The sequence below is a fragment of the Marmota monax genome, unplaced genomic scaffold, assembly GCF_021218885.2.
Source record: "Marmota monax isolate L192 unplaced genomic scaffold, Marmota_monax_Labrador192_F-V1.1 WCK01_AAM20220418_F8-fsc00207, whole genome shotgun sequence".
In the NCBI taxonomy this organism is placed as follows: domain Eukaryota; kingdom Metazoa; phylum Chordata; class Mammalia; order Rodentia; family Sciuridae; genus Marmota; species Marmota monax.
The window spans coordinates 2,244,233-2,359,822 of NW_026692713.1; the positions used below are offsets into that span (position 1 = coordinate 2,244,233).

The 115,590-nt window shown below is 44.6% G+C and overlaps 3 protein-coding genes across 4 annotated transcripts; all 3 read left to right on the forward strand.

Annotated features, from left to right (window-relative positions):
- The first annotated feature begins 17,074 nt into the window (after window positions 1-17,074).
- Slc18a3 (solute carrier family 18 member A3) lies at window positions 17,075-19,011 on the forward strand. The gene has a single exon (XM_046446701.2). It carries the CDS (start codon window positions 17,075-17,077, stop codon window positions 18,668-18,670), a length of 1,596 nt encoding a protein of 531 aa, XP_046302657.1. The 3' UTR covers window positions 18,671-19,011.
- Window positions 19,012-22,745: 3,734 nt separating this feature from the next.
- Chat (choline O-acetyltransferase) lies at window positions 22,746-69,375 on the forward strand. Of its 2 annotated transcripts, none has more exons than XM_046446762.2 (14): window positions 22,746-22,826; window positions 25,609-25,797; window positions 26,426-26,544; window positions 27,944-27,997; window positions 31,524-31,704; window positions 33,705-33,882; window positions 52,763-52,932; window positions 55,766-55,866; window positions 57,406-57,534; window positions 60,094-60,216; window positions 61,979-62,120; window positions 62,247-62,309; window positions 66,694-66,831; window positions 68,849-69,375. In XM_046446762.2, the coding sequence occupies exons 1-14, from the start codon at window positions 22,761-22,763 to the stop codon at window positions 69,116-69,118; spliced, it is 1,923 nt and encodes a 640-aa protein (XP_046302718.1). In that variant the 5' UTR covers window positions 22,746-22,760; the 3' UTR covers window positions 69,119-69,375. The 2 variants fall into 2 exon arrangements, with proteins under 2 accessions (XP_046302718.1, XP_046302717.1); XM_046446761.2 differs by having other exon boundaries at window positions 22,761-22,826; window positions 25,606-25,797.
- A 7,065-nt stretch (window positions 69,376-76,440) lies between these two features.
- CUNH10orf53 (chromosome unknown C10orf53 homolog) lies at window positions 76,441-106,853 on the forward strand. Its single transcript, XM_046446702.1, is given in 4 exon segments — window positions 76,441-76,537; window positions 92,397-92,516; window positions 106,602-106,674; window positions 106,676-106,853. Coding segments are annotated over 4 exon segments (468 nt in total).
- The last annotated feature ends 8,737 nt before the right edge of the window (window positions 106,854-115,590 follow it).

Genomic DNA, 115,590 nt, shown 5'->3' on the forward strand with positions numbered 1-115,590 from the left:
AGTCTCTAGGTTGGCATTGTCTCCTCTATCTGATCAATAGATAATGTTTGAAATGTAACCTATTTTATAGGTTTTTAAAAACATCTTATCTCCCTTTGCTTAATCTTTTCTAAAAACATTGTGTTAGTACTTTGTACAGGGCAATTTTCATAAGAGGGTGAATTTCTAGCAACTTTAAGACCAATATGGAATGCTGTTTCTGAAACTACTGCACCTCGGTTGGAAATGGGGACTGTTGATCAAGCTCAGCTACCCCATGGCACAGATCCTCCAGAGATAACTGGGATGTCCCCTTCTCAGTCACGATTCCAAATAGCCTAGTCTCTGACCATCTATGATTTTAAAAAACAAGATTTCTCAGCACCATGTTTTCCATGGTCCCACAAATCATGGTGGTATACTAATCACAATAGCACCCCTCCAGCAATGTTGGGGCTAGGAAGACCTTTGCTAGGCTATAAAGCTTGCATCTGAGCCCAGCTCTACCACTTCCTAGCTCTGTGACTGTATTAGCCAGTTCTTTTTGCTGCTGTGACCAAAGGACCTGACCAGAACAACTGTAGAGGAGGAAAGTTTTATTTAGGGGCTCATGGTTTCAGCGGTCTCAATCCATAGAGAGATGGCTCCATTCCTCAGGGCATAAGGTAGGCTGAACATCATGGAGGAAGAATGTGACAGAGAGAAGCCGCTCACATGATGATTAGGAAGCAGAGAGAGAGATCTCCACTTGCCAGATACAAATATATACCCCAAAACCACACTCCAATTTCCACTTCCTGCAGCCATACCCTACCACTTCAGTTACCACTGTTAATCCCTATCATGGGATTAATTCATTGATTAGGTTAAAGCTATAACCCAATAATTTCTCCTCCAAACCTTCTTGCATTTTCTTACACATGAGATTTTGGGGGCCACCACACCTAAACCATAACAGTGACCTTGGCTCATCACTTAAGTTCGCAAAGCCTCAGTTTGGAGAGGAGTACAAATCCACAGTCCTTTGGCTGCAATTTCAAATTTTAAAAAGCACTAAAAGCCAGATTTCTTGTGATTCTCAGGGCTCATTGGGTAACAAAATCTAACCGGAAGAGACATGAGTCTATTTATGATCTTCATCAACCCTGCAAAATATGAATATTTGTACATGTCTCTGAAACAAATACACATGCCTTTGGTTATAGGCCGCTCCCCAGATCCTGGGAGTAGTTATAAAATGTACAGTAACAGACAGTACGTGAACCATATTATTGCCCTGAAATGTTTAAGATTCTCAATTCCAGGGCTGGGGTTGTGGCTCAGCAGAAGAGCACTAGCCTAGCACGACTGAGGAAGCCCTGGGTTCGATCCTCAGCACCACATAAAAATAAACAAATAAAATAAAGGTATTGTGTCCAACTACAACTAAAAAAATAAAAATAAAAAGATTCTCAATTCCAAGATCCATAAGGCTCCAGGGTCTCAGATAAGGATTTGCAGATCTTTGGCTCACAGGTGGTTGGGGAATTACTTGTGATGTTCCATGTAGAGGCACATGGCAAAAACTCAAAACTACCAGCCATTAGGCATATGGCTTCTCATAATGAGTACCATTCTCTCCTTCCCAGAGCTCCTTCCTGTCCCTTGAGACCTCTTCTGAGCATCACCAGTACTGCACTGTCCCCACGGGGTGGGCTCCCCTCAGAGGACAGTTCTGTTACCAGTTCTGGCCCTCCCCACCCCAGGAGGCACCAGATGGCATCCTTTATATCCATGAGCCCTGAGCCTGGCCTGGCCTGCCCCTGCCCTTTCTCCTTCCCCTTCCCACCGTCCACACCCTATTCCTGACACTGAAGGATGGGGATTTGGTGGGTCCTTCAGCTGGTGCCAGCCTGATCATTTAGTTCTTCTTCAGAACCAATATCTGAGTTATTAGGGTTGGGGGCAGATGTGGGAGGCCAACCTTACGGGTGACTGAGTTACACTCCCCAGCTGGGTGCTGAGGCGCTCAGTCACAGAAATGGGTGTGTCTTGCTACAGCCCCATGGGTGAAGCTATGCTCACCTGTTCCTTTGTAATATAACCCCTTGCCCTGTTTAGGATAGAATCTTCCATGTAAGTGCCTTGTGTGTGTCCCCTCCTCTTACTTTGCCCTTAGGTGTGGCCTACCCAAGTGTCAGTCAACCTGCTGACAGTGGACATCAAGAAGATAGACTCATTTTTTTTATCCATTCGTCTATTGAAGGGCATCTAGGTTGGTTCCACAGTCTTGCTATTGTGAACTGTGCTGCTATGAACATCGATGTAGCAGTGTCCCTGTAGCATGCTCTTTTTAGGTCTTTAGGGAATAGACCGAGAAGGGGAATAGCTGGGTCAAATGGTGGCTCCATTCCCAGCTTTCCAAGAAATCTCCATACTGCTTTCCAAATTGGCTGCACCAATTTGCAGTCCCACCAGCAATGAACAAGTGTACCCTTTTCCCCACATCCTCGCCAGCACTTGTTGTTGTTTGACTTCATAATGGCTGCCAATCTTACTGGAGTGAGATGGTATCTTAGGGTGGTTTTGATTTGCATTTCTCTGACAGCTAGAGATGGTGAGCATTTTTTCATGTACTTGTTGATTGACTGTATGTCCTCCTCTGAGAGTGTCTGTTCAGGTCCTTGGCCCATTTGTTGATTGGGTTGTTTGTTCTCTTATTGTCTAATTTTTTGAGTTCTTTGTATACTCTGGATATTAGGGCTCTATCTGAAGTGTAAAAATGTGGCATTTATACACAATGGAGTATTACTCTGCATTAAAAAATGACAAAATCATAGAATTTACAGGGAAATGGATGGCATTAGAGCAGATTATGCTAAGTAAAGCTAGCCAATCCCTAAAAAACAAATGCCAAATGTCTTCTTTGATATAAGGAGAGTAACTAAGATCAGAGTAGGGACGAAGAGCAGGAGAAGAAGATTAACATTTAACAGGGATGAGAGGTGGGAGGGAAAGGGAGAGAGAAGGGAAATTGCATGGTAATGGAAGGAGACCCTCAGGGTTATACAGTGGAGGGGGTAGAGAGAGAGGAGGGGAGGGGAGGGGAGAGGTGGGGAGGGGGGAGGGGGGAGGATGGGAAAGGCAGCGGAGCACAACAGACACTAGTATGGCAATATGTAAATCAATGGATGTGTAACTGATGTGATTCTGCAATCTGTGTATGGGGTGAAGGTGGGAGTTCATAACCCACTTGAATCAAAGTGTGGAGTATGATATGTCAAGAAATTTGTAATGTTTTGAACAACCCACAATAAAAAATTAAAAATATAAAAAAAAATAAATAAAAAAATAAAAAAAAAAAGAAGATAGACTCAGCCCCCTGAAACCTGACCCCTTGCCTCATTTGAATAGCTTCTCCTCAATAAAAGGGGTCAGTGCGTGCTCTCGCTCTCTCTCTTTCTGCGGACCCTTAAGGTCAGAGGAGCCGTCACAGCAACCCCAAAGAAAAAAGTATTTGTGTCTCTTGTGTGGTTATTTCGTGCAGCCCAGTTAGCCCAGTTCAACTGGAGTGACCTCTGAGCCTTTTAGTCGGGAGAACAGAAACCCGGCAGGCAGAGGCAGAGAAGCATGAGACTACCAGGCAGCTCCTGATTGCCTCCTTCTACTGGGATCTACAGGATCCTGAATAAGCCATTAGAGACCATCTATGCCTCCTTCCCTTCTATGCATGGCTGTTGGAGGGCACAGTCCTGCCAAGGAGGGAAGCTGGACAGAATATCTCCCTTCTAGAAAGTCTCCAGCTTCATGGGTGGTGGTCTGTACCTGCAAGGTTTAGTCTATGATTCTCACCCATAAGGAGGTTCACAACTGGCAGATTACAATTCCCTTGGGACCAGGCCCCTTCCAGGAGGGCTGTGGTCTGCTCTCTCCTGAGGTGGCCCCAGGAAAGAAGAACACAGATCTCCCAGGCCGAGGGGCTATGGGGACCACCACAGTGGTAGTTCTATTGAGAATGTGAACAAGCTAAAGCAAGATGGGGAAGGTCAGTGACTATGAGATCAGAGTTCAGTCTCTCCAGACTGTCATCAAGGCTGAGATCATCTGGGTTGTGCTTTGATGCATTCACAATCCCAGGAGTGGGCAGATTTGCCTCTATGAACCCCCTCCCTTTCTCTCTGTTATGTCTTCTCAAAGTCCCTTATGATCAGCTCAGCTTCCCCTTCCTACCAAACCTGCTTCTACAGGCAGCTAACTCCTCCCTAAGCCCACCTTCCTTGAACATGCCCCCAACCTTGGGGCTTTCCTGAATCCTGGCTTTCTGGTAGGACACCATCTCTTTACCACCTCCACTCTGAGTTAATTCAGCAGCTCCTCAAGGGTCTCTGCATGCCAGCAGCTGCCACTCCCAGGACTCACATCAGAGGGGACCAGGTGTTCAGCCTTGACTACATGCCATGGACTGGACTAGCACCCAAATTTAGACAGGAATTTAGAAGCTTCCAACTCTTCTATAGCTCTCCTTGGGCCATGGGTGGTCAGATTCTCCCTTTTCTAGCTGACATTCAACTCTTTACCTCCCCACCATCTCCCCCCTACCCCACTCTCATGGAGCATGCCTTCTAAGGAGGGAGACAGACAGTACACATAATCCATGAACCATGTCATGCGTCAGCAACTGAGGAAGATAAAAAGTGCTGGGGTAGAGTTTTAAATAAGGAAGTTTGGGAAGGTTCACTGTCGAGAACAGACAGCAGGGAATGAGACTGGCAAATGAATGCCTTTGGGGGTAGGTGGGCAGGAGGTCACACAAAAGAACCAAGACAGTAGATAAGGGTATGCTGAGTTGAGGCAAAGGTGGAGTCTAGATCAGAGGGCCTGGAAGGGCATGACACCCACATCCCTAATCATCAAAGAGCAGTTATTAAACAAGATGGCAAGGATCTCCTGTTAGCTCTTTGGTTCCTCTAAGGTAATAACCTTAAGGTAGCCAGGCCAGTGGCACCCACCTGTAAACCCAGAAGCTCAGGAGGCTGAGGCAGGAAGATCGCCAGTTCAAAGCTAGCCTCAACAACAGCAAGGCACTAAACGATTCAGTGAGACCCTGTCTCTAAATAAAATACAAAATAGGGCTGGGGATGTGGCTCAGTGGTTAAGTGCCCCTGAGTTCAATCCCTGGTACCCTCCCCTCAAAATAACTTTAAGGCAATAACCTTAAAAAGTCACCTTTCACAATAGATGCAGTGGAATTCAGCATCAGGCTTTTAGAGACCATTGGCTTTATCTATGAAGAGATATAAAAATGGTCCTACCTTTTGGAAAGAACATCCTGTATCTAGAACTGCATGCTTAAGAAGATTTCCAACTGTGGGAATTCTGTATTGGTCCCTTTGCTTAGCCATGGAAACCCTGTGGCTCACCAAGACTGGGTACACTGCCCCTCCAGCCCTTGGGAGTCTGCACTCCATCAACACCCCTGCCCATGACCACCAGGAGCACTTACCTTAGTGTGACCTCAGTCTTCTTCCACCATGTCAGGGTGTGCTGTTCTTTCCTGCCCTCAGGCAGAGCAGCCTTTCTCCACTCTTGCACAGAAAAGTCCTCTTCTCCCCCTTTCATATATAGCCTCAGTCCTGGGCCAGAGGCCTCTCCGCATCCCTCTCATGGAGGTCTCATAGAAGAGGGAGGACAGCTCAGGTCAGCCCCTTGCTCCCACCATGAGTAGAAACCCTTTTTTGGATAGGCTGGCCCCTCCTGAGCCCTGTGGTGTTCTCAGTGATCCTACCTCTCACTAGGGACAGCTGAGAAGGGCTAGTCAAGGGCCTGTTGTTCTCCTCTCTCCAGCCACAGGGGCAGGACAGAGGCATTCTGAACCAATCAACCACCATGCAGACTGAACACTGCACAAGGGAGTCTGAAATTTACACAACATCTGGGCTCAAATGAAAACACTCTGGGCCATGTTGTGTGCTACTAGATGATATCAAAGGAATTTAAGTGAAGAAATGGCATCTATCAGTTACAGGCAGTCCACTCTGAGCCAGTATGGTGGGGCATGAAGCCCACAGGTGGTCTGACTCATGTAGTGGGACTGCACAACCTGAGGGAGGCAGCACCCTCCTTTGTAAGCGATGCCTGCCATATGTTTGTCATCAAGCTTTAGTTTGACACTAACTTTAAATGCGGTTTAATCAATTACATCTTAGCTGGGAAACAATGCTCTGGTTATTTTTCTTGACACTCAAAGTAGATCATGTTTCCAACTAAATCAGAATGCCTGGGTGACCTTCCCCACAGCCATCAACCCATGCTGCCTTGTCTCCTCACAGCTGTGGAAGGATGGAGGCCACATCCACATTCCCATCTCTACCTGCGAAGTCTCAGAGTTCCTGTTCACATTACCCTTCAAGGCCATTCAAGAGACTTTCCCTCCCCTGCTCAGAGAACAATGAATCAGGGTTTGCCAAAGAACTTGACCAATATGGACAGGTCATAGTCAGGGTTGTCAGGGATGTCCTGCACCACTTCTCCATACCCCAAGGGGCTAATTATTTCAACATAAATATAGAGATTTTTCTCTATCCCCACCCTAAACATCATTGGGAATTCAGGGGTCAGATCCCCTTAGGCTCTCAATTTATCAGCCCAGAGCTTTTGATCTCGTAGAGATCTCCCCTGGGGCCTCATTGTACCATGTGGACACAGTAGAGATCTCTTAAGATTATTGAGATATGTTTAACATCTTTGAACCTCAACAAGAGAGGATCAGAACTCTGGACACTTTCTTCTCTTTGAGAGTCTCCAAGGTGAGCAACATTTTATGTGTTCATTTCACATGTGCCAGGTGCTGGGAACACAGTCATGACAGATCTTAAGAGGATCACAGATCATGTACTTGAAACAGTAACCGTCATGGGCATGTAGTCTTGGGTAGTGATGGGGGTGTCATGGTCCAGTATTCCACTGTTAGATGCCCAGCACTCCCAGAACTGCTCTGGTACCTATCCTGCTCGCTGGGGATTTGCCTCACCTCTCACCCAGATGAGGAAAGGGTTGGATACCAATGGCTTCAGTCCAAGCTGACTGTCCCTAACTCCCCACAAGGGCAAGATCAGGGCTCTGGGCAGGATCACCTGCAGCTACTGCTGGACCCAGAGGGAAGGGTGGTAGCTCCAGCTCATTCTTTTCTTCTGCCAATTCCCAAGGGTGGACAGGAGCTTCAGGACATCTCTGAGGAAGCTTAGTGTGGCCTTGTGTCCCACGCATCACCTAGCCCTGAGGCTTGTAATCGTCATCAAAACCACATTTGTTCAGGGTAGTAGGGAGCAGGCTGGGGGCCACCTGCCAGGGTTCCAGCCCAGCTCTGTTATCTTCTTGGTGGTGTGGGCTGGAGCAAGTTACTTCACTTCTCTGCACCTCAGTTTCATCTCAAAGAAAATGGGAAGGAGTGACAGTACTGACATGACGAAGATGTGGTAAGGAGGTACAGGTCAACAGCCTTTTGTTGATTATAGAACCAATTTGGTGAGTTGTGACCAACATTTAACGTGAAAATAAAGATAAAAAGAATGTGCCTCACTTCAGACGGATCCATACAGACATGTATGCATGTGGAGAACCCTTCCAGGTGTTTTTCAGTCTGGGGCCTCATGGTGGGCTTGGGAGATGTGAGATGGGTTGAACATGGCCCAGAATCCCTCCCCGTGATGTCAGGGTGGAGATCCACGTGTGGGCATGTGCTCCCTGCAGGGAGTAACCCATTCTTCTGGGAAAGAGGACATAGTCAACAGTGGGGCTGGCCCAGCAGGACCCGGTCATCCTGGGCAGCCGAGGCTGTAAGTGGCAGAGAGTGCTAGGAAGAGCAGCATTGGGGAGACTGGAGACCACAGATAGGAGGCCTGGAAACCATGATGAGTGGGTGGCCAACCCCAGGCAATGGGAATTTGAAGCAGGAGGCTGATTACTTTAACAACTCTCCATTGTGTACCCACTGTGGGGAAGATTTCTATTTTAAAAGTTGACTCTTAGAGCAGTTTGGGGATCAAGAACTGGTATCAATACTAGAGTCGGGGGACCTCCCAAGAGGCTGTTGCAATAGCCCCAGCAAGAGCTCACAAGGACAGAGGTCAATCTGTCTGACGATGAAGGAAATAAAGGGTACCTGCTCCTAGGTACCTGGGGTTGGACCAGCACTCGGGGGAGTACGGCGGCATCGATCCTGTGGAAGTGGAGGTGCTGTGGAAAAAACAGGGCTTTGAAGGCTGTGGAAGAATACCACAGGCCCCCAAAGCACTAAAGCCACATGACCAAACAGTGAGTCAGACAGCTTGTGACCTTGGTACTTTACTCCATCTTCCCGCCCTGCCAATCTTCAGCTAAAAGAGTCCAGAAGAGGAATTACCTCACAGGGTGTTATGAGATTGAAAACTAATAATGATAAAAGCCTTCCACCGTGGCTGGCATGGTGCTGCAGCTGGTACTGCGGCTGCTCTTGACCTCTCTCACATCACGGATTTGTCTGGACAAGGCACCAGCTGCCAGGCTGGAAAGACCCGACTTCCAGCCACTTAGACAGACACAAGTCATTGACACAGGGCTGACTACAAGCACGACTGCCCCTCTTGAAACCCCTGTACAAAACTCAGCCCCTCTGTAGTGAGGTTGTGGGCACAGTACACAGGCTCTTCAAAGCCCAATCTTCCCACTAGATGGGGCCTTCTTCTTTCATCTCTACCATCCATGTCCACACCTGGGAGCCTGTTTTCAGAGACTTCAAGACAGATAATCTTGAAGCTGTGATCACATTAGCCAGGCACATAGAGTAGATGGCCACTATTTACCCATTCAGAATGACTGGCTCCGTGATGAGTATCTCCTTTAGATTCTCACAAAGCCCTTCCATGTACCACAGTGTGCTGGGTGCCAGGGAGACACAGATGCATCCTCCCACACAGGTCCCCTGTCTATGACTCTGTCCTCAGAACTAGCTTGTCCTTACCCCAAACCCATGCTTGTCAAGTCTAAAAATGGAAGTGACTCTGGTTGCTTGGACTGAGCTCCGACAAGCCTCAAAATCTGGAAAGATGACTGGTGGCCTTCATCTATACTCTTGGTTTTCGCAGCAGAGGCAGCTCTGATAGCAAAATGCAATTTTCCTTTAATATCTTTTTGCCTACTCAACTATTCAATCAGGGGAACCATTTCCCGGTTTCCTCAGGGTATATCTGAGAGTATTTTTCAGGAAAATCTCATCCTCCCATTAAGGATTTCCCAGTACATTCCAGGGTAACAGAACTTTGGCACAATGAGAAAGCCCTAATTCTTTTAAAATGATAAACAGGTGCATTCTTCCATTCCATGGTTAACTATTCAGGGTGTTCTGTACCAGTCAGGGAGTGAGACCTGTCTGTCTCAGACCCAACTGTCAAGGGTATACACTTCATTAGAGGAAGCAGAGCACATCATTGTAAAATACTGTGATATGTACAGCAAGAAGTATGTGGTCATGACACAAGGGAGGAAAAAATAATTCTATTTGGGGTGGAGATTGATTCGATCACAAAAATTGAGTAGAAGTCCTCTAGGCAAACAGGAGGTGGTATAATGAACAATAGCATCAAAATTTACAAGTAATCTCATTCCATCTATATTGAACCCTATAAGGTACTGTAAATGCACCCATTTTATAGATGGGTAGGTATGTTTCAGAGAGGTTAGGTAACTTGCACAAGATCAGAGTTAGAAACTTGTAAAGGAGGGACAACTCTGTAAGTTTTTTTAAATGACAGATCCTAGACCCAGAGAATTTAAGTCAACTTGCTCCAAGTTAAAGAGACAGACAGAGATTGAAGGTGATGAAATCAGGATCAAATATGGGCATCACATTGAGACTGTAGAGATGGATGAATAATAGAGGACCTTTTATGTTAAATTAAAGAACTTGGACTCTCTCCCATTGCTGATGAAGAGTCTCTGAAGGGTTTTAACTGATGCAGCAATGTCATATCCACTCTCATTTATCCTGCCCAATAAATAAAAATATCAAATCTAGTAATGAAGAAGTATCAATAATTTTAATCTGTAATGTACATGTCTGGGACAAAGATATTCCAGTTTTAAATATTGAGATTACTTACAACTCAGGTGAAAAAAAGACAAACAACCTAATAGAAAAGCAAAGAGAGAAAAAGGAAAAACAAATGGCTAATAAATATACAAAAAGTTTTTTGGCCAACTAAAAAGTTAAATGATTATAATGATATTGAATACCACTTTTTTCCCATCAGACTGATGAAAGGGGAAAATACTGGTAAAGAGTGAATGCGGGCATGGGCATGGGGGACTTGTACCCCCCACACATTGCTCGAAGAGTGATACATTTATGCGACCACTCTGGAGGGCAATTTGGAAATTTCTTTTAAAATGTAAAATGGGTAGAGATTGTTGGGGTTTCAGCAATCCCAGTTACTAGTGCATCATTAAGCATCTCCACACTAGCATAAGAAGACTCATTGTCACACTGTAACATCTATAAATCAGAAATAATCTAAATGTCCATTGATAGGGAAACGTTAAAAAGCACTGGTTTACTCATAAGAACAAAAATGACACAAAAGCTATTCAGCAGCTTAAGAAAATAGAGCTATTTTAATTAGAGACTAAAGTGGATAGAGTGTTGAATGAAAAATGAGAGCAGAGGAGACATATATAACAAAATTCATGTTAAATATTCTTAAATAGTGCTGAGGATATAACTCGGTTGGTAGGGTGCTTGCCTTGCATGCACAAGCCCTGGAGTTCAAACCCCACCACCACCACCAAAAAAAAAATCTTAAATATGTTTATGTGAGCAAAATGTTTGTTAAATTTTATATGAGCTCATATATATGTATGGAAAGAGTTAAGAAAATGGTTGAAAAATATACTTTGAAAAGAGTAATTGTGTCTCCTGGACTGTTACTGCAGGTTTATAAGTTTCTGGTAATTTTGTGTATGCAGAGTTAGGTCATATTTGTCCTAAGAAACTCAGCCAGTGGATTATCACTGATGTTAAAGGAATTGACATCAAGAGGAATCAGCTGGCATAAATGTAATTAACATAATTTTGAAATGGTGTTTGTACTGGGTTAGTAAATACAGTTTCTGGGACTGAGGAAAAAAAAGTAAAAAAAAAAAAAAAGGAACAGTGGGAGGGAGGAGAGAGAAATGGGAAGAACTGTGGATTGAATTGGAACAAATTATATTCCATGCTTGTATAATTATGTCCAAATGAATCCCAATATTATGTGTAACTATTATGCACTAACAAAAAGTCAGTGAATCTATAATGAACTAATTTAAAAATTATAAATAAAAAAATAGAAGGAAAAAAGAATAATTGTGGCAGAGGAGACCAAATATTTATCATGCTCTAGTTTCTATAAGAAGAATATTTTTCTGTATTACTTATTTGATTAATTTTCATTTTAATAAATGTAGAAGTGGATTCAAACACCACTGACCCATCAGTTCCCATGCAAGGTGCTACAGCTGGTGCTGTCACAAGCAAGCCACAGTACCTATCTTCAAGCCTGGTTTGGGAGAATAGCTTCAATGTTATGTGGGATAGATTCCAGAGGAGCAGGAAATTTGATGGAATTTGGGGCTTGGGGGGAGCTGTTTACACTATTTCAGGAACCAAGGAGAGGAAAACAAGCAGGAGCCGTAAGAACATTGGTTCAATGGTGCACAGGTAAGAGCTCTGGGATTAATTAGGGAAGATGGGAGGAAAGAGGCATTTTGGAAGGCTACAATGCTCAGGGAAGAAGCTGGGCAGCAGTCCCAGGAAGCAAGGGGGCTATGCAGGGTCTGTGAGCCTGGAAGCTTGCCTAGAACTTTACAGAGAAACAGTTGGTGTCCATGCAGGAGTGGGTTGACTGAGTGAGGAGGCAGGGGTGTAGGGAGGTATAGTGTAGGGAGGTATATAGTGTTAAGAGGAGATGTAGAGTCTGAGCTGACAGCAGGCAGGAGTCTGCCTCAATGGAGGAGAGAGATCAATCTGAAAGACTCATTGGATTGGAATGGAAATAAGTGTGGGAGCAGAAACCAGAGGGATTTTTGAGGCTTTGCTTTGAATCAATGGTCCATGTGAACTATCCGAGAGTCAGAAGGAAAGCAGGTAGGCTTTGAGGTTCACCTACATTGCAGAAGCCACAGTCCCTTTCTATGTTGTGCACAAGGCACTTCTGGGCCCTGGGATGGACTAGCCAAGGGCAGCCAGGCAGGCACGTAGCGCTCTGGCTTCCAGCCACCCGACTCACAGTTTTCCGGGAACAGCTGACACAGGCCACTATGTTCCTTTGAATCTGAAAATACATGGCTGTGGAAGCCTAAATTAATTAGGTGATGTTGAAGCCCTGGGGCCCTCCCAAGGCAGCATATAGGGGAGATGTAGCTAGGCCTGGGCAAACTATACCCCTCACCCCTGTGCCGGAATCCAAAGAGGCTCATGAGCTTCATTGGAACTAAGCCTGTACTTAAGTGCTTCCAGGGAGACAAAGAAATAATAAATCAGGAGCAGGCACCCCGCCCACATGCTGCCACCACCACACCAGCCTGCTTCCTCATGAAAACACAGTCATTTCACTTCTCAGGGACCCATGTCTTAGTGAGGTAATAAATGACAAAAATCCCAGAATTGATGTGTCCCTATGTCCTCCTCAGAAATGAGGCCAGGCTGGACTGGTAGCTCGCTCCATTCAAGCTACCACAACCTTGCAACCCACTCGAGAGCCCCCCATATACATAGCAGACCTCACCCAGGCATGGTGCAGGATGGCTGTCCTTCCCTCCCTCCCCAAATTCCCATACACCAGGAATCCCCAGTCCCCAATCAGCTCCCCATGGCACTAGTACAGCAGGAGACAGACTTTGTTCTATCAGGCTGAGGCCACAGCTGTGTCCACTGGATAAAATGAAAAGAATGTTGTCAAGCCCAAATCACCAAACTATCTCTAGCCACATAGAATAATAAAGTTCCTACTAAGATTCAAGCATTTGGGTATATCTTGTCAAGTAAGTCCTCTCATTCTCAGCTGTCTTGCATCAGAATATCATGGTGACTAGAAGATGGACACTGAAGCTAGATCCCTTGTATTTGAATAAGTCCCCACTGCTTGTGAGTTCTCTGTGGATAAATTACTTCACCTCAGTGTCCTTGACCATAAAAAGGTAATACAAATGTTGGTGAGAGCATTAAATGAGTTAATATTTGTAAAATGCTTTTAACAGTGCCTGGCACATCATAAGTACTTCTATGTGTTTAATAAATTAATTTCTTCCTTTACTCATTCAACTGAAACTTAGTGCTACAGATGTACCCTGCAGTAACAATGGCTATATGTGGTTTTTAAAAAAATAAATAAATAAATAAAATTTTTAAAAAAGCTTCCATTTTCCCAGGATTGGATAGGAAGCTTCCTTTCACCTGTAAGTTATGCTTAGAAAGAGGAATCTTGGGGAAAAAACTTACCAAGAGTTCAAGGAAGGGAAGTCACAGGCACAGGAAGATAGTTGGGCCCTTGGAAACTGTTTAGCAAGTGACAGCGCTAGGGCCAGCACCACGGACAGCTCCAGACATCCTCAGCAAGGAAAGAGGATTGTTCTCACAGCTGGTCCCAGATCAGGGGATCCTTCTCCCTAAGACCTTTTGCTGAAGAAGGCCATTGCCTACCTCTAACCCCTGTACCCAGTCCTTGGTGCTAATTGAAGAAGAGATGGGGTGATTTCAGGTCTGGAAGTTGAGGAATGAAGTTTAGTGTCCCTGGGGCCTGCTGAAGGAACCTGCTCATTACCTTCCTTTTCTCCTGGGTCTTCATCTGCTTAAGCCACCAGGTGTGGGTAAAGCAGCTGCAGCATAACAAGACTCAGCATGAGGACCACAAGGCAGGTTCCACAGTCTGGGTTTAAAGCCAGGATCTGTTACACGGATCTTGAGCTAAGATCCAGGTCTTCTATGCCCAGTTTCCTCAACCAGTAAGACAAGGGGGATAGCATTTATACTGCACCAGGATTGAGAAAAAACGAAGTAAAACTGAACACACAATGCCTCTGACACAGAACAAGTGCTTAATAAGTGAGCCTATTTCTTGCCCTATAGGAATGGAGGACTGAGAGTTAAGCATGATCCCAGAGACAACTTGGCTTCATGCTCAGAAATAGCTATGAATTATGTGGGCTAGGGAGCTGGGAGAAACGGTCTTCACCTTGAAGTTACTGGGAAATTTTCTCTAATATTCCATTGTTTTTTATCCACAAGACAGAAAACTTAAGCCTCAAATTCTTTCCTGCCTCCTGTTTTTAATCACACAGGGCAAGTAACATAAGCATAAACAATCACTGCATGTTGGAAGACAGCCCCCTTTAAAAGCCTCAATGGGAGTGTCCAAAGAGCTCAGAAGTCTTAAATGATTAGACCCAGGCAAGTGACAAAAATGTGAAAAGTCAGCTAAGGGTGAGACTAGGATGCGCTGGAGAATTATATGTAATGAATAAAGACTCTCAAATAAAATTTAAAATAATTCTCTTACCCTAAAAGAGCCCTTCTACAACATACATTTCCATTTGATGGCTGCAGGAGTGGACTCCCACCTAAACCCTTACTAGACAGAGGCCAAGGCTAAGTCCCAGATAGGGATTATGAATCACCCAAGGAAAGTCAAAGCCGAGCTGTCCCCACAATAGGGTTCTTTCCCTCCCCCAGACAAAAGGGAGGTTCTCTGTAGAGCATGTGCCAGCAATACCACAAGTAAAGGAGTTTCTCCTCCTTCCCTGGGATGCCTGGGAAGATTGGGCAATAGATGGCAAAGCTGTTGCCTCTCACACTGACACTCTGGTCTCCATTGCCTCATCTCACAGAGAGCTCAGGGACAGAAGCCAACTTCCCAGTTCCCTTTGCACCCTCCACCAGCCCAGACAGAGCCTGAAATCACAATGCCCACCTAACCAGAGGGCCCATCCAGTTAGCCAGGGTGCCTCCATGTCTTATCTGCTCTTCACATGTCCCTCAACTGTGACATGAGGATAAAACAGCACATTTTACAATGATAATCACAATAGCAAGTACTTACATTGCTCTTACTAAGCCAGGAACACTAAGCAGTAGGTAATCCATTGTTCCATTTTACAGAAAAAGTAACCAACAGACAGAGGCAAAATAATTCCTCCTAGGTCCCCTTATCTAGTAAGTGGCAGATCTGGCCATCCTAAGTTGTCTGCCTCTAAAGACCACGTTCTTTGTACTGCATCACGATACCTCCTGCAAGGTGGGAGTCACAGTGGGAGAAGCTGGATCTAATAAAATGCTAGTTTGCTTTTGAGGCCAGAAGAATGAGGTTGGAGACTCTGGAAGAGGAAGAGAGACAAATTGTAATCTCAACAACACCAATCTCCCAACCTCAGCTGCCTTCGAGCTTCTCTCCTGCCAATCTGAGGAGGGGAACACAGGCTCTACGTGCCATCCAGGGTCAAAGCTCTTCTGGGGACGCATCAGGCCCAGCATACACTCCTAGACAGCTCAGCCTATCAGCTGAGAATGGGGCACCTCGGCGTGTGCAACTCTCTCTAAAGGTGAGCCTCCCTTGAATCTCTCAAGACATCAAGGCTGCTGGGCCTTGCGTAGTGAGTGGGCGCAGCTCCCAGACGGAGTTTCTTACAGCTCCAAGAGAGGACGACATAACTGACGAGCCCACCCGGGGCTGGGAAGCGGCTCTGGAATTGGGGGAAGCCGAATCAGGGTATGTAGAAAAGTGGGCGGAGACTCGCAGGAGCTGAGGGAGGGCTTGGTCTGGTGAGGCGAGGGCCTGGGAGGAGTTAAGAGTGGGGAGGGGGTGAGGAGAACAGAAGGGAGAAGAGGCGGAGCTGGGGGACCCGCACTGAGAGAGCAGAAGGGAGAGTCCAGGCAAGCGGGAGGGAGGAGGGTGCCAAGGCAGTGCGGGAGACTGCGAGGAACAGGGTTGTATTAGCGAACCCTGCCTGGGGGCGATCGACTTTCCCCCTCAATCCCCACTTGTTTCATAGCCGGGAATTAGCTGCGGTGACATTCTGAAGAAGGGCTGGTCAGTCCACAGCAGGCCCAGCAGTCTCTGAGCCTCCCCCTCCCTTTCCGCGGGGGTGGAAGGAGCCAGGGGGCGGGGCCAGAGAAAGGGCTTGGGGGTCAGTGCCCAGCGCCCCTCGGGTAGCGGCTCCACATTCCAGCTGCGAGAACAGATGGACGCAGCACGGCTCACCTCGGGGGCTCCCAGCCCGCTGTGCGCCGAAATCCTTCTGAGGTGGCGATCTCAAGCCCCGGGTTGCCCCGTCTCCCGTTGGGCTGCGGGGAACTGGCGGCCGCGCCCCTCTTCTCATGAGAAGAGCGGGGGCTGACCCCGTAGGTCCTAGAACTGGAAGAGACAGAGGGCCCGTTCCTCTCAGGGTGCGCACATCTCTAGGGGTTTGTGCAGGACCATTCTGCACTAAGACCCCTTCCAGGGGCTTGTAGCCCCGGCGCACCGAGGGAGAAGACCCCTGCCCGGCCGCGCCCCGCCCCTGGCCCCCGCCCCGCCGACGTTGCATTAGCATGAGCGACGCAAGTGGCCGGGGCACCACTCGGGGGCCGGGACTCGCCGCGTCACAGCCCCGAGTGGAAAGGAAAAAAAGAGGAGGAGGCGGAGGAGGAGGCAAGAGCCGACGCGAAGGGAGGGGAACGCGGCGGCAGGGCGAGTGAACCGGCGGGCGGCAGAAGCATGCCCCTCGGCCCGCGCGAGAGGCCTCGGCACGGCAGGGAGTGCTTGCTGCGCTCCCCAGGCGTAGCACTCCCAGTCTCTGCCCCAACCCCTCTGCGCACCCGCCTTCGCAGCCGCACCTGAGCCCACTGGCGGCGGGTCCCAGGATCTGCTCAAAGCGGAGGCTGCTCCTTGCCGGACGGAGTCTTTGCATTTCCCTGGACCCGGGGGCATGAGCCCCACAGCCACCTGAGGCACAGGGGGCGCTGCGCGGCGAGGACCGCGCCCCCGAAGTCCCGCGCCCTGGTCTCTGCACTGCGGGACGCTGGTGCCCAACTCCGGTGGAGGCGTCCTCGGAGGAGCAGCTAGGTGGGGGCATGGAACCTGCGGCACCGGCCGGCCAGGCCCGGGCAGCGGCCACCAAGCTGTCGGAAGCGGTGGATGCGGCACTGCAAGAGCCCCAGAGGCAGCGGCGCCTGGTGCTGGTCATCGTGTGCGTGGCGCTGTTACTGGACAACATGCTGTACATGGTCATCGTACCCATCGTGCCCGACTACATCGCTCACATGCGCGGGGGCAGCGAGAGCCCCACCCTGACCTCCGAGGGGTGGGAGCCCACCCTGCCGCCGCCCACTCTGGCTAATGCTAGCGCCTACACTGCCAACACCTCGTCCCCGACGGCTGCCGGGCCTGCCCGATCGATCTTGCGGCCTCGCTACCCCACGGAAAGTGAAGATGTGAAAATTGGGGTTCTGTTTGCCTCCAAGGCCATACTGCAGTTGCTGGTGAATCCCTTGAGCGGGCCCTTCATTGACCGCATGAGCTACGATGTGCCGCTGCTTATTGGCTTGGGCGTTATGTTTGCCTCCACAGTTATGTTCGCCTTCGCTGAGGACTACGCCACGCTGTTCGCAGCACGCAGCCTGCAGGGCCTGGGTTCAGCCTTCGCCGACACGTCCGGCATTGCCATGATCGCGGACAAGTATCCTGAGGAGCCCGAGCGCAGTCGAGCGCTGGGCGTGGCGCTGGCGTTCATCAGTTTTGGAAGCCTAGTGGCGCCGCCCTTCGGGGGCATCCTCTATGAGTTCGCTGGAAAGCGCGTGCCCTTTCTGGTGCTTGCTGCCGTGTCACTCTTCGACGCGCTGTTGCTGTTGGCGGTGGCCAAGCCCTTCTCTGCAGCTGCACGCGCTCGAGCCAACCTGCCAGTGGGCACGCCCATCCATCGCCTCATGCTGGACCCTTACATCGCTGTGGTAGCCGGCGCGCTGACCACTTGCAACATTCCCCTAGCCTTCCTCGAGCCCACTATCGCCACGTGGATGAAGAACACGATGGCGGCGTCGGAGTGGGAGATGGGAATGGCCTGGTTGCCGGCCTTTGTGCCCCACGTGCTAGGTGTCTACCTCACCGTACGCCTGGCAGCGCGCTATCCACACCTGCAGTGGCTGTATGGTGCGCTGGGGCTGGCAGTGATTGGTGCCAGCTCGTGCATTGTGCCAGCCTGCCGGTCCTTCGCGCCGCTAGTGGTCTCCCTCTGTGGCCTCTGCTTCGGCATTGCACTAGTGGACACCGCGCTGCTGCCCACGTTAGCCTTTCTCGTGGACGTGCGCCACGTCTCAGTCTACGGCAGCGTCTATGCCATCGCTGACATCTCCTATTCCGTGGCCTACGCGCTCGGGCCCATAGTAGCTGGCCATATTGTACACTCGCTTGGCTTTGAGCAGCTCAGCCTTGGCATGGGCCTGGCCAACCTGCTCTATGCGCCGGTCCTGTTGCTCCTGCGTAACGTGGGCCTCCTGACGCGCTCCCGGTCGGAACGGGATGTGCTGCTCGACGAGCCGCCGCAGGGTCTGTACGACGCGGTGCGCCTACGTGAGCGTTCTGTGCCGGGCCCGGATGGCGAGCCTTGCAGCCCGCCTGGCCCTTTTGACCGGTGCGAGGATGACTACAACTACTACTACACACACAGCTAGCAGCCCCGCTCCTCTTCCAAGCCACCCAGCCTACCCCCTTTGAGTCAAGGTGCCCTGCGAGCACACTGGCCAACTCGGGCTCGGGGCCTCCTCCAGCGAGTTCCCCAGCTCCATCCCAGTCTTTTCTTTCCTTGTCCTAACCCCCTTTCCGCTACCCATTCCCTATTCCCCTTTCTCTTATCCAATGGGGACTGGAGCACCAAGGTATGAGAAGAGATTGCACTCCTGGCAGAGATGGAGGTGTGTGAGCGGCCACCTCAGCGCTCCCTAGCGTAGAGCAGAACGTTTGTCTGTACTCCCTTTGGTTTTTCCCAGTGCCAAACTTGGCCTGCTGCCCCGCGGCACCTCCGGCCGAATTAATAAACCATGTCTGTCCGAGGAGGCCGAGTCTCTTTACTGGTGAGGGTGGGCAGATTGGCACAAAGCCCGGGAGAAGGGTGGGTGATCTGGGACTCCAAACCCCAGTTCAGCCCTGAGTTTGGTAGCCGCGTGAGAATCTGTGGTTCTTTTATTACCTGGGAAAGGGGATACAAAGGAAGCAAACCCATCATGGACTTTTCTCCACATACACAGTAGAGCACACATTCATCTCAGCCAGAGATAGCCCTTCCTATTCAAGTTCAGCAGATGGCCGGGGGGGGGGGGGGCACCAGCAGAAGCCTGGGTACCCCACCCAGCCCTTGAGGACAACTCCTGGAACAGGCCAGAGCTCCTAGGATCCTAGGCTGGGCTTCCCTTCCTACCAGTATTCCGATCCATCCAGGCTTGCAGAAAGGAGTAGGAATAGAGCTATTGTGGAGAGAGGGAGGAAAATGGGCCCCATCTTTCAGGGAGTATGTGTATGTTAGAGAGGCAGACTGTATCCTACAAGGAGTTGTCAGTTGTCAGCACCTCTGCTGTGTCCCTGCAGAGCAGGTTTGGGTCCTGAAGGGAAAAGATGGGAGTGTGGGAGCTGGAAGAGAAGTTTCCCATTGTTGAGTCCTGATACTGGGAGCCCCAGGGTCAAGTGTGCCGGATTCTCCCTGTCACGGAACCCACAACCATTGCTGCAAGTCCTTCCATTCCAGAGAGAAAAGGCAGTTGGGTTAGGGTCATCTATGTGTGTGTGGGGGTGGGGTGGGGTTTGTACTGCTGGTGTGTGCATGTCTGCCTTGGTCTTTGAGTCTGGCAAGGTGGGTGTGAGCAGGGTTTGTCTTTGTGGTGACTCTATATATACTCTTCTGAGAGCATCTATATGGGAAAGGGGTTGTCTGGGAGGAATGTGTGCCTCTTGCCAAATGTCCTAAGCAGCTCAGGTCTGCCATCCAGGGTGGCCCAAATCTGCATTTCCTCAACTCCACCTCCCACCCCAAAGTGCCAGAAAGGATGGGATGGCAAATGGAAGAATGTCCTGCAGGGATCCACAAGCTGATTCATTATTATTATTTTGAAAGGGGGTATAATGTAGGGTTTGAGCCTGGCCTAGCCACTGGGGAGGGGGACAGTCATTTCCTTCAGATCGACACACCGAATTCTGCTTATGCAAACACAGCAGTGAGTGATGGGGGGCTTGGGGGATTGCGGAGATTGGGAAAGACTGGGCTTGGGGGCGACCGGCGCCGGCAGGCCAGCGTTCTTCACCCAGTTCCTGTGTCTGAATCCCGCAGCTGGTCCAAGACATCATCAGGGAAGCCGTCCAGGCAGGTTCCGGGACTGGGAGGTGGGATCGCGGGGGATGGGTTGCAGAAGCCAGAGGACCGAGAGGAAGAGAGACGGGGGGAGGGGCCAGGGGAGGGAGAGAAAAGGAGAAAGGGGAGGGAGGAGGAACTGGAAGGAGAGGAGAGGCGCGGCGGCTCGCTAGCCGCCAGTCGGGCTGCCGCGGGGACCCGGCGACGTCGGAGGCTCCACTACCCGCTTAGGTGGCAGCCCCCACCTCTACGCTGCTGACGCGCCTTCCCCCAGCCCCATCCCTCTGGCTCACGTTTCCGCCCCCAGTCCTGCTTGGTGGTGCAGCGGCAGTGGAGGCTGCAGAGTCCAGGAGAGCAGGTGAGAAGGGCTGGGCCGGTCGGGCAGAGGGCGGCACAGGAAGCAGAGCCGGGGAAGCGGAGGGCAGGGTACAGAGGTGCTGTCCCTTCGGAGGAACTATCCAAGGAGCGACGGCATCGGGGCCCAGAGGCTCCAGGACCCTCGGAGGTCTACCCATGATAGGAACAGCCGTCGGGGAACACACAGGAGGCTGCGGCATTACGCAGCTTGGGTGCCTGGGCTTGGAAGGGCTTCACCATCAGGGCTCCGGACTCCGCGAGTGTGTTCTCATCTCACCTAGAACCGCAGAGGACTATACTTTCGGTGGCCTCTGGGAGGGTCCGCGTGACCCAACCTGAGCTTCCTGAAGTACTGGGAGCACCCAGCTGACTTCAAACCCTTGCAGAAAAGTGAAAGGAGGGACAGCAGGTGGCAATTCTGACCTGGGTCGCAGCTCAGAGACGCTGTGATGCCCGACCAGAGTAGGGTGGGACCAACAGAGCAGAGGAGAGATCCCTTCCCTGGCTTTCACGACCAGGTCAGCAGGAATACAGATGGGAGGGCACCAAAAAAGATAGAAAGACATATATTCATATATATGTAGGTGCTGGCCCCATGAAGAAGAAGAGCTGGCAGGTGGAGACCACCAGGAAATCAATGGCTGAGGTCTGTGCTCCTAATATGAGGCCTGACTAGTGTTACCCATGTGGCACCTCTGGGGAACCAAAGGAAGAAGAAAGCGTTGGCTGCACCTTCTGCAGGGACTTTATAAACTTGACCTTGCCCTCATGGCCTCCTCAAAACAGCATAGTGCTAGGGTGGACTCTCACCTGAACACTGCCACTTTGGCCATACAGTCTTAGGCAGTCTTTGCAATCTCTGGGCTTAGTTTGGGAGTGCCCTACACTTGCCTGCAAATACTTTACATCTTTCTGCCAGCAGGGCCATTCAGTTCTAGGATCCTCCAACCTTGGACTTTAGTGCATCCATCTTTCTGGATGCTGTGTTCCAAAGGTCAACTGACCCACATGCAAGCACCAGGTCTGTGCTTGCCTCTGATTAGGGGTAGAAGCAGTAGAATGGGTTAAACGTATGCCTCAGGCTCTTGGGAAAAAAAATAGATGATGGTTTAATGGAAATCCTGGTTGTATACCTCTGCAGATTAGGTTTAAGTGGATTGCAGGGGGTAGAGACTGTACCCCCACAGCTTTAAAAACTGGCCTTTGCCCCTCTTGAGCTGGCTCCACTTCTACTTTACTTTCAAAATTAATGTGTACCCCCAGGTTGTCAGGTGGCTCTTAAGGACCCTAGTCATCCAGTTTCCTAAATCATCTCCATCCACATTCCTATGGTACCTACCCTTGGAGCCTGCTGACCAGTGATAGCCTAAGTCATAACCTTTCCAGCAGGCCCTAAGGTCCCTCCTGCCTTGGCCATAGGCCACTCCCAAGCATCCCAGAATGCCTTCTAGAGCAAAAGGCCTTAGAGGACCTTGGAGTCATTCATGTTCATGTTAATTCACACAAGCATTTCTTTTCTTCAGCTGACTAGCCTTCCCCCTACTCCATGCCACACCCCAGGCCAAGCACCAAGGATGAAGCACTGGGCACAGCAGATATAGTCTTGCTCTTGAGAAGCTCAAAATCTAATGAGAAAAAGAGATTTCAATTAACACAGCACATACCAATTGGATTCCAGGCAGGAGCAAAGCTAGAATTCAGTAGTGACCTCTCATGGATTGGAAATAGGCAAACCCAGCCCTGCTTCCTCCAATGCTGCCCTGGGGTGATCACTTGGCCTTTGGTAGCTGCAACCTTGATAGAGTAAGTCCTAGTTGGAGGCTCACTTCAGAACCCACTCTTTACAACTTGGGGGCTCAGGGAGGTCATTGTGCTCACAGGAATAGGCATGAGATCAAAGATTAGAGCCATATCTTCAATGTGACCCCTAGATACTGTTTTCAAATTCTAACCTCTGCATGGGGCAGAAGTCAGGCTGTGGGCAGTGGAGGGTTCCTTGTATTAATGACTCTCCTTCTTTGTCCCCAGATCTACACCTCTGCTACTTGAGACCAGGAGTCACCAAGATGCCTATCCTGGAAAAAAAACCCCATAAGATGCCTGAAAAAACTTCAAACAGTGAGGAGGAAACTGTGAGTCATTTTAGAGCCCTCTATCTTACTTGTACCCTCCTCACTCACATGCCCTAGAATAGTCCTAAGTGGGACTGACACCCAGCATTTTCCTGTTCCCCAATGCTGCACTCTCCTGGGCATGAGGCCCAGATTGCAGTGCTGCCCCAGGCCAGCAGAGGAGCCCAGAGGCCCTGGAGGGGCTGGGTGTGGCTCAGAAGTGCTGGGGAATGCTGACAGCCACAATTCCTAATCACCAGATCAGGGAAAACCCTTGAACTCCGACACACACTACTACTCCCCCTGCCACCTCCCCAGACCAAATTCTATTTCAGGTGACTTTGAGCCCAGTGTGTTTGTTTAGGGTGAGGCTGAATTCCCTACTCCAGACCCTGCCACAGCCCAGCACCAGCTGCTGTCATGGTTCAGCCCTAGAACATCAAGCACCACGTTCTCCACTGCTTTGCGACAATGCCACTCTCCCTGGGTAGGCATCCTTCAAGTGATAGAACAAGATATCTAATTTCAGGTTGTTGCTTGTGCCGGTTCCTCTTCCATACACATCTTTTTGCCACTACTCTTCTTCCTTCCTGTGCCTTCATTTGAAACCCTAATCAGAATTTTCTGACTTCTGATCTTGAAGTTGCTCATTAATGTTGCCCCAACCTCTGCAGTTGATCAACTCCTCTACTGTTACCTCTAGTTTATGCTGAGGCCCCCATTCCCCTAGACTGTGGTTTCCTGGAAAGCAGGCTCTTGTCTCTCCATCATCTCTGAGTCCAATCCAGAGCCTGGCTTTTGTGAACTCCCTAGAAAACATGTATGGACCTGAGAGAGACTCCAGGTACCAAAGTCCTTTGTTGGTTCAGTTCAGAAGTCTAGAAGTGCCTGGAAAAAGGCCCTTCTGGACCTGAGATGCCTGAGCTGAAATTTCCTGCTTCATTTCTTTTTACCCATCTCTGATTCCCTGTTACCCAGGCTGAGCCCTAGCCCACAATGAGTGCCTGGAAGAAGGGTAGCCATTTCTAGCAGTGGCTCCTGTCAGACTTGCCAGCACTCTTGGCCAGGTCACCAGCTGGGCTGAGCTTTCTGTAGTTGCTTGCTCACCTACTGACCACTAAGAGACCACCCCCACCAAATGCAAGAGAAGTAAGACCAGAGCAGCTGGGTAGGGAACCAGACTTGGTTTTCTGGGAGTGGGCTGAACAACCCAGCTACTGCCCAAACCCGTTCTCACATGTCCCCAGGGCAGCAGCAGCCCATAGTTGGCACCAAACCCCCACACCCTGCTGAAGCAATGAACTCTAGAGACAGGATCAGACAGGTAGGAAACTGTGTTCAACCATCAGCACTCTGCTCTGCCCAGGGTGCAGGAGCAGGAACAGAGCAGGAAATGCTTTCCAGGGGCCTCTTCGCTCTCAACCAGCTATGGTGGGGTGAACCCTTGGCTGCCTCATGGAAGCTCTCCACCCTCCAGAGGAGAAATTCCTCCAAGGAAGGCAGCCCACTGTCTGCCAACTTTACAAATTGGGCATTATCAATAGTCCTGCTTTCCTATTGTCAGAGACTAAGCAGGGACGGAAGGAGTGGAAAAGGGAGACAGAGAGAGAGAGCAACTGGAGAGAAAGAAGCAAATCCCCGGATGTTGGGTACAGATTGGTTTCAGTTCAGGCTCTGCCATCAAATTGTTTTGTGACCTTGGACTAGTTTCTCCACTCTTTGGGCCTCAGTTTTTTCTTCTGCAAATGGGATGAAAAACTGTGGCCTGGCAAGGTGACAAAGTTGAAGACAGACATGACACCCCTAAATGAAATGCAACTGGGCAAATAGGAAGTACAGTGCCCATGTAAGGACCATGATTGGGTTCTCAGTGGTGGGGTTTCTCAGCAGTTGGGATGCTCTCCTGACTCTAGCCACACTTTGGAGCACCCCAAGATTGCAGTTTTCCTCTTAGAATTTCTTTTGGAGGGATAAGGTTGGTAATATCCCAAATGGGCCTATTTGTAGACACTCATTTTTCTCATTTAATTCTCTGTGTGACCCTCTCAGATAAGAGTTCTTATTTATGTCCTATGGATGATAAGCCAAGACTTGGAGAGATTTGTGTATTGGTTGAGCTTCCATTGTACCTTCCCACCCCTCATCCCCACATGGAACAAAATCTTCCTCCTAGGTTTCATAACTGGGAGGGATATAACAAGGAGCTCAGGGCATGAGACATCTTGCTGGGGACCTGGGGATTTTGAAGTGTGGCTGTCAGCACATTCCCAGCACTAATGACTCTGGTCATCTAGGCAGCACTGAACCATGTCTCCCACCCAAAGCAATATTTGACCCATCCAAATCTCTACAAGAGTAGCACCCTTCCCATCCGACAATGTCAGTAATTTTCACCTTAGACCTACCCTTTATGTTTTATAAGTACTTTCATATGCATTATCCCTTTCATCCTATAAGAGGATCATTTTATATGGAAAGAAACGGATACTGACGGAGGGAAAAGAACTTGCCCAAGGTCATACCACTATCAGCCAGAGGGTCAAGGTCTCGCTGATACCAACATCAAGGTATTTTCCTCTGTGTTTTGTGACCTTCTGGGACCCAAGCATAGTGAAAGACAGGAAAGGAAACAAGTATCCTTAATTTATAATTCTGTTGAGCCAGATCCTAGAAACAGACAGGTCCCAGAATAGGGAACAAAGAGGACAGAATGAGACACATGCTATGGATCATCTCAGGGACAGTCATGGGCTACAAAAAAGGACATGCACACTGAGTGCCTGTGAACCCCCTCTTCCAGGAGCTGCCCAAATTGCCAGTGCCCCCATTGCAGCAGACGCTGGCCACCTACCTGCAGTGCATGCAACACCTGGTCCCTGAGGAGCAGTTCAGAAACAGCCAGGCCATCGTGCAGAGATTTGGGGCCCCTGGTGGCCTTGGTGAGACCCTGCAACAGAAACTCTTGGAACGACAGGAGAAGACAGCCAATTGGGTAAGTATTGCTGGGACAGGCTGACAAGGGTCCCATGAGGAAGGGGCAGGAAGCCGATGCAGAGACACAGGGAGAGACAGGGATGGGGGTAGACAGGAACAGATAGGTAACATGGGTTGGGGGACCGCAAAAGGCAAGAGTGAGAGGCAGGCAAGATGAGAAAAAAGGATGGAGAAAGAAGAGGAGAGATGGGGATACGACAGGTGGGGGATAGGAATAAGGGAAAGATAGGAATAGAGACGGGGGATTGAGACAAGATACAAAGATGGGGACAAGTCTTGGGGAAATGGAGATAGAAATGAAGTCAGAGAAGCAGCGCAGAGTGAAAAGCAGAAATGAGACCCACAGGCAGGGCACAGAGGTGTATTACTAACCATCCCAAATGGGACAAAGATGAAGGGTGGGCCTGGTGGACTGGGGAGCACCTGGGCCCCAGAACGTAACTGGGGCTCAGTTATGAATGAAGTGAATAATCCAATGAGGTGCCCCAGTTTTCTCCTGGGACCACCAGAATAGAATTGGTAATCTCTATTGGCAAGGGGCCCTGTTTTGGGAGGGGTCTGTGTGGCCAACAGAGGGATATCACCAAACATCCAGAATGGCTCCTCTTCCCTGTGCTTCCTGGCAGGTGTCTGAGTTCTGGCTCAATGACATGTATCTCAATAACCGCCTGGCTCTGCCCGTCAACTCCAGCCCAGCTGTGATCTTTGCTCGGCAGCACTTTCAAGACACCAACGACCAGCTAAGGTGAGGCTACTGTGCTCCTGAATTTGCAGCTTGGGTACCTGCCCAAGGTATGGGGTCACAGCTTTCTGGAGCCAAATGCCTCAAGACAGTGGCTATCCAAAACATTGGGTTGAAAGGAGTTTAGGCATAGCTGCACTCAGGTAATAAACACACAGTCTTCTAAATGGAGGTCATGGGCCCTGAGGATCCCCACAGCAGTCTTGACCTGGCTGAGTCCCTGGGAGGAGGCATGTGTTCTGCCACTCACCAGTACTCCTGGCTGGGACACACTGCCCCAGACTGCCTGAGGGTGAAGCTCCTGCTGCTCCAGAGCCCAGGTTCCAAACTGAGACTCCAGAGGGGTGGAAACATAGCTCCCTGCCAGCCGCTGCTGCCAGAGTCTCTGCCATCTGCTGCAATTTCAGAGCTCACTGAGCCGCTGGAAGGGCCTCTGGGCCCACTGATGACGATGACTGGTGAGGGTAGGGGGTGGGGGTAGAAGGACCCCCCTGCTAGAGTCTCAGTTTCTGCTCTCAAGACCTGAATGGGGACAATGCAGAGAGAAGGCAGGCCAAAGTGGCCTGAGGAGAAAAGACAGGGCCCCTAAGTCTCTGGGCAGGGCTCAGCCATGCTGGGAAGTCCCTCACCACAACCCTTATCCTCTCCATAAGGCCAGCTCCACTGACTGTAGTGATGGGGGTAACCTTCTCTTCCCCTGCAGCCAGAACTTCACTGGGGCAGAAGCAAGAGTGTGGATGGATGAATTTCTGAAACCACTTCTCCAAATTGCATCTGAGGGGGCACTTTCCCCCCTATGCAATTAAGCTCTGCCTCATCATCCATGGACAATTAAGATGACGTGGTCCCCTGGCACAGTTCTTTGGGGCATCCCTCCCCCAACTCACTACTCACTTTCCTTTTCATTAGCCACTAAAAGAATGAAATTATGGTCTTCTCCCAGTAGACTGAATTTTCCAGAACTCTGAGGGTCCCAACCCCCGTAGTGGCCTTTCCCAGGGAGAACTCCACCCCTCACCATTTAGCCCTTTCCTGCTGACTCTGGAGCCTCTCCTGGCCCCCTCTTCCTCCTTCTCCTTCTCATCCTCAAGGAGATTCCAGTTTCCTCTCCTCTCCATTCCCCAAGAACTGCTTCATCCCCAGGGACCATTTTTAATGCAAGGCTTGTGATGGGCTGACAACATTGGGGGAGGGACAGCAGGAGCCACATCTGATTAGTGTACACACAGACTTGGCATATGGTGGGTTGATGGTTGAGTTTGGAACAGAAGGAGCGGGCAGGAAGAGCAGAGACAAAGGTAGGGAGGAGGAAGAAGGAAGGGAAGAGAAAAAGGAGGAGGAAAGGAGGCAGAGGGGAGGGAGGGAGAGAAGCAGGCAAACTCAGCCTCTCTTCTCTCTGCAGGTTTGCAGCCAGCCTCATCTCGGGTGTGCTCAGCTACAAGACTCTGCTGGACAGGTAGGACTGGGCCCAGTCCCGGATGGGTAGTGTTCTGCTCTGACACGGCCTGTTCATGCATCGATCCCCCTGCCACGCTAGACAGAGAGCTCCAGAGGGCAGGGATCTTGTCTTTTTCCTGATCTGGATTCCTGACCCTAGTCACAGAGCCAGTGTTTTCCTGTCCACTCCTCGGCATCAGGAGGACCTTTAACCAGCTGACCTGACCACTGAACATTCTTCTTCCCAGAATAAGCACCATCTTTCCTTGGTCTGTTTAAAATGCCTCCCTCCCTCCAAAACTTAGATGTTCACACAGTGTGAATTTGTCAGGAGTCTACATAACATGTGGAGGGTGGAGAAAGAAGAGTTGTTAGACTTAGCTGTGCTACACGGTGGGAGTGGTCTCCCTGCTCTGAGCTTCTTTCTTCAATCCCACCAAACTCAGTGGACATGGGGATGCTCCCACAGATGGAAAGAGTTGTACAAGCACAGTAGGTTATCTGTGATTTTAGAAGGAAAGTGCCTCTCCTGGCCAAGCCCCAAGGCTCCTAGGAACAGCAGGGAGAGTGAGGATGTCTTGAAGACCCAGGTCTGCAGAGGCATAGTATATAAGGGAATCAGGTGCTAGAAAGAGAGAGGAGCCCAAAGTAGTGTCCTTTGCACAATTAAGAAAACCAAAGCTCAGCGAGATTAAGTAATTTGCCTGTGTTCACACAGCCAGAAGGTGACAGGGTAAGGAGGGAACAAAGACCAACCTGTATTCTTTGTTCAACTGGATCCAACTCAGGCTTTACCCAGCCTTGAGGCTCATCAGACCCACATACCTTCTAGAGAGGAGGAGGCAGGACTCTCAGAAAACAAAGGGTAGAAAGGCTCAGAGGTCAGGCCCTGGGGTCATCAACCTGAATCTGAATTCAGATTGCCACAAAGGGCAAGTGTGGACCTCAGAGTCTGACAGCTTCTAGCTGTTGTCCCCTGCCTGTCAAATGGAAATATTAACAGTAGCCTCTCCAGTGGGCTACCATGACTGTCCTCTGAGGCCTAAAATCTCTCAGCCTTAAGCTAGGCACACAGCAGCCTCCCCAGTGTGCACCCAACCATGCTCACTGTGACACTCTTCTCTAATGTGGTGGTCACTGTACCTTCCCAAACTGGATCTCCAGAACTTCTATCCCCTCAGGTGTTTCTTCGGCCATCTCCCTCCTCACTGGCAATACTGTCTCCTCCCAGAACTCAGTCCTCTAGCTCACAGCCCCATCTCTGTCTTCAGAGCACCTCATCACTTACAGCAACCCAGCCACATAGTGGAGAAAGGGCACTGACCCTGCCCACTAGGCCTAGGGACTTTGAAGACATTTATCATGGACAGTCCTGAACATGAACTCTTAGGGGTGTATGTGTCTGAGTGTGTGCAAACTCTCTCTCTCTCTCTCTCTCTCTCTCTCTCTCTCTCTCTCTCTCTCTCTCTCACACACACACACACACACACACACCACATCCATGCCTATCTGCACAATGTTTGTGAATGCCATAAGGTTGGAACATTTGCCTGAGTGCCTGTTTTGGACCCTTAATTAATTAACTAATTCACTTTGCAACATACTGATGAGAAATAAAGCCTCATCCCTGTCCTCAAAAGATTCTCAGATACTGGGCAAGACAGAAACATAGACACAAAATACAGCTGTCCAGCTCTGTTCTTCCGCTGAACCCCAGGCATCCCCCCAGGCATCTCCCAGTCATTACAGAAGAGCCTCTATGAACTCTGATGCCCCTCCTCCACCCACCTTGCTTCTCGCATTGTCTCGCTGTCTCAGTAAGTGCACCAGCACATCCCCAGTTGGTAAGTCTAGGAACTATGAAGTCCCTCTTTCTTCCTCACCCCACATCTATTCACTGTGTTCTGGTGTGGTCACTTTCCCTCAGAGCTGCCCCAGCTGCTCTTCTCCCTCTCCCTCCCCTCACAGCCCACAGCCCACTTTTCCATCTCAGCTATAGCTCTCTTCCTTGTTCTTCCCGGGTCTCCTTTTTCCCACTCAGCTCATTACAGAAGCAAAACAGTGCTGGGGTGTGGCTCAGTGGTATAGAATATGCTTAGCATGGGTGAGGCTTTGGGTTCCACTCCCAGCACCAAAAAAAAAAAAAAAAAAAACCAACCACAGGACCTGGCCTTTCCTACCTTTCTTCTCTTCCCTCAACTTCAACCCTACTGGTTTCCTTTCTGCCTTCAGCATTCCACAGTTGCTTCTCAAAACTATTTCTAAGGAGGACTTTTTTAAAAAAAAATTTATAAAACACAACCACAATAAATTACTAGAAAAATGTCACCAAGGACAAAATGTGTTTTATCATGGAATTCGAGATTTTAAATTTCCATAATGTCGCTACAAATGTTGCACCTTTGGTGCCAGGGTGGTGGGACACTCCACCTTGCCTGCCTACATGGTAGCAGCTCAGTGAAATGGGGCCTCAGTGAGACTGCCTCCCCACTCCAACTGGCTACATCCTCCTGCTCTTGCCAGTCATTTGTTCTTACTACCTGATGTTATCCTGTTTACCAATTTGCTATATGTGATCTGTCCCCTCACCAACATATCCTAGGACTCATACCCCATCATAGTAGGATTATTTGCTGCTGTATTCCAGACCCTAGAATGGTGCCTGGCATAGCAACTATTTGTTGTCTGAAAGCATGAAAGGATGGATGGATGGATGGATGGATGGATGGATGGATGGATACATGGGTGGCAGGTGGGTGGGAGGAATGATAGACACAGTCATGCAGAGACCATAGAAGAAAACTTTATGCTTGGAAATCAAAAAAGGCTTCTAGAAGAGGTGATAAGCAGGAGGCTTTTGGAGAAGAGGAGAGAGTTTTCTAAATAGAACTGCAGAATACAGGGGTAAGAACAAAACTGTGTTAATCAATGATCAGCATAAGCAAAGGCACAGAGGGCACATAAGCAATGCATGAGATGGGGTGGGTTAGGGGAGATTTGAGAAAACTCTGAGGGTCTCTCTGGGCCACAGAAATGGGTCACTCTACTATTTTAAAAAGTGGAGAAGTGCTGGATTCAGTGGTGCACACCTGTCGTCCCAGTGGCTCCGGAGGCTGAGGCAGGAGGATCCCAAGTTCAAAGCCAGCCTCAGCAAAAGCGAGGCACTAAGCAACTCAGTGAGATAATGTCTCAATAAAATACAAAATAGGGCTGGGGATGTGCCCCAGTAGTTGAGAACCCCTGAGTTCAATCCCCAGTACTGCCCACCGCCCCCCCCCCCAAAAAAAAAAGTAGAGAAGTGAGTTTTGAAATTGACATAAAAATTCACTTCTGGGCTTGGTACCCCATCTTTCCTAATCAAGTTGCAATAGAGGTCTGGCGGTGTAGCAGTGGTAGAGTGCTTGCCTAGCATACACAATGCCCTGGGTCTAATCCCCAACACCACACACATTCACAGAGGAACAATAGAACTGATTCAAATTTCCTCTCTCCCCCTTGTCCATTCTTTCATGGCTGCCTGATTCTCTCTTGCTCTCCTCTTCCAGCCACTCCATCCCCACGGACAGTGCCAGGGGCCAGCTTTCAGGGCAGCCCCTCTGTATGAAGCAGTACTATGGGCTCTTCTCTTCCTACCGGCTCCCTGGTCACACCCAGGACACACTGGTGGCCCAAAAAAGCAGCATCATGCCTGAGCCTGAACATGTCATTGTGGCCTGTTGCAACCAGGTAAATGACCCCTTGTCACCTCTGCAGCCTCTCCAACTTGGGGGAGGGACTAAGGTACACAGTGGCCAAGTGTGCTCATCCATTCTTGCTTCTCCAAGGTGCTCAGCCCACTTCCCTGAGTCACACAGTGAACTGGGGAACAGTTCTGCAAAGTGGGCTCTCCTACTTCCAGTCAATCCTATTTCTGTTCACCAGTTAGCAAGGAGAGTCATCAGATAGGGAATGCCCTCCCTGGGCTCTCATGCCAAGCTCCTGAGTGACAGAAAGAATGAGGATCATGAGTGAAACCCAGCATGGCCTTGGTGCTGCCACCTGCATATCTGTTTATTTCCATGTAGTTACCCAGGCTGTGGCCTCCCTGGAGACTACCCCCCAGAGAGGTGAACTCTGTAAAGGACTGTCGGATGGGACACCCTATGCTAAATCATGGGTCTAGCTCTTAACGCTCATTCTTTCCATTTAGTCCTCAAAATGAACCTCCAGAAGGGATCTTTGAATCTTTTTTTGACAGATAAGAAAGTGAGATTCAGGAAAGTGGTGTGTCCAAGAGAAGAAAGGACCCCATAGGTCTGGCCAATGTTCTATGCCCTGCAGCTCAGGTCTTCAGACAGCGTTCCACGGAAGAGCTAGTAAGGGCTCCATGGAGCTCTGGGAAACAGGCCAAGATGAGTTCCTGACCCCTTCTTAGTGTATATATATATATATATATATATATATATATATATATATATATATATATATAAAATATATTTTATATATTGAGGATTCACAAAAGTATTTCACCTGAAAAAAAAAGGAGCTGGGGGATTATTTTCTTGTTTTTGCTTTTTAAATGGTAAACCTTAGTTTGACAACCATACCATGGATCTTCAGCCCCCTGTATTTGTTCCACAGTGTTTCCTTCTTGGGCTCATCTCACATTTTTAATAAGAGGGGAGCCCAGTGAAAGTCTGCCATCTGAGATGGTTGAGACCTCTGTTCCCAGGTTTGAAGGCCAGCAAGAGGCTATGAAGCCCACCTGGCACCTGGTCAGCCAGCCATAAAACAAAAGCCATTTTCCATCTTCACTCACAAGTCAAACCCAGGATTTCCTAGCCCCCATATGGCACAGTATTCACCCCTTCCAGAAACAATCTCTCGGACCCTTGCTCTAGACCAGGCCATGTAGACACTGCTCAGGGAAGGGGCTAGATGCGCATGTCAATCAGCTGAAAATGATGTCTCAACCTGGGAATTGGCCCTTTATGAAGCCCTTTATGAAGGCTCTGACCTTCAAAGTGACAGAATGACAGCACCATACAGAGTACATGCAGACATACTGGCATGTGCACTTGGTTGCAGAGAGTGTTTTGTGTATTGGTTTTCTACTTTAATCTTCCTCTGCATATTATCTGCTGGCTTGCTTATTTTTCTTCACTCACCAGTGTGTTTGAGATCTATACCCATAACTCTAACTAGTTCATTCTAGTTAATTCTGCACTATATAAGAACACTGTATTTTACTTATCCATTCCCTTCCTGGAGAAAAATGATGCTCTTTCTACTGTCTTGCCAATGCAAAAAGGCTGATATGCACACATTCTCCCTGATACACATGTTTCTCCAAGTCGTAGGCTAAACAATATGTACTTATAAAAGCAATTGCTGAGTCATAGGTATGTATATGTTAGTCTTGATAGACACTGCCCTCCCATAGTGGGGTTGAACCATTCTTCCAAGACATAATGGTTTTACATGAACTAGAAACCACAAAAGCCAGTTTTGTTTTGGCTAAATTTAATCTGGCTTTCTTCGGTGGTGGCAGGAGACACCATCGAAGTCCAACACAGTCAATAATATTGGGTCATTCCCCAAACTGGGACAGTTCAGTATTACCAAATACCTTGGGAACCTTGGGCCTGAGTAGTCCCGAACCTTAGCTCACCAGTGAAGTCTCAGTGAAGGCCTGGCACGTTGGGCCAGCTGCCATGAGTGACATGTTTGACCTGTTTCCCCCACAGTTCTTTGTCTTGGATGTTGTCATTAATTTCCGCCGTCTCAGTGAGGGGGATCTGTTCACTCAGTTGAAAAAGATAGTCAAAATGGCTTCCAACGAGGATGAACGCTTACCTCCAATCGGCCTGCTGACGTCAGACGGGAGGAGCGAGTGGGCTGAGGCCAGGACGGTCCTCGTGAAAGGTTAGCAGCAGTGCCCAGCACATCTCCACGTTCATCTCATCCTCATGCCCACTGGCTTTCCCTCTTCCAGGGTTGGGCACCATGGCCTCATCCCCATTAGCCATAGCACTGGGTGCTCAGGACGCCTTTCAACTCAAGATGGGATGGCAAGGTGTCTTGAAGCTGAAGACCCTGTTGTACCTTCGTGTTTTGTTGGATGATATTCTAGCTTTTTGGGTGACACTAAGGAGTACTGGAATTGTGGGGCTTCTGGGAATACTGGGAGAGGGGAGGTTTTGAATGGGAAGAAGGTTGTGTTTTACTGATGGGCTTGGCTATGGTGAGTTCTGAACTTAGGGAGATGGTCAGATTGGGCTCCGGGAGGGTAATTGGCCTCTTTCTTCACCTGATTTCTTAGCCCTGGGTCTTTTTCAAGCCAATCATTATCCCTCTGGCTGGAATGATTCTTATAAGAGCTTCCAAGCATTCCCATAAGAAAGCTAATATTATTGGAATCCAAATATTATTATTAGAAAGCTAATATTATTGGAGTCTCAAAAAAATTTTAATCGTCCTTTTGGAAACTACTTTCCAACCAAAGCAGCCTTAATTATATGGAGTGCCTTCCTTTCTTGTCCACATTAGGCATTCTAGAAGCAAGACTTCTAGGAGTCTTCATTCAGTTAGGGATTGCATTGGACCAAGCAATCTATTCAGACTCCCTGTGTGTCAACAACTGAGGAATCTGTGACTAGCCTGGGAGTATGAGAGATAGAGGGGATGAAGCCCCTTACCCTTGAGCCACCCAGTGATAGGAACAGGGCAAGAGAGAGCATAGGAGAGGAGGCCCAATTGCAGAGAAACGGAGACAGCAGGTGCCAAGCAAGTGCTCCAGGACTTGAGAGAGGGCAAGGAGTCCTTACAGTTAGAATATTGAAAGGCTTTGTTGGACAAGGTAGGTATGGAGCAAAGCCCTGTGCCATGAGTGAGAGGGGCAGGAAGGATGGAGGGATGACATCCACGCAGATGGAATGAGTGTGGACAAAGTCAGCCTTTCAGCAGGACATGTGTCTCCTGCCCTGGGGACCACAAGGAGAACAGCTGGCTGGCAAAGATGGCTATGCTGGATGGATGCACCTAGCTCTCTAAAAAACAGGCATTTACATTTTTATGGTCCCTCTCTAGAAGGTTCTTTCTCCAGAGCTGGCTCCTGGCTTCTTGCAGAGCCAGCCTAGGTCAGGGCCTCAGGCTCTCCCAGAGCATCCTTCCCTCACATCAGCACTCTGGCACCTACACCACTTTTCCTGTCTTGATTGCATTGCTAGCCAGATCTCTGAGGGCAGCTTTGCATTTGTTTGGCTAATGCCAATTCTCTGCCTTCCTCCCACAGTCTGTGTGGTCCAAGAGGACAGGGCACTGTCTAAATAGAACCAACTGGTTCTGAATCTGCTGTGCCAATCAGAGTAGCAGCCCAGTTGCATTTGTTAAATAAAAGAATGTAGTGTTACTAATGATACCAGGCCCTAGATTTATTTCTCACTTACCAATTATTTTTCTCTCCCAGTTATTGGGCACCTGATGAATACTTATTCCTAAATAGAAGCTTCAGGGGCTACAGGGAGGTGTGCTGCGCTGACTCTGTTCTCACAGAGCTGACCACCACATTGGGGAATTAATAACTTATCATTTGAAAGTGAGTTAATTCCCTCTAGAGACTGTAGTGAAATCACATCCCACTCTTCTCCCCTCCAGGGACGTAGACAGGCATCAAAATAATCGCCTCTGCTTCCAGCACGGTTTCCACTTTATTAGCAGGCCAGGCCCCAGACGACTGACCAGGATTGCCTTGAGGTCTGAGTGCTTGGGCTGCGCTAATCAGAATTAATTTGTTAATGGCACTTGATCTGGCTTTGTGAATGGAAGTGCTGCTTCTGAAGCAAGTTGAACAGAAAGGAGGGAACACAGGCACCGCCTCTTGGGCAAACGGATTAATTGAATTAGCACCATCAACTGTGTCATGGGCAAGGCAGGAAACCAATCCTCCCCAGAGCCCTCCTTCTGGGAGCAGCCCCTGCCCACAAAGGGGCAGGGAGACCATTTAGGAAACAGTTTCCATTTCAAAATGAAAGAGGATAATAGTGTGGATGAGGGTTGAGAGTGAAGATGGAAAGATGTGCGTAGGTCTGTGTGTCTCAGATCAGATACACTGGGAAGGAAAAGGGCAGTGAGAGAGATTCCTGTGTTTGTTTGTTTGTTTGTATGTCTTAATATACACTAAGTGGATGATGGCACCATTTCCTGAGATGGGGAACAAGGTGGGGAATGGGCATAAAGATCCTGTCAGAGCATGTTGGATTTGAGATGCTTTGAGTCATCTAAATGGAGATGTCAAGTTAGATCTATGTGTCTGGAGCTCAAGGGAGAGGTCAGCACAGAGATATAAATTCAAGAGCCATCAGCACCTAAATGATATTTAAAGTCCCCGACCTGGATGAGATCATCTAGAAACAGGAGAACAGGGACAGGGGGTCAAATAGAGAAAGATGCAAAGGGAGTGAGAAACAGCAGCCCGTAAAAACAGGAGATGAGTCACAGATTCAAGAGGGAAGCTGAGACTGGCCAGCCATATAGATTCTGTAGAGAGCTCAAGGAAGAGGGGAGATATTAAGCTTGGCAGCCTTGACATTGTCAGTGAACCTGACAAGGATCAGGCTGGAGTAGTAGGAAGAAAGACTGGTTGAATGTGGATGGGAATGGTTCATTGGCAGAAAAAGATTGTTGATGGAGCAGTGAGTAGAACCAGCAAGCGCGGGTGACTCTGATCAGAGAGTTGGTATTAAAAGAAGCAGAAAAATAAGGGAATTTCTGGAAGAAGATGACAGTCAAGGGAAGTGTTTCTAAAAGGAAAGGCAAATTCATGGTTGTACGTAGACAAATACAAGGAAGGAATCCAGTAAAAGGAGGTGGATGAGGAGACCAATGAAGGACCAAAAGGAGCTGGAGAGACATTTGTTTTACAGGGGAAACAGAAAATTTGAACCCATGACCTGCAGGACTATACCTGTGATGGAAGTAGAGTGTGAGGAGGCTCTCAACTGGTACCGCCTGGTCCCAGATCTGCAGAGTCACAGAAGGAGCTGAGATGTGGGGTGGGATTCTCAAGCCATTAAAAAAAAAAAAACACGATAGAGCCTCTTGAAATGTAGAAAGGAAAGTAAACTTGCTCAGGAAATTTGATTGAGATTTATGAGCTGTGTTGGGCCATATAGGAGGGTTTGGGGTCATAAATTTTAGCACATTAATTAGAGTTGCTATAGGACCCCATCCCAACATACACACATACCTTGCTCAGCTTCTTGGGTTCAGCAAGAAGTAGATGGGTTACTCTGGTTCAGCCAGAGTTGGTGAATACAACTGAGGGAGAGAAGTACAGCAAGAGAATGGTTGTAATGTTGGAATCTGAGCTGAGTTGGGATTGTGCTAGTCAGCTCAGGCTGCCACAACAAAGTTCCACAGACTCAGTAGTAAACAACAGAAATTTCTTGTCTCACAGTTCTGGAGGCAGGAAATCAGAATCCAAGCATCAGCTGGGTTGGTTTCTCCTGAGGCCTGTCTCCTTGGCTTGTCGATGGATGGCAGCTTCTCCCTCTGTCTTCACGTGGTCTTCCGTCTGTGTGAGCCTGTGTTCTTGTCTCCCTGGGGCCTAACACCAGTTGTGTTGGATTAGGGCCCACCCTAGTGACACCATTTAACTTAATTAGCTGTTTAAAGCCCCCCCCCAATCTCCAAATACATGTTCTGATTGAATGGTGCTAGAGGTTAGCATATGTATTTGGGGAGGACACCATCAGCCTATAACAAGAGACAAGTGAAGGACAGTATCCCATGGATGGTGAGAGTAGGTAAGAGGCCAATGGGTTTGGGAGGTCCTGGTGAGGTTTGGTTATTCAGTAGCTGACAGTACGTGAACCAGGAAGTCAGGATACATTAGTGCGTGCTAGACTTCAGAGGCACTGGGTTTCTGGTAGTGAGAAGTTCCCAGAAGTGCTCCTGGTAGTGGGTGCTGGAGTTGGCACCGTCCAAGGTGGGTGGAAAAATGAATTGAGAGAAGAGGATGTGGGCTGGGTCATCTTCATGACTGTTGAAGTGAGCAAGAATGAGGATTCCATTGACTATAGGGAAGATGAAGGAGAACCGGGAGTCCAAATCTTTGTGTTGAGCACAACACAGCAACAGAGAAATTGATGCCAATGGTGGTAAGAATCTAAGAGGTCCAGCTCCAAAGGGAAAGTGGGTGCAGCAGGAGGAATTGTTTAGAAGTGAGAACAAGGATAAGGGAGCCATATACCTGGCTTGGCCCTGAGGTACATGAGTGTGAAGGAAAACAGCAGGGTCCAGTGAGAGGACTGCCGGGTTGGGTCCCTTCACACTCGGTTAAAGCAGAAGGTGAACAGAATACTCACAGAGGAGGTCAGCCATGCTGGGAACCGGTCCGTCACAAGGCCAGAGGCACGAAGGCTCAGAAAGGAGGACAAGAGAGGAGGCTGGGTATGTGGAGCTGGGGGATGGGAGTGCCAGTACCCAGGGATTGGAGATCATCATTGCCAACAATGTTCCCCAATCCTTAACCTCTGGGAAGTTGTGTTCTCCCAGTCTGGAAATGGTTGTGAGGCCCCAGGGTCTTTGAGGCCCACAACAGCATCTGCATTAATGCCCTGGGATGAGTAAAAACATTTCAGAGCATCACACATCCCAGCTCTTTCAGTTGAAGCCCTGAGGTCCCCTCCTCATTCCCTGAGATCTGGGCACAGGGATCAGGCAGGTGCTGTCCAGCAGGAGGGCCCATCAACCAGGTTCTTCTCATCCTGACAGAGGGCTGAATCATGGTGACTATGCTCAGACAAAGAGTGTCCCTGAGTTCTCATCCGGTCAACCGAGACCAGACAGGGCAGGGGCTTGTCCGCCCACAGTCTTCATTGCATCAATCCTTTCTCCTTTGAGACACAGTCTCTGCTCCTCAGCCCCACCTCCAACCAGGACAGGCCCCCCACCATGAGTCCCCAGGTTATCCCATCAGACATTCTGCCCTGACATTGAGTATGTGAAGCTCACAGAGGTTGAGGGACCCAAAGGGTGACACAGCGCATGCAGGAGAGCCAGGATACTTGCACCTTTCCCCACCTCACCCCACACAGCCCTTGCTCAGAGCTTCTCATGAAGAGCTCACTAACACCGCACAGAAGTATGCATGTTGTGGTTACTACGGTCAGCAGCTCCAGCATCCACAAACCATGACAAGTGCCCTCCTACAGGGTCATATGCCCAGGGTACCAGGCTAATACCAAAGGGCACTTCAGACAGAGTCCTGAAGGGCTGTGGAGGCCACATTTCTGGCCTGTCCTAGCCCAGGAGGAAGTGGAACTTGAGGCCTAGCCCAGGTGGGCTGAGGTCAGCATGACTCAGCCCTAGCTGCAGACTGGGGTTGGCTGATGACATCAAAATCATCTAGAGCATTCCATTAAAAACAAGATAGATTCCTGGGCTCAGTGATTTTCCAGTGGGACAAAAGTGGGGCCAAGGAATCTATTTTTAAAGAACCCTGATGACTTCATGTACAGCCCAGGTTGGGACCCACTTACTCAGATACTAGCAGCGGCTGCGCTTCAAGCCCTTCCTTTGTGCGTGATTCTGTTCCCAGTGTTTTCTGTTCAGTATTGTCACAAGTCTTCTGGGAGGTTGAGATTTCCTCCCTCTGAATAGCATAGACAGCTACATCTCCCACGGGGCGAGCAGTTCCCCACCTTTAGAGTTGATGGTAGGGCCAGGACATCCACCTCCCCACCTGAAGTCTGCACGCCCATCAGGCGGTGATGGGATTCTGAAGATGAGCTAGGGGCCTCAGGGGGGCCTGCACATCCTCTTAGGACCTCCCTCCTCACTGAGCCATGAAGCTGTGGCCTTCTTGAACCCAGGAGGAGTTAACACCGTTATCCTGGTCTGGAAATTTAATTAGACATTCGGCCTTGAGTCTGGAAGACTGCAGCACTTGTCAATTTGTAGGAAAAGGATGGCCAGCTTGGAGAGGCCCCCCGAGCCCGCTGGTTTTCCTGGATGCTGCGTGGAGATCCTGTGAACAGACCTCACAGGCAGATGCTCTTCGTTTACACAGTGCCGTAAATATTTATCCCCAGCAGCCAATTAGAGCTGAACCACTGCTTTCAAGGAGGGAACTGACAGAAGGCAGCTGCAGCTGCAGAAGGCCATGGTCATAGTTTACAAGAACTACTCAGGATGGGGGCATTTTGCTGTTTAAATATTGTCATCCAGAGCTAGGCAAGTCTGCTGATTTTAAAACCAATTACACATTAGCAATAACAGCCTCTCTGATTTAATTGGCCTAGAAATACCTGCTGCACTCTCTAGGCAATGTGATTTTCTTTCTCTGGGGGTGGGGGGTCTGGGGCCATGCTTCCTCCTCACACCCACAGTAGAAGCACTGAGGTCTTCATGGATAAGAGCATTCAGACAGGGAGGGGTGAGTGGTCCAGGGCAAAAGGGCTTGTCCTGACCTGCCCCTGTTGCTGTCTCCCGCAGCCCAGGCTTCCTGGCCTGTGACATGGAGACAGCAGCCTGACCTATAGACAGAACAGAGGGAATGGCTGCTAAGCAGATGGCCTGGTGCCTGGCACACCAAGAATGTTCACTAAATGAGAGTTCTTAATAGATTTAGGGAGATACTCTGGGGATACTTTGCCCAATGCCCTCAACCTCTCTGAAAAAAATCTGGCAAACTTGAAAATTGGAACCTGTTGAATGGGCAATACCTATGTGGTCAAAGACAGTGACCCTGGGCCTTGGGTGTAGAGGGTCATTGATCCTTGCATGCAGTCCTAGCCTTAATCAACCTCATTATCTCTAGGGTGAATTTTGCTTCCCCTACTCTTCACATATCACATGCTCTGTATGCCCACATACCAGATACCTGTTTTCTTTAATTTTTCCCTGGTCACCATCACTGTGGCCTTTTTCTCCCATTTTTTTTTTGGTGCAGTGCAATAATACCTGGGGCACAAGACATCTGAGAAGTGCTTTTTTTTTATTATCACCTACCACCCTTCTCCCAAGTTCTGGAAGAGTGAAAGATCTTCATATCCTCTGTATTTATGGGAAGGGTAGTTAGAAGCAAAAGAAAAGAAGAAAGAACATCTTGATTCTTGAGTTCTTTTTTTTTAATTAAGTTAAATTTATTTTGGGACAACTGTCAATAGGCATGCAATTGTAAGAAATAATAGAGATTGTTCGTGTTCCCAATTTCTCCAAATAATAATGTCTTGCAAAACTACGGGACAATATCACAACCAGGATATTGACATAGACAGAGTCAAGATTTATAGCGTTTTCGTCACCATAAGGATGCCCCAAGTTGCCCTTTTAAGCCACACCTACTTTTCTCCCACTCAACCCGTCTTTAGTTCCTGGCAACCAGATCTGTTCTTCACTTTTATAATTTTATTGTTTGAAGAATATTACGAAAACATAGTATGGTGATGCATGCCTGCAATCCTAACATCTCAGGAAGCTAAAGCTGGAGGATGGAAGTTCAAGGCCAGCCTGGGCAACTGAATCAGACCTTGTATCAGAAATAAAATAAAATAGAGGCCGAGGATGCTCAGTGGTGAATGCTCTGTGGCATGGAGACAGCAGCCTGACCTATAGGCAGAACAGAGAGAATGGCTGTACTGAAAAAAAAAAAAAAGAACATTTTAACTACACGTTATGTATGATTATTGGGACTGATTTTCTTTATTCAACATAATTCTTTGGAGATTCATTCAAGTTGTTACATTTGTCAATAGTTCATTCTTCTTATTGCTGAGTAGTATTCTATGGTATGACATACCAGTTTCCTCCACCACTTACCCATCCAAAGATGCCTGGGTTGTTTTCAGTTTGAGGCTATGTTTATTTACAAATAAAGCAACTGTGGACATTTATGTGCAGGGTTTTATGGGAACATAAGTTTTCACTCCAGGAAGAATACCTAGGAATGAAATTGGTAGGTCACATGATAGTTACATGTTCAGTTTTTTAAGAAACTGATAAATGTTTTCCAGAGTGACTGTACCATTTTGTGTTCCCATCAGCAATGTGGGTGCAATCCAGTTTTTCTGCATCCTTGCCAGTATTTAGTGTGGTCACTATTTTTGTTTAGCCATTCTGAGAAGTGATGTAATATCTTATTGTGGTTTTAATTTCTATTTCCCTAATGACTAATAACATTGAATGTCTTTTCATATTCTTTTGCCCATTTTTTAATTGGGTTGTTTGGAATTTTTTTATTTTTAGTTCTAAGAGTTATTTATATATTCTAGGTACCAGTCCTTTATTGAATATGTATTTTGCAAATATTTTATCCTTTTCTATAGCTTGTCTTTCCATCTTTTTCTTTTATTTTCAGTGCTGGGGATGGAACCAAGGGACTCACATATGCTAGGCAAGTGCTCTACTACTAAGATACATTCCCAGTCCATCTTTCCATTTTCTTAACAGTGTTTCAATAAGTAAAAATTTTTTATTTTGTTATGGTCCAATTTATCATTTTTTTCTTTTTATAGATCATGTTTTTGGTTTTATCTAAGGTTCTTTGCCAAAAGAATTCTTCACCAAAAGCCAAAGCTTTTCTTTCATATTTTTCTGAAAGTTATATAGTATTATATTGTATGTTTAAGCCAACAATCCATTTAAATTTATTCTTTATATAAGGTATTGGTTTTATGTCAAGGTTTTTCTTTTCTTTGCCCATGAATGTCCAGTTGGTCCAGTGCCATTTATTGAAATGCCATCCTTCCTCCATTGAATGATCTTTGTACCTTAATCAATATCAATGGGGCATGTTTTTGTGGGTCTATATTTGGATTCTCTGTTCTCTTCCACTGAGATATGTGTTTATCCCTCTGCCGGTATCACTCATGCTTGATAAAATAGTTTAATATAATTAGTCTTGAAATTAGATATACTGATTCCTCTAACTTTATTCTTTTTCAAAATTGGTTTAGCTATTCTAGCTTCTTCACTTTTTCACGTAGATTTTAGAACAACATCATCTGTATCTACAAAAAAATCCTACTGAAATTTTGATGGAAACTGCTAAACTTGTATGTCAATTTGAGGAGAACTAAAATCTTGACTATGTTGACTCTTTCGAAGTGCGAGCATGGTGTATTTCTCCATTTACTTATATCTTCTGTGTTTTGTTTTGGTATACAAGTTCCATATGTTGTTTTTCAAGATTTACACTAAAAAAACTTAATTTCTTTTGAATGATAAGAATTGGCACTGTATTTTTTAATTTAATGTCTCTGTGTTTGTCAATGATAGAAATATAATTGATTTTTATATGTTGATCTTGTATCTTGTGACCTTGCTGAATTCTTTTATTAATTCTAGGTGGGTTTCTGTTGTTGTTGTTGTTGTTGTTTGTTTGCTTTTGTAGCTTCTTTAGGAATTTCTATGTAACAAATTGTGTTACATGAAAATAGTGGCAATTTTATTTTTTCCTTTCTAATATGTAAGTCTTTCCCCCCACCCCCACCCCACCTTTGTGTGTGTGTGTGTGCCTTATTGCACTGGCCAGAACTTCTAGTACTATGTTGGGTACCAGTGGTGAGAGTAGATATTTTGGTCTTATTCCTGATCTTTAGGGGAAGGATACCTTCTTTTTCCTTTGAATATGATGTTAGCCATAGATTTTTTTTTTTTTTTTTTGCAGATGCTCTTTATGAAATTGAGGAAGTTCCCTTCTATTCTTTGTTTCTTAAGAGATTTTATCATAAATGGATGTTGAATTTTGCTAAATGTTTTTTCTATGACAGTTAATATTCATGTGATTTTTCATTTTTAATCTGTTAATATGATGAACTACATCGATTTTTTTAAAGTATTAAAACAGCCTTGCATCCCTGAGTCAAACACCACTTGAACATGGTGTATAATTATTTTTATATTTGCTTAGTTCTATTTGCTAATGTATTATTCAGTACTTTTGCACCTATGGTTATGAGGGACATTGGTCTATAGTTGCTTTGTTTTTGTACTATGTTAGTTTCGTTTTGGCATTAGGGTAATAGCAAGTTCATAAAATCAATTGGAAGTTTTCCCTCCTGTAATATTTTCTAGAAAAGAGTGTGCAGATATGGTGTTAATTTTTCTTTAAATGTTTGGTAGAGTTTTTTTGGTGAAAATCATTTGGGCCTGGAGATACATTTTTGGAGAGGTTTAAACTGACAAATTCAATTCCTTGATAGCTATAGAGGTCCAGAAGGGTATCTCAGTGGTAGAGTGCTTGCCAATATGCATAGAGCCCTAGGTTCAATCCCCAGCATCACATACACACACACACACACATACATGAATTATCTGTTTTATATTTAGTGCATGGTAGAAGTTTAAAGTTAATCTTAATTATCAGATTTTTATGTGCAGAATTGTTCAAAGTATTCTCTTATTCACTTTTGGTATCTATAGGACCTAAAGTGATATCCTCCATCTTGTTCCTGATATAGGTAATGCATTCTCTCCCTCCCCCTGACCCCGCCTCCCCCTCTTCTCCCTCTTGTCTCTCTCATTGGTCTTGCTAATAATTTGATTGATCCTCTAAAAGAACCAAGTTTATTTTCTTTTTATTGATTTTCTTTCTTTCTTTTTCCCCCTCTTTTCCATGATTTCTTTCCTCCTACTTTTCTTTTTCTAGTTCTTTTTTTAAAATATTTTTTTAGTTATAGATAGACACAGTACCTTTATTTTAATTAATTATTTATTTTTAGGTTGTACTAAGGATTGAACCCAGTGCCTTACACTTGTCAGGTTAGCGCCCTACCACTGAGCCACAACCCCAGCCCCTTTTTCTAGGTTTTTGTGGTGAGAACTTACATTGTTGATTTGAGACTTTTCCTCTTTTCTAAGGGAGCATTTAATACTATAAATTTCCTTTATCTTAATATTTTAGCTTCATCTCACAAATGTTGACATGACATGTATATTTTAATTTTAATTTATTTCAGTGTATTTTTAAAATTTCCCTAAAATCTCCCTTCACAGATTATTGAAGTATGTTGTTCTGTTTCTAAATGTTAAACATTTTTCATGTTATTTTTCAGTTTTTTTTAAATTTCCACTTTGCTTCCACTATGATCAGAAACAAACACATTTTGTATTATTTAAATTATTTTCAATTTTATGAGGTTGTTTTATCCCTGGAGGTAGTATCTCAACCTATGTTTCATGGATGCTTAAAAAAAATGCATTCTGCTGTCACTGAACAAATGTTCCATAAGTGTCAACTAGATCCTGTCAATTGATGGTGCTGAGTTCTATGTCCTTACTAAATTTCTGTCTAGTTGTTCTATTAGTTGTCAACAGAGAGGTGTTGAAGTCTCCAACTACAATAGTGGATTTATCTATTCCTTCTTTTAATTCTGTTAGTTTTTGCTTCACACATTTGTGATATTTTTGGTACACATGAATTTATGATTGCTTTATGGACTTACCCTTTTTTTAAAATTATTTTCCCCTTATGACTGATTCATTTCTTTATTCTGAATTTTACTTTATCTGCCATTAATATAGTGATTCCTGCTTTCTTCATGATGTTTGCATGATAGATCTTTTTCTTTCTTTTTACTCACAACAAACCTATATCATCATATTTGATGGGAGTTTCTTATTAACAGCACAGATCTGGGTAATGTTTTAATATAATCTACCAATATTTGTTTTCTAATTGGTATATTTAGATAATTTACACTTAATGCAATAGTTTATATGTGAGAGCTAAACTCTGGCATTTAAATTTTTGTTTTTGTTTTGTTTTTAATTTTTGTTTTCTCTTTTTAAAATATTTTATTTAGAGACAGGGTCTTGCTGAGTTGCCCATGGCCTCACTAAGTTGCTAAAGCTAGGTTTGAATTCATGATCCTCCTGCCTCAGCCTCCTGAGCTGCTGGGATTACAGGCATGCACCACTGAGCCCAGCCTTCTAAGGGAGATATTTCCAAAAGATATTTTTACCTGGATTTAGAATTCTGTGTTGACAGTTATTTTCTTTCAGAACTTGAAAAATGTGTGCCACGTCCTTCTGTCCTCTACTAAGAAATCTGTTGTCATTCCAATTGCTTTCTCCTGTCGACAGAGTATCATTTTTCTCTCACTGCTTTCAAAATTTTTCTTTGTCTTTGGTTTTCAGAAGTTTGACTATGATATTTATTAATATGTACATCTTTCAACATATCCTGTTTCAGGTTTTGTCAGTTTCTTGAATCTTTAGGTTTATGATGTCTTTTGACAAATTTGGGGACATTTTTTGCCATTGTTTCTCTGTGTACTTTTCCACTCTGCTCTTTCTCCTCTCTTTCTGGGAATTTGATGACATGGATGCTAGATCTTGTGTGCCACAGTTTTCTTAGGCTTATTTGTTTATTTATTTATATTTTATTTTTCTAATCTATTTCCTTTGTTGTTCAGATTGGGTAATTTCCATTGTTCTAGCTTCAACCTCCCTATTTTCTTCTCCACCCCCTAAATTCTACTCGAGTCTATCCACTGAGCTTCTTACATTGGTTATCATATCTTTCATTTCTAAAATTTCTATTTGACTCTTTATATCTCCTCTCCCACCCTCTGCTGAGATTTATAATGCTTTGCCAAGACTTTATGGTTTTTTTCATATGTTTCAAATTTCTTCAGAATTGTTTGACATATTTTTTATATTTATTGGTTTAGAATTATCTGTCACATAGTCCTAACATATCTGTCACATAGTCTAACATATCTGTCATCTCTGTTGAGTTAAAACTTGGATGTATGATGTTCTGGGACTCTAGAGCTTATTGAAACCTACTCTTTTTAAGCTCGCTCACTCTGACACTGCTGCAGCAGGTAAAAACAGAAATCCAGGGTCTTCACTTGGGCTCTATCAATACTCTAGGACAGGTAGTTCTTATTGCTGCTGAGTGGGGATTCCTGCTCCCTATGTGGTCTCTATTAATACTGGTCAGACAGGGTCCAGGGGACTAATTACCATCCAGTAGAGATGAAGTCTAAGTTTCCATATGATATCATGCCTTCTCTGATAGCCCCAGAGGTTGAGATGCCTCATTATGGACCAGTGATGGTACAAAGTCTAGGCTACCCGCTGGCTTTTGCTGGCAGTAAATGGTGGAGGGTTGGGATTTGAGGTGTGTGTGTGTGTGTGTTTGTGTAGAATGACAGTCTTTCCTGTGATATTTAACTGAACAAGAATAGCTATTATCTATAAGTCTATATCTTTCCAGGTTGCCTCCCATCACACCCAACCCCCTGTTCCCTGGACATAGAGAACAGGCTTTTGTTGAGATTTTTTTTTTTCCATTTTGTTTTCTATGCCTACTTGAGAGTTTATGTTGCTGGCTTTTCCTCTTCCAAGTGTGGGGTATTTTAGTGGGAAAAATACCCTGTATATTTGTGTGCTCAGGTTGCCATCACAAAAATGCCATAGGCTGGGTGGTTTAAACAACAATAAAGGTGCATTTCTTATAGTTCTAGAGGTTGGAGGTTGAAGATCAAGGTATTGGCAGTGGTGGAGTCTCCTGAGGCCTCTGTCCTTAGCTTGCTGTCTTCTCTCAATCTCTTCACATGGCCCTTCTCTGTGCACACATCTTTGGTCTTTCCTTCTTCTTATAGACACCAGTCCTAGTGGATTAGAGCTCCACCCTTATGATCTCATTTAACTTGAATTACCACTGTAAAGGTCCTACCTCAAAATGCACTCACATTAGAGGTCTGGGATTCAATATATGAATTTGCAGAAGACACAATTCAGTCCATTACACCCACAGAACTGTCTCCATATTGTTTTGGTCCTGAGGTCCCAGGCTGGTCTGTTTTCCTTCCTCTGACTTCCAGATTCATGTTTGTTTTAAATGTAACATCCAGGGGGGGCTGGGGTTGTGGCTCAGTGGTAGAGTACTCACCTAGCACATGTGAGATGCTGGGTTCAATCATCAGCACCATATAAAAATACATAAAATAAAGGTATTGTATCCAACTACAACTAAAAAAATATTTTTTAAAAAGTGTAACATCCAGGGTTTACAGTGGGAGGAATAGAGAAAAGCCTACTCCATCTTCCTGGAAGCCAAAGACCTGCTGCCTTGAACTTTTTAAAGGGTGCTTTTGTAACTTAAGTCAATGCAGTTCTAATTTGCAAGAACCATTTGCAATGAGCAAGAAATAATTTTGTTGGACTCTCAGTCTCTGGGGATTATTGGGAACATAAAAATCACCCTCCAGGCCATGGAGCAGGGAAGAATATGGGACTTGTGATGGTAGATTTACTTCCCCAAAGGTGATACAATTCCTTCACCAGGGGAAGAAAGCTGTTCAGATGGAGTTGCCAAGGGATTAGAAGCTTTATGCTTTTGAAGAGGAGGTCAGTACCTCCATCTCCCTGTGTGATGGGGGACAGTCAGCATAGTAGAAATCTGACCTGTGCCCATTTCCCTGGTAACAGATCAAGGATGACAAGTGTCCTAGAGAGGACTATGTATGTCCTTATGTGCTCATGCACCGATGTGCATGTTAAAGAGCAGCAACACAGAGTCATGCAGCCCTTCAAAGACAGAGATACTAGATGTGCCTGTTATCTTTGCTCACCTGAGTCAGTCTTAAAGCTTTCGACCTCTAACAGAAGCCTCAGGGGTTCCCAAGGCCTTTTAGTCTCTGGAATTTCCGCACCATCGAAGCTGTCAATGCCCTGAGTATGGGTGTCAGGGCAAGCTCCTCTTTTAACTCAACTCACATACCTCACTATTAAGCAGGGCCTCCTTGAAGAAGATTGATTTACCACATTAAGTGAGCCCCGATATGCTCCATGAGGATGCCACAAGACAAACAGCTCCTGCCGTGTGCCTTCATCCCACCGCCCTGTGTTTCCATTACATTTGGGCCAGAGTCATGGTGGATGGGTTTGGGTGTAGTTCATTTTCTGCCTTACACGATAAACTTGTCAGCATTTGAACGATCAGCACTTGTATGCAGGGAGTTCATTTGCAAGGCCACCTGGTTTCTCAGCTCTGTCCTGCTCCCATTTCACTCTGTCTAATGAGCCAGGACCTGGCTTCTGTTGAGCAGCACTGAGCTGCTGGGCCCTGCACAGCCTGCAGGAGATGGCAAGACCTCAGCCACTCCTCAGGCATCCTTTTCTCCTGCCTGGAGGAGGCTGGGGCACTGATGCCCAGAGGACAGTCCTTTCTTGCTGCCAGCCTTGTGATGCCCAGAAAGTCTTTCCTTTACTTTCCAGGGTTGTATCAGGTTCCTCCAGCCTCCTAGCAGGTCAGGCTTGCTGTGGGCTTTCTAGGGAGCTGCAGCTTGTCCACCCCACACTGATCTTAGGGCTGTTTCCAAGAAATCTTGGTGAGGCCAGATACCCAGCAGGCTCTTGGAGCTCAGCAAGGCATAGCCAACAGGGCTAAGGTGTGCAGCTTTTGAGTTGCCCATGGTCCCTGCCTGGCCTCCAGGTCCACACCCTTCCTATGCTGCCAGGCATTTTTGACTCTACTCTGACCATTTTAACCTTGGTCCAATCTTCTTTGGTGACTCCCTGTTGTTGCTGAGCCTAACATTCACAGCCCTTGATGATCTGCTCCCAACACAAGCATTGGAGTTCAATGCCTGGGATCAAACCTACTCCTCCCTCTTACTGGATGATTATTATCATCCCCCATTTACAAGTGAGGCCTTGGAAATTGCCTAAGGTCAAGATATTTGGTTTCTCTGTTTCTCACTTGCAGATGAGACATGACAATGATGTCTACTGCATATTCACCAACATGCATGCTTAGGTTGGTACTGACACATCATAGGTGCTCAAATAGGTTGGCTAATAGCCTCACATCATTGTTTTTCCAGTCACCTCTAAATCCTCCAGCCTCCATCCATAAGCTGGAGGCCAAGCTCTACCTGCAAGCCAAGGGTCTGCTCCCAGTCCCCCAAGCCTTTCCCCATACTGTTTTCTCCTTCTTGACACATCACTGTCTTCCTCTCTGCATATCTGAATCTGACTGAGGCCTGTCCAAGACCTTACCATACTGTGAAGGCACAGGCTAGTCTGCAAGCCCAAGGGGATGCCCGGCACAGAGCTTGGTGCAGGACTGACTGAGCACCATGGCCATCTGCAGAGATGCCTACTGGAGGGGAAGGGGCAGGGGGCAGAGGAACTTTGCAGAGGAAAGGGAATCCCTACCTTGTTTTCAGCCTCACCCCCAGCCTGCACTCCCCCACCATCCCTGATGTTTGATGCCCCAAATATAGTGTTTTCCTGTTCTTGAAGAACCATGGACCTTTCTCATTAGCTAGCAGAGCTCCTCCAGGCCCTTCTCTGTGCTGAGTTCACACATCTCAGCCCCACCCAGGCCAGACCAACAGAAGCACACTGAAGTCCATTACGAACCATGGACACTTTCCTGTGCCAACCTTGTATAGAGGTCCAGGTCTTGTCCTTGATGAGCTCACAGACATGGGAACGGCATCAGATCAGTGCTCAGGGGGCTGCATGTGCTGGACAGCAGTGACTGCCTGAAGTGTGGGGCTGTGGGTCTGGCAGGGTCACATGCCATACAGTAGGAGGCAGTGGGCATAGAGAGAGCTGGTCCAGCCCTGGACTCAGGTACTGTGGGAGTCCATCCTGGCTGGTAAAGTGAGGCCTTCATGTCTGTACTGAGCTGGCTGCAGAGCCAGTTGTATTCTGGGTGTCAGGAGTCCTTGAGGATAGGGCCAGCACTGCTAGGGGATCAGGGAGCTCAAAAGAGATTAACCAGCAGGATTTGATAGGCAGAATAGGAGAAGGGCCCTGGTGAGGAAATGGAATGTACACAGGTGACCAGGGGGTACAGGTGGTTGACCATGAGGTCAATGCAGGAGTATAATGGGACAAGGGAGACAGGAAGCAGGAATGGATGAATGGATGTCCCAAAGATGGGTTGGCTCCCCAAAGTGGAAGGCCTGCTGTGGGGTACATCTCATTCCCCAAAGATTTGCAAATAGAGTAAAGGAATAAGTGGGGACTGGTGACACCTTTCATTCAAGGACATCTGTGGACACCTCTCATGAACCTGAAGAAATCACCTGGGCAGAGCAGGAACCAGCACAGGTGGCCACATATCCAGCAGCTATTGAGAAGACCCATCACAAGAAATTAGGATCGAGCAACCACATTGGGGGTTGAGGGGAGGTGTACACCACATGCTTGAAGAAGGTAAAATGGAGGTGACAGCTCCAGCCACTACATGTGCGTTCCAAGCAGCAGGAGGGAGGAAAGTAGGGAGAAGGGCAGAGAGTGCGGGGTAGTTACCTTTAAGGAGATTTCCTAGAAGCTGTAATATAGTATTTCTAGATCTTGTTGGCAGAATTTAGACACTTGGTAGCTCCTAGTTGTTAAGGAGACTGGGAAATGTAGCTTTAACTGGTAATTTCTGTGCCAAGCTAAGTACCAGGGGTCCTATGAATAAGGGGAGAAAGGAGGCCTGGCATGCAGCTAGGAATCTCTGCCACACAATGGCCATTTGTTTCCCAATACCATGCACTTTGTCTTCCCATGCATAGAGCACTCCCAGCCCTTCCCTGGGGCTGAGGGAGGCTAGTTTCCCTGCACCAGATCTTATCGCTATATCTAGCCCCAAGCTCAGGATCTTGGGAGATGTGCAGCCCTGTCCTGTGGGTCTTGATGTGGCTCCTTAGAATTTTGAACTTAATATTAAACTTTGATTTTAGTGGACTTTAAAAATTTTGGTGGACTTTCAACCAAAAGATAGGTTGTCTGTTCCCACACTCACTCAGTATGGGATGGTGGAGAAAGCACGGCACCAACACAAAAGAGACTTCAGTTTGGAAGAAGGGCAAACACTTCCAGCAGCAGCAGCCACTGGCATCTGTAATCAGGCCCCATCAGGAGATTTAAAAAAACAAAAAAACAAAACAAAAAAAAAAAACCTATGTTTGGTGGAAGAATCACAGGGTAGCCCCTCTGGCTGGCCTGACTCCACTTTCCAGGAATAACCTTGTGCTCAGTATCCTCTGTGGAGAAGTCAAGACCCCAGTGCTTAACTCCCCCTCCAGAGGAGCCATCCTTGTCTAAGTTCCTCCAGTGCCACTGTGGTGGTGGGGGGGAGCACTATTTGGGGGCCCGCATGGCTTTCAAAAAGCCCTTCCTGTAGGATAATGCCCAGCAGCCTGAGAATTTTTTAAAGCAAGCTGTAGGCCAGGCTTGGGGCTCCCAAGTGACATGTTTCTTGCACACCTAGTGGCTTTTAGTTTATTTGTCTTGATGAGTTAGTTCCACATGCCTGAAATGGCCCCAGATGATCATCCAGATGCAGGTTCAGGGGCAGCCTGGCCCTTCTGTCTATGATTCTGACTCCAAACCATGAACTGGAGAGAGGGGCAAGCAGAACCTTTCCTTCAGATTTTTGCATGAAATTATTGCCTAATTTTAAAACTTCAACCACTAATTTAAATGTTTGAAAATCATAGTTCAAGACAAATAAACATGCCTATGCATAGGTATGGCTCAAGGGTGCCCAAGTGGAGGATGAATTAGGGTCCCTCTGCAACGGGGGCTGAACTGAGGGTCCAAGTATATCTCTTTTTACCCTAATAGGGAGGACCAATGGTGCACACACTGGAGGTAGAACTGGCCACAGCTGAAGGCCAGGACTCTTGCAGAGACCACTAGGGTAGGATAAAGGTTCAGGACAGTCTAGCTGACTTCACTGCCCTCCTAAGGTTTTCAAGGCTGCCCTCAGTGTGTGGGCTCTGGAAGGGGGACCCCAGGCCTGGGGCAGGTGCTGAAGCCATGTTTGCCTGTCCTACAGACTCCACCAACCGGGACTCGCTGGACATGATCGAGCGCTGCATCTGCCTGGTGTGCCTGGATGCCCCAGGTGGTGGGGAACTCAGTGACACCAACAGGGCACTCCAGCTCCTTCATGGAGGAGGCTGCAGCAAGAATGGGGCAAACCGCTGGTATGACAAGTCCCTGCAGGTAAGTGTCCCCTTCTGCAGAGCCAAGTCCAGCACTGTCAGCCAGCACATGCATCCACTGGCTTCTGTACCCAGGGTGCTGGATTTGGTGGGGGTGGGGCAGCTGAAGGGTCCTGAGATGTGCTATTGCTGTCACCTCCAGGAGTAAGTAACTGAGCCCAGCTGAAAATCCCAGCCTCCTGCAGCTTGTGCCAGGAAGATCTGGGTCACACCTGGGTCTCATCCCCCACCCCCATCATACACTGTAAGGTGGGAACATAAAAGCTATGGGAGACTGCCACATTTCTACCAAATAAATCCCCAGCACATTGATCGAGAATCATGTCAGCTTTTCCTAATGGCTACCACCTGGTTTCAACATACCTTCCTTAATCCTTGAGAAATGGGGCAGCCTAGCATCCATGCAGAAGAAAAGTCCTCAAATGAAACCAAATAATTCATGTTTTCTCATTCACATGACATCATCCTAGAACACAATATGTACTTCCACCTAGAGGAAAACCCCCAGGCAGGTGAGGAAGAAGTGGAACTTAGGCCATTCATTCCTGTTCTCCATCTTTTCTTCCCTCAACTTACCATTCCCAGATCTGCTCGTGTTCAGTTTTAAAGCTACTATACTCAGTAAACCATTTTAAAAAGCAGGCAAACCATGGCTCCTCTTCGGCTTGGCATGGCTCAATTTGGTGAGCACTTCTTAGGAACACCTCGTTTTTCAATCTCTGTCCCTGTGTTATCCTTTTTGTTGGTTTGCGTTGTCAATTCTGTTGTTTCTGATGGGTTCTCCTGCCAGTGTGCTGGCTGTTTTAGCTGTCACAGTGTAGCTAACTGCTTGTGATCTTTCATGGAGCAGCTGTAGAATGAAATGATATAATGGATGCCCAGGATGAGGAACATAATAAGCCTTGGGAGCATCTTTTTTGTTTTGTTTTGTTTCAGTTCTGGGGATTGAACCCAGCAGGGGCATTTTACTGCTGAGCTACATCCCCAGCCCTTTTTTATTTTGAGATAGAATCTCGCTATCTTGCTGAGGCTGGTCTCGAACTCATAATCCTCTTGAGTAGCTAGCATTGCAGGCATGTTCCACCTCACCCAGCAATGAGCAGTTTTTAAAAGATACTGTTTTCCTCCCTTCCTTTGAGTGGCAGGGACAGAAGGCATTAATGTGGAGAGTCTGTGCTGGCCTCCAAGTGGCTTTCATAGGCAGGACAGCTTATCAGATGAGCCAGGAAGTCCAGAGAAGCTCCATCAATCTGAATTTGAGAAGATGAAGGATGAGTCTCGGCACAGAAAGGCAGGGAGTGGTAGGAGAAAGAAAGAGAAAAGTCAGCAAGGGATGTCTTTTGAGAGAAGTTCTGTGGGAAGTTAGTTAATTTTCTTTTCATTTGTAGAATAATAGTAAAGATTCCAGTATGTGGCATTCAATAGGAAAGACTGGAAAGAAGCCCTGGGGTGTGTGTGATATGTTCTGGTTCCCTGAAAGAGATTTCAAGAGCTTGTTGGCTTCCTTCCTTCCTTCCTTTCTTCTTTCCTTCCTTCCTTCCTTCCTTCCTTCCTTCCTTCCTTCCTTCCTTCCTTCCTTCCTTCTTTCCTTCCTCCCTCCCTCCCTCCCTCCCTCCCTCCCTCCCTCCCTTCCTCCCTCCCTCCCTCCCTCCCTCCCTTCCTCCCTCCCTCCCTTCCTTCCTTCCTTCCTTCCTTCCTTTCTGTAACAGGGATTGAACCCAGGCATTTAACCACTGAACCACACACCCCAGCCCTTTTTATGTATTTAATTTTGAGAAAGGATCTCACGAAGTTGCTGAGGCTGGCTTTGAATTTGCAGTCCTCCTGCTTCAGCTTTCTGAGCTGCTGAGATTATAGGTGTGCACTTTGGCACCCAGTGAGCTTTTATTTGTTTGTTTGTTCCATTAGGGATGAAGGACTTGTGTCTCCTCGGTGTGATGAACCACATGCCAGACCCACTTTGAGTTAAATTTTAAGAACCAAATTTTATCTCTCTTATCATCTCCTCCTATACCTTTTGCACTGATTATGGTCCTTTCACAAGTAAGATAAATATAGTTTTGTAAAGTCATTAAAAAAAAGTCAAGTAATCTTTATGGTGTCTATGGATCCTACTCCTTTTCTCTAATCTCATCTTAATCCTGGGAGCTGAGCCGAGCTGGGCTGAGCTGGGCCTATATTAAGTGAAGCAATCTGAAGTCCAAAGATCCAAAGCATCTTGCTGAAGCTCTCCCCACTCCCCTGGCAGCAGCAGAACTGAGAACCGGGTTCCTGGCAGCGAGGAGCAGAGCATCCTCAGTATACCTTGCCTTCACCCCTGTCAAGGGGTATTTTATTTCTCCCTAGGAATTTGCTTACTATCCAGATCAGATCATCATCTTCATTCATTTGTTCATTGCAATAACCCAGCACCTATTCTGGAGTGAACACGGGTCTAGATCCTGGGAATAAAATCAGTCGTGGCCAAAACAAACAGGGTTCATCAGGCAAATGATCACAGTAAAGATGGTGTCTGTGACGTGTGCAACGAAGGGGAAACGAGGCAGAGAAGGAGCTCCACGTGTGCTCACTAGGAACCCCTGGACTGCCTCATTCAGGGAACATGGGGGTCTCCTTTGCACTTAGCTTTTATGGTAAAGAGGTCGCGCAGTGTAGAGCTGTCTGAGACTCACATGCAGTGGCTCAGGGCACTGCAATCACATGCAACATTCTCTTTAGGAAATAAAGTACCTTGGAGGAGAGGTACCCCAAGACGCCAGGGGAACCCGACCTGGAGCCAAGGCTGGTATGAAAGGCTGACTCCCAGAGGCTCACCTCTCTCTTCCCTGTTGCAGTTTGTGGTGGGCCGAGATGGCACCTGTGGCGTGGTGTGTGAACACTCCCCATTTGATGGCATCGTTCTGGTGCAGTGCACAGAGCATCTGCTCAAACACATGTGAGTCCAGGGGCAGAACACAGGAAGATCACCCAGAGCTGCCACACCAGGCCAGGAAAAACTGGGGTGGCACCAGAGAGGGGCTCTGTGTCCATCTGGAAAATGGCTTAGTAAAAGATGTTTGGGGGGGAAAGCAGCTTAAATGTGGGCCAGATGGAAGTTGTAAACTGGACAAGAGATGTAGGGCCAGCAGGGAGAGGTGGGCAAAGAATTGTCAGGAACATCTGCTTTAGTCCAGGAAGCTCAGACCAATACCTGCTGTTTGTCCTGAGTCAGGACTGGGCCAACTACTGACCCACACAGAGGGAGGTCTCTGAGTGACAACTATTCCCTCCCCAGCCTGGGTCTTCCCCAGCCTCTGAACTCTGCTTCTCTATTCCTTCAACACACTGCATTTTTTCTTCCTTTTAGTTTTGATCATTTTCTTCTAGCACCTTCTCCCTGGTTCTAAATTCTCAATCTCTTTCACAGAACTCTTTGGGATCACTAAAACCCAAACCAATCCTTGAAAATAGAACAACAGCTTGCTCCTATATTTCTCTCCAAGTCTTATGTAAATCTTATTGGTATAACATGACCGACAGGAAAAAAATAAAAATAATGTGTTTTGTAGTCAGGCAGAACTGAATAGAATCATGCTCTGCCTCTTACAAATTTTGGTGGTCTCTCTGAGCCTCAGTTTATTCATCTGTACAGTGGTTTGTTACAGAGCGAGGACCTGCCACAGAACCAAGGAGCCAAGGCAGCCATAGCAGTCTTCTCTCATGAATTGTTGCCATCATACCAGAAAAATTTCAGACATGACACTTAATGTAGTAGACATGAGTTTATTAGAAAGATTAGGAAAAAAGAAAAGGGGACACTCTCAAGGGAAAGAGTGGGTCCTCTCAGAGATGAGAAGGAAGTTCATACCCACTCTTGCCCTTCAGTTTTAATGGGGGTCCCAGAGATGTTTCTAGAAAGTCCTACCCAGGTCTATCCCTTGACTTTTGACTGACAGCAGGATTGCCTCAAACTTCCAAGTCCCCACTGAGCATGGTTAACAGTCCAGGGCAACTCTAGGTTGCTTTGGTCCACGTTGACTGGTTCTAATTAGAACTTGTTCTTATAGATTTTATGGTTGGGAGAATTATCCTTATCTCCCTGAGTTCCCTATTTAAGGGTCACAAAATTCCCCCCTCTAAGATAACTTGTGTTCCTCTTATTGGCTTTTTGGGCCTGCATTTCTTTTGCAGATAACAGGTTGTTTGCTGGGGAATGTAACATGCTTCTGACTTAAGACTGGCAGGCTGCAGGTAAATTGGTTTTTAACAGAAAGCATATGGGGGTCAGCACAGTAGGCCCAGTTTATTAGATTATCCCCTTAACTTCAAGCTCCCACCACTCATAGCTATCTGTTACCTATCAGTTCGGGGCAGCTTATACCCTCTGAAACTCCAAGGCTGCACCAACCAATAGTTAAGATGATTGCAGTGGCAGAGGAACAATGCTGTCCTGCAGCCCTCCAAGCCTCAGGAGGTGGTCCCTTTGTGCTCACAGGATGAAGAACAGCAAGAAGCTGGTCCGAGCAGACTCTGTCAGTGAGCTCCCAGCTCCCAGGAGGCTGAGGTGGAAATGTTCTCCAGAAATTCAAGGCCACCTAGCCTCCTCGGCTGAAAAACTTCAACGGTAAGAGAAACTCAAAGTCTCCTCCAGGGTCATCCTCCAGGGGCTGCCTGGAGTTGCCCCTCCCCCAGCTGCTGATGCACCCTGGAAGTTTCCAAAGACCCCAGCAACTCGGCCTCCCCTCCAGGGCCCACCCCACCCCCACCCCTCATGGAAATGTAGTCAAACTAAAAGGGAGTTATAACTCTCAGGAAATAACCTTGCTGAAGTATCTGTCATTTCCATAAAATGCAAACGTGGAGCTATTTTTTTCTGCAGGTTTCACCTGACTGAGCAGAGTCAAGGCCAGGAAATCATCCCCTGCTTTGGGAGAGTAATAAACAACTGGTTTGAATAGGTCATTTGAATCCAAGCTATTCAATTTGCTTGAGTTTACACTGCAACTTGACAAGGGGGGCCTTTCTCCCTGAGGGGAGAGGGTGGTTCAGGCCCTAACGGGACCCAGGCAGGAGGGAGCCAAGAAGGAGGGCCAGGGACAGCTGTGAGCCCTTCTGGGTAGGCTTTGGCCAAGGACAGTTGTAATGTGTGGTGGGAGCTGGGGACTGGCAACCATATCTGGACAACTGTAGTTGTTCATTTCTTCATTCAGTAAGTGAGTATGAATGTAGGAATTCATTCATCAACTCACTTATTCATCAAACATGTGCAAAGCTCTAGTTTGAGCCAGAACTGTGGCAATGCTTGGGAACACAGAAATTAATGTGCCATGAAGCCTATCCTCCATAATTTTAGTGGAGGAAGCAGATTCCAGGACCAAATGTGTGAAGTAGGAAGATAAGTGCCCAGATGAAAGAGAGGCATATAGACCTGAACCCACAGAGAGATAGAAATTGAACGGTGCCTGGACAGTGAGCAAGGGCTTTGCAGAAGTGGGCCTTCAAGGATGAATAGGAGTTCCAGGGGCAGGTAGATGGGGAAGAGGTAGAAAGGAAGACTGTTCAAGCTTGTACCAGTTCTTAAATATCCAGGCTGGTCTGGAGATCAGCAAAGGCAGAATGGCCAGAATTAGGGCACAGAAGGGAAAGTGGGGCCATACTGTGGAGAACTGCACTGTCCTCATATTATGGGCTCTGGAGCTTGCCCTGCTGGAGGTGATAAGCCCCTGGAGGAACTTGTGTGGAGAAACTTGCAGGAGCCAGGAAGGAGACTGTGGGGATAGCACAGATGATAAGGACAGGGTATGGTCAGGCTGGGAGGCCCAAAGATGGAGATGATTGTTTTACTGAGAGCTGCTGTGGAGGCTGCTTAGCTTTAGCAGGGCAGAGCAGAGGTCTCAGGATTTCTATAGAATGATCCTGACATCTCAATTTCACAGGGTGGTTTCGGGGGATAAGTGGGCTGCCAGAGGAATAAGTTGGTGGGCCTATGAGTCCTGGGGGAAGAAGGAGCCTGCTCACTTTCAGGTCCCCAAGCAGGCCCATGTGCTCGCAAGGCCCCTGGCTCCTCTTTCTGGAGACCAAGGTAAGGTCTGTGGGTGGGGAATCAGGAGGATCCCTGGGGGTCCTGAGCAGCCCCTGGAAGGGGGATGAGGTTTGAATGGGCAGAGCCCTGGGGAGGAGGTTTCCAAGTGGCTATGGTGACAGAGCTCAGTCTGTCCAAAGAGTTTGTCAAAGGCCAGGCTGAGGGGCAAATACTGAGGAAACTGGGTCCCCTCTAAATCTGTTTGTGTCCCCAGCACCTGATGGAGCCCCTTGAGAGCTGAGCTCCTGTGAGGCAGGGATAATTCAAGGAGGCCCAAGAGAGCACACTAAGGCCCAAGGGAGGGTTTGAGCAGGGGTTGGGCGGCATTCCCAGCGCTTTGTGCTCAGGCAAGAATAGGGGTAGAAGGTGTGGACCTTGCTCCTTTGGGCAGTCTGAAAGAGGAGACTGGTTTATTTAAGGGTGGCTGGAGCTTAAGATTCTCATGTAGACTTAGGGAAGTTTCCTATTACTCTGATAAAGACCCAGGCATATCATGGATAAACCAGGTTTTCAGCCACTGTTAAAGCTCCAGATGAGTAACCCTTACTAAGGTGACTGTGACAAGCAGTCAGGCAGGCTGCAGGACCTTCTTCCCTACAGGACACTGAGGATGAGTCTTGGTGAGGTAACGCTGCTGGCAGCCAGTTAAGAAATGAGCTCTGCTAGGGTAGCCAGAGATGAGTCCACAGTGATGTTAGCCACACCTTCTTACTTGGGTCAAATGAATGGCCTCTGTAGGCCTACTTTGTGGGCAGCAGGCTGCTAGGATTTGGTTTGTGGGCAGTGCTGGCCCTGCCTATGCAAATATCGCTAATTCCCCATGCTTCTCCCTGCCTTGTTATGCAGCTAGGACCATGTCCCTGCCAGAGCAGAGCCACCCCCTGTCCAGCTGAGCTCATCTGCCCAGGACAGCCCTGGTCCTGCACACTTATATAGGTCAAGGCATGTCTCTGACACCCCAGCATATTCCTGGTGGACAGGGACTGTGTCCTCATCTTCTGGAGGACTAAGATGTGAGCCAGGAGTGAGAAACTTGGGTGGGCTCTGTGGTATATGCATTTTATTTTAACATGCAATAAAAGTATCTTTTCTTTCCTACAGAATAGTAAAGAATCTTGACTTCATTGTCTATAAGTTTGACAACTATGGGAAAACATTCATTAAGAAGCAGAAATGCAGCCCTGATGCCTTCATCCAGGTGGCCCTACAGCTGGCCTTCTACAGGTGAGCAAAGATGAGATGGACCTGAGTCCGAGTGAGTTGATGGACAAGGTGCTTCTGGAGTCTAGAGGGAGAGCTGGCTTTCTGGGGGCCCAGTGGGCTGGGGATGACCAAAGCAAGCTGCATAGAGGAAGTGCCACTGAACTGGGTTTTGAGTAAAAATCCAACCTCAAGAAAGAAAAAGAAGGGTGTCTCAGTCGGGGAACTGCCTGAGCCATGGCACAGAGCTCAAAGGGCCTGGCATGCAGAGCTAAGGAGAGCCAGGCAGGTGAGGAGGACCACAAAGTTATGGATGCTGCTCTGCATCTCGACTTTACCCAGCCCACCTGAGTTCCTGTGGGGGCAATCTGCTCCTCCCCAGTTCCCCAACCTTGATAAAGAAATGAGACCAACAGTCCCCTAGTTGGTCCTGTCAAGGATTTGGAACTAATTCTTGATTCTACCTTTTCTCTCACCCCCACCCCCCACCCTGCCACTTCTCCATGTCAGTTCTCCAAATGTCTCTCAAGCCCATTCTCTGCCCTCCACTGCCACTGCCATCAGCCCCTCCCAAGCTAATTTTATCCCTGGCTTAACCCACTGCAGCACACTCCCTAGGGCTCTCTGTTCCCCCTCTTGTCCCCTGTAACCCCCACTTCATGAAATATGAACTATGAAATCTGCAAACCAGACTTCATCCCTTACCCCCTTGAAACTTCCTGGTGGCTTCCCACCATGCTTCAGACCCTCCTGCAAGCTCTCTTCTAGTTCTAGAACTTTGCCCTGCCTATGCCTCTGCCCTCCCACCCCAGTCACCTCCAGCCCAAGTGTCAGCCCTCAGAGGTCTGTCTGGACTCTCTTACCTGAAGTAGCCACCCTGGGCTCTCCCTTGCCACCCAGTTCTGTCATACCTCATTGTCCCCTCAAAAGTCCACCCAGTGCAGGAGGGCTAAGATACAGGGGCATGACTTGCTGTGTGACTCTGGGTGATCCCTATCCCTTTCTGAGCTCTGTATCTTTTTTGCTCTCTCACCCTCAACACTAAGGATTTTATTGACTGGTAGGAAAGGGGGTGTGCCAGCCAAGCTGCAAACCTGAGGATCCTTACCTTGTTCTCACACACAAGGAAAGAAGTGTCCCTTGATTGTCGTGGGGAGTAGCTACTGTTATTCTGGCCACTATCATGAGCTCTGCTGGGATAACCAGGTTGTCAAAATAATCCATACAGATGCCAGACACACCTTCCTACGCGGGTCAAGTGAACGACCTCTTTCAGGTCTGCTTTGTGAAGAAAGGAGAGGCACAGCCATGAAAGGGTGACCTGGGCAGCAGTTTACACTCAACATCACTAAAACCCCTCCCTGCCTTAATGCAGAGGCCATGGCTGAATTGTTTTAAATAAAATAGGATTCCCTCCTGGGTGTAAATGATTAATGGTGCAATTATTCCATTCTGTGCTATTAATCACTCACTCATCAGGTCTCACTAGAAATTCCAGGTTTTCCAACAGATTGGGAATTCTTTTAAAAGCAACCAGTCATCTCTTATTTTATATCAACACAGCATTTCCAATGTATAAAAATGTACACAGCTCTTCCTATTAGAGACCCCCTAGCATTCATCTTCGGGAATTCTCCTCTAGAATTCTATTAACATTAAAATGAAATACTATGCCAAGTCAAGTCAGGACTGTAAAAATAAAGCCTGCCAAGGCTATTTTTCTTTCAGTGTTTATGATTCCTTGAGAATAAATTACCATTTGCCATTCATCCTTTATCTTCTGCAGGCTCCACCAGAGACTGGTGCCCACTTATGAGAGTGCATCCATTCGCCGATTCCGGGAGGGGCGAGTGGACAACATCAGATCTGCCACCCCACAGGCATTGACTTTTGTGAGAGCCATGACTGACCACAAGGCTGCCATTCCAGTAAGTCCCATACCATCCTAAGGAGATACAAGGAGACATTGAGGCCACTGTGAGCTGTCCATCCGCTGGGCTCCTGGACATCAGCTCCTTAAAGCCTTGTGTGCTGACCCTCTGCTCTGTTGACAGGCTTCCGAGAAACTGCTGCTTTTAAAGGATGCCATTCGAGCCCAGACTGAGTACACAGTCATGGTGAGTGATGTTGTGCCTCCTCGTGACCACAGTCTGTGCCCAGAGCCAGAGCTTGCCAGGATTGGGGCTGTGGCACAAGACCCTGGGTGAGAACAGCATCTCCAACTGCCAGTGGTTTGGCCACCTCCCTCTCAGAGTCTTCTTTTCTTGTTTTTAGAACATAGAGAGCACCCTGTTCCTTATTTTCCTCAGATTTTATAAGAGTATTGGGAGTCCTTTGAAACAACCATAATGTTAATAATAACATATAATACACATAGAACTTTACAGTTTATACAAAAGAGGTCAAATGTGAGGGAACGGGGTTCTGGGCTGACAAATGGAAGCAGCTTGTGTACCTTTCACAATTGTACTTGCATTTGCGAGGGAGGCAGTATTTATTCCCACCTAGGTTTGATTTTTGCTTTTAATTTCCATGTGTTTATTTATGCTACCCGCACTGAAAATTAATCATGAATTCAAACTGTAAGGGAAGGGTGGGGGTTGTGGCTCAGAGGTAAAGTGCTCTCCTACCATGCATGAGGCACTGGGTTCAATCCTCAGCACCACATAAAAATAAAATAAAGATATTTTGTCCACCTATAACTAAAAAATTAATATTAAAAAAAACTGTAAGGGGGCCTTTTCCCTGGTTTAGGGAAATAATTTATTTTCTGGCACTGCAAAGACATCACTTGCATGCAAACAATAGAGAATAAGCATCTGCTTGGGCTGATAATCAATATATTGATAGAAAATCATTCCAATACAGTCTTTGAAGGATAATATGAAAAGTTTTGATCAAATTTTACTCTATATATTTGAAAGCAACTATAATACATTTCTGAGGGTTTTTTTGGGGTGGGGGGTGTACTGGGGATTGAATGCAGGGGCACTTGACCATTGAGCTACATCCCCAGCCCTATTTTGTATTTTATTTAGAGACAGGGTCTCACTGAGTTGCTTAGCACTTAGCTTTTGCTGAGGCTGGCTTTGAACTTGTGATCCTCCTGCCTCAGCCTCCTGAGTCACTGGGATTACAGGTGTGTACCACCGTACCTGGCTCTGGATTTTTAGCAACTTCTTCTCAGTTGCTATGTCCCTTTTATCTGAAGAGTTATGTTTGTTCTGTAGGGGAAAAATTAAATACTCTGCTAGTCAGCTTTCCATTATTATAACAAAATGCCCAAGATTATAAACATAGGAAGAGAAAATATTTGCTTAGGCTCACAGTTTCAGAGGTTTCAGTCCATGGTCAGTTGGCCCCATGACTTTCAGGCCTTTGGTGACAGCACATCATGATGGGAGCCCATAGTGGGGCAAAGCCATTCACCTCATGGTGGAATGCAAAAGAGAAAGAGGAGGAGGAGGAGGGGTTGGGTTCTCACTATCCCTGGTAAGGGCACACACCCCTTCCTCAGTGACCAGAAGACCTCACATGAAGCCCACCTCTTAAAATTTCCACCATCCAATAGTGCCAACCTATGGACTAAGCCTTTAACACAAGCCTTTGAGAGACATTTCAGATTCAAATTACAGCAAGTTTATATTCTGTATTCAGTGGATATTTTGTTGTTGTTGTTGTTGTTGTTGTTGTATTTTCCTGCTATAAGCCAGGAGAAGTGTTAGGTACTAAAAAAACAAAACAAAAATGAAGCCTATAAACCCTATCCTTGGGGAGCTTAGTATATAGTTGGAGGAGAGGCTGTTCAAAGTCAAGTCCAATCCTTTGTGAAAAGAGCACTCAGGAGGAAATAGCAAACATGGAGAAGGAAGCTCTTTCCTCTGCTTGGAAAATCCAAAAAAGACTTTCCAGAAGAAGTGGTGCTTCACATGAGACTTGAAGGATGAAGAGAGGAGAGGCTAACCCAAGAAGGGAACATCAGGTGCAAAGGCAAAGAGTCTTGGGAGAATAAGATACATTTGATTAAAAGTAGCTCTGTGTGTACAGCTGACAAAGGACAGAGGAGCAGGAGATGTTGGATTTCCTGTTAAAAGCTTACCCCAGTATGGAGTATACAAAGGACCAGTGGGATTGGTAGGTGGTGTGCCAACCAGCAGAAATGCTGATTAGGAAGCTCTATGACACCGAAGGAGAATTGATTAAGGGCTTCCATTGGGCAACGTGGGGAGGGGTTAAAGAAGACAACACAAACTTTTGATTTAACATGCCAAACTGAACACAAGGGTTTAAGGCACTCACTCTGAAACTCTCTAAAAAGACAGGAATTTTTTGACCCATAAATACAGTAGGGCAAAGAGAATGGGAAAGAAGGTGACATCATAGTGTCCAAGCTAGAAATAGAACAGCTAGCAACTGACTTAGCAAACAGCAAGAGAATCCAGGGTCCCCAATTAACTGCACTGCAGAGCCTTGGGGTGTCTCAGGCATTGTGGACACTCACCAAAACAGGGTGGATATGGGGGTTGAAAAGAAGAGGGCTGTTGATTTGTTAGTGTTAACTGCTATAACTGAATACCTGAGACTGGATAACAGAGACAATGTGGTTTAGGTGCCCTCTCATGAACTCTTTTATCACCTTATACTTTTCCTTCCCATCTCTTTCCTCATTTATGATGATATGTTTTTTGTTGGTTGGTGGCTCCCTGTCCCCCAACCCCCACTACACCGTAAGCTCTATGAGGGCTCCGACTTTGACTCCTCTGTTCTCCATTGTTGCTCAGTACCTCGCAGTACCAGGCATATGGTGGGCACTGAAAGTTTCCCTAAATGAGTCGTTTTACTCATAACTATTCATGGCTCTAATCTAAACATCCTGTTAACTCAGCTCTTGCTGCAGTTGATACAGAGTTGGTGAAACAGAGGTAGATCAGCTGCTCTAGAAAGCGGCTGCTTTTTTTGGACCAACACAAATCAGAGCTTAAATAGAGGTAGCCTGAGAAATGAAAAGAGCCATCTCCTTTATGGACAGGCTCATAGCTCTTCCTGTCTGTCCTAATGGAGCACATCTAAGGTGAGATGGGGGAATGGGGGTGTCGCTCAGTGGTAGAGTGCTTGCCTAGCATGCATGAGGTCCTGGGTTTAATCCCCAGCACTGCAAAACAAACAAACAAGTAAATAAATAAATAAATAAAACATATAAAGTGAGCTGGTTGTATACCTTGTCTTTTCAGACTGTTAACTAGGTGCCTTTAGAGAGCCTGGGGCCTCTGAAGATTATGAATCTAGATTAAGTGAATTGATCTGGAGCCCACAAAGTGGCCAAGATTTAGCAAAAGACCTTATGCATCATCTTTATGCATTCATTCTCAACTGAAAGAGAATAGCTGTCAAATCCCAAAAACGTGCTTTGTAAACCTAAGCAAAGTTTACAGGGAAGGAAGTTTTCCCCCTGTGACAGGCTATAGCAGGAAATGGCCAATTTATGAACTATGAAACCCCCAAATTTACATTTACCCTGAAGTTAATCTGAAGTTCACTGCTATAGGGATGGGATAGCCCTCCTTGCAAGTCTCCACAGTCCCCCAATTGCCCCCAGATAAACATGTAATAATAATAATAATAAATAATAATAATAATAATAATAATAATAACAGTATGCAAATAAAGTAAGGCCAGAACTAGTGCCCTGGTCCCACTTCCAGACACACCATCCCTCTGAGTCCCTCCTGCATTAAAATTCTGAAGCCCTAGCTCTATAGCCTATGATTTGATAAGAGTTTATCTTTGTAATTTTTTTAAAAAAAAAAGAGAGAGAGAAAATATCTCATTATTCAAGTAGCTCTTTCTCCTTGAAAATGTCAGCAGAGCCTCTGCTAAGTTATCTAGCTCCTGACTCAAAATGATTTCTTAGATTACGAATCTAGATAAAGTGAATTGATCTGGGGCCCACAAAGTGGCGAAGATTTCAGCAACAGACCTTTTGCTCTCTGGCCTGCCTTCCTTAGTCTCCTGCTAAAGGATGAAGCATTGATTGTGATCAGAGAGTCCCCCCACCACGACAATCAGAGACACCCTTCCCAATGCTTGAATGGGGCTCAGCAGTCCCTGGACCCAGCACACAACCTTCTCCCCAAACTCCCTCCCAGGTCTGAGCAGGTTGGTACTTGGGTTGGCCAGGTTAACCTCACTCCTCCATTAGAGCACCATGTGGATGTGGGTGTATAGTGGATGCTTGATGACCTTTAACTCAGACATCCTCAGGGTACAGTCCAACCTACTCTGGACTCATCCTGTACCTGCAGAAATGCACCGGGCCCAAGGGGCAGAGGTAAAGTGGTGATACTAAGTGGCCACTCATATACTTTGGCTGCAGCAAGCACTGGGTAAGCATGAGCCATGACTGTTGGAGTCACCATTAGTGTTGTGGAGTAGAGAGGAAGGGAAAAGGATGCATAGAGGAGCCCATGTCCCATCTCTTGTTCTTTGTCCCCAACCACCCAGGCCATAACAGGAATGGCCATCGACAACCACCTGCTAGCACTGCGGGAGCTGGCCCGGGATCTGTACAAGGAGCCACCTGAGATGTTTACAGATGAGACATATCTGATGAGCAACCGATTTGTCCTCTCCACTAGCCAGGTACAGCCCCTGTATACACAGTCATGACTCAAGAGAACCCAGAGTGTAAGCAGTGAGCTTTCTAGAGGGCTCAGTAGTTGAGAGCCCACTGGCTAGAGTCAGGCAAGTTCTGACTCTACCTCTGCCTCTTTCAAAATTTTTTTAAAATTTTAATTGACACATAGTAGTTATGCATATTTACAGGGTACAGTGTGATATTGCAGTACTTATATACAATATGTAATGGTCAGATCAGGATAATTAACATATCTATCACCTCAGACATTTATCATTTCTTTGTGTTGGGAACATTGAAAACCTTCTTTACTATCCATTTTGAAATATTTCATTAATTGTTGTCAACCATCTACCCTACTGTGCCATAGAACATTAGAACTGATTACTCCTATCTAACCACCCCCTCACCCCATACCCATTAACCATTCTCTCCATCCCTCCCTCCTCTGCCTGTCTCTGCTTCTTACAAGTTATGTCACCTTTGGCAAAATAATCTAAAAGTTCAGAGTACTGGTTTGCCATCTCCTAAATGAGAATAACCACAAACTCCATTTTAGCCAAGGTAGACACAGACCCATGCCGGTACTCTAACCATTATGCGGCACTGCCTTCAACCTGAGAGGTAGTGTCCCACCATGGGGACCAAAGACTTTGAAGCCCAACAGGCTTAAATGGGCCCTCCACACAAGTCACAGGCATTGTTATAAAGGGTCATGCCACCAATAGCAGAAGGTGAGTGGCCAGCCCAATATTTTCTAATCCGTGCTACAGACAGGCCCCTTCTGTTGGAGGACCACTGTCACAGAGACAGAATGAAATCCATTAGCGGGAGGCAGCAGTCGAGGGGAGGAATACCCCCACACTCGTCAATTTACTAAAACTCCACCTCATCTGTGAACGGCTGGACATGGGCAATAAAAGGGGCTGATAAAGCTGTGTTTGAGGATAAAAGCCCACTCAGTAATTTGATTTTGTCATTACGGCAGTGAGCTTGCCGACATGAATAAACGAGGACAGAACATAACAACATAAATTCTTCAGGAAACCATCCATGGGCAAAAAGTGCTTTGGAATGGCTTTATGGCCTTCGGCTATTGCACGGCAAATTTATCTGACAATGCGGTGACTCTATTAGTAAGACTAATGGTTTGTTCTGCCCCATTAAAATGGCCAGTATCGCTAAAGAAGGGCAGAGAACATAGCACCAGAACTCAGCACCAGAAACCTGTTAGGTTTAAAAACAAACCCTGTCCCACACCTAGGGACAGCTAATTTAATTAATTAATCAGGGTGTGGGTTTTTTGATGGTTGTTTTTCCCACTGGAAAGTAGCATTCATGACTTGAATGCCTTCTGAAACACACTTACTGTGTTTATGATCCAGATTACAAAATCTTAGCACTCTGACTTTAAAACATATCAGGCACAAAACTAAAACTCCAGCTGATGGCAACCTTTTAAAAGCCCGATCCTGGGTAATTGTGCATGGCCAGGCTGTGGAGAGAAAAATCAGACCAGCCAGGCAATACTGACAGTAATTAAGGATTGGGGGAAATCAACAGAGAAGATGGGCCAGATTTCCTCCAGTTCATAAATTACTCCCTGTGGGAAGCCATCTAACAGTTGGGTGCCACCAGGGTGCCATTTAGTAAATTACCCTGATTGCCACTGTGCCTCAAATGGCCCCCAGGTGAAGAAGAGACTCAGCCCAAGCCCCAGCACCAGGTCACCCTGGGAGCTTCCAATTCCACAAGTAGAGCAGATTGTACACTGGGGAGTGGGCTTGGGGTCCCTCTCCCTCTGAAATCATGCAGTTAGATGCATTTGTTTTTATGACTCTGGCTGTGTCCACCCATGCTGAAGCAATCAGTTGATTTGGTTAATTCAGTCAAACCCCAGGAGTGGAAAATATGGACGCAAATACTCAGCAGAGGCCCCGGGATATTGGAACGCCCCACATTCTAGCAGGTTCACAGGTTGCATTTCAGAACAAGCTGCTGCTGACCTGATCTCTTCTTCAGGTGCCCACAACCATGGAAATGTTTTGCTGCTATGGTCCTGTGGTCCCCAATGGCTACGGTGCCTGCTACAACCCTCAGCCTGAGACCATCCTCTTCTGCATCTCCAGTTTTCACAACTGCAAGGAAACCTCTTCTACAGAGTTTGCAAAAGCTGTGGGAGCAAGCCTTACCGACATGAGAGACCTCTGCAGTTCGCTGCAGCCAGCTGACGGCAAGTCATTGGCAACAAAGGAAAAAGCCATGAGGCCCAGCCAGGGGCACCAGCCTTGACTCCTGCCACTCGGTTTCAGCTCCTTGAGCCCAGCCTTCTGAGGCTGCTAGACCCTGCCAAATCCCTGCTCCCATCCCTCACTCCAGCTTTCTGTAGCTCCCCTCTCCTCAGGACCCAACCCACAGGTCACCTAGAGGCATCACACAAGGCTGCAGTGTTAGCAAGAAAGGGTCCCTCGTTATGCATGGGAATCATCACTATTCATCAAGGTGCCCTCTGGTCTGTGCACTGGGAAGGGAAACCAGACTGGCTTGAAGGTGGCCTGGAGGTAGGAGATCCCCATCAAGGTCTTCCTTCCATAGTCCTCAGAAGCTTAATGCTCATGTGTCCCTCCCCAGCAGGACGTAGCGTGCCCAGGTAATGTTTCTGCCCAAGAAATAATGAGTCACTCAGTTACATGCAGTGTACCCAAATGAAGCATGAAGGCAGAGGCTAGCTCTGGGTTATTACCCCTTTTCTTTGGGGGAGGGACAGGGGGCTTTGTTTTCAGATTTAAAGTATCAGACCTTGGCATTCACAGCATCTCCATTGAGCCATACAGTCCTGCAAGGCCTGCTCTACCCTCTACACACACACACACACACACACACACCACACACCACACCCCAAGTTCATAAAATACAGTGACCTATGTCCCAAACACATTTCTCCTTTCACTCCCTGGGAGAAACCTTCTGTTGCATTCAAAAAATCTTATCCAGCTATTCAGAAAGAAAAAAAATTTGTCTCCCTTGACCCTGTGACTTGTGACTCTTCAGCTTTTCAGGCAGCATCAGGGACGGTTCAAAGTGAGCAAACCATGTGGCCCTGAGCAGGCAGAGTGGACATGTGGAGGACAGGTTCACTTCCTAAGGTCATGCCTTTTGCAGTTTTTTTTTTCTATTTGTTTCACCCCTGCTTCACACTAAACAGGCCCAGTGTGTGATTGGTGCCAATAGGTGGAGGCCAAAGAGAGTTGCTTTAGGTTTTTCTATTGTTGTTATTATTTTATTATTTATCTTTTGTTTAAAACTTTTTATTTAAAAACATATTTTTGTGGTACTGGGGATTGAACCTAGGGGGGTTGCTCTACTACTGAGCTCATCCCCAGTCTTTTAAAATTTGTATTTATTTTGAAATAGGGTTTCTCTAGCCTGCCAAGGCTGGCCTTGAACTCGTAATTCTCCTGCCTCAGCCTCTCAAAAGAGTTCCTGGGATTATAGGCATGTGCCACTGCACCTTACTCTTTTTTGTTTGTTTTCAAGAGAGTTTTTTTAAGAAAACCATTCTGTCCAGGCATGGCAGTGCATACCTATAATCCCAGCAATGTGGGAGGCTGAGGCAAGAGGATCAAAAATTTGAGGCCAGCTTTGGCAACTTAGTGAAACCCTATCTCAAAATAAAAAAAAATAAAAAGGACAGGATGTAGCTTAGTGGTAAAATGTCCCTGGGTTTAACCCCCAGTACCAAAAAGGGAGGTAGAGAAGGAGAGGGGGTGGATGAAAAGAAAAAGAAAATCAGATTGACATTAATTTCAGAAATGACCTCCATGGCTCAAGCATGATACCCTTAAGTGTCTGGGCTTCTTTATTTGGAAGATTCCCCTTCAGGGATTCTGAAGGAGCCCAATACAAGGCTCTCCTCTGGCCTCTGGGGCCTGAGGGGACAGCTGACAGAGAGCCAGACAGGGAGGTGAGATTACGATTGTCCTGCAGGGCTGTGACTGTACAGGAGGTGTGAGAGGCACCTTAAAATTCTTTAAGTTACAGATAATAATTGTACTTACTATGAGATGCAATGTGATGTTTCAATACACGTATACACTATGTGATGATCAAATAGGGTAATTAGCAGATCTAACACCTCCAGCACCTATCACGCCTTTGCGGTACGAACATTCCAAATCCCCTCTTCTAGATTTGAAGTAAACCACGCAGTGCTATGGACTCCAGTCATCTTCCTGTGCAACAGGACACCAGAACTCACCCCTCTGTCTGACCATAACCCTGTACCTGGTGACCCGCCTCTGCTCTTTCCTTCTCCCACCCTCCTCTATGTCTAGGAACCATCATTCTACTCTCAGCTTCTGTAAATCAGATCAATTTTTTTAGTTGGAAGTCTAAATGGCAGAGGACGCAGAATGGGAAAGTAAAACATCTAAAGTACAAGGAGCAGGCAGAGCCCACCCCCTACTATGCTGTTGTGCCCTCCTGTAGAGTTCCTAGAAAAGCCCCCTCCCCAATCCTGGTGAGCTCTGTGTCATTCTAAGCGCTCCATCCACTCTGACCCAGGGATACTACAAGAGTCCCTTCTCTGTGCCACTGTGAAAGCTGTCTGCACCTGGCTTTGGGTTGCCACAGGTGGGCTAAGGTGGGGCAGGCATTTGACCTTGCTTAGCTATTTGAGAACACAAGCAACCCAAAGGAGAGGAGTCCTTGAGACCCTGGTTTTAGGAGGAAGAGCTCCTATTGGATGATGGGGGAGATTTGGCCACTGGCTTCTAACATTTAAACTTAAGCCACTGGTCTGTAGATCCCTGTGGCTTCCCCTGATGCCTACCTTCCAGTTTCTCTTGGCAACTCGCAGCCCAAAGACTCCTGGGGTTTCTGGGGACCTGCAGTCTACCTTCTGAATGCTAGCCACCTGTCTGATCTCACTCAGTGACCTCAGTGCCAGATCTGAGTTCTCTTCCAGTTTCCCTCAGTGGATTTTTCTGCAGACAAAATTCTCTGACAGTAGGGTCAGGCAGCCACACTGAACATGGCCAAGTGATTTAAATGCCCAGAGACTTAATTCCCTCCATTGTCAAATGAGAACAACAGTCTCCCCATCTTGCCAGGCTCTGAGGGATGGAGACCACGTGCGCAAAGGTCTCGTGTGGCAGGTGGACAGTAACGCCCACCTTCAGAATGGCTTTCCCCAGCAGGCATTGTTCACACTGCTCAGACAGAATCAAGTTCATAGCTGCTGTTCTCTGAATATAGGGAAAGGGAACTCACTCTGTATATTCAGATATTAAACCATTCACTGTGAGGGTTTGAGAATCATAGGTGACAGATACTTGGCTGGAGGGAACACCTCTTCTTTCTGAGGAAGGGGCTGGAAGCTGGTCTTCCCCCTCCAAGAACAGATGGGTCCACTACGTCTTTATGCAAAGGCAACACTGAGCCATGGCCAAGGGCATTTCTGTGGGGACTCTGGGAAAGGAGATTGTTCCATGTGTCCCCAAAGAGATGGAAAATGAGACAGTCATTTGGAACAATGATGCATAATAAATGTGGCCACCTTACAATACTGCTAAGTTGCCAAAATATATAAAGTTAATATTTGAGTTCTATTTTTATAAAATAGTTATAGATTTATGGCAATATGTACATGTGTATTTATAGCCTTTCCATCTTAATTTATAGTTTTGTGCTTTAAAGAAATATATGTATGATTAAAGGACTGTATATTGAAAGCATTCTATTCAACTTATTTAAAAGACCGTAACTCTGTATTCAATAAAACCTAATGCCAAGAAAGATGTCACCGGTCATTGTATCTACTGACAAATGCTATAAAATATAATGCTGTAAATTCTGTGAACTGGATCAACAATTCTTTGGCCTTTGTCTGTATTTTGCCAGCAATAGTGGCAGATGTCTAAAAGATATAGGGAAGTTGGATGCAGTGGTACACACTTGTAGTCACAGATACTTGGGAGGCTGAGGCAGGAGTATCTCTGCCTGTATTGAGGCCAATCTGGCACTGTATTGAGAACTAATCTCTTAAAAAAAAACAATAAAATAAAAATAAAAGCTATAGGGGTCAAGAGAGAAAAGGGGCTGGCATAGTGGCACATGCCTGTAATCTCAGTGGCTTGGGAGGCTGAAGCAGGAGGATACTGAGTTCAAAGCCATCCTCAGCAAAAGTGATGTGCTAAGCAACTCAGTGAGACCTTGTCTCTAAATAAAATACAACATAGGGGTGGGGATGTGGCTCAGTGGCTGAATACCCCTGAGTTCAATCCCCAGAAAAAAGGGCTGGGATGTAGCTCAGAGATAAAACACTGTGGGTTCAATCCCCAGGAAAATGAGGAAGGAAAGAAAGAAGGAAGGGGGGGAGAAAGGAGGGAGGAAAGACGTAGGGAGGTAAGGAAGGAAGGAAGGAATCTTCACATTTCAGAATAAACTGAAGGATGTTCAAAACACAACAATAAGCAGAAGCTAAAGGTGCATCAGACAGACCCAGACCGCAGTGGGGCTGGTGGGGTTTACCCTTGCTGCCAGTTGAAAGGCCACGTAGCCCATGGAAGGTGGGAAAAGCAGCTAGGAACTCCCTCCACAAAACCAAGACCTCCTAGAGGTATCCCACCTTGTGAAAAAGCCCAGAAAAACCCTTTCCATTGGCTCAAGGGAGCAATGAAGAAATCTGCCATGTCCTTGGGGCTGTAGAAGAGGGGGAAACACAATCATCAGAAATCAAAACCACAAACTTGTGCCACATGAGGACTTTGAATCAACACACCTTCTATGTAAAGTAGGACCTCTAAGACTATAATTAAAAAAAAAAAAAAACAATTGGGCCCAGCACAGTGGTACACAAACCTGTAATCCCAGCTGATGCAGGAGAATCACAAGTTCAAAGCCAGGCTCAGCAATTTAGCAAGACCCTATCTCAAAATAAAAAAGGGCTGGGGATATGGTTCAGTGGTTAAGTGTCCCGGATTTAAAACCTGGCATAAAAAAAAAAATGGCCTGTGTCAGTAAGACCCAAAGGACCTCAGCAGAATCAAATACAAAACCACTTTCCTGGACACACCAAACACATATGGAGGGAAACATTATACAAAGTGACACAGAAGATTTGAAAAGGAACAGACTAAAATTCTAGAATTGGAAAATAAATAACCAAGTTGATGGCTTTCACATAAGTGAAGACACAGATGAAAAGAAAATTAGTAAACTGGATTGTATATAAAAATGAACAATTGCACATATATAGTGTACAAGCATATATACATTCTAGAAAAAAAAAGCAGGGAAAGAGGGGTAAAAAGAGAAAAAAAATACCAAAGAGAAGAAACATAAAGAATATGGTAAGAAGGTCTAGCATATTTAGAGTCCGTGAAATGTAAAAATGGAACAGAAGTAGCCTGTGAAGAACTAATGGCTCAACCAGTCATGGTTGTGTAAACCTGTAATCCCATGGACTCAGGAGGCTGAGGCAGGAGGATCACAGTTCAAGGTCAGCCTCAGCAATTTAGTGAGGTCCTAAGCAAATTAGTGTGAGACTCTGTCTCAAAAGAAAAAATAAAAAGGGCTGGGGATGGAGTCAGTGGTAGAGCACCCCTGGGTTCAATCACCAGTACCAATGGGGAAGAAAAAAGTAATATCTAAAACTTTTCCAAAAACTAATGAAGGGCATTCATTTAGTCTCAAGAATCTCCACAAATTCCAAGCAGGATAAAAAAAGAAATTTATACATAGGCACCTTACAGTGAAATCGTAGAAAGCAAGTGATAAACATGAAAACAGAACAGTAACAACAACAACAAAGCAATAATGATACTTCTAAAATTTTTAGCAAAGTTAATGCTACAGTTAAATTTCTAATAAATAAAAACATTAAAATGAAATGATGATTTTTGCCTCATAAAAAGTATATAAAACTTAGAACCAGACAATATGAATCCCTGTAAGACAGGACACCCGGCCATACTGAGCCAGCAGGAAGATTAACAATGTCACTACAGTTCCACATTCCTCCCCAGTTTACTGCACTCAACTCTGTTGGTGAGTTCAGTTGCTGTCATTTGACGGTGAAAACAATGTGCTGGGGGTAACTATTTATGACCTCCCCCAATTCAGAATTCTACTGGCATCATCCCTCTATTTACCAAACATGTATAAACTAACTTCAAAGAAATATGTGTCATAGTAGGACAGATTGTACCCACAGAAAGAATTAAAACACAGAAACAAGAACATATGCTGGGAGAAAAAGTAATGATAAAGGGTTTTTAAATCTTTTTACTGTTCAAAAGGAGGATAAAAAATAACAGCTACCATTGATTTTTGGAAATTAAAGATATATGTTGTAATTTCAAGGGTGTAATTATTAGATTTCACTAATCATTGTAATAAACAACTTCAAAATCTCAGTGGTTGCAGAATAAATGTTCCTTCTTGCTCCTGTCACAGACTGATGCAGGTTTGCAAGGCTTTATTCAGTGCTGATATTCAGAGAGACAGTCGCCTGACATGTTTTGGGTCCCTCAATCCATGGGACCTCCAGGTCCTCCTAGCATCCTCTGTGTCTGACTGACAATGAGGAGAGAGCCAGGAGGAGTGCAGAAGAGGTTTTAGAGGCCAGAGCTAGAAGTAGTGGATGTCTTTTAGGTCTGCATTCCAACCGGCAGGACCCAGCAAATGAATAGAAGTTTGGGGAACCTATAGTTTTTGTCTTCACCAAATAGACTTCCACTGCTTGGATACAAGAGTTGGGACAAACCTGAGCTGTGGGCTCACCATTCTGTTCTTTAACTAGAGAAAAGAAACAACTTTCAAACGAGGAGAAACTGAATGATTAAAAAAACATATTGAATCAATCCAAAAGCAGGCAAAAAAGTAGAGGAAATGCAAAAATTTTCTAAACCAAACCCCTGCTTGGCTTGTTGCTTGATCTGTTTTTTTTTTTAAATAAAAAATACAAAATGCAACTTACTTCATAGGGTTAATATCATAGTTAAATTATAAGAAATCACACCTGTAATTCCAGCAGCTCGGGAGGCTGAGACAGGAGGATCCCAAGTTCAAAGCCAGCCTTAGCAAAGGCGAGGTGTTAAGCAACTCAGGGAGACCCTGTCTCTAAATAAAATACAAAATAGGGCTGGGGATGTGGCATGTGGCTTAGTGGCCGAATGCCCCCCGAGTTTAATCCCCTGGGACAAAAAAAAAAGAAAAAAGGAAAGAAAAAAAAAAATATATATATATATATATATATGACAAATATATATATAATATATTAAAAATTATATATATATATGACAAATCTGTAAAGTGATTAGCACTGTAGCCTGACACAAACTTCCTATATCTGCAACGTAAATGTCGGTTATTGTTACTTATCCTCGACACCTGCCTCGCAGGTTGAAACTGCCTTGGTTTCCCTTCCCCTAAGGGTGGGGAGAACGAACCCACCCCTGGGCTGGAGCTTTGTTGGGGTGGAATTCCCGGGCCCCGCCTTAGTCCCGCCCACTCGAGGCCTCGCCCAGTCCTCTGGGGGCAGGAAGAGCGGTTACCCAGCAACGCGCGTTGTTTGGTATCCCAGGCTGCAGCCTCAGGCGGCAGCGAGCGCCATGCCGAGGAACGCTGTGGTCATCTTGCGCTACGGGCCATACAGCGCGGCGGGGCTCTCAGGGCAACACCGCACCTTCCGCCTGGAGGGCCTGCAAGGTGGGCCACCCAACGCCTGGCTTTCTGTGAGCCGCAGCCTCCGAGTATCCATGCAGTGCGTGCTCTCTGCCTAGATTTCTTTAGACCCCTTTAGACCCTAACCAAGTGCCACCTCCCCCAGGAAGACTTCCCAGAGCCCACACTACCCAGGATGATTAAACAGCTTCCTCTGGCTTTCATTGTTTGGACATAATAGTGGACGCAAACACGAGCCTAAGGCCCACCTTGATATAATAATAATAATAATAATAATAATAATAATAATAATAATAATATAAAACTTTATTTTTTTCTTTAATTTTTAATATAAAACTTTAAAAATTAAATAAACTCTCTTTATGAATCAAGAATATTAAGTGACTTTCCCAAGTCAAATGGATGGAAAATGGGAGTGCTGAGATTTTGTTCCTTGATCATTTATGCAGCAAACACTTACTGAACATCTAATATGTGTGGGTCATTCTTCCAGGTACCTAGGATACACTGTTGAACCATGCTGTATATCCTTTAAGTGATCTTCTCATTGTTGACTATTAAATGACAGGTGTGCCGAAGCACAGAAAGTGGAGGGAGCCTACCCATAGTGGGACCAGTGTCTGTCCACAATTGGAGGAGATAGGGTGGAGGAAAGGGTTCATTTGAGGAATTACATTTGAGTTGAGATTTACAGAATGAGTAGAAGCAGGTCATGATTGGTGCATGCCTGTAGTCCCAGCAACTCAGGAGGCTGAGGCAAGAGGATGGGAAGTTTGAGGCCATGCAACTTAGTGAGACCCTGTGTCAAAATAAAAAATTATAAAAAGAGTCTTGGGATGTAGCTCAGTAGCAAAGCACCCCTAGGTTCAGTTCCCATCCCCAATTCCAACCCTCAAAAAAGAATGAATAGAAACTAACCAGATAAAGACAGTCACAAAAAATCCTGAGGCCTGGGGGTATAGGTCAGTGGTGAAGTGCTTACCTATCATGTATGAGTCCCTGGGTTCAATCCTCACCACTGCCAGGAGGTAGCGGGAGGCATTCCAGGCAGAAGCACTGATACCTGCAAAAGTTGGAGGCATGGAAAAATGATAGAATTGTTGAAGGAATGAATCTGGATAGATAGACAGGGGCCAGATCCTCCAGGATCACATAAAAACTCTAGGCAGGGAGACAAAACCAAGGTTGGTCTGAGAACTGTTTAGAAGGGTCAAATTAGAGGGGTCAAATGTGGAAGAAAGGACAAGTTGAGGGTGGTCCAGGATCAAGATGAGAGTAGCTTGGACCAGGACAGCCACGAAAGGGATAATGGGTCAAAATAAAAGTAGTGCTACTGCCTGAGAGGGTGGATGTGGTAGGCAAGGGCAAAGAGGATGCCAACTACATCTAGTTTGTGTCTAGCTTGAGAAGATGTTGATGAATGGAGGTGTTAGTCACTAAAATTGAAAAACACCAAAGACATTTGGAGGAACATTTTGGACATATTAAATTTTGTGTGCTTTCAGCTTCCTAGATGAAAGTAGTCAGTCAGATCTGCAGTTCTGGAGTTCAGAGAAAAAGCCCAAGCTGGAGATGGAAAGGGATGCACCAGTAATTTAGAGAGAACATTCCAAATGAAAGGGAATCCAGGACTAAGTCTTGACCCAAAGTAAGGATCTTCCAGGCAAAATGCTGTAGGAGTCCAGAGAATAAAAAAAAAAAATAAAAATCAGTCTTGGTATGGCCTTCAGGGAAGACAATCCTAGAAGAAATGCTTTTTGTTCAAGTTTGATAGACAAGTAGAATTTCAATTGACAGAGAAAGTTACTTGCGCTGAGAAAACAGTTGACTGAGACATTTCTGTTGTAAAGAGATACTGTGCACATTAGTCTCCTTGGGTTGCCATAACAAAATGCCCCATACTAGTGATTTAACAACAGAAGTCTGTTTTCTCAGTCTGGAGGCTAGAACTCCCTGATCAAGGTCCAGTTAGGTTGGTTTCTGGGGAAAGCTCCCTTTCTGGCTTGATGACAGCCACCCTCTCTCTTGCCCTCCCATGGTGGGGAGACTGGTGTTTCTTTCTATAAAGACTCTAATTCCATCAGATTAGGGTTCATTTATCGTTGGTTACCTCCTAAAGGTCCTTTCTCCAAATACAGTCATAAAGAAGATGGGGCTTCAATACACAAATTATGGGGGGATACAATTCAGTCCACAGCACTGTTACATGATGATGCTTAAAGTGTTTTGTAGTCTTGGCTAAGGACCCCACCTATATAATTGACTTCTCTTCCTGCCCCTCTGATAAGATCCCCCACCCACCTCTCACCTCGCAACCACCTCTAGCTAAAGTCCACTAAATGGTAAGACTGAGCAGCTACAGTGCTTCTCTAAAAATAGCAGGAATCTTAGACTGCTGAAAAAGAATTCAAGAGATCTCTATCCCTTTTCACTTTCTCCTTTTGTCCACAGACTCTGGACTTCTGCAGAACTCTTTGCCCCCGTCCTAGGTATGCAAGCTCACCCTCCACATCCCATCTGCAAGTTTTCTGGCAGTTCAGCTATTTATTTTCTTTCCTATTTTTTATTGAGTAAAATATTTATAACAAACTCTGACATTTTAAGCATTTCAAGTTTTAACTCGGTGACACAAATTCTACTCACAGTGTAATAGAACCATCATCACTTAGTTGTTTTCAAAAAATTTCTAAGATCCAAAGAGAAACTCTATATGCAGTAAACAATAACTCTCTATCTCCCATTCCCAGCCTCTGAAATTCTCTAATATATTTTCTGCTATGCATGTGTCCATTCTGGTATTTAATATACGTAAAATCACATAATATGTGTTGTTTTGTGTCTGGATTATTTTAACTTAGCATCTATGTTGTAGCATGTATTTATATTTCATTTTTATGACTGAATGATATTCCATGTTATGTATATACCAGATTTTGCTCATTCTCATTCATTGATGGACATGTGAGCCATTTCCACCTTTTGGTTATTGCCAACAGAGATGCTATGAACCTTACAAAGAGTCTGGTTGAGTCCCTTTGTTCAAAGGAGTAGAACTGCTGAGTCATATGATAACTCTACATTTAACCTTTTGAAGAACTTTCCAGAGCAGCTATATCATTTTACACTCCTATCAGCAATGCATGAGGATTCCAGTTTCTCCACATTCTCCACCAATACTTATTATTTTGTTTCTTTGTTTTGTTTTGTATTATTGCCAATCTTCGTAGGTATAAATTGGTTTCTCATGGTTTTGACTTCTGTTTTCCTGATAACTAATGATATTAGGCCTCCTTCATGGGCTTATGGGTCATTTGTGTGTCTTCTTTGTAAAAATGTCTGTGTGGGTCCTTTGCCCATTTTTAAATTGGGTTGCTCTTCTATTGTTGAATTGGAAGAGTGCTTTATATATTTTGGATACTGGATACTTATTAAGCCTATGATTTACAAAAAAATATTTAAAATTTTACTCATAGTTTATTACAATGAAAGAATACAGACTAAAATCAGCTAAGGGAGGAGATACACAGGGCAAAGTTCAGGAGAGTTCCAAGTGTAAAGCTTCCAATTTTCTTCTCACAGTGGAATTATTAAGTGGTGTTCATTTTTCCTGGCAACAGTGTGTGACGATACACTCAGAATATTGCCAACAAGGTTAAATTTGCCTGAACTTTAAGTCCAGAGTTTGTATTGGGGCTCAGTGACGTAGAGATGGTTGCCTGCTGAAATATGACTGATCTTTTTTTTTTTTTTGTACTGGGATTGAACCCAGGGGTGCTTAACCCCTGAGACACATCCCCAACACTTTTTATTTTTCACTATGTGACAAGGTCTTGCTAAGTTGCTGAGGCTGGCTTTGAACTTGCCATTCTCCTGCCTCAGCCTCCCGAGGCTGCACCTGTGCACCTGATAATGTCTTTTGATGCACAAAATTTTTAGCTTTAATGAAGTCCAGTTTATCTGTAGTTTTCTCCTGTTGCATGTGCTCTGGTATTTATGACACTATTGCCAAATCTAAGTTCAAGCATATTCCCCCTGTCTTATTCTAAGAGTTTTTAAATTTCCAAATTTAAATCTTGGATCCATTTTGAGTTAATTTTTGTATATGGTATAATATAATGATTTAACTTCATTCAAGAGGTATTCACATGGGTATCAAATTTTACCAACACCATTTGCTCTTAGACTATTTACCCATTGTATGGTCTTGGCACCCATTTCAAAAATCAATTGTCCAGTCATTAACCTCAGTCAATTATTTCTCAGGTTTATTTCTCAGCTCTCAGTTCTGTTCCACTGTTTTATATGTCTATCCTTGTGCCAGTACCACACTGTTTTGATTACTGTAGCTTTGTAGTAAGTTTTGAAATCAAGAAATAATGAGTCCCAGTTTCATTATGGCTATTCTGGGTCCTTTAAAATTCTCTATAAATTTTCCACTTCTGAAAAAAAAATGCCAGGGGATTTTGATGGGGGTCTCATTGAATCTGTACAATACTTTGGGTAGTATCATCATCTTAACAATACTAAGTCTTTTAATTCCCTAAACACAGGATGTATTTCCATCTATTTAGGTCTTCTTTAATTTTCTTTAGCAATTATTGTCATTTTTCAGTGTACAAGACATGCATCTTTTTGTTTAAATCTATTTCTTTTTTTAAAAAAAATTTAGTTATAGGTGGATACAATATCTTTATTTTATTTTTATGTGGTGCTGTTATGCTCAAATTCAGGACCCCCAAAAGACCACCAGAGACCAAGATCGATGTAAGCAGCAAAGAGGTGTTTATTGCGAGATAGCTCGGTCTTTGGTGCGCACCCAGCAACTGGTGACGCTGAGAGGCCCCAAGCCCAGGGTTTGCAGCAGTTTTATACATTCTTTGGGAAAGGCAGGGACTTCACATACATCAGAGCATCTCTTAGCAAATCATCACACACTGCAGGAAAATCATAAAACAACTCTAAAACATAATTAGCACATTCACTGGTGGGAACAAGTTGGGTAAGGGTGATTGGCTAGTACAAAAAGGGGGATTCCTCTGAACTGATTGGTTTAAGCCACGAGTGGAGTACTTGCTGAACTACATGGTTTCCCAACATGTTATCAACCACCATAAACTACTGGGAGGGTCATCTGCCAGGTATTTTCCCTGTCTCATGCTGATTGGTGGCTGCTAGAGGGTTGCTATGGGTCCCCACCTAGTCTGACTGAGTCAGGGACACCTGGCACAGCAGATCTCTCCTGTTATTTGTAGATAAACAACTCATCAGGGTGGGTATGTGCCTAGGAGTGCTCTGTGGGTCTTTCCAAGGACAAGGGTCATTCCCCCTTTCATGGTCAGGCTTTGCTCTGAGGTAGAAGCTGGTTTTTCAGTGCTGAGGATCAAACCCAGTTCCTTATGCATGCTAAGCGAGCACTCTACCTCTGAGCCACAACCCCAGTTCTTGCTTAAATCTGTTTCTAGGTGTTTTATCTTTAGGATGGTATCTTAAATGGAATTATTAATTTCCTTTTAAATTTCTTCATTGTCAGTGTATAGAATAAAACTGCTTTTATGTGTTATTTTGTATCCTTTAACTTTGCTAATTTCATTTATTAGCAGTAAATTGATTAGTTAAAGAGTTTGATTTACTTACATTTAAAGTAATTATTACTAAGGAAAGACTTTTGCCAATCAGCTATTTTCTGTATGTCTTACATGATTTTGTTTCTAAATCTCTCCATTATTATTTTTGTATTTTTGTAATGTACCTCTTTGATCCTCTTCTTTACTTTTTTTGTATCCTTTCTGGCATGTTTTTAGTTACTAATTTGGGGATTACAATTAATATCCTAAACTTTTAAAGACTTTGTTTAAATAATACCAATTTAATTTTAATTAGTATACAAATACCACCCCCCCACCCACCCCCGTGTGTGTGTGTGTGTGTGTGTGTGTGTATGTGCATTCCTGGAAATGGAGAATGGAACATGGAACCCAAGGACTCTTTACCACTAACCTACATATATAGATTTTTTTTTTGAGACAGGATCTTGCTAAGTTGCTGAGGTTGGCCAAGCTTGCCACCCTCCTGCCCCAACCTCCCCAAATGCTGGTATTACAAGTATGTGTCACCATGCCTGGTGTCCCATGTCCCTCTTCCTTTAGGTTGTTATGTTACAGATCCAATCTTTGTACATTATGTACCCATTAACATAGATTTATAATTACTCTGTTATTGATTTGTTTTTTTAATCATATGGCAAAAAGAAGGAGATGTTATGAACAAAAAGTGAAGTGACACTTGCTCCTCTATGTATCTATATCACTGCCTTTACCCATCCTCTTTGTTTCTTCGTTTGGCTTCATGTCACTTTCCGATGTCCTTTCATTCATCCTGAAGGGCTTCCTTTAGCATTTCATGTAGCACAGATCTACCGATGACAAACACCATCAACTTTTATTTATTGGGTAATGTCTTGGTTTCTCATTCACTTTTTCTCTCACATTTTTTATTGGTGCATTACAGTTGTACATACTGATGAGATTTGTTGTTACATGTTCCTACATGCCCACGATACACAATATAACAATACAGTTTGGCCAATATCATTCCCCAGGACTTTTCCCCTTCTCATTCATTCTTGCAGGATAGTTTTGTCAGATATACTGGCTGACAGTTGTGATTCTTCATTTTCAACTTGGGCTACGGTGCTCAATTGCTTGGTCAAACCATAGTCTACATGTTGCAATGTATCTTTTTAGATGTGATTATTATTTATAATCATTAGACTTCATAGATTACCATTCATAATGTGGATGGGCCTCTTCCAATCAGTTTAGAGCCTTAAGAGAAAAAAGATTCAGGTTTCCTGAAGAAGAAAAAGTTTTCCTCGAGACCGCAACATAGAAACCATACCTATGTCTCTGAGTCCATTCCTTAAAACTCTTCTCCATAGATGATTGTCTCCAATCTATAATGATTTGGTTTACAAATTTTTGACTTTATAATAGTGTGAAAGAGCAACATGCATTCTGTAGAAACTTGTGTTTCAAATTTTAAACTTTGATCTTTTTCTTTTTTTCCTGGGCTAGTGATGATACTCCTTTGCAATGCTAGACAGCAGCAGCAGCAAGTGGCAGTTCCCAGTCAGCCACAGGATCGTGACAGGAAACCATGGACACTCTATGGTGTACTGTTTTGCTAAGCTATAATGCTTGGCAGTGGGGTGTATTAAGTACCTGTGTGACTTAAATATTTTCACTTATGATGAATGTAGTGTCCTGTTGATTCTATTCCCCTGGAGAACTCTGACCAATGCACCAGGCTTACTTTTTTCTTCTGGCACTTTAAATGAGTCTTGCTGTGAGCATCTCGCTGCCCTGACTTCTGATGTGCAATCAGCTACTAATCTTATTCAGGACATCTTATACGTGATGAGTTTCCTCTCTCTCACTGCTTGCCTTTGTCTTTTGGCAGTTTGACTGTATCATGTCTTCATATGGATTTCTTAGAGTTTATCCTGCTGGGAATTAGTCAAGATTCTCGGATATGTATCTTCATGGCTTTCATTACATTTGGAAACTTTCAGTTATTTATTCAAATATCCTTTCTGTCCCTTTCTCTCTCCTCTCCTTCTGAGACTTCCATTATGAATATGCTGTTATTTACATTACATACATACATATATGAAAGTTTCCCACAGTTTTCCAAGGTTCTGTTTATTTTTCTTTGTTCTTTTTTCTTTTTGCTCCTCTCTTATCTGTCGTTAGATTTTCTGATTCTTTCTTCTACTTACTCAAATCTGCTGTCAAAACTGTCTAGTGAATTTTTAATTTCAGTTATTGTACTTTTCAAATCCAGGACTTTTGTTTGGCTCTCTCTCTTTTTTATTTCTCTTTCTTTCTTTTGTTTGTTCTTTTTCCTCATAATATTCTTATTTTGTTCATACATCATTTTCCATTGTTTCTTTTAGTTTTTGTTTACAGTTATCTTTGGTTTCTTGAGAATATTATGATAATTTATTTAAAATAAGTTCAATGCTTCCTATTCCTCAGGGACAGTTTTCGACAATTGTTTTGTTTTGTTTCCTCTTTCTGTGTATGCTTTGTTATTGCTATTGCTTTTGTTGAAAATCACACATCCAAAAGTTATAATATGTTGTGGTAGAGTGCTTGCCCAGCATTCACAAGGCCCAGATTCACCCTCAGCAACACAAACACACACCCCCTCAAGAGAGCAAATATTTTATTTTATTCCTCCTGGAAATGAGATTTTCCTTTTTTCCCCAGAGTTTGCTCTTCTTAATTTTTGAAGGCTTGGCCTATATTTAATCAGTGTTTTGACAAAGATTTCCTTGAATGCCAGGAGCTTTAAAATGAAACAAAAATCCTTCCATTTCTTGTGTGGTTGCTCTGTTGAGAAACTCTTCTTTTTTTTTTTTTTTTTTTTGGTATAGGGATTGAACTCCCAGGTACTCAACCACTGAGCCACATCCCTGGCACTATTTTGTATTTTTTTTAGAGACAGGGTCTCATTGAGTTGCTAAGCACCTTGCCATTGCTGAAGCTGGCTTCGAACTCCTCCTGCCTCAGCCTCCCAAGCCACTGGGATTACAGGCATGCACCACTGTGCCCGGTTGAGACACTTTTTAGCACTTATCCAGGTTGTCTACAATTCTGCCTCCGCCTTTACCCCCTGCTTTCACTGAGCCTATAGATCAGTGGTGAAAGTAGGATCTTCAGTCTTTTCTGAACATGCATCCCACACTGGGCATGCACTCTGTTTTCTAAATTGTTCAGATACATGAATGCTTTTGAAAGCCCTAACTTCTCAAAGAAATTCTTTCTCTCTCTCTGATTTTTCCTCTTGGACTTTATGACCTACATTGTATGTCCCGATACTTTTGTCCAGGCAACTGTAGATTTTCCATTTGCCTCACAATGTTTTTAAACCCTTCTCATGGCTTTTCTACCCTGTGTGAATCCTAAGTTAGGCAAAGACAAGTGCCCTGTGTCAGTCCTTCAGGAAGTCCCCAAATAGATTAGAACATACAACACAAGAATCTGCCAATAGGATCTGCTCTGCATTCTCTGGAATTAAAGATGAGGGTCCATACTGGGAACATGAGCTACAGTCTTCAAGATGACACCAAGTCATGGAGAAAGTGATCAAGGACACGTAAAAATGCCACAAAGCTTGCTTACTGTTTTCAGGTTGCTTTTTTCTTGATTAGTGCTCACTTTATTGCTATAGACCTTTGACTATTTTCTAGAATTATGACAAAGTTGGTTCTCACATGGTGGGAGGAAGGATTATTTTTGTCTATTTTTATGTTTCTGCAAAGATATGGGAGTTTTGGGCTATCTGCTCTGCCATTTTGCTGATGTCTGCAGGCCCTTTTAATTGTGTTCGTTACTGCCTCCAATAATTGGCACAATCATAAAAATTCAATTAGATCATTTACATGCCAAAATCATTAAAGCAGAAAGCATACATGGACATTTTGTTATAATATACAACTTATTAGTATTGAGGGGAAAAATCCCTCCTCTAGTTTGTCCACAAATCCTGTCAATGTTACCTGTCACCCCTCCCTGGCCGCTTGTCTCCTATACTCTTGGGCAGGGAGACAGTATGAACAGAGGCTCTGAGGTCCAACCAATCTGGTTTTGAACTTGTCCCCATCAAATTAGTAGCTTTGTGGGCAAAGCCAAAGTCATTTAGCCTTTGTGAGCCTCTGTTTACTTATTGGTAAAGAAGAATGTGAATCCCCACCTCAAGGAGTGAGATTCTCCTAAGAAATGTGTGTACATAGTAAGGGCTCAACAAGTGTCATTTCTTATTATTCCAGGGGAGCAGGTCAACTTAGGGAAAGGGAGGAGGGGACCGCTTGGATCATGTTTGGGGAACAGCAAGTGATTGGGTCGGATGGAGGACAGTGTCCAGAAAGAGAGTCTGGCCTGTTTTGCCCATGCCAATGGACAGCCAGCAAAGGTTCTTGAACTGAAGCATGATGAGATCGGACTGTCCTCTAAGAAGCCAATTCTGAAGGTGAAGCTTCTGGCAAGAGAAATGGGGGGAAATGAACTATTAAAAAAATATTAAGGGCTGAGGATGAAGCTCAGTAGTAGAGCAGTTGCCTAGAATGTGTGAGGCTCTGGGTTTGCTTCCTGCTTCCTTCCCAGCAAGAAACAAAGAAGAGAAGGGGGGAAAATTAAGCTTCAGTTAGAAATTATGTTCTGGAATTCAGAAGAAAAATGAAGGCAGGAAATTTGAATTAAGAGTGCCTGACTTTAAATGACATCTACAGACTAATGACTCCCCAATTTATATCTTTAATCAGGAGCTCTCATTGCCAGAATGTTGAGAAGGCAGCTCAGTCTCTGTGTGTCCAAGGTTTCCAAATTGGACTCCTAACACTCACCTCCGCAACTCCTGGGTGCTTCCCTGTCTTGTTCATGCCAGCTGCACTCCTTCAGTTACTCAGGCCAAAAACCTTGCAGTCATTTTTCACTCCCCCTTCCCTCACACTCCCCACCAAGTGGGTCAGTCCGTCCTGTCAGCTCTATCCCAAGGCATGTCCACAATCCAGCCCTCTTGCCCCTTCTTACCTCCCTCCTCCACCTTTTTGTTCAGCTTCCATCATCTTCTGCCTGGATTACTGCGCTGGCCTCCAGACTGGGCTCCTGTGACCCTGCTTGTCCCCTTGCAGTCTCAGTATCAAAGCCAGGTGACACTGTTAATCCTGAGTTAGAGCATGACCTTTGCCTCTAAGAACATCCAGTGGCTCCCAGCTCACTCAGGGTAGAAGCCAAGAACTTGCAATGGCTGCCAGACTCCTCATGGCCTTCCTGACCTACTCTCTCCCACCACTGCTTACCCTATGGCTCCAGCCACACCCACCTCCTCGAGGACCCCTGAATACTCCTTGCAAACTTCTGCCCAAGTGTTGGCAGTTCTCCACATGGAAAGCTGTTTCCAACACTTTCTTCACTTTTCACTGTCTCAGGTTTTGGATCTTCTTCAACAGTCACCTTCATGGGCGGGCCTTCTTTGGGTATTCCCACCTAAAATCTCAATTCTTCTTTCTGATTCTCTCTTTCGTCTCGTCCCTCCTCCTTTATTTCTGTTCATAACTACCTGAAACCACATATATTTCACCTGTTTACCTCATTATCCTTCTTGCGCACTTGGATGTGTGCTTCAGGGAGCTGGGATTCTTGTCTGTTCCATTCTCTTCTAGCTCCCAGTGCCTAGAACTCTGCCAGGCATATCATAAGGAGCAATAAAGATTAGTTAAGTAAGTCAACCTGCATGAGGCCAAATGCTGGAATCTCAGGAGGTGAAGGGGAATGAAGCAATGAAAGACAGAACCAAGCAGACAGCAGTATGTTGACAGGACTCGCTCTGAGGGGCAGAGTATTAAGAGAAGCCAGAGAAGGAATGGGCACTGGATGTGGAAGGAGGCAGGTGAGACAGGAATTTCAAGAAGAGAATGGCCAGTGAACACCAAACTATTGAGCAGAAGTTATCTCGAGAGATATATGAACTTATGGCTGAGAAAAGGACTTAGAAAATGAGTGCTTTCATACTCTCTCAGTGGGAAGGAAAATTGGACAGTGACCTTGGAGGTAAGCTTGGCAGTGTCTATTAAAATGTAATCCATACTGTAGAATCCAGCTGTTCCATTTCTAACTACTTCTTGTTTTAAAGAAAAATTGCACATAAACAAGGAGGTATGCCCATCAATGTTTTCGGCAACATTCTTGGAGATAGTGAAAATTGGGAGGGAAAAAAGCCCAGAAATTGGAATGGTTAAATAAATCGGAGCACATTCAGCACGTGAAGTACAATGTGGAAGTGAAAAATAATGCAGGACTATGTGTATTGACAGGGCTTGGTCCCCATGACATAGTGTTAAGGTCATAAAGCACGTTCCTGAATACCATGAGTACCACCACCCCACTTCTATTGTTTTAGACCAAGAGGAGACTAGGGCTGAATTATGGATGATTAAAAAATTTTGTCCATTTTTATAATTTTTAATCACAAATCTGCATTACTTTTATAGTCCAACAAAAATTTTAGAGATTAAAACCAATTTTTCCCAACACAAGTACTTTTAAAAATTAAGAAAGGAGAATGGTCAGAGAAGAGTGGGGGAGAATTGGGTGAGTCATTGAATGTGGGTGGTTTCCTCTAGGGACATTCTGCAGAAGGTAAAGGAGTCAGTGGAGCTAGGGCAAAGACCCAGACCACAGGCGCAGATTGCTCCTCCCCCAGTAATGGAGGGGAAGGAGAGTTTTAAAATCCAGAGGAGCATTTTTATGGCTGAAGGAGATTTGAGGATTGTGTGGTATCAGCAGGTGGTTGATTGGTAAAGTAAGCTCTGTATATCTATGCATGATAACTCATCTAATACAGGCTGCCAACAAGTCACCACAGGTGACAAGAGCCAGGGTGTTAATAGCAGCAAAGCAGGGGGCACATGCTCTCCCCTCCCATCTCCAGACCCAGCCACACCATCACTTTAGGCCAAACACTAACATCACAGCAAGCAAATCTATTTGCAAGCCGTCCTCCGTAAAATCTGCATCTGAATTCTCAGTATTATTTTTAAAAATTCACAACCCTTTATCATTTCCTGAAGCCCTGCTGCTTTGGAAATATGCCCAATCTTTTCTGAAACTTACCTTGCCTTAAACAATCTGAAAAGATTTGTTCTTTCTTTATTATCCATGAGTTATAATAGCTCAGCAAAAATGTCTCCATTCTAGCCTCAATACTGATGTTTAACAATGAGTTTTAAGTAATTGTCCTGGCCAGGGTTACTCCCTGCCTGCTGTACTTAAATCTGCCAAATGACTCATTCAAAACAATTGGAAGGAATTGAAACTGACCCTTAAAATTAGAACCACTGTTATTTAGCTAAGCCACCTCAAGCGCCATTCTCTTATCCCTAGCTATACATTAGCTGCACTCATTAATGGCCTTTCGCATTGCATCTGTGTTAAGGAAAGAACCACACCTGTCTGTATGCCTTGCCCTCCTTTCCAGCAGCATTTAAATCATCCACTGAGGGTGCAAGAGGATGGAGCTCTTCCTGAGTCCCTTCACTTTATCCAGATCCCTCTTGAAGAATGTGGTGCCACTTCAAAGAGGTGGGTGTTCTGCGGGTGGCCTTACAGCTTCTGGTTGATTTATGCTGGAGTTTAGCCACTGCCTTTGCACAGACTTTGCTTCAGGAAGTATGTTTATCTGACCTTTCTTTGAATAGACAACTACACAGCAGCTCAGGAAAAAAAAAATGGGTCCTCCACATAGAGCGGTGGCATTTGGATGAGCTGCTGGAATTCTGGGGATTCTTCTTCTTTGATCCCTTAAGCCTGCCCTGGCCATGCAGCTAGCTGGGCGCATCACATCCTGGACTGATGGGAAGGGGACAAGTGTCCTGAGGCTGAATGTATGATGTAGACCCTGCTGCAGTTATCACTCCAATACAAATCAGACTTACATCCCTTGATCCACAAGAACTGGTGCTGATGCCCAGCATTGTTCTGTGTGTTTACTCAGGGAGACTGTGTTAACACTAGGCACCTGGAGGAGGGGCAGGGAAGGGATTGTGGTCAGAGAGGGAGACACATGCTCTTAAAGAGCCTTTCCTGGTAACCCCATGGAAGGCAGGTGAAAGGAGATGCTCTCCTAAGAGGGTTCTTCCTAAGGAGCTTCATTTGCTCACAGATTAGGTGGACCTGCATTAATCAGCACCAGCCCCTAACTCATACGGTGGGTTATTTGGTGGATCAAATCCTGTTTCTTTCCAGGTCTACACTGTCATGTAAGAGTGACACTGTCCCCATAAAACAAACTCCAAACCCAAGTGCAAAGTGAGACTGTGTCAGCTAGGCCCTTCAGGGAGGGGAATATGGGCAGGTTGCAGGGTGCTCATGCCCCCTAGACTCCTCCTCCAAGTTCCTTGGCCAACATTCTCTCCAGAATCCCTCAAACCTTGGAGAGTTGGCCTTGGGTGTGACTAGGAGAGTAGCAGCACCTTGCTCCCCAAAGAGGGAGCTGTTTCCTGATGCCTTCCTGTCGGATTGAAGTCCATTCCTCCGCAGTACAATGCAAAGCCAACAAACATGGAGGCCCCACTGTACCTTTCCACTGATGCTCTCTCCTCAGGGGGTGCTGCTTGAGGAACTGTAAGCCCAAAAAATCCTGTGCTTTGTCCTGCCTGCATGTCTCCCCAAATAATCAAAGGTAGATAATCAACTACCATTCCACACCAGCAGGACTGCTTCATTTAAACAAGTCATTGGTCCAAGCTGAGTACCTTCTTCAAAGATGTTTAAGAACGAGACACTTAAACAGGATACAATAACATAAATATGCCAAAGAAAATGACATGGCATTCCGTAGAGAGAGGCATTAGCTGACGCAGGTCAATTAGGGTTGCCATCAGGGGCCCAAGCAGTGTTATCTTGTTAATAGAGATTCTCACTGAGTCTTTCTGAAGTTTCTTTCCACAAGTGAAATTAAAATCACACAATTAAAATGCTCACAGTTGGGGCTAGATGTTCTTGAACTGATTGAAAGATGAAGAAGTGGACACGCCAACATTTTGAAACAGCAATTGTCTCTGTAATTAAATGCAATTAACTGACATAAATGTCTGCTTTTCTCCTCTGAAGACTGATTGAAATGCTAAGATTTTTTAAAAAAATATGTCCCCAATCTGATTTCTCTTTCCATCGCAGCTCACCACAGAGAGATAACCACTGGGTATTTTTCTTCTTTCTTGAATATGTACTTTAATTGATATTGGGCATGTATTTTTAATATGGAATTATACATATTTATTGCCTGATTTTTGTTTATATCACAAGTATTATTCTTGCTATTTAAAAAAGTTCACAAAGAATGAATGGATAAAGAAAATGTGGTATATATACACAATGGAGTTTTACTCAGCTGTAAGAAAAATGAAATTTTGGCATTTGTGGGAAAATGAATGGAACTCAGAAGGTTGAGGGCTGTATGTTTTCTTTCATATGCAAAAGCTAGAGAGGAAAAGGGAAAACAGGTTGGGATGGATCTCCTAAAAATCAAAGGGAGGTCAATAGAGGAAAGGGACCGAGAGGTGAGAGGTAGGGAGGAAGTGAGGAAATGCTGGGAAGTGATAGTAGCCAAATCATATTGTTACATTGTGTGCATGTGCAAATATACAACAACAAACACATCCTATCATTATGCACAACTATAGTGCACCAATAAAAAAGGTGGGGAAAAAGTTCACAAACATCTAAATAAAATCTCAGCCTATGAACATATCACAGTTTACCCAACCATTCTCTTTTTCATGGAGTTTTGCCATTGTAATAATATGGAAAGAAAGAACATCTTGTTGCCAAAATCTCCCTGTTTTTCTAGTTTTTTCCTTTATAGGAAAAAGGAAAAGATTTATTTTAAGTGCCATTTCCTGGGCCAAAGACTAGAATTGCTTCTTAAAGCTTTTGGTTTGTTAATTTCCATCTGGACAGTTTACCAATTATATTTCTTCAGTAAGAATGAAGCTGCCTAATCCTAAATCCCCCTTGACACTGAGCATCATCTCTATGAGATTAAACCTGTGGAAAGGTCAGTAACCCTTTCCTAGAGAAAGGCTACTGCCCAGCAGATCCTCTGGGTCTGGAGTAATTTGTAACCAAGATCTGAATTTTTCATGTCTAGCTGTGCTTCCCAGTCAGGGTGAGTACACATTAGGTCAGTCCATGTACGTGCCCACCATCTGGTTAACTTACAGCCATGAGCGGGCCAACAAACTGTTGTCATCCATGAGGACAACTACAATCAGATTAGTCTGGAGTCTGTCCCCATGTCCCCATCTCACTCTCTTTTCCAGCTGTGTTGACCAAAGATGGACATGATGTCTTCCTAGAGAAGATAGAAGACTGGAATGTGGTAGAACTCATGGTGAATGAAGAAATCGTCTTCCATTGCAACATTAAGGACTTGGAGTTTGGTAAGCTTCTTTCTGAGTTTTTAATTCAAACTAAGAGCCCCGCAACCTGTAGCACATGAAGGAGAGCATTCCAACCACACACAGTAAAATGCTTGTGACTGAGCTTGTTTCCAGAACACTGAAAACAGAAAAGAAAAAAAAAATGAACTTAAGCCCTGAGCTTTCAAATATATGATGGAATTTAAAGATAATAGCTTTTTCTGCTCTTTAATAAGGTGTGTTTTATTATTATTTGCTTTTAAAGTAATTTCTGTTCCACTTGTTTGTTCTATCTAAACTTGCTAAGACAATTAAAGTCAATATGCTTGTAGTATATGGCATCATCAGCAACATTCTAGGGAGTTCTTTGCCCTGGAGGGCTTCTGGCCTGGAAGACTGGCACTATGCATGCATCCCTGTGCTCAGAAGTAAGAGTTTTTACAATCCACTAACTCTGTTAAAGCCTAATTAACATTTTAAATGCCTGTGGCCTTTGAAAATGCACTCCTGGTGTAAGCCCCAGTTGTATTTAATATAATATCAAACTGAGTGTAAAGGTGGCCAAAAGAAAATGATTTCTCTCTCCCAAGGAGGTGATGGTAAGCTAGACCCACTGTGTGAAGAGGCCAGAATAGCCGTGCTAAATGCCGACTGATCCCTTCGTGGAACAGACAATGTCAGCTGCCTCTGGCCATTCTGGGATGCCAGCAAAGTGGCCTTCCGGAACATGGACATCGGGCTCTACCAATCAGAACAAGGCGATGCTGGCCTCTGGTTTCCTGTAGGGGCCACAAAAATAATAAAACCACATCATTTGCAGCATCTCTCAATCTTGACCCATAGGAATAGCCCTCCAATATCAGGTACATACTGAGCTGAAGGAAATAATAAAATGCAATCTAATAACAAAGCACCATGCCTTACTAATAACGCATCATTGCCAGAAGCATTTGAGTTTCCATTCTATAGTAAGTGAAGAGCTAGGAACAGATAAAATTAAAGGGAAGGAAAAGGTTGGGGTTGGGGATAGGGGCAGGAATTTAGGCCTTTGGAAGTCTGAACCAAAAGTCAATGTCAGTACAGTATTTGGAAACCTGGTTATTTCTATAGATTAATTTCCTGTTCCCACTGGAATAAATATTTTAAATTGATAATATAAAATTAACTGAAATAAACATTCAATTATCCTCCTTTAAAATAAGAAAAGTATCTGCCTTCTCTTATATTAGCCAGTCCAACAGGATGCTCTGAACAGGGCAGGAAGAGTCCTGAGCAGAAGCAGGAAGTAGCAGCCCATTCCTTTGGAGGGGAACATAGCACTGTATAAAGAGGGTTGTAGCTATGGTCAGGATAAAAATAAGTCATATCAAAATGATATTCTTTTTGCTACCAGGTTCTATACACAAACTGCAGGATAAATTCTTAGTTATAGAGTAAGGAAAAGGGGAGATATGTAGACACCAGTCTAATGACATTAAAGGTGAAGTCCTGCTAAAAAGGCCTCAGACAGGCAGATTACCCCACTGAAGACTGGGTCCTGTGTTGAAGGAGCAGGACTTTCAAGGCCTGTAGGGAACCCACATACCTGGGGAGCAAGCCTTCTCATGAACTTGGACAGCCTCAAACCCTCCCACACCCCAGACTCCAAAGGCCAACAGACACTCCATGAAACCCCTTGTACAGGTTTTTTTTTTTGTTGTTTGTTTTTTTGATGAAATAGAAGATATAATTTTAAAACTCCAGGTCAAACATCACTTACCAGAGCTGACCCAGATTACCAATCACTTAGAACCCTTTGAACATATTTAATCATTGCCTTAGTAAGAAACAGGCTCAAAAAATTTCTTTCTCTCAGTGTTTGTGTTGATTTTCATGCCTTTAGTGACCCTTGATTCAGTCTCTCATTTTTTTCCAAAGACCAATTTCAGTTTCTATAGATTCTATGGGATTCTATCTTTGTTTCAATATAAACATTTTAGTACAAGAAAAATACATTTTCATTAAAGAAAAGGTAAGATAAGGATGAAAAGTTTAATAACATTTTAATATATTTTACTCTGGGTTTCTTCTATTTATGGTCTGAATGTCCATAAAGAGATAGGCAGGTACAGAAACTGATTTTTACCCATTTGGGATCACATTATCTGTACACAATTTTGTACTTTTTTTTTTAACTTAACATTTTATGTTGATTTTCTTCCTGTGTGACTGAGCCTTTGTTGAGTACAGGCATTGAATCAGGAAAATTCTTCCTCCTGTGCAATGATTCCCATTTTCACTGCCAAAACTACTTCTGCTGAATACTAAAATTACAAGTGTTCCCCCCATCTGCCCTGGGAATGGTAATGTCAGCTCCAAGCACTGTGGAATCCCATGTCCTCTCTGGGGGCTCTGTAACCCTAATGTTGAACTGGTACCAGGTGCTCCATGCAGCCTCCTTGTTCTGTCCCTCCATGACCAGAACTGAAGGGCAGGTAAGGAAAAATTGCATGCAGATTATAAGAAAATCCAGAGTACAAAAAGCTTCTGGAAAATGCTTGTGCCCAGGGCTCTGCACTCCAGTTGAGATCAGAGGCAAATGATGTTTGATCCAACATTACTTGGAAAAGTCACAGAGGTGAAGAAATGGGTGGAATGGGGAAGAGAGAGTAAGCCTATCATTCCTTCCACATCATAAATGTTTTCAGTGCCTTGATTTTTCCTTGTTCATAAGTGTGTGTAAGTGGTTGTCTTCATCTACTTTGGTTTGCTATAACAAAATACCCAACACTGGATAATATATAAAGAAAAGAGGTTTGTTTACCTCACAATTCTGTGACTGGGAAATTCAAACAGCATGACATCAGAGTCAGGTGATGGCTGCTGGCTATATCACAACATGGAAGATGGCATCACATGTGAGAGAAAAGCAAGAAACAAGGTTCACTCTTCATAACAACCCACCTTGAGGAAACCAACCCACTCCTGAGAGACCCAAGAACTCAGGGAGGGGAGGGCATGAGAGCCGTCAGGACCCTGTCACCTCCCAGTCAGCTCTTTTTAAAAAATTGAGCCACCTTTCCACACTATTTTGTTGGAGATCAAGCTCCCAGCACATGATCTTTAGGAGAAACCATATCCAAACCTTGGAAGGGGTACTTTTCAAATAAACATTGAAAATAGAATTAAGACTTTGATGTAGAAGCCATCTATCTTCTAGTGACATTTACCTCCAGCTAGCAGTAATCTAACCCTCCTCTGCCATTAGGAAGAACTTTTCTTTGGAAACATCTGAAGAACCTTCGTCTATCTTCTGCCTCCTTGAACATACCTCCCTCAGAGGGCCAGGAAACACCAGCTTGCTCCCTATCAAGGGAAAAGTGATCTGTGCTTAACAACCTAGACACACAGATACATTTAACACTTTTAAAACAATACTTAATTAGATCACATTTTAAGTTTTATAAAATGTCAAATCAATGCCACTATTAGTGGAACATATAAAGAAAGTGACGTTTTAGAATAAAATTAGAAATATCACTCTCAATAGTTTTAAAAAGATATTTGGGATTGCTCCATTTCTTTCTTCTGGCTTTTAACAGTTAAAAAGAATAATTTTTCAGGGGGTCTTCCAGGGCTGCTGCCTGGGGCCTCACTGGCTATACCTGCTCTCTTCCTTAGGTTTGGCCTTTAAAATCTTAAATAAATAAATAGAATCTTAACCAATACCGTGAAAAAGCCATGTAGAAGAGAACTGTGTTCAAAATCAGTTCCCAATGGGGCAGAGCACTGCATGCCTATAATCTCAACTACTCAGGAGCCTGAGGCAGGAGGATCACAAATTCAAGGCCAGCCTGGGCAATTTTGTAAGACCCTGTTCCAGAACAAAAAGGAAATAGGGCCAGGGATGTAGCTCAGTTGTAGAGCACCCTATGTTCAATTCCCAATACCAAAAAAAAAAGTTTGAGGGACTGGGGATAGGGAGTAGTAGGGAGATGGGGGAAGAACCCAAAAGAATCCTCATTCCTTCAGTGGCAAAGGCTGCTCCATTTGATACATCTTCTGGACAAAGTAATAGTAAAATGTGGTGCTTAAATCCTCCTCCTTTAGATATTTACCTCTAGCTAGTGACATTTACCTCCAGCTAGCAGGCATTGCAGGGTTATAGGGAAGGAACATCCCAGATGACAATGTGTGTCCATCTTGTGGATGCCAAGTTTCCAGGAGAAACACATCAGCTGGCCAAATCCAGGTGAAAGACAAGAAACTACCAGCCCAGGTGTCTGACATAAAGGGTGGAGAGAGATTCTTGCCAAACTGTGTGAACATTTAAAAGGATCATGGAAAAGATCATATTAGACTGTGGTGTAATCAGGCACTCAGTGTAACCAGCTATGAACCACTGTTCTGGGGCCCTGTGCCCTAAGGCTTACAGAGTCCGGGCAGCAACAGGCTGAGTGCTAAGCTAGGATAAGAAAACAGGGGTAAAGCATGAGGAGTGACCACGAATATCGAATATCGCCTCCTGTGGGGACTGTGAGGAGGAGGGGGAATGGTATGAACTAGTAGAACAGGTGCCTGGGCTTAGGGGGGGTGACCACCCCTCAACTCCAATACCACTGTTTTCTGTGCAGGAGGAAACTGGTCTGGTGGTATCAATCTTCTGGATTTTTCCAAAAAGGCTAGGAATCTGGATTTCTATTTCAAACTTCATTTTTTTGTGTGTGTCTGTACTGGGGATCCAACCCAGGACCACATGAAAGCTAGGCATCTATCACTGAGCTATACCCCCAGTCCCTCAAACTTTTGGCTCAATTTTAAAAAAAAAAACGTAATGCCAAGTGAAAAACAAGCGCATTTGTGGATCATTCATTCTAATATACTTCTTTGGTCTAGACATCATTTTCTTTTTTCTTTTAATTTTTATTTGTTCTTTTTAGATACACATGTCGGTACAGTGCATCTTGACATATTATGCGTACATGGAGTATAATTTATTGTAATTAGGATCCCATTCCTGTGGTATTACATGATGTGGAGTTACACCAGTTGTGTATCCACATATGAACATAGAAAAGTTTTGTCTGGTATTCTGTTGTCTTTCCTACTCCCATCCCCCCTTCCTTCCCTTCAGTCTCCATTGTCTAATCCACTGAACCTCTCTTCTCCCCCTTATTGTATGGGCATCATTTTCCACATAAATTCCATGGTCCCTCTCCCCTGTCTACAGGTTTCTCTACCCTGGTAGCCTTCCTGTCTACAATGGTGATGTGTGTAGACACTTCTTTGTTCCAATGAAACCGCTTGACCCAACCATTTGGTTATGCAAATAAAAAGCAAAGAGTACAGATCTCTTAAATAACACGTGAAAAGCTGAGACTCTGAAAGTCTATTGTTCCTGTGATCAAGGCATTTTATTGGGGGAGGGCATTTTAGGCAGAGCTGCTTCTCTTGGCTCACATTTTCTGATGGGGACTGCCTCTTAGTGAAGTGTTAGACTACATCTGCATACACAGTCGCAGATCTCTGTGATAATGTGTGTTCTTGTTTGAGTGGTCCTTCAGAGGAGGTCAAGAACTGAGACCCAGAAGACCGAAGAAAAATGGTAATTCCCAGTCCCCTCTTCCCATGGGAGTGACAAGTTGGAAGGAGCTCAGTCCAAATTGTACTATCGATGCCCCCAATATGTAACACTTACGACCCAAACTTCTACCTCTAAGGAATGTACTGGCTTTACATTCTCCTGTAGGCAGATTCTAAGTCCCATTCCTAGGTTCTGATTTAATAGATTTGGGATAAGATCCAGGAATCTGCCTTTGTAACACATGCTTTGGGTGATTCTGCTGCTCACAGTTCATCTGTGTTCTGATGTAGTTGGCACTGGGGTGTCAGGACACGACCACATCCTACAAATAGAGATGGGCACTTGCCCCAAGGAAAATGGAGCTGCCCTATATCAATCAGCCTAAGAAGGGCTGGGAAGGCTAGTCCTAGATAAGTGAAATGGGCTATTTGTTCCCTCTTGGTTTCATGTTCTTGGGTCTGGATTCCAGGTAACCTAGAAAGCTTGGAAATACTCCTGAGGGGTGAGGGAAGCTGCTTTCAGAGCTTGGAGATATGTTGGGGTTAGGCTGGCAATCATCCTGTGGTTGGTGCTCTTTGAGCATGATTGATTGTCCCTAAGCCTCCAGCCAGCTCTTGCTAACAGTTACAGCAACAACTGAGCTGTGACATGGAAAGATTTATTTTGCAAAGGCTGTGTCTACTCTTCAGGTGGAGGCAAAGCCCAGCAGGAAGGGTACTCCCAACATGAGCACAGCAGCAGTGGTGGCCTCAGAAGTCAGTAGCCCTGGAACATGCTAGAGGTGGGTTAAAACAGGCAGGCCACCCAGAGTGTGGGAGCACCCAGCCCCTACCACTTCTGTCCAGAGAAGGGGCACCTTGGAGGATGTGGATTTGTCCTTCGACCATGCAGAAGGATACTTCTGAGCAAATTTGGAGTTTTATGGGTAAACCTTTCACTTGTACCCATAAACCAAGAAGACAGGGCCAGACTTTGGGTTATACATATAAAAATCATTTACCTTTCTATACACATCTACTTGTTAAAATATACATTTATATTAGTGGGTCTTTTACTTTTACTGGGGATTGAATTCAGGGACATTCAACCACTGAGCCACATCCCCAGACCTATTTTGTATTTTATTTAGAGAAAAGGGCACTATGGAACTGTGATTTTTGAGGGAAGAAGTGAAATTGAGAGGGAGGAAAACCTCCCCAAGGACTATCAGATTTCAGCCTGTTCAATCTGCAGACACTTCTGATGGAGATTGATATAATATATCCAGGGCATGAATATGCAGCCTCAGTCAACCTCTAATACCAATGCAATCATACATTGAATGGGCAAAACTAGGTTAAGAACCATGGCTACAAATTTTTTATAAAGCACTCCTTTTTCCATTAACTTTTATTTTAAGCTTTGGAACTGCTCCAATATTGTATCACAAATTGTTCCCCAGATTCATTATGGTTTTTCAGGACTTTTAAGTCCTACGACTGACCTATACGACTTATCCTATACACATATGATCTGGTTACTCTAAGTTTCTCATAATTCCTCCAAGTAAATCATAGCTTTTACTCTTTTCTGCTCTTCTCCTGGTTCTGCTTCCTCTTGGAATACCCATGCTGTATTCTCTGGCTGACAGAAGCCTTCAGATCCCTAGAGGCTCATCTATCACACCCTCCTCATAGCCCTGCCTGCCCCTACTCCACCCCGACCTACAGCACCAGGTACAACCTTGCAGGTACTTCCTGCCACAAGCTGAAGATGCTGGTTTATTCCCTGCCACCTCTGCAGGAGCAGCTCAGCAATGAGGCACTCTCTTTTCTCCACCTCTGTGCTCTTGAAGAATAGAATCAAGTTCAGCAGCCTGTTGAGAAAATATCCAAAATAACATTAGTTGAAACCAGTTAGTGGTGAGAAGTTCTGAGGATTGATCTTATGAATCAGCTTGACCCGGGCACAGAGTGCCCAGATGTTTGGTCAAACATTGTTCTGGTTATGTCTGTGAGGGTGTTTCTGGATGAGATTAACACTCAAATCAGTGGACTCAGTAAAGCAAACTTCCTCCTCACCTGTGTGAGTGAGCCTCATCTGATTCATTGGAGACCTGAATAGAACAAGAAGAGGGAAGAGAATTTGCTTTCTCTGCCAAATGTTCTCAGACTGGATTACTGGTCTTCTTGTACACTCAAACTGGAACTTATAGCACCAGTATTCCTGGTCTCAGGCCTTCATATTCAGACTGAAACTACACCACTGACTCTCCTGGTTCTCCTGTTTGCAGATAGAAGATAATGAAACTATCTCTGCCTTTATAACTGTGGAAGCCAATGCCACATCAGTATAGTTATAAAGACAGATACAGATATAGATGATATAAATATCTTTTTAAAAAATTTTTTAAATTGTAGTTGGACACATACATTTATTGATTGATTGATTGATTTATGTGGTGCTGAGGATCAAACCCAGCTCCTCGCACATGCTAGGCGAGCACTCCACTGGTGAGCCACAACCCCAGCCCTAGATGATATAAGTATCTTATTGGTTTGTTTCTCTCAAGAACACGGAATATGAAAGTCTAGAGTTCCTCAGTCTCCAGAGACCCTGATTCCATCTGACCCTCTGCTCTGGCATCTCAGCTTGGAGCCCTCTGGTTCATCATGGATACTGAGTTTTAGTCATCAGGTGTGTGTTGCAGGCAGCTAGAAAGAGGAAGGGACAAGAAGGGCTTGAAGGGCATGTTCCCTGTTTGTTTGTTTGTTTTGAGATAAGGTCTCATAATGTTGCCCAAGCTGGGCTCCAATTTGCAGTCCTTCAACCTCAGCTTCCTGGGTAGCTGGGATTACAGTTGTGCACCACCTTGCCTAGCTTACCCACTCCCTTTTAAGAATTCTCAGAAGCCCCACTTGATCCTCCACTCACATGGCTAAACCTACTTCCAAAGGAATTGGAGGTTAGAGATGTTCAGCTAAGTTGCAACGCACTGCTAAAACACCTTGTTAATAAAGTAGCTGGGCAGGATGGTGAATGGAAGGAGGCCAGCAGCCTCTGCCACCTGCAGGCTCTGGTAGGTGTTCACGGATTGTCTGCTACTGTATTAAAGGGGACCTGGTCATCATTGAGGGCTTATGATGCTGGTCTTAGGACAAACTGTTTTAGGTCTGGGAACATTTCTAGACAGTTCTAAAACCCTTCTCATCTTATCTCCCTCATGCTGCTGAAAAACCATCAAATCGCCCTAAGTAAAACTGAATTTAATGTTATCCCAGTAAAAATACCAACAGGACTTTTTGAAAATAAAACAAAATGATTATAGAGTTTGTATTGAAATATAGATAAGTAATAATAGCCAAAAATAGAGTAGAAATCCAAACTTGATACACAAAGGAACATATCTTATGATAAAGGTTGAATCACTAGGGAAGAATATTCTTTCTAAATATTGTCAGAAAAATTGGAAAGCTATCTATAGGAAAGCTGGATTTATACCTACCCTTCTTCTGGAATAAATTTTAGATGAGTCAAATATTTAAGTGTGATAAATAAAATTATAAACTTGAAATTTTTATAAACTTGGAATAAAGAAGGCCTTTCTAATTATGAGTCAAAAAACCAAAGACATAATAGAATAAATGGATAAATTCAATTCCATAAGAATAAATATGGTTTTGTGTTTAAACAAAAAAAGAGAAATTGCCATCAAAAATTAAAATATCGGTCTGGGGTTGTGGCTCAGTTGTAGAGTGCTCACCTAGCACGCATGAGGCATCAGCACCACATAAAAATGAAATAAAGATATTGTGTCCACCTCCAACTAAAAAATAAATATTTTAAAAAATTAAAATACCTGTGGGAAAAAGTATTTTCAACTCTTATTTTTAATCAATATAGTATTCCCACAAATCAATAAGAAGACTAACAGCCAACAGGAGTAGAAAAGAAAGGCAAGGAAATAAATAGACCATTCACAGAAAAGAATACACAAATGGATCTTAAACACAGGAAAAAAGTGTTTAACCTCACTTATAATCAGATCAATGCAAATTGAAACTGAGATACTAAATCAAAAAGTGACAATACTCTCTGTGGTGAGGATGTGGGAAACAGGCATTCCTGAGTCAGTAGGAGTGGTATAAGTTGATAAAATGTCTGCAGAGCCATCTAGCATTATTTGCCAAAAAATTTAAAGCATGTATCTCTTTTTTATAAGCATGTATCTCTTGATTAAGTATTATTCCCCTTAAGCGACTTATCCTAAAGCTCTACATCTACATATACTTATTTACATAGGAAAAAAGAAACTCTTTAGAGCCTGGCTTGTAATAATGAAAGGAAGCTGCCCTATATCCATGAAAAAGAGACCAATTAAATAAACTCTGCTTCATTCATGCAGTGAAGTCAACATGTCCAGTCAAAAGAATGAGAGACCTTTGGAGTATGGTTATGGAAAGATCTCCAAAATACATTGCTTTAAGTAAAAAGAAAAAAAAACCTGAGCATAGTAAAGTATATCTATATTATGTTACAGTTTATGCAAAAATGAGAAAGAACATATGTATATAAGCTAGATCTCTATAAAATATCAAAAAACAGGGAGTAGCTACCTCCAAAGAGGGAGACCTAGGGTGGCTGTGGGACAGCAATGAAAGGGAGACCTTTAACTCTACACCACTTTTATCTTTTAAGTTTGTGTTTAAATTTAAAATTGTACATATATTGCTATTAAAAAGTAATGTGAAAAATTAAGCATCTGGGTTTAGCTTGACAGAGAAACCAGATTCTAGCATAGCAGAGGGTCATTGAAGACATGAAGACCAAGAAGCAACTGAAAGAGTGTTGAACTAAAGAGAGAATTCAGTATTTGGAAAAAATATATATTCAAAATTCACTTGGCTCAAGAAAAGATGCTCAAACAGCTGTATAGTCACATGCAAAAAACTGAAGGTGGACCTCTACCTCATACCAGATACAAAAGTCAACTCAAAGTGGATGAAAGATCTATACATATAAGCCCAAACCATAAAACCCCTTAAAGAAACCTTAGGAGTAATCTTTATAATCTGATATTTGGCCATAGTTTTTTTTTAGATATGACACCCAAAGTATAAGCAGTAAAAATAAAAATATATATATTGGACTTTATCAAAATGAAAAAAAAAAGACTTGTCCTTAAAAGGACATCATTAAGAAAGTAAAAACTCAAAAAATGTGAGAAAAATCTTGCAAATCATATTATCTGATAAAGTACTTGTATCTAGAATATAAAAAGAACATTTACAACTAAATAACAAAAAGACAAAACACAATTTTAATATGGGGAAAAGATCTGAATAGGTATTTCTTAAAAAAGAAAATATATATATATACAAATGGTCAATAGGCCCCATGAAAAGATGCTCAACTACATTAGTCAACAGAGAAATGCAGACAAGAATCACGATGACATACCATTTTACACCATTAAGATGACTTTTACCAAAAACAGTCAATGCTTTGGTTTGGTATGGTCTGAGTAACTCCCAGATTGAAGTCTTGTGTCCAGGGTGATGCTATTGGGAAGTGCTCTATAGAATCTTTGATAAGTGGAGTCTAATGAAGTCCTTAGATGACTGTATGTTTGCCCTCAGAAGGTACTCCTTGGTGGTTCTTTCAAGAGGATTGTTATAAAGCTTGAGTTTTTCCCCAACTGCCCTTATAGAGATGTAATTTCTTGCTTCTGACACACACTCTTACCGTTGCCATACCATGTGCCATAAGGTGATGCAGTCAGAGGGTGGCCCTTGCCCAACCTGTGCTATGCTGTTTGGATTTTTAACCTCCAAAACTTGGGCTAAATAAACCTTTTCTCTAAGTATCTTAGTTACCTCAAGTATTTCATTGTAGTAATGCAAAACTGACAAATACAGTCAACACATGTTGTTGAGTCTGTGAAAAAAATCAGAACCCTTATACACTCATTGCTGGTGGGACTATTAATTGGGCAGCTATTTGGGAAATCAGTCTGGCAGTTCCTATAAAAGGAATATATACAATTACCATATGACCCAACAATTCTCTTCCTAGTTATATGCCCAAGAGAAAAAGAAAATGTATTGATGCAAAAGGTTGTTCATAAATGCTTAAAGCAGCATTTATTTATAATAGCCAAAAGTTGGAAATAACCCAAATGTTCATCAACTGATGAATGAAAAAGCAAAATGTGGTGTCTCCTTACAATGGAATACTACTCTAGAACAAAAAGGAACAAATATCTGAGACATGCAACAACAGGAATGAACCGTGAAAACATTATGGTAAGTCAAGGAAGCCAATTATAAAAGGCCACATATCATATGAATCCATTCATATTAAATGTCCAAATAGGCAAATATGCAGAGACAGAAAGTAATTGTATAGGGCTAACAGAAGGGGGACTCAGAGGTGATGGCTAAAGAATAAGGGATTCCTTTTTGATACCTAATCAGTGCATTAATACATGGATACGAGTTAACTCACTGGTAATTATAGGCGGATAGGTGTGGTTGGAAGAAGTAGGTCACTGGGGGCATGACTTTGAAGTTTATATTTTGTTCTTGATGAGCAGGGCTCTCTCTGCTTCCTGGCTGTCATGTCCTGAGCTGCTTTCCTTTGCCATGCCCTTCCGCCATGATGTTCTGCCTCATTTTGGACCTAACGATAGAGTCGGCTGACTATAGACTGAACCTCTGAAATCATGGACTAAAATAAGCTTTTTCTCCTTTAGATTGTTCTTGTTAGGTCTTTTGGTCATAACAAAAAAATCTAACTAAAACAACCCATTTTTGTGTACTGGTTCCCAAATACATTAACAGTTTGTATGTAGTGAATGTACACACGTTTGCACAAGGAAAAATATATCAGAAAGAATGTTATTGCCAGAGTTATCCAAGAACAAATTAAAGAAATAGGAGAGCAGTAGAGAAACTTTCCTTTCTATTTTATATACTTCTATATAGTTTGAAATCTTTACAGTGAGCACAGGGAACTTTGTTAGTATACAATAAAAAATTGTCAAAGCCAAGAAGTGAACTCCTCTACTGTGATGTCTATCAATTATCAACCCTTGCCTATTATACATAAGCTGATGTGATCACCTGATGTGGCTAATGCCATTGAACCCTTGCAAGAGCCTTACACAGCCCCATGCAATGTTTTCTTCATATAGCAGATGAAGAAACTGAGCTTTAGTGGAGGTGAGGTACTTACTGAGGCTGGCACATTTAGGTAAAAAGTGGCCAAGCTTGCGGGTAGAGTCCATGTCCAAGCTTAGGACCCCAAGTCTAAATTTTCTTGTTCTATCCCCTTTAGTTGTTAGAATGGGGCTAGAGCTATTTTTGCAACTTTCTCAACACTAAACTTCTGGGATTCTACCTCAACAACAATAAACATAATCCAGCTATAGTACCCATATAAAACAAACCAGGTTCATGCAACTATTCCAAAAATGAACAAAATTTAAGCAAGAGCCTAAATAACACCAAAAGAGGCTCAGAGCAACTCCAAGAGTTGATTAATTCTTATTTTTAAAATATGACCATCTCCCAAATTATGGTGTTATATTGTGTGCATGTACAAATATGTAACCGTAAATCCCATCAATATGTACAACTAAAATTAACCAATAAAAAGTGTGGGGAAAAACTTAAATGTGCTAGTCTCAGGAGGCTGAGACAGAAGGATTGCAAGTTCAAAGCCAGCCTCAGCAACTTAGCAAGGCCCTAAGCAACTCAGCAAGAACTTGCCTCAAAATGAAATATAAAAAGGGTGGGTATGTGGCTCGGTGGTTAAATTTAATCCCAGTACACCCCCCAAAATGTGCCAGTCATTTAAATATTCACTCAGCATCACTGGGAAGATGGGTTAAATGAGTTCGATGCCTCAACTCACAATGGAAAAATATCCAAACTACTTGTTGATTGCTGTACTTTCTGAAGAAAGCAGCAGAGAAGCACTAAATCTAGGCAGCACAGTGGCATTTGAGTAGAGGTACTCTGGAAACTGTCTCTAAAGAGTCATCTATTCTCCCTTTTTCTGTAAAATGCTCCCAAAACATCCAATAGAACCTTACCGTTTTTAACTATTTTAATGTTTCTCTCAATTTGCTACAAACATTAGCCCTTTATAAGAAGTTTCCAGGACTTTATAAGAAGGTTTCAGTGCTTTGAAGTTAGAGGTGTTTCTGGATGTATTTCCCAAATATTGGCCCATCTTGTGGGTCTTTCCACAACCACCTTCTCCCCCGTACATCCTGAGGTCACACCCACAGTTTCAGCTCTAACTTCCTGAGATCTTTCTCTAGCCCTGACTCCTTTGTAAAGCACAAAATTCCAAATCTCAATGGCCAAGTCAGGAAATTTTCCTCTTCAAATGGGTTAGGCCCACTGCAATTGGCTTCAAGAAATAAAAAAATATATTGATTAGTATAACTGAAAAGTCCAGTTTCTAGCATAACTGAACACAAGAGATCAATAAGCAATAGCAGGGCTCTGTCTCCGCTGCTTGTTTGCTGTCCTCAGCATTGACTTTGTTCTCAGGCAAGCTCACCCCAAGTAGTGACAAGACAGCCACCAGCAGGCCCAGGCTGACATTTCACTGGCTGAGAAACCTGAATAGAAAGAATAGCTTTTCTTCCCAAGAGTGCCAATAAAAGCACAGCCTGATTTTTATCAGCTCAGATTGGATCAGTCCTGTGTCCACTTAAGACCAATCTCTGTGACCTGAGTTGGCCAGGTCTGAACCACATGTTCACTTCTGGGGTAGAGAGGATGGAAACTCAATCCTATTAGAACCAACAGAATTGATAGTGGGAAAGGAATTAGTTTTCCAGGAGAAAATGAATGGTGGATCTGTTTCCAGAGTAAGAAAGAAGAGAGGCTGAGTAGCCACAAACAACAGTTGACTCACAGACGACTCATAGTAAAACCAATACATCTTCTCTCCAATGCTCTTTTTCCCAACTACAACCCCCACATTAATTAAAGTTATGATCAATGATCTACCTAGTTTGGAAAGTTGGGGACAGTCACAATTACTCCTTTACCATATTATTCCTCCTGAAAGATCACCAATCTGTCCTTCCCTCAATGTTTTAGCCAGCTTTCCATCACAATATCAAATAGGCAAGATAATCAGCTCACAAAGAGAAAGGGTTTATTTGGGCTCACAATTTTGGAGCTGTAGGCTCTGATCAATTGGCCTCATTGCTTTTAGGCCTGTGGCAAGGCAGCACACCGTGGTGAGGGTGCGTGACAGAGCCAATCATTCATCTCAAGGCCAGAGAACAAAAGAAAGGAGGAGAAAGGGACTTTGGTCCCACATCCCCAATGACTAGAACACCTGCCACTAAGCTCCACCTCTTAAAGGCTTAATTACCTTCCGTACCTTCCAATAACACCTCTGTAGGGTTCAAGCCCTTAATAAATGGACCTTTAAAAGTCACTTCAGATCCAAACTACAGCACTTGATAATACCATGCTTCTGCACTAGGTTGGAATTGCAACATCTCCTACCTGAACTATTTCACTCAATTCCTAGCTTGTGATTCAGTCTCTGTGGTCTCTTGTGAACCACTCTCCACAGGATTGCTAAAATAATCTTTTTTAGCTTCCTGTCATCATGTTATATGTGGAGACCTCCTCACATTATGCATCTTGGTAGAAGCAGAGTCTTGAGTGACAGGAGCAAATGGCCTACTTGGTCAGTTGGGTGCACCTGCCCTACACCTTGTCTTTGGGACTTGTGGCATGAGGACAATGAAAGAATGGATGATGCAATCTGTGATTCTGGCAGTGACAGTTATGCTTGGTTTCTGGGTGTAGCCTGGGAAAGCATACCAACCATGCATGCTATGACCTTGACGTCCCACCATGGTCCATGGTGCAAGCTGCCATGTTTGACCTTGATAGTCATGTCTGTAGGCTCATCCCAGGCCTGACTTTGTGGTGTGACTTGGGCTGTCCCTCTGGCTTCAGAGCTTCTCCTTGTCCCTGTCTCTTATTCAGCTTCTTTCTCCAGATTTCTTGGTAATTGATTCTCCTGGTTTCCTTTCAAACAACTCCCTTTTGACCTGTCTCAGCCAGAGTCGACTTTAATGCCCACAATGATAGACCTTGACCAAGACATCCCTAAGTGGCTTTAGAATCAGGTCTAAACTCTTCAGTTGGTTATAAAGAAAGGACCCTTTATGATCTGGCTTAACTGGCCCACTGCCCACCCCACAGCTCTAAGAGACCAGCAGCTGGACCCTATACATGTACAGGTCTTTGCCCTCCCATCATCCCAGCTTCACCAGGTAAGATGCTGCCCAACTCAAACTTCTCTTGGTGTCATCTTTCTTCAGCCTATCTCCCCCAACAGAATGGTGGGCTCCTCCTCTGGTCTCCTGCAGCCCTCATGCTACATAGGCTGAGTGAATGCCTACCACTTTGCATTTGTGTGTCTGTCTCCTGGGAGGGTCAGAGAGCACCTCAAAGCAGCATTCAAGTCATCTTTTACATCCTTGTGCCTCTTCCCCAGAGCCTATCACAGCATGTGTTGCCTATCAATTCTCCACAATAAAATGGATCAACACCTGAAGGCAATTAATATTCCACCCTGCTGGCCTGAACAGATACCCTATACTTGCTTGAGGGGCAGCAGGCATTCTTGATTCAAAAAGCATGTTGGGAAGTGTCTAAATGCCTTGGGGGGAGAGTGTGTAGTTCACATTGTTGCTTACAGCTTCTCAGTATCTTCCTTGGGGATCTGATGACCCGTTGGAAGAAACTGCCCCCATTGGGTCCTGCTAGCTGGAAAATCTCTGTGATTGTGGTATGGGGAGACTCGGTTCTATACTTTGACCACTGTGGTGGACAGTGGTGTACTCAGTGTACATGGTCCCTGGGACTCCATGCCCAGCTCTGCTGCTGCTGAGACTCATGTCGGGCCAATCAGAGCACCACCTTCCCCAGGCCATAACTTTTCTTAGGTTAGAATGAATTAAATTTCCCATTATTTAGAACCGAAATGTTTTTCACTAAATCCATCACTAAGCACAACAGTGGGTGCTCAGCAAGATGAAATCATCTGGTACCCAGAGCAAAGTGCAGATCCCGGGCCACGTTTCACACAGAAACTGGGGCAGCTCCCTGCAGCTCCAGGCACATCCTGCTCCAGTCTGGAACTTGAATCAATCACCTACTCCTATAGGAGCTATGGCCATTCCCCTCATTTCGGGCACCTCCAGATAAGTCCACTCTCTCACGGCCTCTGTACACAGAGCAGAATTTGTAGAAGACCCTCCAGGGAGAAAAGAGAAGGCTTTTCTATTCCATACTCACAGCAAATGCTCTAAAAGTGTTTCCCAGAACACCAGAACTTATACCTCTTATTTAACTGTAACTTCATACTCACTGACAAACCCAAAGGATAAATGTAATTAACAATAATGTACTGCGTATTTCAAAATAGTTAAGTGACAAGATTTTAAATCCTCTCATCACAAAGAAATTACAAAAGTTTGAGGTGATGGATATATTAATTAGCTCGGTTGGATCATTTCACAATGTATATATATATACATCACCATGCCCATAAGTATGTGCCATTATTATGTGTCAATTAAAAGTAAAAAAAAAAACTTAAAGAAAAAAGTCTTCCTTGGATTCATCCTACCCCCGAGGGTCTTTTCTGTCTCATCCACCTAGTCTAGCCCTTCCCTGCTCCCCATATGTCCTCAGCCTCCCCCTTCCCTCAGTTTTCTCTTCAGTCAACTCCTCCCCTTGACTCCATTCCAGGGAACATAGGCCACAGTTCTGGAAGCTGTTGCCTGTTTTGACTGAGGTAACCATGCCAAGCTCTTCATATACAATCATGAATTCTCTATAACCTGTGAGCAACAAGCTTTATTATCTGGGCTTTTTAAAAAGCTGACATGTGCATGTTTGTGGGGGTGCTGTGTGATGTTTTAGTCCAATTATGCATTGTGTATTGATCAACTCAGGACACTTAGGTTACCCATCATCTCAAACTCTTTATCATTTCTTTGTGATGAAAACAAATTTCTCTCTTGTAGCTATGTTGATTGTATGAGACAAACAGTAGCTCAACAGTGAAGGCAACAGCCCACAGGCCCAAGGCTAGCTAGGGGGAGAGACAGGGCTCAAATCCTGGTCTCTGTGGCCCAGACTGAGCAGAGAAAATGGCTCCTGTAGGGGGTTGCTGGTAAACAAGGGAGAAAGCAGCAGAGGTGGCTGAGAACACTTGGACTCACTTAATTAGAAGTAGAAAAGGTGTTAGAACATGTTAGGGCTTTTGGCAAAGGAAAAAAGTATATGTTGTGAAGGTTTTCCTGAGAAAAATGATTGTAGCTATGATATGTTTGGGAAAATAGCTCCCTTTCGTATATGTTGCTCAGTTTGCCACAGCAACTGTTGCTGTTTTCCAGACAGCAGGACTTGCATGTTGTAGGAGTCCCGACCCCACCCAGCACGGATGGCTGCCATGTTGTTCAAAACACACATTTCGGAGGCTATGATCCCAGCAAAAAGTGCCCCAGTCTCTTTATGAACAAGACAATCTGGGACACACTTGTATTTTTGAAAAATGTTTTCAAGGTTGCTCATATAAAAGTGTCTGTATCATTTTATGAAATGGAGCATGAAAAAAAGACACACTTGCTGCTTTCTTTGTTAACTCGAAATCTGCATGGTCAGGGGTGGAGAGTCAGAGCTGGGATGTGAATGTCAGCTCCCCTCTTACTGAGTTACTGGGAAATTACTCGGACTCTCACTTCTCAGTTTTCTCACCTATAAAATGGAGGTGGTAATAACACCTCCCCCCTGGGACTATCATGAGGACAAAATAAAAGTCTACAAAGATAACCGCCCACTGGTACACTGGTAAGTCATCGGTAAAAGTCAGTGTTTATTCTTCTTTGTTTTTTTGTACTTTCTCATTTGTGCTCAAAGGATATATATTACTTCTACCATCAGGAAAAGCATAAAGTTTGGTTTTCAGGATCATCTGCAATAAAGCTGTAGCATCTGTTTTCTCTGGCCTTTCTGGGTCCCGCAGTTCTGAAAAGGAAATGCCCACAGGATATTTTCATTTTGCACTTTGGCTGGAAAGAGAAGTGACAAACAGCATGCAGAGGTAGATAATTTGTAACATAGTTCCACTCTGGCCTCCAGATGTTGAGATTTCCCTCCTGTTATGTTAGAAGTTTCCTTGGATATCCAAAGACAAAACAGCTTTCATTGTTCTCTCCCGTTCCCCACGTATGGAGAAAACCTAGTAAGTCCCAATCAGACCCACTTTGACCAATGTGGCTGGGCATAAAGTAGCCACCATGGGCTCAGTGCTCTCCTTACCTCACTTAGTTCTTACAACAACCTTATGAGGAAGCACTTGAGTCCAGAGAGAGTGAGGGTCAGGGCCTCAAAGGACTAGACATAGTCAACCGGGTGTGAATCCCCAACTACGTGACTTTCAGAAAGTTACTTAATGTCTCTGAATCTCATCATCTTAATCAATGGCATGAAAATAAGACATGCCTCATGGAATGTGGTAAGGATTAGCGAATCAGGTAGAAGGGACCCAGAACAGTATTTGACACATAGTAAAGAGTTGAAAATATATGATATGTATCAACTGTTATTATTATTTTCACACCACTTCAGTGGCCAAATAGAATGCTCACCTACAGTTTGTTCTGCCCAACATCCATATCCCTCCTTCTGAAAACCATACCCCAATTTTATCCCCCATTCATTACACATATTCTTAGGTCAACTGTCAATCAAGTTATCCCAAGAAAGATGAATGGCCAAAGGAATATTCTTTCCCCAAATTCAACTGTTTAGGAAAAGTGATAAAATGACTGAAAATGATTAAAAGTCAAGGAATTCGTCCTGGGAACAGAGCATGTCCATTAGCTCCTGCTGCTCAAATGCCCAGATCTATTCTGGTCACATCCCTCCACCTCATGAACTACTTCCCAGACTTTCTACATGCAAATTCCAGAGGTCATTTCTATGGCTTGCAATGAAAAAAGCTCTAAGACATCCTTCAAGAAATCATCTTACTTTAGCACATAACTCTACCCCAAATACATCACAGTGACAGATAAAATTTTGAAAAAGGAGCTCTCTAAGACATAGTCAGTTTGAAAAAATAAATAAATATCTTTGAGAACAGAAACAAGGCATAAGGTCAATGTAATAGATGGTACAGAAGCCACAAGGCATCAGAGCACTGGAGATAGCAGGGAAGGAATCTGGGAGTCTGGCTTCTAATAGGGTAACAGGACATAAGATATTTCATATGAAGTGAGGGACTGGCATCTGTATCTTTGTTTAAAGTCAGGTGTCAAAATGCAGATCTGCTTCTCAGGAAATATGGCTAAAACAAAATTGATGCACTGCCTGGAAGATGGGTTTATTTGAGGTTCTGTACCTAAATAGGAGACTGGGCAAAGAAGCTAAATTAATCAAGGCTCCCTGCTGGCTTCATGTCTGGGCCTAGGATCTCTTTAGCATCATCACTGCAAGACAAGATCTATATTCTGCATTACAGTAGTTGCCTCTTATTCATGGGAGATACATTTCAAAACTCTTGGCAGATGCCTGAAACCAGGGATAGTCCATATCCGATACATACTCTGTTTTTCCTGTACTACACATAGCTATGATAAAATTTAATTTACAGTAGTTCTCCCTTACCCACAGTTTTGCTTTCTGAAGTTTCAATTATCCACAGTCAACTACTGTCTGACAGTATCAAATGGAAAATTCCATAAATAAATAATTCACAAGTTTTAAATTGTGTGCCTTCCTCAGAAGCATGATGAAATCTCTTACTGTCTGCTCTATCTGGCCCCTGCCCTCCAGGGCTGTGAATCATCCCTTTGTCCTGCATATCCATGGGTGTACACTATCCACTTGTTGGTCACTACAGTGCTTATATTCAACTAGCCATTATTTTATTAAATAATGGCCCCACAATTCAAGAGTAGTGATTCTTGAAATTCAGATGTGTCAAAGAAAGCTGTAAAGTGCTTCCTTAAAGCAAAAAAGTAAAAGTTCTCGATTTGACAAGAAAAGAGAAAAATTATAAACTGAGATTGCTAAGATCTATTGTAAATTATTGTTGCTGATTTCTTTCTCTGCCAAATTTATAAATTAAACTGTAAAACAGTTATGTATGTATAGGGGGAAAACAATATATTGTTCAAGTTTTCAAGCATCCATGCATACCCCAAGGATGAGGGGGGACTGCTGTTGAGAACTCAGTCCTGGATGATTCACAAAAATGAAAAACCACTAGATAAAGCAGGAGAAAAAAGAGAACAAAACAAAATGAAACATCCCACTTAAAAGAAGCCAGAAAATCAACATTCCAAAACAAAAGAAGAATGCAAATACAGAAAACATATAGCCAACAAAATCAACAATTGGAACGTGAATTCACTTCAGAGAAAATTAAGTTTTTAAAGCAGCTTGACAATAGTTCAAAATTATTATAAGCTGCTCAAAGAGATTTATAAAAGTCATCAAAATAAAAGGAACTATTTTGAAACAGGCAGAAATGAATAATGCATACTGGAATATTAAATAGCTTTGAACAATTTAGAAATCTTTAAAAAGTATATGCCCAGAAATTTTTAACATTCACTAAAGAGGATAAATTCTAGATTGAAACTATTTGAGAAAAACATTACTGAATTGGAAGATAGTATCGGAAAATTCACCCATGACACAAGTACAGAGACAGAAATTAAAAGATATATTTGAAAAAATAGTTATGAGACCTGAAGTCTACTTTGAGATCTTCTAACATCTATCTGATAGGGGTAACAGAGGCAATATATAGGGGAAATATATTTGAAAAAGATAATAGATAATTTGGAAAAGGTAATAGAAGAGAAATTTCCAAAATTGAGTAAAACAATCTCAGACTGCATAATGAGCATAAAACAGAATAAAAAAAAAAAGAAAGAAAAGAAATCTAAACTTAGAGAAATTGTAACAAAAGTGCAGGACATCAAGGGTAAAAGGAAATGACGGGCTGGAGGTACAGCTCAGTGGTACAGCATTTGCCTAAGATGCATGAGGCCCTGGGTTCAATTCCCAGCAATGGAAAAGCAAGAGAGAGAGACAAAGAAAAGAAAGAGAAAATGTTAAATGCTACCATACAGGGAAAACAAACTGCTAATAGAGCAATAGTTAGAGTAAGAGGAGACTCTCCATCCACAAAAATGAGAGCCAAAGAGAATGGAGTCTTTTCTTCATGAAAAACCAGCCTCTGCCTCAGAGCAAAGCATGTCCAAGGAAGGGGGCGTGACCCTTGCCTTGGAAAGAGCACTCCTAGGCACATACCCACCCTGCTGAGTTGTTTATCTACAAATAACAGGAGAGATCTGCTGCTCCAGGTATCCCTGACTCAGTCAGGCTAGATGAGGACCCATAGCAACCCCCTAGCAACCACCAACCAGCATGAGACAGGAAAAATACCTGGGATGCTAGATGACCCTCCCAGTAGTTTATGGTTGATAACATGTTGGGAAATCATGTACTTCAGCAAGTACTCCACTCGTAGCTTAAACCAATCAGTTCAAACGAATCCCCCTCTTGTACTGACCAATCACCCTTACCCAACTTGTTCCCGCCAGTGAATGTGCTAATTATGTTTTAGAGTTGTTTTATGATTTTCCCACGGTGTGTGATGATTTGCTAAGAGATGCTATGATGTATGTGAAGTCCCTGCTTTCCCCAAAGAGTGTATAAAACTGCTACAAACCCTGGGCTTGGGGCCTCTCAGAGTCACCAGTTGCTGTGTGTGTGTGTGGAGGACCGAGCTAGCTCGCAATAAACACCTCTTTGCTGCTTACATCGATCTTGGTCTCTGGTGGTCTTTTGGGGGTCCCGAATTCGAGCATAACATTCAAAAGGGCTGAAGATGAAAACTTGTCAATTTAGAATTTTATGACAGATAAACTATCATTTGTGAGTGGCATGAAAGACTTTTTTTTTTTAAATACCTAAAAGATTCAGAGGGTTTAGCACCTACAGACTCACACTAAAGTAATGGCTTATGTTAAGGGTACCTGGGATTTGTTTTAATCAAGCATGATAAAGACACAGACATGGAAATGACTGTCATGAAGGAAGATGTTTGCTATTCTCACATATCCTTACAAACAGGAAGCAGAGCAGGCCATGCAGCCACGTGGGAAGCACAGGGCCAGCAGAGGGAGTAAGGGGGGAATGTGGGCAGGATCCTTTAAAATGGTTTCCATGGGAGGAAGCAGAAAGGTAGTGTAAGCAGGTTTAGGATCACTAGTTTGAATAATTTTAGCAAGCTGTGAATAATTATGGGGTATAGAGATTGTCTTGTTTGGTTCTGGGCCCTGGGGGACTAGAAGAGGTAGTTGGAGGTACAAGTCCTTGATTTAGTTGGTTTGCATGAGAAAGACCTGCTCTCAGGAGATCTGTTGACTCTCTGCAGAAGTGGGCTAACACTGGTCCCTCCAAGGTTAGCAAGACC

What these genes read in the sequence shown, in the direction of transcription:
- Slc18a3 (XM_046446701.2), top strand. Translation starts at nt 17,075, where the DNA reads ATGGAACCTGCGGCACCGGCCGGCCAGGCCCGGGCAGCGGCCACCAAG.
- Chat (XM_046446761.2), top strand. Translation starts at nt 22,761, where the DNA reads ATGCCTATCCTGGAAAAAAAACCCCATAAGATGCCTGAAAAAACTTCA. An exon ending in CTACAGCTGGCCTTCTACAG is followed by an intron (nt 60,217 to 61,978) that starts GTGAGCAAAGAT and finishes TATCTTCTGCAG; the next exon opens with GCTCCACCAGAGACTGGTGC. An exon ending in AGACTGAGTACACAGTCATG is followed by an intron (nt 62,310 to 66,693) that starts GTGAGTGATGTT and finishes CCAACCACCCAG; the next exon opens with GCCATAACAGGAATGGCCAT.